This window comes from Poeciliopsis prolifica, unplaced genomic scaffold (assembly GCF_027474105.1).
Source record: "Poeciliopsis prolifica strain line A6 unplaced genomic scaffold, Auburn_PproV2 SCAFFOLD029, whole genome shotgun sequence".
Lineage (NCBI taxonomy): Eukaryota > Metazoa > Chordata > Actinopteri > Cyprinodontiformes > Poeciliidae > Poeciliopsis > Poeciliopsis prolifica.
In genome coordinates this window covers 5,889,980-6,034,158 of record NW_026562404.1, presented here as the reverse complement: position 1 = coordinate 6,034,158, position 144,179 = coordinate 5,889,980, and the positions used below count along the sequence as shown (strand labels likewise).

The 144,179-nt window shown below is 37.8% G+C and overlaps 7 protein-coding genes across 13 annotated transcripts; 5 read left to right on the top strand and 2 right to left on the bottom strand.

Moving 5' to 3' along the window:
- Positions 1 to 54,800: 54,800 nt before the first annotated feature.
- On the top strand, positions 54,801 to 57,615 carry zgc:174906 (uncharacterized protein LOC571548 homolog). Of its 3 annotated transcripts, none has more exons than XM_055049417.1 (4): positions 54,801 to 54,880; positions 56,348 to 56,665; positions 56,755 to 56,808; positions 56,897 to 57,615. In XM_055049417.1, the coding sequence occupies exons 2-4, from the start codon at positions 56,350 to 56,352 to the stop codon at positions 57,175 to 57,177; spliced, it is 651 nt and encodes a 216-aa protein (XP_054905392.1). In that variant the 5' UTR covers positions 54,801 to 54,880; positions 56,348 to 56,349; the 3' UTR covers positions 57,178 to 57,615. The 3 variants fall into 3 exon arrangements, with proteins under 3 accessions (XP_054905392.1, XP_054905394.1, XP_054905391.1); XM_055049419.1 differs by having other exon boundaries at positions 54,812 to 54,895; XM_055049416.1 differs by having other exon boundaries at positions 54,818 to 55,739.
- A 682-nt stretch (positions 57,616 to 58,297) lies between these two features.
- On the top strand, positions 58,298 to 63,930 carry csad (cysteine sulfinic acid decarboxylase). The gene is made up of 13 exons (XM_055049394.1): positions 58,298 to 58,907; positions 59,003 to 59,129; positions 59,214 to 59,304; positions 59,804 to 60,026; positions 60,341 to 60,420; positions 60,650 to 60,704; positions 61,813 to 61,929; positions 62,045 to 62,109; positions 62,264 to 62,345; positions 62,432 to 62,631; positions 63,199 to 63,250; positions 63,335 to 63,424; positions 63,613 to 63,930. Exons 1-13 carry the CDS (start codon positions 58,779 to 58,781, stop codon positions 63,784 to 63,786), a joined length of 1,485 nt encoding a protein of 494 aa, XP_054905369.1. The 5' UTR covers positions 58,298 to 58,778; the 3' UTR covers positions 63,787 to 63,930.
- A 278-nt stretch (positions 63,931 to 64,208) lies between these two features.
- znf740b (zinc finger protein 740b) lies at positions 64,209 to 70,167 on the top strand. 2 transcript variants are annotated; one of them, XM_055049408.1, is made up of 6 exons: positions 64,209 to 64,303; positions 66,560 to 66,716; positions 66,882 to 67,115; positions 67,613 to 67,871; positions 68,011 to 68,129; positions 68,264 to 70,167. In XM_055049408.1, the coding sequence occupies exons 2-6, from the start codon at positions 66,672 to 66,674 to the stop codon at positions 68,411 to 68,413; spliced, it is 807 nt and encodes a 268-aa protein (XP_054905383.1). In that variant the 5' UTR covers positions 64,209 to 64,303; positions 66,560 to 66,671; the 3' UTR covers positions 68,414 to 70,167. The 2 variants fall into 2 exon arrangements, with proteins under 2 accessions (XP_054905383.1, XP_054905384.1); XM_055049409.1 differs by lacking the exon at positions 66,560 to 66,716 and having other exon boundaries at positions 64,219 to 64,303.
- A 12,899-nt stretch (positions 70,168 to 83,066) lies between these two features.
- On the bottom strand, positions 83,067 to 86,995 carry copz1 (COPI coat complex subunit zeta 1). The gene is made up of 9 exons (XM_055049421.1): positions 86,901 to 86,995; positions 86,423 to 86,491; positions 85,333 to 85,414; positions 85,121 to 85,212; positions 84,619 to 84,674; positions 84,456 to 84,533; positions 84,282 to 84,333; positions 84,152 to 84,190; positions 83,067 to 83,506 (listed from the first exon to the last, which is right to left on the bottom strand). The coding sequence occupies exons 1-9, from the start codon at positions 86,916 to 86,918 to the stop codon at positions 83,459 to 83,461; spliced, it is 534 nt and encodes a 177-aa protein (XP_054905396.1). The 5' UTR covers positions 86,919 to 86,995; the 3' UTR covers positions 83,067 to 83,458.
- A 6,524-nt stretch (positions 86,996 to 93,519) lies between these two features.
- On the top strand, positions 93,520 to 98,854 carry nfe2 (nuclear factor, erythroid 2). 3 transcript variants are annotated; one of them, XM_055049396.1, is made up of 4 exons: positions 93,520 to 93,653; positions 95,198 to 95,276; positions 95,378 to 95,515; positions 97,515 to 98,854. In XM_055049396.1, exons 2-4 carry the CDS (start codon positions 95,229 to 95,231, stop codon positions 98,769 to 98,771), a joined length of 1,443 nt encoding a protein of 480 aa, XP_054905371.1. In that variant the 5' UTR covers positions 93,520 to 93,653; positions 95,198 to 95,228; the 3' UTR covers positions 98,772 to 98,854. The 3 variants fall into 3 exon arrangements, with proteins under 3 accessions (XP_054905371.1, XP_054905370.1, XP_054905372.1); XM_055049397.1 differs by lacking the exon at positions 93,520 to 93,653 and adding an exon at positions 95,069 to 95,111; XM_055049395.1 differs by lacking the exon at positions 93,520 to 93,653 and having other exon boundaries at positions 95,037 to 95,276.
- A 41-nt stretch (positions 98,855 to 98,895) lies between these two features.
- Positions 98,896 to 102,406, bottom strand: hnrnpa1b (heterogeneous nuclear ribonucleoprotein A1b). Of its 2 annotated transcripts, XR_008607233.1 has the most exons (11): positions 102,285 to 102,406; positions 101,682 to 101,798; positions 101,464 to 101,610; positions 101,173 to 101,383; positions 100,940 to 101,086; positions 100,798 to 100,845; positions 100,575 to 100,712; positions 100,360 to 100,488; positions 100,205 to 100,271; positions 99,084 to 99,136; positions 98,896 to 99,004 (listed from the first exon to the last, which is right to left on the bottom strand). XR_008607233.1 is itself a non-coding variant. In XM_055049400.1 (10 exons), exons 1-9 carry the CDS (start codon positions 102,294 to 102,296, stop codon positions 100,213 to 100,215), a joined length of 1,008 nt encoding a protein of 335 aa, XP_054905375.1. In that variant the 5' UTR covers positions 102,297 to 102,406; the 3' UTR covers positions 99,734 to 100,040; positions 100,205 to 100,212. The 2 variants fall into 2 exon arrangements, 1 of the variants encoding a protein (XP_054905375.1); XM_055049400.1 differs by lacking the exons at positions 98,896 to 99,004; positions 99,084 to 99,136 and adding an exon at positions 99,734 to 100,040.
- A 766-nt stretch (positions 102,407 to 103,172) lies between these two features.
- On the top strand, positions 103,173 to 107,432 carry cbx5 (chromobox homolog 5 (HP1 alpha homolog, Drosophila)). Its single transcript, XM_055049420.1, has 5 exons — positions 103,173 to 103,311; positions 103,816 to 103,996; positions 104,121 to 104,346; positions 105,363 to 105,463; positions 106,536 to 107,432. The coding sequence occupies exons 2-5, from the start codon at positions 103,866 to 103,868 to the stop codon at positions 106,675 to 106,677; spliced, it is 600 nt and encodes a 199-aa protein (XP_054905395.1). The 5' UTR covers positions 103,173 to 103,311; positions 103,816 to 103,865; the 3' UTR covers positions 106,678 to 107,432.
- The last annotated feature ends 36,747 nt before the right edge of the window (positions 107,433 to 144,179 follow it).

Sequence of the window (144,179 nt, the reverse complement as noted above, 5' to 3'; positions counted from 1 at the left end):
AATGCAGGACAAGGTAGAGAGAGATGCACCTGATTTGGTGTTTATGGCAACTGTAAATGATGAAATAGACTGCTGTGCTTTTTCCATTATGTATTTCATATTCTTTTGGTATGTTTTTTTGTTTTTGTTTTTTTCAATAAATAAATGTGATCAAATTTGCTCTCTTGGTTTCTGACACATTTGAGGGCTCAAAATCACAATGCTCCTGAGTAATATCTGAGGCACATGGTTATGCTTCAGAGAGTGTGTTATTATAGCTAGGATCCTACCACCAGCTGCAATATGCTGTAGCATTCTCTGTGCAGTGCAGTTTTCACAAAGCTTTCACCTGGGGCTTCCTATCTGCTGTTGTAGGAACTTGCCTCTGTGGTACTGAAGGCCTGTTCCTATACAAGGCCATAATGAGAGACTCAGTTCGGGTCAGGCTGAACATGTTGCCTGTTACTAAGATTTGTTGATAACAGTTTTTGCAGCTCATACGTACTAAGAATATCTAATATCTTACACAGAGATACTGTCAAGATATTCTACTTGTTTAAACTCTTGGACTCTCTAAATTGCCTCTATTTTTTATTGAGGAGAATCATTCGTTCTCCATGTTAAGTTTATGATGTACGAGATTGAAGAAGATCATCATTTGGTCCCTCGACTGCCAAAGACATACAACCTCAAGTTTCCTGCTATTATAAGGTGCATAAATTTTCAGACAATCTAAAGCCATATTTAAACATATATATATATATATATATATATATATATATATATATATATATATATATATATATATATATATATATATATATATATATATAAAACAGACTTTGTATTCTTATTACAATTTTTCTGAAGCACATAATAATTCCATAAATTACCTAAAAGATATAAAAATAATCTAAAAGATACCGTTTGCAAATAGAAACTCACATTTTATGGTTAAAATTTGGCTGCATGATGAGAAGAGGTGTTGACATTTACATTTGCAGATGACACCATCACTGTCTGAGGGTATATCATCCACTTGTCCATGAGAGGTATTAATCTATAATATAGTAGAGTGTAAATCAAAAAGGAAATTCAGGAATATGTTTAAAAATGTAACTCATATTTTGATTATTTACTAAATAAATTCTGTTCCAATCGCAAAATGAATGTTTATAAAGGCCTGTTACAATAGGCCTAAACATTGGCAAAAAAAAAAACCCCAAAACATCATTCAAATTAATTTATTGAAATTCCTTAAATCTGTAAAAAACACAAAAAATATGAAAGCAGTATCTTGATGCCTTTTCTCAACAGAACAATTCCTTAACTGACACAGATAGGAGAAGTTCACGCTAATGGATGGTGTCATGCCCTAACATGAAACACTATAAATAGTTATTTCATCATTAAAGGCAGCAGCCACACTCCCTTTCACAGCCCATCATCATCAGTGTGGTGCCTGATAAAAATGTTTAAAATTATATACCATTTGACAAGCAGTCGGTATACTTCAACAAGAATACCCATCTTGCTGTCTGGAACCATCTTGCCTAATTCCCATTTGCAAGCTAACATAACAAACACATATAAGGCTACAGCTTTCTTCTATTATTTTTTTCTTCTCATATACACAGCAGCATTCTATGTGAAGACAACTTTCAAATAGAAAAATAATATAATGCTTACATTCAAGAGGCTATTGTTAGGTAAATAATCGTTCTTACTCATCGATAAATACAGATTGTGTTGGAGATGTCAAGAGATACCACTGTATGTCATTTAGCTTTACTTTGTACAAATGCTCCATGTTAATTGATCAAGTGAAAATTCACACAGTTGGCCAGAGGTCAGAACAATCACAACTCTTTGAATGAAGATGTTCTCTTGAGGAAATTAACCCTAGGACCTTGACTTTTGAACATAATCCAGCATTTATTTTAATCTAACAATGGGCCTCTGGTAACCCAGGTAACCCAGGTAGGACGCCTCTAACATTATACCTGGTTCAGGAGTGGCTTGACACAGGGGTTTTCTATCTAAGGAAACATAATTGAATTCAACCACTGACTTACAGATTAAACTCCTCTTAAACAAATATGTAGCAACGGTGGACTATTGCTTGCATTGTGCTGTTGACTTTGCAACAGTTTTTCATACTGTGAGCATACAAGTGACACCTGCAGAAAGGAAATCGCTTATATGTGAAAGGAAGAAACCTCCAACAGAACCGGGCTTAATGTGAGTGCCCATCTGCACTCACACTAAGTGAAGGCAGAGAATATGCAGGTATAATATTTACTCTCAGATGAAAAACAGAAAGTGTAAAGATATCTATATTTTGACTTTCGATACACACAGCTCACATTACATGCTGCAGCAGAGTTAGTAACAAGCTTGTTAGGAAGACGGGTGACAAACAAGCAAGAGCACATTGTCTTGGCATTAGAGATGAGCAGATGTGTGAAAATGTCACCACAAATACCCCCCAGTCTCCAAATGTCACCTTTCCACTCCACTCGACACCCTGCTTTTCATCCTAATCTGTTCGCGTTTCCCTTTTCTCTAATGTTTGACTTTCGCGATTTTTTCCCCCCCTTTGCTTTTGGGGTTATTTTTATGTGCTCACTTCTGTTCTCATTCACCGCTCTATCTTTAGTCCAGATCTGCTATTCTCCAGCCACCCAGTTTACTTTTCATCTTCTCTAAAGAGCAGAGAGGCGAAAAAATATAGAAATGAAGCGGAGCTTTCTTAACTCGCATTCTGTCCTCTGGTTCGTCCTCATCTCTCGTTTTCTTTTGGTATTCTCCAAAGTGTTATTCTTGTCTTATTGCAATCCAGTAGATTTTGGGGGGAATCTAGTTGAAAGCAGGCTCACGCCATTGATATGGACCCAACAAATCTCCAGCAATTGTTTAATGCTGCAGTATGTAACTTTTATGAAAAAAAAAACATATATAGATGTAATTAAGTTTTCTACATATTTGTTGAAACCATTACCATGTCAGGACACCAAACATCAGATCATCAGATCCTCTGCTTTCTCCCTCTATCAGTCAGGAGGAGGGTTTTTTGTGCTATCAATCAAACAAGTGTACATGCTGCTCACATAATCTGCCTTTCTCTCTGCTATACTACAGTTGTTTCCTTACAACAGAGTCTGTTATGGATGCTCATGCTAGTCAACAGGACCACCTATAATGGTGGATAAACTTTTATTTTTCTTTTCTTTTTTTCAGAATAGCTAAGGTGTTTCTCTGCAATCAGCACATTGAGCAGTGAGTACACAAGCGTCAATGACAACATCTGTTTGAATACATGCAAGAAAGAATAAATAAATTTAAGTAAAAAATGGGTAAAATTCAGTACTAATAACATATACCACAGGGGCCAGTGAGTGTTTGCATATTTTTTTTTAATTTCTCGAAGCAACACACAGCATAAGGGTTGAATAATTGGTTGAAAAAGGCAGTAGTATGCATTTTCCAGGCACATAGTGCCATTTTACAGCACAATCAAATAATTATGTAACCTTCAGTTGCTATAAGAACTTTGACTTTGCATTTTGACGTCTTGAAATTGACCACTGATTACGAACCAATCAGTTGCTGCAGTGTTTTTCTACATATTTCCTAAGTAACAGAGACAACCTCCTCTGTACAGTGTGAGGTGTGTGACTAATAGGCCATCCACCCTTTGAGCTACAGGTTACTGAATTAGTTTTTCCATCGCACCGAAGAATACGGCTGTTTATTAACTGCTTTCAGGCCTCAGAAAAACTAAAATTCAGTCAGGATAGATGTGATTAATGACACTACTGAGACAAACCATCCTCTGTGACAGTGCGGAGACCGCAGCTGCACTGAAGGAAGCGAGGCATCGCTCACTGCATATGTGCTCCGTAAATTGACTTTTACATCCACATTAAGATTTCAGTGACAAATTCTATGTAGTGTAAAATATTCACATAACAGACTGAAGGAAAGGAGGGTGTGCTGTACAGCAACTGCTGGAGGATCATATATTATTATTTTTTTATTCAACCAAGTAAAGCAGAAAGCAGTCAAAAGAGACAAATGGCTGGTAAAAAGCAAAGAGCGAACAATGACTGTCCTGATGTTAAATTGAGAAAAATATGAAAAATGACTCGGTATGCTGGAGAAGAAGTTCTTTAAAGAAAATTGCTATGGAATCATAATTGGTTTTTGTGAAACAGTTTCTACAAAACCCTATTAGGGTTTGTATGAGAATCTTTCTCTTTAGCACTACTTGCATTTATTACTCAAAATAATAGACATCCAACCATGAAATACCGACTATAAGGACCAGCATGATAACTATTGATTTAACAATACACTGAATTTTGAGCCATTTGGTTAGCAGAAAGAGAAAGAGTTTAAGGAAGAAAACTCTGAGATGTCATGGAAGGGGAGGCTACCTCAGGGGATTATGACAAACAATTGCCCTCTGTTGATCTACTTTGTGAGAGGGCAATATAGCAGGCTTGGGGTCAGGGCAAACAAAGCTGGCTGCCACCCCACAGAGGAAGAATAGCAGCCAATGTTCCTTCTACAGCTGAGAAACTCGGCTTCACAGAGGCTGGTCACCTGCCAGCGAAACACTGCTGACGCTTTTTTAAACCAGAGCTTAGAAGAAGCCGCAACTTTCCAAAGCTGACTTCTTCCAGCCTACGCTAACTGTTCTTGAGCTGAGGAAGAGATTCTGGGTGCAGCTGTTTCATCACCAGCCTCTTTTCTGTCTATTTTTTTTCCCACCCAGTTGTAAAGCTAATAGACTGGTACACAGGCTTTTGGGATTAGTCCACATTTAGAGCATTTCTGGAATATCTTTAAGACCATTCTACCAATGTTAATAGAATAAAAAGAGCAACGTGTGCACAATAATGTGTACACACTCTTGCACCACGCCGGCCATATTGGCGTAAATTCTTATATAGTTGATATCGAAAGCAATACTTAAACATATAATTACGGATTTATGTAAATTACATGTTCAGATTACTTTTACTTTCCTGTTGCACTACAACTGGCTGTTATTTTCTGAGACTACAAGCATGTAAATGTATTTTGACAGTGTATCTTAACTGTTGGCAGCTAAACTGTGTCTAATTCCAGCTCTAGATAAAGTGGATAATTATGGAAGCAATCAATAAAGAGTTGGAGTGATGGAGAGGAGAGAGAGGAGATAAGCTTATTGACTTGTCAAGTGTCACCAGGAACACATAGCCTTTTTAGTCAAAAGTGTGTGCATGTTTGTGAGAGTAAGAGCAAACAAATATAATTATTTTATAGTGTGGCTGTGTACCTCTTTGTCCTTCTCTGACAGCTAATTAGTTGTGCTGTCTCTAGAGTAGACACAGTACAGGGGAAATGAGGGAATGGTTTTATAGCCCAGCACTCTCTCGTGCCATTGGGCAGCAAAACTATAAAGACAAAGTACATTAATCCTAAAAAGATACGATCAAAAACAATCATTGGTCATTCTGCTTCTGTTTATGGATTTCTTTAAAATTTATTTTTCCAAAGAATAACACTGCAGAATGTATTGTACTAATAGAAAGGTTGAGCTTTAGAGGGGCTGAGAGGATTTTTTGTCCAGATCCAGGCCCACCTACAATTTTGAAACAGTGGTAAAAAATTTAACGTGCTCAGGCCCACAAAGGAAACGTGGCTTCAGGGATCTGAACTGTAGGGAAAATACAGTGTGTGTGAATAAAAAAGGAAAACAAAAGGAAGAGGATGACAGACTGGAGTGAAAATACGAATGATTTCAGTGTGTTGTTCAAACTGTCACTCTCATCAAGAGTGATAAAACACAATAATAATCACAGCATACAATCAGCAACTCTTCAGAGAGAAGCATTAAACAAACATAAAAAAAGGATGACTATTTTTTTTTTTTTACATGGGACATATTGATGGATTTAACTAACAAATTTCAGCAAAGACACTTAAATGGATGTGTGACCTTTCTGTGAGTTGATGAAGCTCACTCAGATTCTACATGATGTCCAGGGATTGGGCCAGTCCAAGAGGAAGGTTCAATTGTTTGCCAGCTCTTTGGAAAGAGCCATGAGTTGACTTTGGACTGGGGTATAACATTATAATATTTTATGAGCTTCATATCAAGCGGGGGTTGGGGAGCAGTGATTTCTCCAGTGCAAAAAAATCCTAGAAAATGCAGTTCAATGAGTTTGTCTGGGTAAATGGATGCCCAACACGGATAAACACTGGTAATTATAACACAATAAGTGGTTTTCTAAGATGGAAACTTTAACACGTCAAGTTAAAAAATTCTTAGATTCAAATAAAACCCACACAGTTATACTTTTGTACAGTCTCAAATTACTATCATTATGACTATAGATTTTGTTGCTATGACAGTTGCTGTGGAAATAAATGGACAGAGAAACACTTCCCTTTGTTGCAGGGTTAAATTTTACCATATTACGTATGATGGATATTTGCTGCTGTCGACAAGTCGACACAATTTCTTATGCTCTGGGGAGCTGATTGCACATTTGTATACAATTTAATCCAATTGGAAACAGTAAGGAAGTGCTCACCTGTAAGACAGTAGCTCTAAAATATGTTCCCATAACTTTAGAGGAAATGAGATAGCTGAAAATTGCTATGCAAAGAGAAAGTGTCTGATGAATAATTACAGTGTCAAGCATACACACATTCGCTCTTACTCTCAGATGCAAACTCACAAATGCAATAAATACACTAGAAAGAATGGGATGTGTGATAGACCTACAGAAAGATATTAGCTGAATTCATTCTCCTCCAGCCTGTCTCCTCAAACATGATGTAGTCACATAAAGACGGTTTGCTGCGGTGGAAACTGTCTGTATGTTTCCATCGCTGCTGGTTGTTGCCTCTACAAGAGGCAACAACGTGTTTCTGGTAGAGGTTAGCAACCAAGATACCAAAAACAGACAAAAAAAACTACACAGATAGTTAGTTAAAGAAAGCAAATCGATCTTACATAAGTGGAATACAATAGATGAACTGATACTTGTGAAGTTCAAATAGGTTATTCTGTTTTATCTTGTTTGTCAAAGTAGAAATTGATATTTCATAAATATATGTAAGATGCAGTGATAAGTATTAGAGTTTTGAATTATAAAATGATGCACAGAAGATATGAAATGTGAAATTTTGTTAAAAAAAAAAAAGGGTAAGCACGATTCCTTTTGCACACAACATTGTTGGTATTTCCAACCCATTTCACTTAAAAGTCTAAGTTTAGAATTTGGTGTGATTAAAAAGCATAGTGGTAAATTTAATTTGTTTACAAGACTTTTCGGCTGAAGTTCTTTTAGTAGATAAATTGACAAGCAGAAATGCAACTAGTGGTTATCAGCAGTGATCTCTTTAATACAAAGTTATGCTTAGTTTATGGTGGATGAGTGTGTGAAATATTTGGCAAGAACTATTTTGAAGATTTTCTAAAATGTTTAATCTCACTTCTACATAAAAGGAACCAGATCTGCTATTTGTGCTTTTACATGAGAGATTATGTTTAATTTATACAGACCTGAGTTATAAGAAGAGACAGATATAGCCAGGAAAGAAAAGCCATTAAGGAATTAGTAAGAATTAAAAACATTTCTCAGATTTTAAACAATTATTCAGAGAAGGTTACATCAGCTGTTGAAAAGCTTGAAAGTCTGTATACATTTTCAAGCTTGCATAAATACTATGTTTATATTTTCAATAACTTTTGAAAACTGGCCCTGACATACAACAGAGCATGCTGTGCCTTAAAGAAACCCCAATCTGTGCCTTTCTGCAATTTTAATCTCCTGTGTGTCAGTCCCAGGACTCACCAGATGTGGAGTGATAAGTTCACAGTGCAGAGATGTTAGATGTCAGTCCTTCTGAAGATGAACTACATGTAATGTTTTGAAAATATTTATGTATTTACAAATGACTCAGAGTACCTTTCCCCTGGGAGAGTAAAAGCTTTACATCAGTTCTATGATCTCCTAAGGCCTTCTTTAAACTAGCAATGCTTTGACCCCTTGAAGGTTTTTAAAGATTATCCTCAACTTATCACTCTACTTCTTTAATTTCATCTACAAAGAACCTATCTAATATTCTTAATACTTTAATCAAAAATAGGGTTAAAAACAAAAAACTCACCAAATTTGTGCTCATGGTTAAATCTCTTTGATTTAACCATGTAGTTTTATTTATGTGTTCTTACAATGCCGAGTCAACATAAGTGCATTGCCCAGCACTATGAGGGGTGATGAAATTCCCCTGATCCTTATCAAGATTTTGAGTCACCATCTTAATGAGACACTGCTTTTGTAAAATAGTGAAAGCTTCCATTTGCCGGGAACATCACTGAGCTTGTTGGAATATGTCTGCAATATTTCATCATGTTGTGAGAAGAAAAATTCATTGATATTTCATTGAATCTGTTCACTCTTCCTATCATTCATCCCATCATCCAACTGCATGAACAGAGAGACAAACACACACACACACACACAAATGCAAACACGTACTCTATAAGTCATCCCAGCATGTTTATCACAGCATTTGGGTCAATACAGCGGCCAGCCTCTGGCCATCAGGAATCAATATCGTAGCACAAAGTGAGGACCCCAGGCAAGAACAGAGTCATCCCAGGAATACGAAGAATTACATACAGTGCATTCAAACACAATTAAATGCAACACATATGATCACTGAATGTTTGCGGTATTGTAGGCAATGCATGGCAAATGTTCTATCAGGAGTCATCCGCAGCCAGAGTTTTGCAAAGGCAAAAACTTCAATACAAAACTGCATCACTTCAAAACATGATATACCCACAGAGCCTCTGCACTGGAATATGGAATAAACTAACGCAGTATGGTAATGTAGTTAGGTGTGCTTGGGTGGGTTGGATGATGGATTCCTGCAGGCACTCTCCTCTGTTCACCAGTTAGAGAAGTCCCATCAGGTTTGCTAATAAAAGCTGCCTTGAGTTTTTGTTTTTTTTCATTCTGTCTTCTGTTGATTTGAGACTGAGCATGTGTTTTCTCTTTCAAAAACACTTTCACTTTCAAAAACACACATATAAATGTGGCTAAATGTGATTAGTTATTAAAGGAAAAAGAGGTGAATATAAATTTCTTGTTCACATGTTTGTCAAACTGCGAAAAATGTATCACTGGCGGTAGCTCACCCATCAGCAGTATTAAGACAAAAATGTTATTTACAATATAAATCAACATAGTCAGCAACATTTGTCAGGAATACAGACATTAACCTATAAGATAGAAGGCAGGAAGGATCCTTGCTTTCTTTCTGACCATATCACCCAACATGAAGACATTTAAAACCAGGCAACATGTTTTTAATCTATTTTGAGGACCTGTTAGGAACTGTAGTCTCAGTTTGTTGTTCTTACTGACAGGCAGAGCACCTGGTGTCGTCTTCTTCTGCTGTTTCTCGTCTGTTGCCTTTCATTTGGAATACTAACCTCAGGGGAGTTTCTGATAGTCCATATTTGAACATGCCAATTTTAACAATTTTAACTAAGGCACCCAAACAAAAAGCAACAAAAGATGTACCAGAAAAGTACTGCTTACTCTTATTGTCATTTGTATTAATTACTTTTTTTAAGTGATTCCGTTTGTGAAAATAACATAGATTTGAACCAATTTGCAACAAATGGCATGTCAATGTATATTAAAAGTTGATCCAATTCAGATCTCATGCAGAAATATAGAACCAAATTAATTGATTTGTTTGGAAATATCCAAAATGAATCATGTACATCGACGTTTCACCTTATTTACACAAAGGTAGAGCCAAATTTAATTTATAATGTGATTTTTTGTCAACATTTCAAAAGAAAAAAAAATGTCCAGTCCCTTTCATGCAATTATTGATTTTCCAGAAATTCAAATTAAGCCAACATTTGTCTATCGTGGAAAGGAACTTCTTCCTTTTTAAAGGAAGCTGAGTATTAGTGGTCTCTTCGGTCAGTAAAGTTACAACTTAGTATATTGTGAGATGTGATAGGTTAAAAGAAAGCCTGAGAGATACTGTCTTCTGCAGTATATTATTTTCAAATGAACGTATCTAAATATAGATGAATGCTTTTGTATGGAGGCACATGTGTTTATTCAGATGTAATTGGCTTGCTACTTCTTTATATAAAGTTGAGATACTGCTATGCTGGAGGAAAAAAAATAATAGCAGTATCTATTAAAAATAACATTGGGTTCTTTATCAAATTTAAACAAACAAACCTGGAGAGAATAAATTAGGCTGTGTAGTTTTGTTGCCCGTGTGTTTACTGAACACAGTGTTCAGACTAAATCAATCTGGTTCTGCTATCACACCGATTCTCAGCTTTCCTTGGATATGTGGGTGTTTGTATCCCATTTATTTTTATAGTGATTTGTAACTATAACTTTACATAAAATTACAGTTGTAACTTTATGTAAAGCTACAAGTATGAGCCTCATAAATGTAATGATCTTCACAATCGCTATATCTCTGTTAAGGTTAAACCAAGTGCTACCTGTCATCTAAATAATAGCACTCATCTGCAGATCTCAAATCATTTTCTATTTTCTGCAAAGTAATTACGTCAATAGAAAGAAATCATTGTGTATTATAAGCCACAGCTGCCTGCTGACAAGTAAATAGCACAATGAACCCCACCAAAGTGTTTACATGACTCAAAATAGGAATAAGTGTTTCTTCTAGAAAACAACTGTGCTGAGGTAGAGAAAAAGTTGTGTTGGAAGAAAAGAAGAAAAGAAAAAGCAATTAGGAGATAGACCAAAGAAAAGATCTATTTTAGACTATTTCAAATAAGCTTGTCACAACACCGCCAGAGGACCGGAGCTGTCTGTCTCTCTGTGTCGATACGCATGATCACACACAAGCATGGACACACAAAATCACACGAGCACACGAACGCATGTCAGTCCTTCTGAGTTCCTGTGACAGTGGGATCACTCGGTGCTCCGTGGGCTGTAACCCTTCAAAAACCCTCACAAATGCTTTAATTAAAACGTCTACAGCAATTACGGCACATCCTGATGTTCTGACCTCTTGCAGCTCATGAATACGCTGTCATGCTAGGTTACTTTTTTCACCTTCTCACAAGCCCCTCAACGACAGACATTTGTATTTCTAACCATGTTAGGACTTTGTATTGGCTTCCATTCATTTCAGTAAGTGCATTTATGTGTAACCACATCATTTTCCCTAATCCTAACATTACTACTCGATTCCTAACCCCATCCTTAACCAAAACCTAACTCACATCTCTAAACCGAGATACGAACCGAGAAAAAGGGCCCACTGTATTAGGACTTGGCTTTGGTCCCAATAAATACACCAGAAATGATCCAAAATAGTATAGTTAGTTAGATACACACACACCTGTGTGTGACCCACATGTTTAGAAGTTTTTTTCTGTCTCATTTACGCTTAAATTTGAGTCGGTGCATTTGTACTGCTAACTGCACATGCACACAAAAAACTTTGCCACTGCATTTTGACAATACAGTGTTTTTTGTGATGCAGTGGCAAAACTGAGAAATCAAACCAGAAAAATATCAGAAACATGTATAATATTGCAGCTATACAAAACACACAGATGCCCCAAACATACACACACACGCTTGTGAAAATGTGTATTGAGGTGGAAGATGGATAAAATGTACTGAGACTTATCTGGGATGGCAAATGATGATGCCAGCCAAAACTCCTGATTGGTTATCCCATTTAGACCAAAGCTTGTGATTGGTTGTCTCATTGGACTAGCTCCCATCATGCATCACATAGATTCATCTGTTTCTTTGGGCCATTCAAGTGGATCCAATCCATCTCTCCTTCCATCCGGCCTCTCTCTGCCCCTCACGTTATTTATCTGTTCGTTTTGCTTCTATCTATCTCCCCATCTCATTGACCCCTCTGTATCTTTACCCTTTTCTAGCTGAATGTATTTATCTCATCACCACACTTTCAGATCCTTGCACTGCATCTTCCTCTTTGCTATCTCTCTATCTGGTCCTGCACAACTATTTTTTTTTTTTTTTTTGTGGCGTATGCTGCTAAACTAGTAGGAATGAATATGCCTAGGGCTTTGAAATGGATGTTTTAGTACTAGCAGAGCCCACCGAGGAGCTAATGATGATGGAATTACAATTTAAAGTCAGAAAAGAAATGAAAGGAAAAGAAGCAGAAAATAGGGAAGTAAAATAATGAGAATAAGTTAATTGCCGTGTAACCTATTACTCAGCCACATATAAGAGTGCATGTGTGAATGAATGGGAAACTGATGTTTATCGTTGTTTTGAACTCCGAAGATGGAAACTCGATGAAGGAGGGTGGGTTGGCTTTGTCTGGGTCATTGTAACCCATTGAAACTGCAGTATTTTACCACAATATTAAAAACTATTGAGTTCTGTGGTTGTTTCTGAAATAAGCTGTCTCAGGCTAATCCTAGCAGATTCAAACAGAAGCCAAGTCAAATTAAAGGAATGCTTCAACCACTAAAGAACACCAACTATTAACTGTGGCTAAATTTTGGACTTTATAACTATGCAAGTTTGAGTTATTAAATATGTGTTTTTCATCACAACATGTAGGAAAAAAAAACACAAATTCTTTTCTCTGACCCTTCCAGCCATTGACTGCCCAGTGAATAATGCTAACGTTTTGCCGAATGCATGCTCTTAAAATGTTTGCAATGTTGCAGAGGGCCTCCTTAAGCTCAGCAGGAAAAATAAACGAGGGTCCACTTCATCAAAAGCATTTTGGCAAATATGCACTACTCTAAACTGCAAAAAAAAAAAAAGTGATCCTTGGCAGACAGAAATTAGGCAGCTATATGTAATTCACAGTGCTAATAAATTTTTTGTAATTGTATTCCGCCCTAACTCTACAGAGAGCTCTTGCTGTTACTTCTTTTCTATTATATTCTTTTTAAGATTATTCAGGATTATAATCCCTCCATCATTGATTTTGGAGGGAACGTATCAGTTCCTCCCATTCTTCCTCTTCTCCAAAGCCATGGATATTAGGTTAATTTACAACTTTGAATGTCCCTTAGGTGTGTGCAATTGTTTGCTATGGCAGCCTTTGTATTGCCTTGTGAGTGACTGGCAACCTTTCAAGGTTGTATCTTGCTCAATGACTATTGAAAATAGGCTCCATGTATCATTAATAAGCCAAAAGATAGTTACTTTCTCACAAAATATACTTTGTGAGATAGTAATTATGTTTGTATTATGAGTAGTCATGTTACTTATATGTTAACTGTGAGAGAGCATTATGTCAAATAACTATGACTCCTACTGTCAGCAGTAACATTATTAACTTTAAAAGAAATAATAAACATGTTGATAACTTCTATATAAATGGAAATAGATCGTGCATTTTTGAAAATATTAATAATTGTAACTTGTATTGGACATGAATAATAATATTCTCAATAAATCTTACTCAAATATCCATGTAGCAATTATGATACAAATCACAATATTTTTTTGAATCAATGAAATATCCATGGCCGATACAATAAGGACTATTTCTCTTCACAATTTGTTCTTCAGAAGGTTGTTTTTCCTACATTTTTGTGTTACTGCATTGCTGGTTTACAAATCCATCAAATGTGACGCAGTTAGTTCATTTTTCTCTCCACAGGTCCAACTGTCTGTAAAAGGCAGATGCACCCGACTTTTCCAAAAACACATGGCTTCATTCTTATTTCTCCCACTCTTTCTCTTTTTTCTCTTTGTTTTTTCTTTTTTTTTTTTTACTATCCCACCCACATTTTTGTCTTTTTCTCTCCTGGGAGTGTTGTTATCAAAAGACATAGCTTAGTTGCTGAAAATAATAAGCTCCATCGTTTGAAGTCTGTGATGGCTGTTTGACGCCTCTGTGGTGTTTCATGCAGATATACTCCCCATTTGTGATGGGGATAAACAAAAGATTAAATGTATTTTAAGGCCAATCACTTCGTGTCTGTGTCTATGTGTGTGTATACATGTGTGGCACGTCACGCCCTGAGGCTCCACAGAGGCCTCCTGTCACCTTGCCAGTCATCTCAGTTAGGTGTGTTCTGATAATCTTATCTCTGCTCAGCCCTGCATAGCCACAGGTCAGGCCCCCCACCATTTCCCCTTTACACACCCAAAACACAAACAACACACACATCCACGCAGACACACACAACTCACTTTCACATGAAGCAAATGAATGAAGCAAGCGAGTAGATAGGGATCGATGCCGGTAAATCAAGGACATACACTATGCTGCTTCTCTCTGTCTCTCTGTGCCTCTTATCTATAATGGAAAAGCCATACCTTTACAACCTCCTGCTTTTTTAATGGTCTCCCTCAATAACAACATAAAATACTACTCTAATGTGTTGCACATGGGGAAAAAAAGTCTTCAAAGAAAGTTGCAAATAATTTTCCAGAGAGCAATCTAATTTCTCTTTGGGAAAATGTATCTACCGTGAACTGAATTGAACTGAAATGTATTAAACTGAATTACAATGGAGATAGTGTAAGAAATGCATTATGGTGTGATCCAAATAGAAACAAATATGAAGGTTAAAGACATTGTCTTTCATCATTATAATGACACAAACATCATAATTAGAAAATTTTGTGCATTTCCTGTTAAAAAGCGTTTACGATCAATTCACATCTTTTGTCCCTTTAATGTGAATTAAATTACTAATGTTTGACTTATTCACAAATCTATCCACACTGACAAAAAAAAAAAAAAAAACTGAGTTGCAACTGGAAAAAACATAACTCCAGATCATGACTTTGCCACCATGTTTGTGAACAAGTTGAGCATTTTTCAGTATCATAATTTTAGTAACTCATCTATTAAAATGTAACCCTAAATTTGATGCCATTTCATATTCCTCTACAGTGCGTTTTGTAAATTTGATCCAGGATCGGATGTTTTCCGACTTCTCAATCTTGCATATTCAAGAGAATGTCGTCATACAAAGAATGTGAACTGAAATTTTTGCCTGACATTTCTCTGCAGCTCCCCCAGAGTTGTTGTTGGCATGTAGGCAATATGGCAGAACAGTTCTCACTGTTTGCCATAATTAAATCTTACTTCTGCAATACCTAAAGCAATACTTCTAGAATACAAAAAAATTGTAGGAATTAGTTAATTTATTTATCTATTTGCAACAAAATTAGTTCATACCTGTAGAAACCTCCACTTTTATTGATTCATTTATTTGTATTTTTGTCCTTTGAAGTGGTTGAAGTATTCAAATGATAAATGGTGATGTTCCTAAATATTTATGTGTCAGCGAGTGTATGCTTGTGGGTATATGTTTTAGAAGAGCTCCTCATAGAAACGAGTATAGATTTGAAATGAAATATTGTCTTTGCTCTCACACTGCTGTTTCTGGAGGTACACACATACATTAAGGCATGCAGGCAGAGTTTATTTGTGTATTCATCTCCCTGCTCATCTGTCATACCAGGGGAAAATTATGCTGATTGCCTCAATGAAGGAGGCATAAATCATATCCTCCACTGTAATCATCAGCAGTAGTTTATGCGTGCAATAAATCTTCTTATCAAAGCTGTGTGAAGTCCCTTGCAAATCAGAGTGTGACACCTGTTCGGCATCGAGGCGGACTGCAGATAATAAGTCCAATCTCAATCAGTGATATTTCATCCTTAAATAATAATCCTTCTTTTGCAGACATACTGCGTTGAGACGACAAGTCAGTGGCCAGGGGCATTTTCCGCTCTGGGGAAAAAAAGAAATCGATATTAAAGTGAGAGTATTAATGAATGTTTAAGCATCTGCCTCAAAGTTGTATTGATCCAATGGCCTTATCAGCTTCACTTTGAACCCAGGGAAGTAGAGCAGAGATCCTCAAACTTCAGAAAAATCTCCCCTAATATTAACTCGCAGATAATTGGCACGCTAAGCATCAGATTTGTCAATATTAAGTGGCTTAGCAAGAGAGTGAAAATCTTAATTTAGGTGTTTAAAAACAGCACATTGTGATATTTGTATATATTTTTTTTTACATTGGTGAAATAGAAAGAATATTGCAATAATGGTGGAAGATGAAATATTAACTCTTATACCGACACATGAAAGATGTCCACACAATTTCAAGTTTTTTTCAAATTTACACTTCGCTTTTGAAAATGTTGGAATCTTTGCTGATTTCTAATAAAGCAAAGGTTAGTTGAAAAAAAAAAGGATTTGATTCTGGTTATTTTAATCATATCTCCTGAATCTAACATATTTCTTCATATCAAGTATGTGCTACTTGAATACTTTTTTTTCCCTTTGCCTTTTTCTACTCAAAGAATTCCTGAAAAAGGACAACGTCCATTGTAGTCCGGATACAAATAAAGACATTTAATATAGTCATGTTTCCCTTGGCTTCATGCAACGACCGTGAAACTTTGCAGTTCTTGGGTCACAGCAAGAGTTGAGGTGAGTTTATCAACCATGAAATCTAAGATTTACCATCCAGCCTTGTCCTAAATACATGACATCAAGGTACTAAATTTCTTCCCAAATATAGCATTCTTTTACTGACATATTTTTAGTACAATACATGAGAGTCCTGAGAAAGCCTTTTATCATGTTTTTGTCTGTTCATTTTATCTCTGTGTGAGTTTCTGGATCCCATCCATCTGGTTTCACTCCTGGCTTTTAACAGCCAATTTCAGATAGCAGTGTTGGCTGGGCTTACCAAAACCAAAACCAACAGTATCATTGCCGTAAAACATAAAGTGTTCTGAAAACACATTAAAACACTGTGTTTACTTTGCAAGCTTTGTTAAAGTCTTCAGGAATGACAAATATAGCTGAACGCACAGGTCTTTTAGATAGTATAGTTTGCCTTAGACCACAATGTTGATTAAAACAGCTAAAGCACTAAGTTTAATTTTGCAACAATTTAGAATCCTAATCTCACAAAAATAAGTTTTCAATTGGCCCAATTGTATTATAAATACAGGCATGAAGGCAGCAGGACTCCATTCTTTGGTCATTGATGGGATTTTTTGTCGCAAAAAGATGATTTCTTGGGCACCTGGTTAAACTATATGCAGTCATTTGAGCAGGTTATGTAAGTAAGAAATTCTCAGAACGTAAAATTCTAAACTAATTGTTAAAGTTTTACGCTATATTTAGCAAAAAGGCTAAATCACGTTCGTAATATATATACATTTTCCAATAATATACAAGTTTTGGCACACATAAATGTAAAACAAAGGTCTTCCCACTACAATAAGATAAAACGTGTCACATTTACAAAAAATTAACATTATTTTCACAACCTGGCCCACAGAATGTGAATCTGGGCCACAGTCTAGATGGATTTTGCTGCAGCTAAGTGGCACATTTATGCAATGTAGGTCTTAGACGAATCTCAAATGGGTACTTGGAAAATAAGTTCAAATTGGGCAGTTTCTCCAGGACCCATCAAGGTCCCACTTTTTACCTGCAACGTTCCTGCATCAAATCCTTGCAGTAAATTAACTTAGGGACATTTTGCCATTTTGTCTTGTCACTGGGTTTGACAATGGAAGGGCTCTGACAGGAACACAGATGACTAATTTTTTTGCTTTTAAATTCAGAGATGACATAAGTTATTGTCTTTGGACAGTATAATTAAAAAAAAGAACTGTTTATTCGATTACTTAATATTGATGGCATTAAATTAGCTGGTAATAAATTAAGGAACTTATGTGTTATTTTTAGCCAGGGCAAGTCATTTAAACCTTTCATGTTTACTGATGGTTTTTAGAGTTTTGAAGGGAAGTCTTTTAATCTACTAATCCATTATAAAGTATCATCCTACCCAGTTGAAATCTGGATTGGTTCTGGGCATAGAGCATCTGTGATGCAGTCTTTTCCTCTCTATTAATGTTAGCGTGGGCTTCAATATGGGCAGATTGTGAGGGTGTAGAAGTTGTGGTCAACACTCCATTGACGTTATTTGCAGCGATACTCTCAAAGTTGTGGTTTTGGTGAACTTAAGTGCAGTCTACCGTCAATCACATCATTTGCGTGCAATACACTACTTGATGCAGCTTGTACTCCATGTGGAGTGATGACTTTGTTTGAAGTATTGTTTTGATTTTGTACTGCAGCCTCTCCTGTGGAACCACCTCATGTGATGCAGGCGCTTTGTCTACTTTTGAAATTAGGCTTAAAATGTTCCTTTTTTCACATAGTGGTTGTACTGTGTTAACGCAGATCAACAGCAAGACAAACTCAATTTTCATGAGCCGGGAACCTGAACGTCTTGTTCATTTATTACAGTCTTCTTGACAGCATACAATTCTGTACAATTGTTGCTTGAAAAGCTCAATAAATGGGTTGAGTGAAACTTCAAAGTGAACAGAGAATAAAATATACATCAGCTCTTTGTTATGTGAAATAAATGCACAGAACAAAATTGCGAGAGCTAGAAAGCATACATAACATAACCTTAGTTGTTACTAATAATAAACAGTATTTTATCTCTCTTTTCATATGCTAATTAGATTGTTAGTGTCATTGCTGTGCAAAACAAAGAAAGCTCATGGGATAAGGCTAATTCCTCGTACAAACACATTCACAAAATAAAACATATAATGTCAAACAGACTTGCTTTCGCAGGTGTAAGTAAATATTTAGGACACCGGAGGCTCAGTTTGTACATGGGTAGGTACGTTTTCTCTGTAATGCTACCCATAGTTCATTGCAACCTCATAATTCGCCTCCAAAATGAAATACAGATAAACCAACACTAACTGTATTTACATTTTTTAAAACTAAATGAACATCTTTTTAACATGAATTATTACAGATGAATTATTATATTTTTATCACTTAATTATTATGAACTATTTATAACTTATAGCCTTGGGCAGGACAGTAGTTATGCTGAGCTGTCTCTTCAGTTTTACTGAAACAAGTTTTGACTGCTGGAGTATACCATGACAGATTTTTCTCACTCTGCGACATTCCCCTCTTCTCTTCAATTTTGCATTCTTTCCTGCTATTAAAGCTTTGAGCATTTTTGTTTTGCTAATTTCTCTTCATAAAAGCTATACCTGGTCTGGTGTCCTGGTTGGTTGTGAAACAGGAGGGGACATCGATTGGGCTACAAAACTTTATCTTCTTCTTGTATTGATGATACACTTAGCCCTATCTTTCAGTGTTTAATCCTGCCTCTCTCATAGACAAAGCTTTTAGTTGAGGTTTTACTGCAACTAACTATGTACTCTTTTTCATTTTGTAAACTTGAAAACTGTCTCAGAGCTTTTATCCTTATGTGTTTCTCCTAGAGATGAAGCCACTGCAGGATCTGCTACTGCCATTAACTGTATACTTCCTTAACATAACAAGTACTCCAGAGTTTCTTTGTTTTTTGATGGTTTTCTTGAGACAACATGTTGCGAAATGGTACAACACACAAAAAAAAACTGGATTAAATTAAATTACCAAGAGCTTAAAATCTGATTTTACACAGATGCTATAAACTATCAGTAAGCATGATAAAACTAGATCCACTTTTGTTGGAGACTTCAAAATGTCTCATCTAAAATTATGGAAGATAACAAGTCGAATCAGGAAACACAAATTTGATTAACACAATGTTTGGCAGGAACTCTGTGGAGGGAAGCACTGCCACTGCCAGACCCTCACAGCAGAACATCCTTGAATGAGTCAGAGATTTTAAACTCAGTTCTTAGTTCTTTGCTCATTGTGGTTGTGGTTCTTCAGCATGTGGTGATGTCGCGTCAGTCAGAGCTTAATTTAAACAGTTTGCACTTTTTCTTGTTCGGAGACCAGATTTGGAAATTTTACCTTAAACATCAATGTTCACTAAGTTAAATACAGCTGACATTGTACAAAATTAAATCAGTTTAAATCTTTTTTTAAATTTAGACCCTTGTTGTCAGCAACTATGTAGCATCTGTTTTATATTCCACTTGCATACAATCTTATTTGATTCACTCTAAAATGAAATATATCATTTTTAGAGTTGACAGTCTGATGACACTGCAGAATCTGACTTAAAAAGAAAAATGAGTCAGGGTAAGCATCAGTAGATTTATAGATTTCCAATCATTTAATGAAGAAAATGGTCTTCTAACCAAGTATCTTTAAAGCGATAAAAAGCTTCTCTTTGGTAAAAAATAAAAAATAAAATAAAATGAAATAAAAAATGCTAACAGTTTTAAGAGCACAGATACAATTGCACAGAATCAATAACTGCTTGAGTGAGTTGTCACAATTTACTTTTTCTCCTGCTTCAAATCAGAGAAGCGTAATCCCAAAATAACACTGATCATTGTGAAAAAAAATAATAAAACAGTAGAATAATGTTTATTCACAGGATTTGTAATTCAGAAATCTGTGTTAAAATTTAGTATAGGTTCCCTTTTTTGAAAGTTTCTTGCAGCTCAACATCGTTAGATGCTGACATGACTAAAAGCTGCAGGTGGACTGATAATAGCAAAATTACATGAAGGACGATAGGATTTCAGCTTTTCAGACTAATCTAATATTAGCAATACTGCCAAATAAAAGTCTTCACATGATGCTTAATCGTTAATACCATGACTGTATAAATATGTTAGAGAAATTATATACTAAGTTACTTAAAACCAACCGAACAGCTGGATAAGAAGATTTCTAATCCTAAATGCATTACATTTATAAACATTTCCCATCTGGTTATCCCAGTTCTTACACAACAGATGTTCATCTCTGTATGTGTGTATATTTGCACAACCTCTCCTGGCTATTACACTAAATAGCAGTGACCCAAAGCACTGTGAGAGGACAGGAACCTTGTCGACGCACTCACACCCCTTACTCATCACAGGACATTCATTTGGATGGCTTCAGACAGCGGTGCGATATAAATGGTCTATAAGTCAATGACTAGGTCACTGTCTTCAGGCGGTGTCAGTTCTATCATAACTAATTTGCTCGCACATGTAATGACACATGCACATGTGCAAGCCCATGGTTGTTTCTCTATCTACTTGGGAACACTAAGCTGACCCAACACATTACACATTATGGATTCACTTTCTATCTCTAACGGTTTCTTCTCCCTGTAAAACTTGCTGTAAATGAAAGCATTGTGTACATATTTGTCTTAAGCGATTTCCTCATCACAAGAAAGCCTCCTTGTGATGAGGAGGCTTTCTTTTCCTCATCACAAGTTAATACCTTACTTCAACCCTTACCCAAAGTGTTTTTCACCACTCTTCTGTTTTAGATTTTCTTGCCCATAAGTAATCTTTGTCTCCCTGGGCTCTATAGTTTTGAACCCACATTTAGAGGATATCCCTACCAGAATCCTGTTACTTTTTGTCTCGATTCTTTCAAAGAACAAATGGGGCAGAAATCCATACATGGAGAAAAATTATACTGGCAGAAGCAAATATATGCTAAGCTCCATTCATATCTAGATGAAAAGCAACAACACACTTTTTGCACTCATCAGCAAGCTTGTGATATAATTTGGCCGTGGCATTGAACATTCTTCTTATTTAAAGTGCTGAATATTATTTCAATTACATAGTTTTCAGACCCGCATCTGGCTTATAACCATTGTCTACAAATTTTCAAGACGGCTGAGATCGATATCTCTTGTTCTTCTCTTACGAGTCATTTTGCACAATGCATCAGAACTAGAAGCAGTATAGCAGATCCTCGGTGTCATGCCACCATCACCTTGCTTGACACCTGGTGTAGTTTCTTTGGACTGAAGGCCAAACCTTTCCTCTTCCAAAAATATTTATTGCTGTTTTGGATAGGTAGTTCAAACGTCGTCTCATTTACCAATAAAACCTTTTCTCCACAATGGATTTGGCTTGGCCGTTCAAACCAAATCTATTGAAGGTGATGATTTTGCACCTTCCAGATCATGTGTAAGGGTTGATGTTTCATTTATTTCAGAGTGACAGTTTAAATAACACAACTGGGTAATCTATCAGGAAAATTCAGTTGCCAAATATGGCAAGGTAACTGAATGTCTGGATGTTATTTAGAGAGCTATGAGGTTTAGTAAAAAATGATATTGAGCTCTTTGTATTTATTTTAAAACCGTCAATAATGAAACATTTTGTGTTGAATAATTACATAATGTCCAGGTAACTTCACAAAATATAAATATATTCCAATTTTTGCAAAACACTGAAGTTAAACTGTATATGTATGCATATTTGTTTGTTATTTTGCTAAATCAAGCCGGCAGTGCTGCACAATTATTCCAATGCGCCTGTACAATGGATACATACAGCTAGCTGCACACGTGAGGTGGTTAAATAGATTCTATTGGGGTTCAAAGCTTGCAGCACATTTCCATATTTGCAACCTTCATGTCTAATCCAGTTAGCATTTCTCTGCCCTGCATCCAATCAGATTACCATCTCTGCTCCCTGTGGCAACTCAGCAGTTTTGACCTGTTCTTCTCAAGTAAAAACTGAACTTGGTGGTACATGATCCCAAGGTAGCCATGGTATGTTTATTACCCCCTTTGATGTTGATGAGCTGATGGATCTGATCCAAGGGGACGGCCTGTCCGCTAACAGCACACCTCTTAGAGCGTGCTCGGTCTTCTCCTGCAGAGCAAAATGTAGCTCAAGTGGACATACTGTCAGATTATATTTCGAGAAACATGCCACAGGCGCAATGTCGTACTTGCTTACTCTCTTTCTCATTTGTCCATCCATTTCCTCGACTTGTCTCTGTTCATCCCTCTTTCCTCTCAGACCCAAACACAAGTCTACTTTAAAGTCTGTCAGTGATGTCTGCCCTTCCTCTTGAATGACTATACAATACACTGGAGAGCTCCTGGTGTACTGTATAATCTCTGAGTGCGAGTAAATCCGCTTTCACTGCTGTTTGACCATCAAAGAGGTTCCACAAGACACCTCTCATGCTGTCAACAAGATCTGTCACCCAATTCTCTTCTTCTATGCTACTACAAAGGCAGAAGGCATTTAAAGAAGTTGTATTGATGTTGTATGGGTATGTGTGAATACAAGGATTCACTGCGGTAAACATTGGTACCAAGCCTAAATCTATATTGTAGGCAACTGTGAACGCTTATGTTGAAAAGAGACAACAAACAACACACTGCTTATTTTGGCTTCTCATCAAACCACTGATCCATCATTGCTTCAAGGTAGAATAGGTGTTACAGAATCCTGCTCAATCTAAGTTTGTTTTATTCCTAGACAATTTTAATATTTCCTCCTTTTCGCTCTGCACAGACCTTCACGACTCTGGGACTGACGCATTCCAGATTCGCAGCCTTGCTCCGGTTCAGTCTCTCCAGCTGCCTCTTCACCTGATTTGACTAGAGACAGACACGTGAGACAGGAAGCCAAAGGGAGAAGCAGCATCTCTCAATTTGATTGAAAACAAACTTATAGGCGCAGAAGAGCCCATGACCGAGGTGGAAGATAAAACATCCGAGCTGCGACAGCAAAGCTGTCGGTCAAAGCAAGACGGGATTTCTATTTGGCTGGGGGCAGGAGAGGAAAATGCTGAGCTTATTCCTGATCTAAATCTGTTGAAGAATATGTTCAGTTCATTTGCTTCCATCTATTCGATCCTCCTCTTTGCTTGTAGCCTGTTATCTTCTTCATCCCTGACCATACATCTCTGATATTGTTCTTTTGAAGTTTGTTCTCCAGCTCCTTCCCATTCCTCTTCTTGTTGTCTCTGAGCAGAACTTTGTGCACCTTCCGTATTTTCCTCAATAACTGCCTATCTCACTCCATGAAGACTCTTTTTGTTGTTGTTGCTAAACAGATCCTTCAGATCACTGGTGATACAGAATTTGTTATTAGGGAGAAAAAAAACTGTACTGAGGTTAAAATAACTAATCAGACTGTATTGAATTTAAATTTGATGGACTGAATTAAACTAAATACAGTTATATTCCAAGTGGTTTCTGAAGATTATATGAGAATACACTTGGACTGCAATGAACTTGAATCTGCTTTTTCAGCCTAGTGGACTGAGTAAACATTTATTTTTTTTCTAAGGTGGCATGGTATAAATAGAATCAAATTAAATTACTAATAAAGTCCCAGTTCAACAATGATTTAGTCATTACAGGATTCCCCAAAGGTTTCGCATCATGGAAGTAATTTAGCATGGCTTTTAAAGCAAAGATCACATTGTACTGCACTATACATTATCAGCATGAAAACAGCATTTGGATTGACTGATAGAGTTGCTTTATGCACTCACCTGTGAAGCCGTCCGTTCTTTATTCTGAAGCTGTAGACCGTTCTAAGAGTGGTGGGGAGGGCCAATTGAATTAGTCCCACATCCTGCAGCCCACAGCGAGGGATATGGGACTGGATTCCATTACACAAACTCTATCTAGCCCAGACTATGGTCTATCTAAACCTCATATCCCTGACAACACACCATACATCAGCCACAGGCTAATATGCTCTAATAGGTAACCATAGATAAAGCACATGATCTTTCTCTCCTTCTTACTATAAGTTTGCTTTATTCCTAGACAACCTTAATATTTCCTCCTTCTCGCTCATTCTCTGGCTTTATGGGTTTCCCCATTTTTCTTCAGTTTTTCTTTTTTTTTTTTTTTTTGATTTAGTTGTCTCATATATTGAGTTAGTTTACTTATTTTTTTCTATTACTTCAGTCCATTTTCAGTTGCTCCATTTATCTGCCCACTGTCCTCTGCTCTCCTGCCATTATTCACTGCAACGCTGTCTCCAACATAGTGTATAATTGTGGTCAACAATGATTGGTGGATGTGGGTGGGAGAGTCATCACATGGGGTTGTTCTCTCATCATGGTGGTGTTTGTCCTTCTCCCTTTTCAATATTATTCAAACCTTGTCTTTTTGTGATACTTCTGCAATGTAATTAAAGATCAAGGAAAATGTATTTGTTTTCAAAATAATGTTTGTAACATACTTTATGTCAGAATGATCACCAAAAGCTTAAATAATTGGTTGTTAAATTAGTAATATTTGCATTTTTGACTCAGTACACAGATTTCTATGTTCCATCCGTCCATTGATTTATTCATTCTTTCATTATCCAAAAACTCTTATCCTTGTAGGGTTGCGAGTGAGATTCTGTGAGATTTACTTGACCTTTTGATCAGTATTTAAAGCTGTATTCTATTTTTCCAAACTAAATTAGTAGTTATCTATATTTTTAAATTGTATTCTTTACTTCTCCTTCCAATCAATATTTTTTTTACTTTCCCTCTCCTAATTAGTATAATTTGCAAAATGTTTTTCTATATCTGTCTTCTGTCGCCTACTATCCTTGCGTGCCTTATATTTACCCAGTCTCTTTCTGACCATCAAAGGCCTGAGTCAGAACCAAAGCTTGGCTCCACAGTGGAATGGATGACCTTGGACATTTGGTTGAAAGTCAAATGGCATTGAGGAAAAAGGAAAGGAAAGACAGAGACTGAGTGAGACTTGTTTAGAAAAGTGAGAAACGTGGCACATATGGCAATAGAAACCTGAGCTGGAGGATGATTATTTTTTTTAAAAAGCACTTTTTCTTGTTCATGTTGTTTTATTTCAACTTGTAATTTTTGCAGCAAAATGCCATACGATACTGAAATCAATATGAAATGAAGATCAAAATTACGAATGATTGATTTTAATTGAAAGCACATTTGATATATTCTACAATGTTTGTAAACGTATAGCCTAAAACTGATGTTGATTACATCAGTGGTATGTACTTATTAGCATACACTGGTAATAATTATACATTGGAGTATAATTAATGCAAGCTTTCATTGCCAGTCTTGGCTTACCTAAGACTGGCAATGTTGCAAAGATAGAGAAATGGACTAAAATTACAATGTCTCGATTACTGACAGGGCATCTTAATCTGATGGGCTGCATGCAAAACAATCTGCATTTTTATACACAATCATCATCCTCTTCATTGGGTACACCTTGCTGATGTCAACCTTGACACCTGGACTGTATGGGGGCATTTCATGTTAGACACATTGCTGAGATATTTCGCTGCATATTAACTTGGTAGCTTCACAGTTAAGTGTTCCTTTTGTTATGGACAACTCTTTAAACATTGTAGTTGGAGTATTACTTGGAAATTATAAACGTTGCTTCAGAAATTACCTTTTTAGTTGTGGCAACAAACTGAATTTCAGCTGTAGGTCATCAAGGACATGTTTTACTCTATGAACAGTTCAATTGCTTAGCAACACTTAAGATTACAATGTGTGTTTACTTTTATCAGTACAGTATAATATCTTATTTATTGTAATTCTCTCAATTATTGTCCACTGTATTTCCCATAGAGGTTTTGAGCGACTGATGCATCAGAAAGACTGTGTGCAGAATTCCTTTTATCTCCCTTTGAAGAAGACATTGTTTTCCAATTTCCTGCTCCTCTGCCTTCTTCTTCTCTCCTCCCCCTGATGTCTGTGGCTCCTCATCAGGGACCACATTAAAACTCAATTATACACTATGCAACTGACATAGGCAGTTGCATCTCTCCGCAACCGCCTATGTCATCTCTGGGCTTAAAGCCAGCATCTTCTCCACAGTATCTCTCTGTGCAGTGTTGTCCTCATCTCTTTCATCGTGATCCTGTGGCCTTGTTGGCCTGGCATTCAATTTAGTTGTCATCCTGATGCATCCGTTGCTGTGTGCACACAGAAGCCTCATCCCTCCTGTCTCCCCCCAACCGCGCACACACACAAATGCACACAGATGGATTTCCTGTCAGGACAGTTTGAGACCAATCAAACTGTGGTATTGGAGCATGCCCAGTTGAGGGCTAAGGACCATCAAGGGACCCCCTCACAATAAAGTACTCCCGTTAATCCTGGGTATGCAAACACATGCATGTAGTAACCACACAAAACACACAATAGTGTAGTGGAAACCTTCACAACTACGTGCATACACTGTCTTCCAAATTATTATGCAAATTGGGTGTAAGTGTCATAAAGATACAAATGTTTTGTTGTGCTATTAAATGTATAGATGTTTTTGTGTGTCAGGGTTCTTTGAATCACTTTAATTGATCTCAGAGAGCTGGGTTGATTAGTTTGTCTGGTGAGTTCAATGAAAGAAGGATGTTCCACATTATTGAGCAGGCTACAGGTTTCAAGCAATGTGGGAAAGAGAAAGGATCTCTGCTGACGAAAAGCACCAGATAGTGTAGAGCTCTATGACAAGATATAAAAACAATAGATATTTCATGAAAACTGAAGCGTTATCATCGTACTGTGAAGAGATTTGTGGCTGATTCAGAACAAAGATGGGTTTGTACATATAAAGACATAATGAGGAAGGTTTCTGTCAGACAAATTCATCGGATTCAGAGAGCAGCTGTTAAAATGCCCTTACAAAGCAGTAAACGGTTATTTGAACCTGCTGGTGCCTCTGGAGCCTGAAGGTGGAGGATCTTCCAGAGGCTTGCGGTGCATGAACCTACTAGTGGGCCTCCCCTAACCACAGCTCACAAGCAGAAATGGTCGCAGTGGGCCCAGCCATACATGAAGATTAATTTTCAAACAGACTTGTTCACTGATGACTTCTGTGCAACTCTGGATGGTCCAGATGGACACAGTAGTGAATGGGTGGTGGATGGCCACCACGTCCCAACATGGCTGTGACGTCAGCAAGGAGGTGGTGGAGTGATGTTTTGGGCTCATGGGGGGGAGAGAGAGCTGGTTGGCCCCTTCAGAGTCCACGAAGGTGTGAAAATGACCTCAGCAAAATATATGGACTTTCTGACTGATCACTTTCTTTCATGGTTCAAAAAGAAGAGCCGTACCTTCTGTAGCAAAATCATCTTCATGCATGACAATGCACCATCTCATGCTGCAATGAATACCACTGTGTCATTGGCTGCTATTGGCATAAAAATGGAAGAAACCCATGGTGTGGTCACCATCCTTCTCTGACCTCAATCCTATTGAGAACTTTGGAGTTTCCTCAAGCAGAAGATTTAAAGAGGCAATGCAGTTCATATCAGAACAGCAGCTTTGAAAAGGTGTTCTGACATCCTGCAAGGAAACTCAAACAGAAACTATCCACAAACTCACAAGTTCAATGGATACAAGAATTGTGCAGGTGATATCAAAATTAACATGTAACTCGGTCTGTTAAGATGTTTTGATTGAAATAGCTTTTGATTTTAGTACATGTGACCACTTAATGCTGCACAGTCAAAGAACGACAGTTTGCAGTTCTTTATAATCCATAAAATGTTTGGAAAATCTGCTGTGCACAATATTTTGGAACAGTGTATTTTGAGTTTTTTTATTTTTGAAAAAAATACTGGGTAGCTTTGTTTAGTAAATTATGATTTATACTGTAATACTTACCATCATTTGCATTGACCATTTAAGAAAATCTGGGAAAATATCACTTGCATAATAATTTGGAACACGGTATAAATTTCATCGTCGAAAGTGTTTAATTTGGCATGTATTAAAATGTGAAGAAGACTTCCTGTCTCGGGCGCCAAAGTCGCCTGTAGGCGCCATCAGAGTGTCACATAATATGGCTCAGACAAATCTGCCCCAGAAATGAAGTGTCTACTCAGTTTTCAAGAGATCAGCAGAACTAGCAGGCAGGAGAAAAAGGTTAGGCTGGAATCAAAGGCATAGTGACAGAAACATAGAGTGTCAGGAACAAGAACTGAGTGACACAAATCAAGAAAAGACAGACACTGAAAGAAAGGCTACATGGGACATACAGGAGAAAGGGTAAACAAAGGGCTAGCTTGGCGAAAGGCCACAGATAGAAAAGGAATATTTTTAATAGAAAATTCATGACTGAAGGAAGAAAATTACATTACAAAACAAGACTAAAGGTTGCACTGAGTAATTATTTTAAACAAAAAAACCCTGGATAGAACAAGGTTGAGCATTTTTAACTACACAACATATTTATAATCATAGAAAAATGCTTGTTTTGTCATCTTTGTTCATGTTGTTGATTTAACCTTGGTAAATAAATAATTTTTTAGAGTAGACACATAGACACTTTTCTGCAAAACAGTTCTCTATCACATTAGAAAAAAATATTCATGTCAGGGGACATATGCGTATTTCTTTTGTCCAGTGCAGAAGTCCTAAGCCATTGATTCTTTTCCATTTTTCTTCCAAAATGTTTGACTTTCTTGTAATATTTTACAGCGCACTTGTTTCAGACTTCCTGAAGGTCTTTAAAAGCTTTTTGAAACTGTTTGTTCAAACATTTCAGTACATGAATATTTTCAGAGGAACTGTTTTGCTTCAAGGCAGATAACTCATTCTTTAACTCATGAACTTATTTTCTTTATTTATTTTATTCATTTAAGTTTAAGTTTTCATATTTTGATGAAACTACACAAACTATCTAGAGTTGAGAGTGTTTCATTTTTTCTTCTGAGAAAAAGCTGGTTCATAAGAGTAATAGAAAAATTATTTTTTTTTAAAAGATAGCACTAAATCATTTGTAAACACATAAACACATAAATAAAATGTCATTAGGAGCAACATCTTATTATGGATATCGCTGTGGTGTTTATTCTCTATTGATCAAAAGCATCTTTAGCCATTACTATGACTCGGTAACATCCAGTAAAACTGTTTGATGACAAAACTATTTCATTAAATCAATTCTTCCCTGTCAGTGACGTACAAGAAAGACTGAGACATCCAAATTTTGTTTTCCTGTTTGTCAGTTTTTATCACTTTTTAGTACAGCCTCTCTTTGAGTCATTTGGAAACAGTTTTCAGAGGACAGCTTGGGGGCTTGCTTAATGTAAAGAAATGTTCCTGACATCTGTCAGTGTGTTTCTGCTTATTGACATTGTCAATGATTCTTTGCATTATTGTGTACTTGGTATGAAAGTGCGTACATGGAGGCATAGCTAGTGTATTTGTCCTGCACTGAATGTAGGCCAGAACCTCTGGCTGCTAGTTGACCACAGGCTATTTTAAGGACTGATTATAATTTGAGGTGATTGATTGGGATAATTAATTTGCCGTAGGTAGATGATTGTGGTAATTAATTTGCTGCAGTGTGATGATTAAGGGGTACTGGTATCCCATTGTGACCAGCACTGTTTGGTCGATTAGCTTTTTTGCTGCCACATTCATTTATTGTTAAGAGTGCAACCCTGTTCACAGCTGTGACTGTGTCCTACACTCTGCCAAAGCAGGTGACCTCAGCAGAAAACAAGATTTTGAGCTAAATAGAGCCAGGAATTCAGCCCAAAACTGTAAAAGACTTTCTTATCAATAAAACTCATTGTCACTATATGTGATAAAGCTGAAAGTCTCCTCCTGTCCATCCATTGATCTATCTATATTACTTGTTAATATGAATATAATAAGTTTATTGCTATCACTATGACACTGAGGAACAGCAATTTTTTGTTGTATTTGTACAATGTGAACAGAAGCGCTACATTTTGCATCCCATTGTTGCTTTAGTAATTTTTCAAGTGTTAGTCTTATTTGATAACACAATCTAATAACTTTTCACATTGCAATAATGCTATTCTTATCATGCATTTTCTTGGTATTTCCCAAGAGCAGCAAGTGTGAGCATCATTGTGCAGTCAGAGTGCTACTTCATCCAACCAAATGAGACTTTCTTCTCAAATGAGAACAAATGGCTTTTCTAACAGAGATATTATTAAACACACAGCATTGGTGTTTCTGATATATTAGCTGGGCAGATATGAAGTTGTTCAGCTGACTGCTGGAAATAATAAACTCTATGTAATGGTATTAATCAGAATCATAAATCTATTTCTCATCTGGTCTATCAAATAATAAGATGAGGGAATCCAGCCAAGATTTCCCATCATCTGTAGAGAATTACGCAGTACGCAGGCACTGATATAGACACTGTGCAGTGTGCATATACATTCTCACACTGAAATGACTGGATAAAACAGAAAACAGCTCCATTGAGTAGTTTTCAAAATTCTTATATAAGAAATTTGTTTGCAGACAGTGGAAGATAAAATTGGACTTACTGGCTCTTTTATTCCCAAGTGGAACTGCATAGGAATAAAGTGTTGAACATATTCAGTGTCACAAAATTAGAGAGTGGGTTTTTATTATTACTGTTCACACAGGCTGTGTTGAAAAAAAAATACTTCAACCAATGAACAGTGAAAACAATTTACAGGATTAAAATAAGCACTTTCAGTCTTTAGAGGAAATTCTCAAGCTCACATTCAGGTTGTGTCTCTCTCTAACCAAGTATAGATTATTGCACATCCACACTCAGAAAGTTTATCCATGCTGATTAAAGTGAACAGCGCTTATGTTCTCAATCCACCCTTTAAAAAGCTCAACTTAATTTACGATCCCAAAATAAACATATAAGCACTTTCAACTTTTTTTTTTCTATTTTTGTGTTTTGACCTGTATATTTTTATTTATTTATTTGCTTTGTTTAACCTGGTAAACCCTATTGAGATCTAGATTTCATTTTCAAGAGGAAGCTGGACAGAAGTCTGTAATACACCACAACCTGGTTACACAAAAAATAAAAGTATTACTGTTTTGAAGGCTGTGCCCACATTTTGTATTATTAATCTCAATATTCAACATTTATCTTCATTCAGCAACAAACAAGGAACTGACAAACACTTCCTTAATGAGAGCAAAATATCACAATTTGCTTGAATGCATTTTTACAATACACTTTCATTTTGCATTCTTTTTGAAGCCTCATTAATTTTAAATCAAATTCAAACTAGGTCATTAATATTTTATGCAGATACAGAGCTGTTTTGACGTTTTCTAATTTGATAGGCTCATCTACAGCTAGGCTCTATTAATTGCGAAAATTAATTGTCCAGCTGTGTTTTTTTTATGTTTACAAACCCCTTTGCCAACCTTTTTTATAAGTTGCAAGTTAAAATAACATTGGAAATAGTCTTGTCAGACTAAATTGAAGGATGTCAGTTTTCCCTGCCTTACATCTGCAAAATACCATCTGTTTAATCCACACTAAAGTCTATATGTATGTGCAGTGTATATTTATACAAGACACTGATAGAGGCAACACAAATTCAAAGATATAAGGATGAAAACATGCATGTCATAAAAATCACCTGCAGTCTAAGAGAACCATTTGCCTCCCTTTGAATCTTCCACACATATATCACGCAGTGTAGATTCAGCCCATGTTGGAACCCTCATATGGATTATTGATTGGGCGGACCACCACTAGATTAATTTCTTCTTCCAATCAAGGCTTAATTAATTGCAAGACACTGACAAGACCCCATTAAAACTGGTGGCCATTACTCATAGCACAAGCATGGATGAAACGAACAATCAAAACACTGCTTACGCATCCTTGTCCCAAATTCAATACATAATTTGACATTAGAAATGAAAAAGCAATGTTTGAAGAAAAAACTGAATAGAAGACTTGTTTAAATTTCAGGAAAAAATGAGAGGAAAGAGCAGAACCAAGACAACAAAATATTATGCATTTGAGTACCGTGTTAAAAAAAAAAATTATATGTAAAAGTTTTGTCATATTCAATCGGCTGGAAATACAAACTCCTGAATACAATACAACACAAACTCTGACGTGTTTTACTGGCATTTCATAAAGCAGCCAAACTCAAAGTGTCAGGTAGATGGAAAAGAGTACATTTATTTTTCAAATGAAAATAAATGTCGCAAAACAGGTTTGATGGTTGTAGGGGACCCAGATGCAGGCAAAGGGAGGCAGTTTAATATCACAAAAGTGAAGTTATATTACAAAAGACAGATAAATTCAAATGTACAGTGTGTAGTTTGTATTGCAATGCATGTAAGTAACAGAACAAAAGAATAAACATGACATCAGACATGACACCAACACAAAAGAAAACCCAAACATTTGGACTGTGACTTAGAAAAAAATGTTGAACGTATGTGTATTTAGTCCTCTTTACTCTGACACCTCCAAATAAAATCAAGTTCAATGGCATATGTTTTCACAAACGTTTTAGCCCATTTGTTTTTTTAAGTAGCTTAAGATCAGATTAAATAGAGAGCTCCATGTGAACAGCAGTATTTCAGTCCTGCAAATGATTCTCAGCTGAATTAAGGTCTGGACTTTGACTGGCCCATTTGAAAAGATGAATAGGCTTCAGTGTAAGCAATTCCATTATACCTCTGGATATATGTTTATGGTCCCACCATGACACTTCCTCCAGGTTTCTTTTGGGTAATGTTTACTGTGTTCTGCCACATAATTTTCTGCATTTAGAACAAAAACTTGAATTTTGGTCACATCTGACAAGAGCAAAATTTTTATGTATCTAACTGATTTGCTTGCGGCAATCTTTGAACTAGACTTATTTTTTGGTATGAGTGATTTGTAAAAGCAATAAAAATTGCAAAACACCCAAGGGATAAATACTGTTTATACTGTAGATTGAAATAATGTTTTACAGCCTAACCCTGATTTGAATGTCCACACAACTTTATCACTGTCTCTCTGCTGTGTACTTTTGTCTTTATGAAGCTGTTGGTTCACTAAAGCATCAGAGAAATGCCTCACTCTGTCATATAAAATCCTCATAAAATATATCTAACCCTATCCCACAAAGGTGCCACTAATTATTTAACAGAAAGGAGACAGGATATACATAACAGATCTCAAAGAGGCTGAAATGTGAAAGCTGAAACTTTTGCCAGATTGCATTCAGACTTTCATAAATCTGTTATGTTGCTGCTAAAAATGATCATAGCAGGAATGGATAGTGGAACTGAAGTCGACGCTTTTAACGGGCAGGAAGTAAATACTTAGAAACAACAATAAGATGGAGAGTGAAAGAGAGGCTTCATCTCACTGAGATGAGCCTCACTACTTTAGTTCTTAATGTGTGTATGCTGAGGAAGGGAGGACGAGAGGAGGGGGAACTTAACAATTAGCGTTCATAATGAGATCAGGGTTATCAGACGGCTCGCTGGTCACGGATGATGAAAAGAACACTAATTCAGTTTGTCTCTTCCTTTCTTCCGCTGGCCCCCGCTGCTTGCTAAGGGACAGAGCTAGAAAAAGAGGAAGGGTGGGGAAACGTCCATGTTATGAATAACTCCTATCAGACATGTGGTAAATTATCCAAGCCGAGTAATTTCATTGTTGACATTAGTTACAATAACTGCAAGTTGAAGAGAGCAGAAGCCGTGATGGCAGTCTGGGTCTTTCTATCTCGGACCAGCTTTTTTTTTTTTTTTTTTTTTCCACTGCATCCTGTTTACTCTCGTTCTTTCTTTGTCTATAAATATCACAAAGCTCGTACTGCTGCACCTCAGCTGGAGCTAAATGAGTGTAAACAGCCCTGACTGGGTCAAAGATGGATGAGTGGCACTGCAAAGGGAGGAGGCTCAGAGATAGATAGACTCAGAGGAGACAGGAGCAGGGAGGCTCATATTTTCCTGTATAGATCACCTTGCGACTAACAACCTCAGCACAGCCAACTTTGAGCTCAAAAGACCCAATACATACAAAAACACAAAAATGAGACACTAATGAGCCTCACACAGACGAACGCACTCAAAAGGCACAGTGGTTTGTTTTTCAGCCTGAATGCCTTCAATTTTTGAAGCAGGCAGGATTTCGGGCATGTGCGTTTCCAGTTTCAAAGTTTTGTTCCCTTCCTTGCATTCTCATCCATGCTACTCATCAATGGAGTCAAATCATTAAGACTGATTAGAAGACATCTCGCTGTGAAAGGACCCCCGCACAAGCCATCTATCACCAATGCACAAAGTCGCTTTCTTACAAGCACATACATCCATAGATATACACATGCACATCAACATGAACACACACACTGACTGAGGCTTCATCCATCACGCCTTGTGGCTGGTCTATCTGAGGTCTCTGTGATTAGTTGTCCTGCCTGGCTGAATTATGATGTTAATAAGTCACCATTAGTTTCTTGGTCCACACCCACTTCAGCGAGCACGAGGGTGAGTGCACGCACACACACACGCATGCACACTAATCTGAATAAAACTAGTATGTCGTGCATTCTGTAAGGTAATCATCTGTAAAATGGGGTGAATTTTAAACATCATTTGCACCTGCTACTATGAAAATCTGCTGGAAATAAATCAAACTGAAATCAAGCAGAACAATTTGAGAATTCATTAAAGCACGTGATAATACTTATCTTGACACTTTTTTAATCGCCTGTGTGGGTGTGTGGATATTTATTTTCAACAACGATTTGTTTTAGTATACCAGTTCACCAAAGCATTTTTAATCAATGCTAATCTTAAAAATAGTCTTTGAAAAAACAAATACTGAAACTTTTCATTGTGTATTTCTAAACTCATTTTGTAGTCTGTGTCTTTCAGATTCTCACAAATATACACTTTTACATGTTCAATTAGGTTTGAGATTCTGCATCGTTTAGATAATAAATGTCAAGCTTTGATAGTCAGTGTCCTGCAACTTTCAGATGTGGCTCAGCTTCAACCAAGCAGAATCAAATAATTAGGATTAATTGGCAGCACTAAATTGGAGGTAATTCAATTACTCTCAGTTCAAGGACTGAACTTTAACACATGATTTCATACACTACCAACTTCCATAGTGTATTCAGATGGTACATTTACCGAAAGCAACATCCCACATCGTTCAGTCCGGGCTGCACATTGCAATGAATATGTAACATGGTGTGACAAAATTAGTTATCTTAAAGTAAAAGTGATTTGTCCTAAATTATATCATATCTGATGTATCTGAATTGTGTTTCCGTTTTAGGGAGATAGACTTACAATATCCCTGCTATTACATGTTCTTAACTGTTCTGCAAACAGAATTGATCATACCTCAGTTCAGAACCTAGCGAAGAAGGCTCACAGTGGATCTGCTTTCTCTGTATCCTGTCAGCCAACCCACTGTCGCAATGCCTCCACGGGGATATGTGCAGTGAAAGGGCAGGCCCAGCCTCCCAGCCATAGGGGTTTAGACAGAAAAGGCTTAATGCTTCTGCATGAACTGGGCATTTCTCTCAGACTCATTTTTGTCAGTAATCTAGCGGGAAATTTTGTTGTTCGTATGAGATGAGTAAATTAACTTGGCTCTTGTCTTTTTGGTTTTATTTTTTTGCAAGCAAGTTTTACAGGGTTCTTTATCTCAGTGGTGTTGCTAAACATTTTTCACAATCTGAACATCGGCTGTTCAGATTGTGAACAGACGAAGTTTACAATCGCCTGTGAGTATTCACATTTTTTAAAATATTATAGTATTTCATTGATTTTACTCCCAGTCAGACAAAGTGCAGGACTTTGCACAGCAACTGACACTTGTAAACCCATATACTGCCTTGTGTATTTTCTGTGTTGTGTAATTTAATATACTGTGTAAATTATCAAAATCGCAAACATCTAAGAATGCAAGACCTCAGATAGCCTACAGAACTGAGGTTTTCTGAAATAAGACAAAAAGACAAAAATATATGAAGCAAGTTTGTTTGTATGTACAGAGAGAAATTTTCTTTTGAGTGTGTCTAGCTTCAGTGTAACTTAGATATTAAGGATTTTTGCACTAAATAAGCGAGAAAATTATAGAAATGAAAGATTCAAAAAAACGATAAAATTAGATGTGTCAACTTGTATATGGTTGATATTTATATTACATATAGTTGTTCTGTATGCAGTTATTATAAGCCTATAATCAGGTGGGAGACACATTTTAAGTTTTCATTCCAGTTGTTTTTTGATTGGTGCAGGATCATAAAAACAACCAATCAAACCCAGTTACAGCAAAATCAGAAAAAACATTCTAGTGAGCCCACAGTAAAGAATAACTCCAATAAGACAAAAATTTTCTTTCATTTCTAATTTATGATTCTGGCACTAAAATTTATATATATATATATATATATATATATATATATATATTATATATATATATATATATATATTATATATATATATATATATATATATATAGAGGGAGAGAGGTTTAGCATAACATCAACAGACGCTTGGGCTTGGATTTTCAGTTGCTAATGCAAACACCCTCGAATTGTGTTTTGGGTTACTTTAATCTTTAGTCATGTTGTTATTGTTTAAATTTTTTCTGTATTTTTATTTCAATTGATTTGTTTATATGTAATCATTCTCCTCATTTTATCAGACTAATCTGTTTTGAAAGCAGTAATCAGCAAGTGCTCAACTCACCTTGTTTCAGTCATAAAGTTGTTTTCACTCAGCTCCTTTCCCTCAAGCTCCAGAGAAGTGGCCCCAAAGAAGCAACAGATTTCTGGAGAAACTTGAGGTCTCAGTTCAGAAAACTGCAGTCCTAGTAAAAGCAAAGATACTGTGGACGGCCCTCAAGCACTCGGGTCTCTGGTACAAGAACCAGGGTTCAGATTAACAGCCATTGACGCCCCCCTCACCCTTGGGGGACAGAAGAGTTTGTTTGTTTTTTTTGGGGGGGGGTTGTTTTTTTTGTTTTTTTACATCATGCTTGAACTCTGTCCAAGATCCATGTGCTACAAAAACCACTAACAACAATCTTTAGTAATAGCACAGTTCTTTTTTTCTTTGTTCTTTTTTTTTTTAAAGAAAAACAGCTAAGGACAAGTATTTCTCTTCCACACTGAGACATGGATATTTATAGCCACTGTAAAGAAAGCTTCTGAGACATTTCAAAGAAACTGTGAATTTATTGAGCTGCCACTGAAACCCAGTGGGCATATCCGACAGTCTGATCAGCCAAGAATAAGGATATAAACACACAGTAAAGCAGAAATCCAAAAGATATCAGTATATTTTTGAAGACAATACCTATTATTTAAATATTTTACATGTTAAAATGTTTTAAGGATGTTCGCAGAAGAAAGCACAGAAGCAATTGTCTATATCATTTACTTGGTAAAGGTTTACTACCCTGCTTCTGATTATAGATTATTACAACAAACTAGCTGTATTGAAAGAAGAGACAATTTTTGAAGGTTCTGACACTAAGATCACCTTTAGCAAATAAACCTGACCCAGACCCCTAAAGTGGATTCAGTAAGCCAATCTATGCATGATAAAAAATCCTAAATTATTTATTTTGACCCTGGGACTCTTTGTCACTCCTGTAATTTGTAGATATGGAGTATTTGGTCATTATCTCATTTTTTTGTATTTGAGTAGGTGTGTTTGGGTCAATCTAATTTCTACTGGACTCAATAACAGCTTCATTTAGCCCAGGCCAAGTCAATAAAAGACAAGGACAGATGAAGAGAAGGTGGGGATGGATGGCCGAAGCCAATAGGTCTGTAAAATATGCAAATAAATCCTATAACTGGAGACTAAATAATTGAATTGGATGGGTCGATGTGAACTGTAGCGTTGTTGTTTGATAAGGTATAGCACCATCTGAGCATAGCCTTAGAGAAAAGCTTTGGCTAATGGTAAACTATTGATCAGCAGAAGTCTTAGAAGGTGATGACAATGAAATGTGTGACACTGAAATATTCAGTGTCATCCATCAAAGCAAATGAAGAAATGTGTCAAATGACTTCATATGAACACCTAATTAATTTGCTATAAAATATAGAAATCCTATTTCTTGCAATTTTATGACTTTCTTGTCTAATGTTTGCTTTGGTGTTCATAATGGTTTGTTAATAAATGTAATTTGACAATTTTCTTAATTGAAAATAATCAGGTTTATACTAAATTCAGGTGACTTCTTCTTTATTTCTATCTTTTATCTAAAAACAATGTGCTGTTTTCCATTTACTTCACAACCATGTGGTACTTTTGTCCAGACCACTTACATCAATTCCCAACAAAAGACATGCACAAATATATTTGTGGTTGTAAATTGAAAACAATTTTCTTTTTAAATCTAAGCAGAATACTTTTTCAAGGCAATTTATGAATGGTTGGGTGAATAATTAATACAATGAAAGAGCTGTAGAAAAGCAGAGGGCCCAAGTCTATCTTTCCATGACATATAGTGAGGAGAAAAGTGGAATAAGAATCATTTTGCAGCAAACTTTCTTTTTGAGATACGGTTACTGCTATAAATGAAGAACTCCTACTGAGTAATTTTCCTCACATATGTTCACTAAGAGTGCTAATAAATCTGAGAATGATAATGCGTTGTTGCTCAAACTTATATTTGAGAATTTTTTTTTTTATGTTTTCAGTGTCTCAGATTTGAGACACATTTGTCACCTGAGATAATTTATATATTAGAAGTCCAAGTGAGCCAGATTTTGTGCTTTATAATACAAAATGTGTTTTTATTCAGATAAAGCCTCCATTTGCTCTCAGTTTAAGGGATTTCAGTCCTTATGGACATATGAATATTTCTTTCATGCCTAGCTGTTAAGCGCAAAGTGCTGGGAGCAAATTATCTGCCTATATTACACAGGGATTCTTTCATGACAACTGAAAGGACTTGAATTAATTGTAACATATTGCTTTTTAAGTGGAGATTTATATATATTAATTTTTCATACCAGAGGGTTATTACTAACCAAAGTAATCCATGAACGATATTGCGCACAATATGTCCTGGTGGTTGTTGCCGGAAGCAGATTCCAGACAGGGCTTTTAAGGGGCCATCTGTTCCTGCCTTCCACCATAATGAGCAGTTTATGAAAACTCTGTCCTCATATTTGGCTCTACTTATGCAGCCGGAGACACTGCAGTCAACTCCCATGTGACAATCCACGCAGATTAGATCAATTCCCAAATAAGCACTCATGTAAAATTGTCCAAAAAGGTTCTTTAAAGAACACTACAAGAGTTGTGTGTGTTCTGGAGAAATATATTACCTTTTGCTCGTTTTATTTGGTTCCAAAGAAAAATGTTGCTGTTCATTATTCCACTTGTCAGATAACATGAAGCACTAAAATATCTGTATGTGTGCTTAGTTTTCTCATCTGACATTAGATAAGACCTTACTTTATTCCGGAACATCGTCTCTCTGTCTTTCTCCCCTTATCTCGCGCGCAAACACAAACTCTCATGAGGGAACTTTCCACTTGATGGAGCATGAATATGTCTGAGTTTAAGCAAGGTGTGAAACCTGAGCAACAGAGCCCGGGCAAAATAGGATTGTCACTCTGAAATAAGTCAGGATCACATTATTATGCTTTGATACTACCATGGCAAGTTCAGCTGACATAATCAGGCAAACAGATATGCTCACACCTTCAAAGACGCTCTGCAAAAATAAACACGCACACACACGCACACAGAGAGAGAGAGAGAACAGAGAGAGAGCTGAATTTCTTGGTTTGCTCAAGTGTTAGAAGATAAACAATATGTGGCTTCAGTTTCTCTCTGGCTGACTGAATTAGATGAGGTCAAGGCCGACACTACGCTTTCGGAGGAAAATGGAGAGCCCTGAGCATGGATAGCAGAGCGTGGCTGGGTTCACCATTTTCTCCTCTTCTGTAACTTCATTAAAGAAATATAAAATGGCAGGCCATTAGGGCAAACGCATTCACCACCCTCTTATTGAGAGATGCTTTTAGAACAATCTAATTCTCCACAAATTGCGTGGCTCTCCAACCCTCCTTATACTCACTCACATGGAGAGACACACACACACACAAATCTGCAGCCTTCCGAATATGACTCTGTGAGCTCGGTGAGGGAGCCGGCAGGTGGCATTGGGTGGTGCTGCTTTTTCACAGTGATAAAGTGACTCCTCTACTGCTCGCTGCCCTTTAATTAAACAATAAAAGGGAGAGAAGTAGAAGAACGAGAGCAGCAGAGATTGCAAATAGACAAATTTCAACCTCACACATATTTTTCCTTCCTCTGCCTCCCCTCTAACAGCCTCCATGTTCTAATTTCTCTGTCCACTGTGTGTTCTTCCATCGCTTCTCCTTCTCTGTGTGAGTTATATGGGATGAGAGGAAGTCATTCTCTGTGTGTGGTTATTAGTATTGATCTGAGAGCCGTTCAACAGCCATTTCCTACTGATTCCCCCTCCTTCCCTTTTCGTACTTTATATCCTTTAATGGTGCCCTCCACCCCCAACCCATCCATCATGGCTTCCTAGCCTCTCTACTACAACTTGTTAACATAGTGCTTTGTCTGCTACGTCCGACTGATTTACTGGATATTGTGGTCTTGATGTTGCTCCCCACACATATACAACTAACTGACCACGGAACCAATGAATTTACCCTCAAGCACATGCCTGTGGATCTTATTAAGCAATAAAGGGGAAACAGAGACACGCCCTCTTTACTTCTGCAGTTTGTTCACCATGCAGTCATTCAAACACAACTAGAAACAATGACTATTTTCAGAGGGATACTTCAAATGTCCTTACATGGAAGAAGGCATAAATTCTGCTTTCCTGCTATTCGTCTTTTATGGGGAGGGATCGTATCGAATAACCAAAAGAACGAGTCAAAGTCATCAGTCCAATGTATTAAAAACCGAGTAGCATGCCTTAGTAGGTGTGTGTGTGTGTGTGTAGTGCACTGAAGCAAAGCTCATAATCAGACTCTTTTTATTATTAATAGATCATTTACATAAGAGTTTTTGGCATCTGCTTTATTCATGGCATTAATGTCACCACATACACATGAACACTTGTCAGTAATGTCTAAATCCCACACAGATTGGTCATAGATTAACAACCAGATTAAATAAAAACATTACATTGCTGATTCATAAGCTCATCCTTTACCCCAGTGGTCAACAGCTGACACAAACTAAAGTCATTGCCAGACACTTTAATTTTCAGCAGTTTATAACTCTACCCTCAACCTTTTGCCACAGTTTTAATCCCACCACCAATCCGATAGACCATTTGCTTTAGCATTTTTACTTCTATTGGCATGTCCGTTCTCGGTAAACATGTCCATTAGTCTTGGCTAGCAGAGCAGCAATCAGTAATGAAGACACACAACCTGCATCTTAATGGCTTGTGGAAGCAATGTAAACAAGGTCAAAAGCAGCTCTGAAGATGCTCATCAGAGTAAGAGGTAAATGAAAGAGAGCATCACTTAGTTCACGCTGGCAGCAACAAACAAAGCTATTTGCAGGAGGAAAAGGGGAGAGTAAGAGAAGCCCGTTCCAAGGGGAAATCATTGTGGCATGTGTGTTATCTACAGTCCAACTGAGCCTGTCCTTCGTCGTCTGAGTCTCTCCAGTGCTGTGTGATGCTCAGGAGAGCCAGGAAGACGATTATGAAAAATTTCTACATCTAGAAGGGGGCCAGCTTCTGAGGGACATGTCTAAGGACAGTCTTTCAGACAAAGCACAGCACAAGCAACAAGTAACCAAGTGGAAGGAGAGCCAAACTCAGGATCACATGGGAAAGCCTCAATATTTCATACATCATCAAGAATCATTATGCATCATGCAACATTCTGCTGTCATTTAAATTAGACAGCAGAATGTTGCATTATGTTGTTAAAAGGTTGCAGTCAAAGCTGATTTCTTTTTTTATTACAGTAGAAAAGTATTGACGCTCTTTTTTCCACATCTTGTAAAAACTTCATTTGATTGATGTGTTGATTGGTCACATTTTATGTGACCAATCAACACATGATAATGAAGTGGAAGAGAACATTTGTTTTCATTTTCTACAATAGAAAAACTGCAAACTGTGTCATACATTTGCCTTCTGTCACTCCTGTGTCAACAGCATTTTTTTTTTTTTTTTTACTGCAAATGCAGTATCTGCAAAACCAAAGCCAGGAATTCTTGTGCATTCTTTGCAGAATAAGGCAAGCTCAGGCAGCTTGGATCAAAGTGTGGTAGAACTCCCGGGTCAATATCCATATTCAAATTCAACAAAAAATGTTTGTTGAAGTTTAAATTTTATATTCATAGATGCGCTCCATGTGTTTAGGGTTGTTGTCCTGCTGGAATGTGAACCTCCAGGCCAGTCCTAAATTTTTTACAGCCTCTAACAGGGTTTTTTTTATTTTATTTTATTTTATTTTTTCTAGCATTTCCTTTTATTTAGTTCAAAGCATCTACAAATAGATGTCTGAGATGCGGGATTGATTTTTTTTTTGCGTAAATTTTACTCCCATGATATATACTTTGCTGAGTGTAACATACTTTGCAAGACTTAAGTCTATTATTGGAAAAGTGAGAATCACTCTCAATATGATGATGCTTGTTATTTCAAAGAATATATTGTTTATCTTTTAATTATTCCACAATCATCATGAATGAGAATCTGCAATTTAATACTGACTTTTATTTGTCCTAATCAGGTGCTGCTAGAGTTATGAAAGTTCGAGTTGCTTGGAAAAACGAAACTGTCTTGGCTATTTCTCTCACAAAGCAATAACCTCATGAGGTGAAACACCAGGAAAATCTCAGGGCAGAAAAGGTCACAATAAATAAAGAAGGGTGAAAAGTTTTATACACTTTAAGAACACATTTCCACTGTCAGTCAGTACAATAGAGATAGTAAAAGAACCAGTGATGTGAAGAGGACTGGTTCAAAGGCAGAAATATGAAGACAGTTGTATCAGTGAACACACAACAACCTTGACTTTCATGATGTGGCACAGAGACACAGTCAGGTCTTATATTCTATGACAATGATTCAAAGCAAAGAGGAATAAGATAAGCCTCCAGTTGACAACTCACATTAAAGTTTTATATCAGAATAAAATATATATATAGCTATATCAGAAAACACAAAAATCCTCATTCTTTCTTAGAGGGTGTCTTTCATTGTGATATTTATTTTATTTTTGTTTATTAGTTCATTTGACTGGGACAGTGCACACAGACATAGAATAGAACAAGTATGTAGCTTTTTTTTTTTTTTTTGCACCAGCAGTATATAGCTGCAGCTAATTTGCCCTGGTTGTGCATTTCTATGCATTTAAGTACAAAGAAAATACAGTGAGGATACATAAATGTTCCTGCCTTTATAGTCATGTAAACAATCTTGCAAACTCTAAATTTATATAACAAAAGTAATATTTTAAAATACGTACAATTTGTGTATTTTTGTTGTACCAGTTGCAATCAATAGCAGTGGAATATATAACAAATATGTAGCATGCCAAAAAAAACATTATGAGAGTAGATGCAAAAGTCTGTAAATTACTTGGAATATGTCTGTGTGACTGGTTTGATTTTTTGTAGTGCCTCAAGATGGCATGTTGTGATTTGGAGATGTATAAGTAAACTATTATTAAATTAAACTTAATGACTGGGATCTGCTAATATAAAGGTGCCTGTAGATTAAGACCTATGTAGTTGGTATATTCAGAAATCTGAAAAGTAACAAGAACTTTTTTTTGTCTGATAAACTAAGAATTGTCATGCCACATGGCAGCTCTGCTCTGGTTCAGTAACACATCTGTTTAAGAGCCTCTTGTGCACATGGCAGCCTTCAACACCGGAGCAAAATGCCAAGCTCCATTATCTGTCTCTCATTTGTGCTTGTTCTCCCTGCCTCTCTTCTGTACCAGCTCTCTCCTTCTCATTGTACGCGAGAATGATATTCATTTCCTCGTTAATCCGCCCTAGATATTAATTACAGTCTCCATTAACATTTAATAAATACTTCCCAGGTGGGCTTACTGCTGAGTGAGGCGAGAGCCTTATCAAATATTAGGCCTTTAATTGGCCTTTCACTCCAATGAATGGCTTTTTAATTAGCGTGCAGTTATCATCCCCTCCACCAACCACAGGGCCACGCTGATCAGCAAGCGCAGATGTGCCAGTTTTGCTGAGTGAGGGCATCTTAATGACCTGAGGTAGGCACATGGTTGTATAATGCTCCATTTCCTGCGGCCAACAGAGGAATAGACCAGGCCACAGACACTAAGTGATAGTCTGGGTAAAGCATGGAGGTCTATGGAGACCCAACCTAAATAGTTTTTCCATGTGTATGCATGTGGTTGAAGGCTGAAGTATGCATTCACACTGATCAGATGTGCTGTGAAAAATTTACATTTCTTAAACTTTTGCCTGTTGTGCTGCTTTAATTCAATAGCTGACCACAAGAAGCTCAGTCCTCCTTCTAAATGATGTCTGATAATAATGTTTTATGTTTTTCTGCCTCCACAGAGAATAGACAGATACACAGATACACATTCAGTGTTGTTCAATGTGGCTGACCTGTGTGGGAGAGATTGGTAAGATGCATGTTCATGTGGATAATTAGCAAACCCAGAAAGGCCCAGTGTAATTTAATTTTCTCATTCCCCATGATAGGGGCTTGTATGCCAGCCTAGCACCAACATTCATATTTTTAATTTGAGCTACAAACCTGAGCTGTATTGTTTCCCTCTCTCTTCCCTTAGTCTTACTCTCTGGATGTCAACAACTGGCATAAGCCTGCCAGTTGGCTGCTCAATGCGAACAGCATTGCACTCTTTTGCTTCTGCTTACTGTGCGTTAGCCTGTTCTAAATCCCCTTCGTTATGGGCAGGAAGCCGCAACCTGAAACACTGAAAATGGCCTGTTTTGATGGAGATTTGGTTGGGGTTGTAAAGCAGAATGGCTGGGATTTTTATTCAGTGAATGGCTGAAGATTCAAAGAGAATAATTCTGCTTGCAAAACATTCTTGGTTTTTTTTTGTTTGTTTTTTTACCAATTCCACCAAAGCAAAACCATCTACTTGGTCCATCTTTAACTCGACATCTCAAGATGAAAAATTGAGTTAAAGAAAGGCAAACATGCTGTTTTGTTTTCTAGTTAGGCTCACAATTGTTCATATCCGTGGCAGATTTAGATATAAAACTATTGTTTCTACAACTAAAATGTTTGTTGCTGAATGACACACTGAAAATTATTTATATCCACCTTAAAAATTAATGGAAATGTCTTCTTTTTATTATTTAGCATTGCAGCAATCAAACCCTTATAATTTCCGAGAAGCTTTTTGCATCTTTCTTCTGATATTTTTGATTGTTACAAAAAATGTAACTAAGTCACATTCTCTTTATTTACTTCCTTTATCTACTGTAAAAAGAGAAATATATTTTAAGGCTGTTCACACTCTTGTACCAAGGGGTTTCCCATGACTTCATTTGCCAGGTTCTCCTTCTGGGAATTAATCGTTTGAAAACATATGTTTGATTTGTCCAGGAGTTTTAAGTTTTACAAAAAAAAAAAAAAAAGAAAAAAAATTACAGAAAACTCACACAGAAAACAGCCCAACAAATTGGGCAACCTTTCATACTCATGTTGATCAGTTCAAATCTTAGTGGAAAAAAGCTCAATAGAGCAAATGATTAGTAAAGCAAAGTGTGTATGTGTTTATGCAAATGGGAAAATGGGAAATACTTTATAAAAGCACTTTGCTGAATCTAGATTAGGCTAAAAAGGGCATATATGAATAAGAACTATTTACTACTGCAAAGCTCCAAGGAAAAGAGCATTTTCAACTCAGTCAGTAAACATCATGACAACCAGAAATTATTATACATTCACAGACCCAGGCACAAGTACAAATATTAACACAACAGAAGAGAGCAACACTGTCAAAAGCACTTCAAATCACAGGGACATAGACACCAACTCAAAGCATTAAAACATATACTGTCTCAGACACACACTAGTAAATCACTCAGAGGCATCAGTCTTTCCATTTTAATTATGTTTTGGAGAATGAAAACTGGAGAAGTGTACCCAGCTACATATATCCACTGAACTTTTAAACCCTGTCATAGATTTATCCGTTTTCCAAGCACTAATGGGATTATTAGGACATCATGACAGCAACAGAAATGTGTATCCACAGTGAAAAGGGGTGGCGGCTGAGTGCTGACTGGAGAAGACTGGAGACAATTTGCTTGGTTGTGTAGCTATTATGATGGAAAACAATGTTACTGTAAACTTTAATTTTGTGGCAATAAGCGCTTTTTCCCTCTGTTGATCAGACTAGATGACCGTAAGTTCAATTGGCAATTTAGACTTTCAAGAAATGATTTGATAGCTGCAATTTAAATTGCATCCTAAAATACAACAATACCATATACAAATTGAACATTTTCTTTTTAGATATATTCATTATGTTTGCACTGTAATATGTTTATAATTGTGCACAGGATTGCAGATTGAATTTTATTTGTAGCAGACTTCATTTATGTGCTAAGTGAGATGCCAGTTTACATTCTGGGGAGATTTTCCACATCTACGCATACATTATTTTTAAATCTGTTATCCAGTTTCATATTTTGTGCTAAAATAACCTAGTTTTGTATTGTAGAGTAGATTCAGACTTACAGCTGTTGGTATTTTGAGAATATGTTTGTAGGAGATTTATGAGGGCAGTTTGCTACATTAATTTACATTTGATTTAGGGGACTGAAAACAAATGCATGTAACACTTTTTGAAGTTTATTTGTAAAATATTTTGAAAGTCTACTTTGAAAGCCATGCTTCCTTTTCCTTACACTTCTCAGTCACACACGACTTTGTGTTGGTCTGTCACATAAAATACCAATAAACTACATCGAGTTTTGCAGCCGTAATGTGGAATTGTTTAACCAGAATCAATAATTTTGCAAGGCAATTACAATGCTCTGTGTTAGAATTACAGTTGCAGTCACCGGAACTTTCAGCAAACATTGTAGCAGCACACACAATCTGAGGCTTAGCCAGGAACAGCTCCAACTCAGTGGGTAGTCTTGAAGTCAGGAAGCTTGTAGTTTGATTCAAGCTTCCTCCTGTCACATGTGTATGTGTCCCTGGGCAAAAAGAGTTAACTCCAAGTTGCCTACCAATCTGTGGATTGAGCTTGAGTGTGTGTGCAATTGCATGTGCGACTGGGTGAATGTGGTTCTAGTGTAAAGGTCTACATAAAATCTGTCTGTGACCAGTTCATTTATATGATTAGATATGTAGAAAATACAATGCAGTCTGTTGTGGCTGTGATGCCATTTTTATTAGGAAACAGGTTTGATAGTACAAGGTTAATATTTACAGAAAGAAGGTCCAATAAATCTTTAATAAGTAAAAATGTGAAAAACTGATTATTCAAAAACACCTAATTAAAAAGTAAGAGGAGACTCTTCCAGTCATAAAAAAATCATAAACTTAAACAGACTGACAAATCATGTGCAATCAGAGTTAAAATTGGCTGCTTTATGATTTAACATCATGATATCATATTCTGACTCTCTCCTGTTCTTACCCAGGGTATTAAGTTTGGAAAAGAGTCCCGACCAAAACTCCAAAGCCAGGCCGTATGTGAGATTTGACCTGGCGTGGCGTCTTCAACCACAGGGGACCTTGTTGTCTCATGGTTAAGATCAGCTCCTGTTGGGTGGATGGAAATCTGAGGTTTATGGCTTGACCCCAGCAAAAGCTTTGTGCTGATGAAGATGATTGTATAGAGAAATAAGAGCTCCCTCTAGTGGTTGTCTCACCACACATTTGAGAAAAGAATCCCTGAGCCAAACAATGACTGATGACTTCATTCAACAAAGACCAGTTTAGAAACTGACCGGCTGACACCTGCCTCTCTCCTGATGACTTCAGCACTGATGAGCTCATGCAGGAGGAACATTATTTTGCAAAGTGATTCACTTTGCTACACTGAACTCCTGAACTCTGCCCTCGTTGCCTTTTCATCTCTTCTCCGACCTTCAACACCAAACACTCCCTGTTTTTCAGCATCACATTTGAAACATACAAAAACACACACACGCACACACACATATACACACACACACACGGCTGTAGCATTTTTCTTTTTCTTACACTCACCCATTTCTACCAGCAGCTCCTTCGTGACTTTAATGCAGTCTCCTCTGCCAGGCACACACACTGTATTTTCCATTCATTATATTAAAGGGAGGTAAACTCCTTTCTGTTTCACAGTTTTCGCAAAGTGCGGGCTGAAACCACGTTCACTCACATGTATAAATTATTTCCACTTCTGTCAGCATTAATGGACACATTACTTACGTTTTGAGCTCGAGCCATAAGTTGTTTAGTAAATGGTCCTCCTCCCATAAGGAACAATCCCTTCATATATAATTTAACCTGAGAGATTTTATATGACTTTATATCACAACCTTCTCCACTGAAGTTAGGAGTTTAGAGTAAGTGAAGTTTACAATATTAAAGGTAGCCTCAATGTGCAGGAAACTGAAACTCTCCATCCATAGCTTTCATTCTGCTATAAATAACATATTTTCTTTGCGTCTGTCCCTCTGTCTTACTCTTTTCTCAGAATTACTCAGTGTAGTGGGCTCACTTTCCTCCTCCCACCTGCTGACCTGCTGCTGTGATCTTTTCTCCACTCACTCTGGTCTTTCATATATAATGCATGTTAAACAAACAGACATGTCAGAGTCACTCAGACACATGGCTGTCCCCTCGCTGCAGCTGTAGTCACCCTGACAGAGTGGGGTACTTATGTCTGTATGGACTTCCTGTGCAATACAAAGTGTGTGTTTTATAAGCCGGGCATGGGGGAATTGATCTTAGAACTACACAGGAGTCTAAATGTACACACAAAGATCTTTCAGTAGATAAGGTCACACAAGTGGTGAGTGAAGCTTTGCTGTAGGATCTCTACAAATGAATGCTTACACTATCTTGCAAAAGTATCTAAAAGTATTTCTGAAGTATTATATGCATTAGGCATCATATGGGAATACATATATTTTTTCAACGTTTCAAAGTATTGAAAATGTGCTTTTTTGTCTTTTGAGCTGTAGACAAACTGAATTTGTTGCCCATCCTTTTATTGAAGACGTAGTTGAAGTTTAGTCAGATTACATGGAGAAAATCTGTGCACCCCTATTTAAAATAATATATATGCTTTTGTCTAATTGTAGATATAATTTCATGTTTAGGATTATTTTCCTATGGAAAAGGAAATTTTGTCATCTTTTATCAACACAGATTTATGGAGTGTATAATGAATATTTGCTCTGCCTTCAGCTTCTCCCACCTCAGCTGTGGGTCTCTACTCCTTTCCAAGTTATCAAGGATCTCTTAGCTGCTTCTCTGATTAATTCATTTTCATATTGTTGACTGGACCTTTAGACTTTAAGAACCTGTGTGGAATTCTTAAACCTTGAGAAGTTGCTTTATACATTAACCACTCTCTGAACTTCTTCACAAACGCATCTCAAACTTGTCTGGTGCGGCAATTTGTTGGATTGCTTTTCATATGGTGTTATAAAAGTGAAAGAAGCTGAATAAAAATGCATCTGACCTTTTTTTTTTTTTTAATGTGTTTAATTTCCCTAACCATTACAGTTATCTGTTAGCTTGTGTTGATTTGTCACATAAAATCAAAATATAATTCATTGAGTTTGATGAAATGTGAAAACTTTACAAGGATTAAGAATGCCAAGGGTTCTCTAGAGGTTCTTATGAAGTAAAGCGTTTCTGAAAATTGTATTTAAATTTAGCTTTTAGCTAGTGTGTATCTTTGTCTCTTTGTGTTCCTCCAGACTCTACACACATGCTTGTGCCATAAAAAGATGCAACGTCTCGTGGTTCTCAGCATGAGAGAGAAAGTGATTTCCCTCGTCAGTGACTTTACTTGCAAATCAAATTTTTGTGTTATGGCAAGAATGGGATAAGCTGCTGCGCTGGCACACTCTTGCATTGTATGCACGTATTAATGATCCCACACATACTCATACACACGCACACACACGCACTCCCATGCACATCTCATAATCTGAAATAAAAGAATCCCAATTTTCCAGGTGCAGAGCTCCGTGGTGGGGAGTTGGAGAAGCTCATACAGAAACCACATCACTTTCCATCAGGGCTGTCGAGGGTGGGAGCTATTATACCATCCACACATATGAGTGGAGTTTGCCACTCGAAAGAGAGTGTGATGGGGCCTGAAAAGCAAAGTAGTGGGAGTGGGTTTGTGCTTGATCAGCGGCAAACTAAGTTCATTGTCATATCCTATACAGACTACGCTTTTCTTGTGTTGCGGTAATATGATGCAAACTGACTTCAGAGGAGCATCGTTGTGGCATGAAAGCGCCCTGAATGTCTGCGCATTCTCTTAGATCAGTAGATTAATGCTTTTTAGCTCCAGTCACACATCTTCTTAAGAATGTGACAGAAAAGAAACTCCGCTTTATCTCACAATGAGGCCATCAGAAGTGCATATAGGTAGATAAATTGTGCATTTGTCTCTGATGAAGCACTCTCACATGGGTGGTAAAAAAAATGAAAAAGAAGAACAAATGCTTATTTGCTCCGCTCTTTCTACCCACTGTAGGCACAGAGAAAACTGGATTTATTCAGACAGCTAATACACACACACAGTGACTCAACGTGTTTATACTGTGTCTGGATGAAAAGGACTCCAGAGGCTTTCTCCTCTCACACAAAGCAAATACCTGCCCTGGAATAAGATATTGATTTGTCATTTCCCACAGCAGAAGATTGGTAAATAGGCTAAGCAGACATGTGAACGTCGGTATGTGAAGCTCGGTTGTCCAGTAGGAGTCAGAGGCCTTAAACTTTGAAACTGCTGCATGGATCCTGTGTCTTTCACGCACAGAGATAAAAGCACACGCAGTTTCTATTTAGTGTTTACGCAGGGAGTCTCTTTCTTTCATTCAATACAAATCTAGTATTTATTCACGGCTGGTGAATCCCATTTTCACAGTACGAGCCAGAACATTCTGCTCTGTGTCGATGCAATGCTTCAGCTTCTTGTTGTGTCAACAGAGGCGAAATTTGGTTCACATTTTATCGACGATGATGAGAGCAGGAGGGAGTGCTCGATCCTTTAAAAAGAATTTCTACTTATTAGACATACAGTGGTTGGCATCAGCTCTCTTTCATATTGCAGTAGTACATGACTAATTACTAAATATAGATCTAGCGTTACTGTACCTGGCAGAAGTCGTCAAACCCCTTCAACATTTGTCCATTTCCTTGCATCTTAGTGTAAAAACTGAGAGTATTTTATTGGGATTTGATGAAATAGACCAACACGAAGTAACATATACCATAATCATAATCAAGAGTGAAAATGGTACGTGGTATTCAGTTTTTTAGTTTATTTGTTAACAAACAAAATTCTGAAGAGTCTGGCTTACCACTGGAACACTGGAGGCTCGGGAGGAACACTGGGAGGCTCGGGAGGAACACTGGGAGGCTCGGGAGGAACACTGGGAGGAGCACTGGGGATCTCGGGAGGAGCACTGGGGATCTCGGGAGGAGCACTGGGGATCTCGGGAGGAGCACTAGGGATCTCGGGAGGAGCACTAGGGATCTCGGGAGGAGCACTAGGGATCTCGGGAGGAGCACTAGGGATCTCGGGAGGAGCACTAGGATCTCGGGAGCACTAGGGATCTCGGGAGGAGCACTAGGGATCTCGGGAGGAGCACTAGGGATCTCGGGAGGAGCACTAGGGATCTCGGGAGGAGCACTAGGGATCTCGGGAGGAGCACTAGGGATCTCGGAAGGAGCACTAGGGATCTCGGAAGGAGCACTAGGGATCTCGGAAGGAGCACTAGGGATCTCGGAAGGAGCACTAGGGATAGAGGCTGCCGGAGCAGCGGCACGAGGAGCAGAGTCCACGGAGGCCGGAGCGGAATCCGGCGGAGCAGGAGCAGGAGCCGGCGGAGCAGGAGCAGGAGCCGGAGCGGAATCCGGCGGAGCAGGAGCAGCCGGAGCGGGATCCGGCGGAGCAGGAGCCGAAGCCGGAGCGGGGTCCCGCGAAGCGGCACGAGGAGCTGAGGATGGAGCTGGGGATGGGCTGCCGGAGCGGATGTCTGGCCTGGGAGGCAGAGGTTTAGCATCCCAGGCCGCAAAGTCTGTCCGGCGTATCTCCTCTGCCTCCCGCTGCAGCTCCACCAGCGCGGGGTGCGGGAGACGAGGAACCCAATAGTCCAGTAGCAGGCCCAGGCGTATCGCGAACCCTGGCCGTCTCAGGGCGAACGTGGACGTGCTCTTTGACTCCTCATACTCCTGGATAGTACGGAGCAGCTCCTCTAAACCCTCTGGTCCATGCTGAATTCAGCGAGCCTCACCGTATTCTTGGTCGGGTCCTTCTGTCATGAAATGGTGGTGGTGAGGTGGTGAGGCAGACGCTGGAGACCCAGGTAGGTGAATGGTGAGTAATTTAATGAAAATAAGTCCACAAAAACACAGAGTCCGCGGCCAGGCAGCACGGCTGAGCGGAAGCCAGGGCTCAACGCCGGTAGCAACTGGTCATACAGGCGGCTAAACACACAACGGCAGACAAAGGCAAAGTACGACAACGACAAGGACCCGACGAGGAACAAAGGACACAGGAGGGACTAAATACACTGAGGGTAATCAAGGGAATAAGACACACCTGGGAACAATCAAGGGGAAGACAGGACAACGAGGAGAACTCAGGACACAGAAACAGAATAAAACACAGAAAAACACCGAAACTGACACACATTTCTTTGAATTTATGGCTGCAAGTCATTTGGGGCGTGTCTCTCTCGACCTGTAATGAACATTGTTATCAATTTTTGTCCATTTCTGAAAATTGTATTTAAATTTAGCTTTTAGCTAGTGTGTGTCTTTGTCTCCACATAAAGATCCAGACTCTACACGCATGTTTGTGCCATAAAAAAGATGCAACTTCTTGTAGTTCTAAGCATGTCTTCACAAAGCAGTGAAAGCGCAAGCATCTAAGATTGGGAGTGTCTGTGAATACTAATATACTAATTCACAGGCATTACCACAAATTTCTAATTGAATCTGGAGTTTAACTAGGCCATTTTAACCTGAACATGCTTTGACCTAAACAAGTATATTGTTGCTCTGGAAGCATGTTTAGGACAGAGTTCCTGCTGGAAGGGAGGCAAGGTGTACATAGGATGCTGAGTATTTTCAATTGGGTCCTTCATAGAGCGGCTGTATTTACACTGCGAATAATTTATGCTCAGAAGGTGAGTTCACTTTCAGATTTTTTTAAAGCTTAAAAATAAAGTGCAATTGATTAGCACTTGATTTATAATTATGCACTACTTTGTATTGGTCAGCAATAAAAAATAATAATTTAATAAATTACACAAAAGTTTGAGGCTGTGATGTGACAAAATATAAAAAACTTGTTTGTAGGCAAAATGACATTCAAGCAATCAATCATGACATAGACATATCAATAGCTGGATTTATTATTTAAAAAATGTGGCATTAAAAATTGCTTTTATATCCAGCAGTTACTTTACCTGCATATCCACTTAGCATTGCCTGAAAAACAAATTGTGAAAATTCTACAAGTTAACACATCCAGAACTGACAGATACACATAATGTGTGAGCAACTGTTTTAAGTTTTAGGGTGAATTCTATTACTTATTTTTAATGCACACACAAATAGTTTCTGGCAACATTTTAATCATCATTCTTCATTTGACAATATCTTTTTTTTATTTTTATAAATTTGTTTTTTTTGTGGATGTTGTGTTTGTGGTCCACAAGAGCTCAAAAGAGCACTTCAGTTCAGGGTACCTGCAGTGGGTATTTTTCCCACCAGGGGGCAGCAAACACCTACACGACTATCAGTCCGTTTGACGGAGACAAAGAGCATGACTGGTCAATCCAATCACAGGAGACGGTGGAACCTGCACTTACAGGATGTATCAGATATAACAGAGAAACAGATATTCTTCAAAGTTTCATGAAAAAAAAAAAAAAACATTTTTACGAGTTACTTTGTTTGAATTCCGACCATATTTGAAGTATGGTTGTTTTTGTTGTTGTTTTTTTTAATAAGTTCTTTTTAAAAAAAAGACAACTTTTCAATAGAATAAAGGATTTCCATGCTAGTTCACATTCTAACTCAGAAGGTGGCGGTAATGTTCACTTCCAGCTGTTTGACAACCTCCTGTGAGATCAAAGAAGAAGACGAAGAAGCAGGAAAAGGGAGCGAACATTTTGATCTAATATTCCTCCACTTTCAGAAGCTGTTGCTGAGGTAAATAATAGGAAGGTGATTAGATAAACGTTGTTTGTTGCTTATTGTCGTGATTCCTGTTGGAGAGGGAAATGGTTCAGCGCATGTTATGCATATAAAACGTCCAAACCTTTCATTCTGTCACTTTGTTTAAAACACTTCAAACGCTCTGACGTGTCATGAAGGTGAACTCTGTTTAAACTATTAAACAGTTTGTGGTTTATGATTCATTTGTTGGATTTGTGAAAACTCACCAAAGGGGGATTTTAAGGCTGTTTGTTGTTCTTTTGCTTTTGGGGGGGGTTTCGGGAGCTTTCCTTTCAAACTTGTCCTGTAATATTTTATTCTATAAAATACAGTTTGCAATATGTGAAACTGTTGTTAAATTTATTATAGCAGAACAAAAAACAGCTTAAAAACTATTGCCACTTGTTTAGTTCAGACCTGGACAGGGTTGCTCTACACTAGGGTTGTACAATGTGCGGTTAGTGGGCCTTTTGTGGCCTTTGGAATAAGTTTCTGTGGACCCTTGGTTGCAATTCAAGAATGGTGCAGATTTGGCCCTGCGGTAAGCTGATAATTGGCACTCTTTGGATTTTTAAAAAATAATTTTTCTGATATAAATTTTCTATTAAAAAATGTTGTTACAACACAGTAGTTTCCTTTGTATTATCTGTGAGGGTTTTTTTTTATTTGGTTAGTAGGATCGAAAACATCCGGCACCTTTTTCTTTGACAGCAGGCAGATGGGCAGCCATTTGTTGGACTTTTTTACAGCAAGGATTGTTGAATAAAAAAAAAATTCTAATTAAAAATAATTTATTGATTTTTGGTGCTAACATTGAGGAGGTGTTGATCCAGAAGTGAGCAGCAAGAATAAGGTAAAGAACTCTTCAGGTCTCATTATATTGGAAAATAGTGCATTCAGTAATTACAGTGGGCTGTAAATTCTACACAGCATGTGTAGAAAGAGCAATCAAGATTTGAGTGATGACATATTTATTTGGGTTTTCACAAGATAAAAAGTTTAACAAATCACAAAATAAATTTTGATCCATCGCCTAATCAAAACCTAATCAGTGCTGCATATGCATGAGTTGTTCAAAACAAAATGCAGCGCTCTGTTGGAAAGGTTGCATTTTTGGTACATCTGATGTTGTTCAATGCTGTACATGTTAACTCATTATAAAGAAATAACAGCAGTTGTGTACGTAATCTTATAGCTCATTTTTTACAAACCCCCAAAGCTTTTATAGTTTCTAGTTAAGAAAACAAACAGTAACTTTCCCAGTTTGGATCTCATTTTGCAGCATTTGCTCCACAAATCTATCCTCAGTCAATTTTTATTCTGTAATTCCACAGCCCCATAAGACATTTTTGAACATTTTCACTGCACCTGCATAAAAAATAGCTGTAAAACTGACATTTGTTTTGTTAATAATCTTAACTTTTTTCATGTCTTCCATTATTTACCCACTGGATTGATCAGCCATGGCTGAAGAAGCTGCAAATGTAGTTCATCTGCTTAAAGCCCAGAAGGAGACGCTAATAGACATTCTCAGAGCGGACGCAGATTTTGTTGTGCAGTGTGCACATTCCCGTTCTCTGGTGTCAGATCGGGGCTACGAGAAGATTCAATCGTGTCAAGTTCCTAGTGAAAAGGTTCAAGAACTTTTGGATCAAGTCATCTTGAGAGGCTCCAAAGCAGCACAAGGAATGTTGGACCTGCTGAAGGAAAAACAGATGCAGGAGACATTTCCCAGGCTTGATTTTGTTAAAGATCTGCGTGTGAGAACACCATCATCAGGTACAAAGAAAAAGCTCCTGTGTTTTCAAGAATCTTATCAGTAAATGTTTATAAAATGCCAAATATAAGAATATGTTTTCATTTACAAGTTGAAGAATCCGAATTACAAGATCCCATGCCAGCTAAAAAGACCCACCACAAAGGTGAGTCCCTCTCCAGTGAAACATTTTCCCTCTCACAGTCAAACCAGCTTTCACAACATCTGGTGCTCTGCTGGTTATTGTTTCACAGGCAGTGGCCTGGTGACAGAGAAGCAGCTGATGATTGTGGCTAAGAGCCTTGGCAGTTCCTGGAGGGAGATTGGCAGACTGGCTCTGGACATCCCGACTGTGACATTGGAGCAGATTGAAGAGGAGAAAAAAACCTTCTCGGAGCGAGTCTTTGCCATGCTCAACTACTGGCGCAATCAGAAGAGGGAAAAAGCCACAGCCGCTCACCTGCACTCCCTCCTCAGTCAGGAAATCTTAGCAGTGCCTCTTGAGAGCATCAAATGCCTGCTGGAGACTGACTGAGGTCTTCGCTCAAGAGAGGCTGAGCACTTTTAAAGAAAATGTTTCTACTGGGGATGCTTGGGTTTTTTACTAAAAAAAACAAAAGAACAAACTTTTATGTAAAGACTTGACTATTATATTTTTATACTTTTGTATTACTTTTTTTTTTATTTCTGGGTGGGGGAGGTTTACTAAATCATGATTTAATAAATCTATTGTCTCTGTCATTCACTTATTCTCAGAAAATTACTGATCATTCTTCACAAGTTCTTTTAAATTTATCAAGCAAAGAAAATACGTCAAAAGATTCTCTTAAAAGAAAAATCTCCAAAAATAATGACCTAACACAATTATTGGTTGTAAAATTGTTGGAACTGTAACTTACTCTTTTTAGGTTGATTAAAATGGTTACTTCTGAATCTTTTAACGTTGTGTTGAATAAATAGGATATAACATTTATTTTGCAAATTGTCTTGCTACCATGGACAGCGGGCGGACAAGTGTTTCAAAGATCAGCATTATGGTTTCAACTATACATATCTATTGGCTGCTTCTGAGTAATGACTTTTAAGAAAACCTATTTTATCAGAAGTTAAATGCAACATTCTAACTGGAACTCTAATTTGGTTGGATGAGGCCAACATTGAGCTTTTCTGCCAAATACAGTCCAGCTGAATAAATAAAGAAATTCAACCAATGCCACAGTGGAGGATCTGTGATGTTACAGGCCAACATCTTTCCCTCCAAAATTTCCTGGCTCATCAAAATATCAGGAAAAATAAATACATATTGATGTGGACTCTCAGTAAACTGAAGATGGATCACAATTGATCTTTCAACATTATAAAAATTTGGCCAAATCAACCTAGAAATGCTCTTGAGACTCAGAACCAGCCTTAGTTTTTTGGCTTCCACCACAGAAAAGCTGTTGTGGAAACTCAAAATAAGATCTTAAATTGTTTTGTAAAGAGAAATAAGAAAAGATGTTTCAGTTGTGTGATATGTAAAAGAAGACTGTGCATAGGGTACTGGTGATTAAGAAAAAAATAATAATAATAATGTGATTTCTAACTAACTGAACAATTGTTCCCACAATATTAATGGTTTTATTTAAAGACATTGTACACATCTTTCCCAGGACTGCCAATAATCAGCTATAGCATTGCACAATCTTAAAATTTCATTAATTCCAGATGCATAAGTGAAATTCAATTGACTTTCTTTTCAATCAGAACATTAACAGAGTTCTTTACAAAAACACATAATTTTTCATCTGAAATGTTATCTGAAAGTTAAATCATATTTTGTTGCGAACTAAAAAGAGTAAATTAAAATTTAATAAAAAATTTACATCAGATATACTTATTTTTGTGATATACATGTAATAAGTACATAATAGATTCTGCTGTTCCTCCCTCTCTGCAGACTATTCTCAGACATCATTAATTAACTTTCACTATGGGACAAAGGTTGAGTCCCTCCTACATTGTTCTCACCTTTGGTTTGTTGAATGTTTCTGCTCTCTTCCTGTTTATGCAATCTATAAAATTTTCAGAGGTTTGGCAGCTCTTTCAATAAGTCTTCGTTTGTAAACTCTTCTAACAGCAGCAGACCGATTGATAATGGAACCATCCACTGGTGACCTGACTGATCCTCTGATCAACCACGCAGACGGACAACTCTTCCTTCATGAAGCCTTCAAAATTATCGTGGAGGAAGTCCTCTGCAAAGGCACGGATGTCAAGGAGAAGGTCTCTGAAAATGAAAGCACCAGAAATGCAAATGCCTGTTGGATTATAACTGGTTTTCTGAACTAACAGCCATAATCTGTGCATGACTGGTGCAGGTGTGTGAATGGAGGGAGCCAGAGGAGCTGGCCCGGCTGCTGGATCTGGAGCTGAGAGAGAAGGGAGAGCCACAGGAAAACCTCCTGCAGAGAGTACGAGATGTCGCCAAGTACAGCGTCAAGACAAGTAAGACCTGGCAGAGACCATCAAAAGTGTAAATCACATTTTTGTTTTGTTGATTCTGATGGAAGTGTTTCATAATACTTTCAGGTCACCCACGTTTCTTCAATCAGCAGTTTGGTGGCGTTGACTATCACTCTTTGGCTGGACGTTTCCTCGCTGAGGCTCTCAACACTAATCTGTATGAGACAAAAAAATACAGCAAAGCCAAAAGTTTGCCGTAGCCGTAGACGATGTAAAAAATTTTATTTCACTAACATTTATTTCCCACTGGTGGTACTGTTAACCTTTTGGGATGCTAAGCCCACTAAAGATTGGGGTTATGACATGAGTCCTTCCAGCCTCAAATACTGGAGAATATTCTTTCGGTTTAAGTTGATTGATCTTCTTCAAATAGCTGATCAAAAGTGTATTTGCCTGCTTTTTTACACTATCTTGCAAAAGTTTACATGCATCCTGATTTATTTTACATTTTGTCAAATTGCACAATCAATTTCAGTGCAGTTTTTTTAATTTCATGTCATATACTTTAATAATAGTTTATTATTTTTCTTTATTAAACAAAAATCTGAAAAGTGTGGTAATGCATACTGTACATATTATACCCTTTTTAATACAAAATAATAACAAAACAAACAAAAAAAAAAAAAACGACCAGACATTTTGTATGTTATTTATAGCTTCACTTATGAAGTGGCACCAGTCTTTGTGCTGATGGAGGCTGAGGTGCTCAGAGGGCTCCGTGAGCTGGTGGGCTGGACAGAAGGTGACGGCCTTTTCTGCCCGGGAGGCTCCACCTCCAACATGTACGCCATGAACCTTGCACGCTACAGACTCTACCCAGAGGTCAAAAGCCAGGGCCTGTGGAGTCTCCCGCAACTCACCATCTTTACATCCCCTGAGGTACGAAGGTCTTTTCAGCACTGCATACCTGAGAGAATAAAGCGATGTTCAAAATGTATAAGGCAGGCCAAAAATTTGGAAGCACAAGGTTTGTTTTTTTCTGTATATAACATGGAAACTCACATTTGTTTTTTTTACTTCTTCTCTGAAGTTGTAACTCTTACAAATTTCTCTACTCTAAAATGCACAATACAGTTAATACATCACAAAAGCCATAGAACTATTTATTCTTAAGAAAGGCATTATAAACAGAAATTTAAACTTGATTTTACCTCATTTATAATATTTCTGTGTATTTTTTATTTTTTTCCCAGAGCCATTACTCTGTGAAAAAGGGGGCTGCATTTATGGGTTTTGGGATGGACAATGTCATCTTGGTAAAAGTGGATGATGGGTAATTATTATTTCATTCTTCTTCATTTATCTTCAAAAATGCCAGACATATGTATGTACATGTTGTCAGAAGAGCTCATTTTACATCTACCTTCTATGGTAATCAGAGATTTTTCAAAAAAATAAATTCACTCTCACTATTAGGTACATTCATTATAAACCTCAGCAATTAAAATTAAATTGTTAGCCTATGCCTTTGCTTTGCTCATCAATGTGTTTATTTTTACTAGAGGTCGCATGATCCCAGAAGACCTGGATGAAAAAATAGAGCTTTCAAAATCTCAGGTAAATATTCTTTAGTTCAGTTTATGTTTAGAAACGTAAGATAAAAGGATTACTGTATTATCTACTGTCACCTTGACCGTCTTAGATAATGTATGTTGCGTCATATTTACCACCCTGTAACTTTTTCACATAATGACATAATAAAAACCACATCCTTCATTGCATTTTATTGAGATGTTGATTGATGAACCAACACAAGTGCTTTGCGTAACTGAGAAGTGAAAGGAAAAAATGTTCCTTTCAATTTTTAAATAAATAGGATTCTTTAAAAAAGCGATGCAATGTTTTAATCAACAAAACAGAGTCAATACTTTGTAGAAGTGCTTTTCACTACAGTTAAAGCTACAGTCATTTGGGTTTTCTCTGTCAGCTTTGCACCATTATAGACTGAAATTTCTGCCCATTCCCTTCCAAAATAAGTCAACCTCAGTCAGATTGGATAGAAACTGTCTGTGAACAGCAATTTCCGGGTTTTGCCACAGATTCTTACTTTGATTTAGGTTTGTACTTTAACAGGTTCACAGTTACACATAAATACGCTTTTAGTGTAGCTCAGGCTGTATGGTTAGAATTGTTGTCCTGAATGTCCACTCCAGTCTGAAGTTCATTGACTTTGGACTGGAGTTTGAATGGGTTCCATGATCACCCTGCTCCATCTTTCTTACCACCAACTCTGACCAATTTATCAGTCCCTGCTGATGAAAGGCATGAAGCTGTGACAACCATGTTTCCTGGAAGGGATGGTATAAATGCACTAATGATGCTTTGAGCCCCACCACAACCTTCTCCCTTCCCTGTCTGCTGTGTTCCTTGGTCTACTGTTATCTAATGAATACCTTAAGCCTTGACTTTCATTAAATTACACACATGTGGACTACTTGTAATCTAATTTCTAGTATGTAATTAGACTAACTCCTAAAGGCACTGAGTTTTATTTAACCTTGGATCTGTACGGCTTCTTCTCACTTCATGATGTTACACTTTGTTGGTCTTTCCCCTAAAATCCTAAACAAATAAATTGAAGTTTGTTATGTGTCAAAGCGTTAAAATGTTCACCGGGTAATAATACTTTTGCAAGAGATAATGAGTTAATGTTTTCTTCTATTAGGGTGCGGTTCCATTCTTTGTGAGCTGCACATCAGGCACCACGGTACAGGGGGCCTTTGATCCACTGGATCGCATAGCCGATGTTTGTGACAAACACAAGCTATGGCTGCACATTGATGTGAGTCCTCCAGCGATATAATACTTTCTGTCGAAGCCCTCTGATTTTGCTGTATTTGTTTAAATCTGTGGCGATTTAAATGTGGGGCGTTTTGTTGTTTACTTGCTTGTCTCAGGCTGCCTGGGGAGGAAGCGTGCTGTTTTCCAAGAAACACCGTCATCTGATGAAGGGAGTGCACAGGTATTAATTTAGTTTTAGAAAGTATTGCTTTTCTAAACTAAAAAAGGTATTTTGATTTGTGTCTTTGCAGCGACACAGAGGTTTTAGTCACGTTGTCAGCAGGTTTGTTAGATGTGCAATATTTGTTAATGGTTTGGTACCTGTGTATCTCCAGGGGAAGCTCAGTAGCCTGGAATCAACACAAGATGCTGGTTGCTGGCCTGCAATGTTCTGTTCTGCTGCTTAAGGATACAACGGTTGGGTTTTATTCTGCATGATATATTCATATAAAAGGTTTTACTATACATTATTATTTTTTTATCATAAACAAATGTTTCCGCAGGATTTACTGAAGAAGTGCCATTGTGCAAATGCAACATATCTGTTCCAGCAAGACAAATTTTATGATGTGAATCTGGATGTTGGGGATAAGTCTGTGCAGTGCAGCCGCAAGGTGGACTGTCTGAAGCTGTGGCTGATGTGGAAAGCAGTCGGCTCAGCTGGGCTGGAACAGCGTGTAGACAAAGCTTTTCTCCATGCAAGGTAAAAAATAAATACATAAATAAAAACATTGCAAAAAAAAAAACAAAAACGTTAAAAACATTTCATTTTTCTGAGTAGCCTGCAGGCTCAGTAATGCTTGTGGGCAGCCTTGCTGTATATCTGGTTTTATTTCTCCTCCTTCCTTCCTTTTTTTTTTTTTTTCAAGCTGTCAGAGCTAATAATGCATGAAAACACTCTGTCTTAAAATATTTCAATAATGTCACTAAAACAAATTTTTAAACAGTTTAAACATGTTCCACCTCTCTGTATCTGAAAACCTGATCTCTGGCACGTGTAACCTAAAAATAGGTGGATCACGATGTAGCACATTTGTATTTTAAAAAGCTAAGTTACTAATATACATACTTAATTTTAGTTAAATAAGTTCACGGTCGAAGTGTTTTAGCTTTTCCAAACATTAACAACAAGGAGATAAAATACTTCAGGTATTACATTCGAAAATAAATGTTTCTTCTTGCTTACATTTACTTGAATAAGTTAGTGGCAATTAAAGAAAATGAATAAAAAATAATGTAAAAGTTTTTTTTACAGTTCTTTTTTTTGCAGGTATGTGGTGGATCAAATGAAGAGAAGAGAGGGGTTCCAACTTTTGAGGGAAGTAAGTTTACATCTAAATCAAGTAAAATATTATTTTTCAACAAAATGTTTTTACTATATATTGAAACTTTACTCCCATGGACAGCCGGAGTTTGTGAATGTGTGCTTTTGGTTCATCCCGCCAAGTCTGAGAGGGAAGGAAAAAAATGCAGACTACCAGAACAGGCTGGCTAAGGTGCGTTTCTGTTTCAGTGCGTGATTGAAGAATAGTGTGTCAGAGTTTCAACTTTCAAATTACAGTTTGCCCAAATGTATTTTGTAGACATTAATGGAAATGTTATTTTTAGCTTATTTTAATAACGAAACTCTTTAATTTCCTAATGTATCTTATTTATCTTTCTGTCATTTGGGTTTTGTTCATAGGTTGCTCCAGTAATCAAGGAACGTATGATGAAACAAGGCACCATGATGGTCGGCTACCAACCTCTTGGAGACAGGGTCAACTTTTTCCGCATAACCATTTTGTCACCACTGGTTTCCCAAAAAGACCTGGACTTCTTCCTGGATGAAATTGAAAGACTCGGAAATGATTTATGACACAAATAATTGTCACAGATTGTGGAAAAACATTAAACATCCTTAATCATCACTTATTAAGCTTACTGTAAGAGTATAGTGGCATAACAGCACACTGGTACACGACATACCTGGATAAATAAATAAATTAAATTAAAAATAAATAAATAAATACACTGTTACCCACTATTTGTATTTATCTTTATTTTGTAGATTTTTAGTTTCCCTACTTCGCTTTTATTGATTGTCTTTTATAATTTACTTCTGGAAAATCATGTGAAATATAATTGATCACATTTATAAACATCCGTAATTGATATTTTATAAGAATAACTGCAAGAATACGCGTTCGGGTTAATTTCTTCGACCCCGAACCAAAGACGGGTTAAGTGGTCACGTGCTCCTCCATACGACCAATCGCAGCTCTCTCCGGGTAGCACTTCCGGTGATAGTATTTCCTGTCAGTGTTTGTAAACTGAGGAAAAAATTGGAACCACGACAAGCCATAAGAATCCACAAAACCGTACAAAATCGAAAGGTGAGTGTTTTGCGTGGCAGCAGTTTCCATTCGTCCGTCTCTAAGCTCCGTGTAACGTTTCGCCCGGCTGTCTCTGGCTGCTGTAGCCGACGAGGGAGGCTTTGAGCCCGCCCTGCCAGCCTCTGCCTGCTGCCTGGCTGTTGTTGTCTGTTTCTGGGGGTGGGGGTCCGCTGTAGCTGCGCTAGAGTTGCTCCTTTATTAAACCTTCATTGTTGCACAGCTGCAGGATCAGTGTGTTTTACATATTGCTGTGGTTCGAGTAAAGATGATGTTATCGACGAAGCGTTTTTGTAACATAAGAAAACGGCATGCATCTCTTGGCGAATGATTTGACATTTAAATACGTAATTGTCTGGAAGCAAGAATTTCACTCTGAATTCATAGATGAGTATTTAATAAACGATGAGCGAAGCTCGGTTGAATGCTTTCTTCTTCTTCTTTTTAAGCCTGGTTACATGATTCGGTATACAGTAACCTAAAATATACATAAACCTTTAAGCAACTGCAAATTGAGGGAGAAGTCAGTCTCTACTAGGCAGGAAAAGCCGGTGCATTTATGATGCCACAAACGACTCACAGCTCCAGTTGCAGCAAAAGATTTATTCACACACTTAAAAATGATTTATTCTTTAAAATGTTGAGCTGCTTCATGTTGGTGTTTTGAATAAGAACACAATGAACTTTGTGATTATAAGACGTCACAAAGTTCATGACATCTTGATTCACCGGAAAAAAACATCATGAACTTTATTTATTTTTTGTCAACGTTTTACATTTGTATTAGTGGTGTAGAGCTGTTTTCATATGGAAATGTTAGTTGCTTTTACCTTTTCTGAAAACAGATGTTTTGTTTGTTTTTTGTCTCTCTTTCTCTTTTTATTTAATATAAAATACATTACCATATTCAATGGTAATGTATTTACCATTGATTCATGCTGATGGCTCTCCTGTCAGTTGTTCAAAAGCAGATTTTCAGCTACTTATTCCTGTAACATCTGTGAGTTCTCATAAACTGGCGTCTGACTGTTCTAACACTATGAAGTTGCACTTACTCTGTTGAACTAATGTGCAACAATCCTTTTAATACATAACTACCATGACATTAATCTCAGGGGGAAAAAAATACGAATAATGAGAATCTGTATTTAGATTTTTTTTTTTTTTTTTTGTTTTTTATGTTTGCCATGCCATTAGACCAGCGCCATTTCAATTTGACACTGGAACAGGAAGATTTCATTAAACTATTTGTTTAATTAAATATCAGAATTAAATAAACAACAAAAACCACAAGTACATTGAATTATGAAGTCTCTGTAAACAAAATTGTCCTTCAAAAAAGGTCTAGTTGAGTCCAACACATCAGACTGAAGACCAGTTTTGACAGAAAGAGAGAGAGAGAAAACTGAAAAACAAAAAAATGTGCAAATGGAAAATATTGATCTAATTTTAATTTGTCATTCCAATTTTTTTATTTATTGTTTACTGCAACAGATCTACATGACGCATCATGTTAGTGACTGTGTACAGCACATTTTGAACTGTTGGCTCTGGGGATAAATTATTTTTAGGTTCCATGAGATAATATTGATATCAAAGTCCTATGGATTTTATAAAGGAGAAATTTTGGAGTTATACAAAGATTATGGTTGTGAATAAGATTAAAATATTGATGGAGTCTTTACTCTATTACTGTACATCAAAAATGATTTAGTATATCAAAAGAGCCTGCATATAGGAGCTATGTGTTTGTGAAGCTTCTCCATCCTCCAAGTAACTCTAATCCTCTGTGTCTAAATAAAACTGCAGGAAAATCAGTAACATTTAGTTTAAGTACTTGAAATGTGATCAGGTTTTCTGTGTATGTTTGTTTTCCTCAGTGTTTGAGGAAATTTTCTAGTTTGTGACTTTGACAAATGGGATTAGAAAATAAGCTTCAGAGATCACTATCTCAACTTTTTTTAATTAAACTACCACCAGCTGTTTTGTTAAAACTTTGTTCATTTTGAGCATTCTCCATCAAAGTGTAATATTGAGAGCAGATAAAGATGGTTTTGATTTGATTTTTTTGATTTTATGTTTTGCATTGTGATGCTTGGTACACATGAGTTATAGAATAAGTCTGATGCATTTTGTGTTTTATTTTTTTGTTTTTTCTTTGCACCAAACATTTTAGGTTACTTCACCCAATAAGAAGCTCTCAGTAAAGTTTGATCTCAGTACTTGGTTGCATATCCATCCATGTGCCTTTATTTTCAGGCTTTGGTCCCTGATGGTTTGGGGGGGACTGTGGTCTCCTGTCACCCCCTCATCCTGAGCGAAGCCCACCCCTCTCTGTCCCCTCAAACACACACGCATTCAAACCACGGCGATGACACACCATTCCAACAATTCAGTTCGAGACCATATGAAATGGGTCAGTGGAAGTCTCTTCGTCTCCAAAAATCACCATCACGATTGCATTGTTGTGTCACATCCCTAATTCTAACCCCCACCTCCAGCTTCCAAGTCTCCATGAGGAGTCCTCCGACCTCACCACCCCCATTGGAACGCTCTGATGTGTTGCTGTTTGTGTTGCCAGGCTGGGTTGCTGGGCTGCGAGGCGGTGTTGTCCAGCATGGCCCTGATGCAAGCCAACAACATCCCAAGCCAGAAGAAGATGATGTCCTCTTCGGGTCATGGCCACAGGTCCAGTGGTGAGGACCACCAGACACATTCGCAGCACAGCCTCAACCATCATGGGCACCAAGTTCACCATGGACAAGGCCATCACAGTCACATGGGCCATGCTTCCGAAGGGAGCCTTCCACCGCTGGTGAGAGAAACAAAGACCACTCTCCATGTTTAGAAGTTTGCATATCTATCTTTTGCTGCTACTTCTTCTGATTATGTGCAAAACAAATTAGGCAATGGGAATATCACTCATTAAAATAATTTTATAATGTTGTAAAAAAAAATATTAACCTCCTTTTTCTGTGTTTGCTTCTTATTTTTTGTCACACTGAAAATTTTTCAATTAATCAGAAAAAAATTTGTACTTTGTTAAAGTTACGTAGAAAACAATTTTATTCAACTGCTAATTTTAAACATTTAAGAAAAAAGCTATCCAAACCATCCTGGCCTTGTTGGTCATGAAATGATTATTTAATTGCTGGAGTTAACATGTACTGTTTTACTGCACTTTTTCCCATCATTTGTCTCCACTTTAGGATCCAGTCAGTACAACTGCTTTGTTGGCAGTTCTTCCCTTTCCCAAATGTATTCCTCGACTATATCCAGTCTCTATTATGTTTTTTTTTCCTGTTTTAAAAGCTAATCCGAAAAGATGGGGAGTATCACACATCAAGGATTATCGATGGGAAAGACGTCCAGACAAACCAGAATTTGCAGCCCAAGAAGAAACACAAAAAGTCGTCCCATAAGGTAAAAGAGAAAGTGGAGGTGTTGATTCCGCACATGGATATGGATGACGACAGTTCCTTAAGAGTTCAGAAGAACTTCATCTGCGATCATTGCTACGGGGCTTTCCGGAGCAGCTACCACCTCAAGCGACATATTCTCACACATACAGGTGAGCACCCAAAAGCAGAGATCAGAAAAATAAAAAGTAAAACTTGCAAATTGAATTTATGTGTCTAACTCAAATAGGTCAGGACACAAGAAGTTCTTGGACATTCTGATAAATTGTTCACACCTCTGATTGTTTCTAGGGGAAAAGCCATATGCTTGTGATGCATGTGATATGCGGTTCATTCAGCGGTACCATCTGGACAGACACAAGAGGGTGCACAGTGGAGAGAAGCCGTATCAGTGTGATCGATGCCACCAGGTCCGTCTGTAATAGTTTCTGTTTCAGACAATTGATTTTTAAAATGCTCTACATCTTTATGCGAGTCCAAATCCTGCAGATCCCATTGGCATCTGCATTTTCTTGAACCAGCAACTTTGTTTGGCTTTCTGCAGAACTTTTCACGGACTGACAGGCTGCTAAGACACCGGCGGCTGTGTACAGCTGGCATGAGCAAAGAGGAAAACCAGTACTCCCAGGATGCATCTGCCCATACAGCTTCCTGGAGTCCCCTCCATCCCTCTAACAGCCGTCTGACTGTTTGACCCTCAGCTTCCTAACACCTGCCTGCAGCTTCACGACATCACTCGTGGGAGTTTTACTCTGAAAGTAACCTTAGCTAAAGACAGCCACACGATAGTTTGCTCTCAACTCCTCATCGTGGTTGAGTTCTCATACATGAGCAAAAGCAAATGGACTGATTTGAACATGAGGTTATGGCAATAAGTGAAGTGAAAAAAAAACACAGCTGGGTACTCTCAATTTCTGAGTCTCTACTTTTTAAATCTCCTTCCGACTTGCAGCTCATCCCACTGCACAGGAACATGTTACTGAGAAAGACACAAAACCACACCGCATTTAAGCATATATTAGCACAAAATCTTTAAATATCCAACACAAACGCACTACAGTTAAAATGAAGCTCACAGCAGATTTCTGAGGTGTTTATCAAAGCAAATTACTTAAATCAGTTAATTTAGCTAAAAGAGGAAAATCCAAGGCAGTTTATTTTAATGCACACTTAAAATGTATTTTTACACCCAATTAAAAAAATCTAAAATAGAGCTGCACCATCAATTACAAGCATACCTTGTAGTATCGGTGTTTGCAATATTGATTGGAATTCAACATACATTCTTCCAAAGTTTTATAAATTTGTGCTTTGTGTCCCAATGTAATATTTACCCTTGTAGACACAGTCTCACTGCATTTGGTTTCCAAGTCTGACTGAAGGCACCTTTCGACTCTGGGTTTATGAATGTTTATTTAATCTTTTCACTTGAACAGAAACACCTGAAAACTTTCCACCTGCCTAGGCCCTTTGTGGTGTATATTTTCTCTGGAGGGTCTAAAAACAGCCCATGTCTCCCCTGATGTTGATCGGCTCCTCCAAATCCGCAACACGACAAATGCATTAATTGCAACTGATATCGCCACCACTAATATGTTCACTACTACACTAAACCAGCTTCTCAATTTTCTAACCCTCCATCTGGACCACAGCTGCACAATCACAGCTGTGTAAAAATAATTCACCTGAAAAACACTAACATCTAATTGATCTTTTTATTAGTCGAGTTGGAGCGCCTATTGCCAAACGTTAAAAACAGACTTTGTTTTACAGTGGCTTTTGTCGCACTGTTGTAGCAATTAGGTGACTCACAAGTTTTAATGGGAACCAGATGTTTTGGCACCTTTGGTGAGCAGCAATCATTTTTTTTGCTAAATCTTTTTAGTTTCTCCAAAGTGCTTCCATAAAATAAATGTAAATTCATTGTGTTTACTGTCTCTGCTAGAAGACACTGTTGTCTTCTTGTTCCTGTTTGTTGATCAGAGGCTCTGTGATTTCAACAGACATTTACCCGTAATAAAGGTACTTAGCTTAGCCAGATGGACATTTTTAGTGTTCAGAATAGAATCAAACAGGTGCTGGTCATATGGATTATTTAATGTATAGATTATTTTCTCAGTTAGTTCCTGCTTATGATCTTAGTGCAGATCAAATTAAGGCATGAATTCATCCATAGATTTTAAATTATGACCACTGCCTGACTGAATTTGTACTTGATTTTACAGTGTTGTTTCTTTTTATGGTTCCTTTAACCTTAAGCATCTTCAGTGAAGATGGATCATTTTTGGCAAATAACTCCTTCAGGCTGGACTGTAATCACTGGACCGAAGACATTGCAGTTTTAGGGCAAGTTTTAACAGTTATTTAGACGAAATGTTGTAATAGTCAGGTAACTCTGTTGATATTAGCAGTGTAGATTTGAGTTTAGGGCCAATCACTGACTTTTTACAGCTTATATATATATATATATATATATATATATATATATATATATATATATATATATATATATATATATATATATATATATATATATATGTTGTTTTTTTATGGTTTATGGAATAGTGTTTCTTGGGTCTAAACTCAAAAAGTGAATCAGTTTTTACAAAGGTATAATCTGTAGTCCCATTATTTCCTAAAAGTAAAACCAACCATCTGTAAAATCTCAGTTAATCAATGATTAGAGCATTCTTTGTTTTAGAATTTGCATGTATATGTGAAATAAGCTTGTAATTTCTTTTTAATTTTTGGTACAGTTTTTCTGTTGTTGTTTTGTTTTGTTTTGTTTTTTCCCTGAGTGAAGGCTTTCAGCATCTGCTTTTAGAAAAAATTTAGTTCAGTTTCGGCTCACAGTAAAGGTTTTTGCTTTGTCGTTATTGTCTTTTTTTTTTTTTTTTCCGAACAGTAAAAGCTGATCATTTACTCTGCAACAAAGATATTTGCAGATGTTAACTCTATGTCAATAAAGATTTCTTATTTTACTGTAAATTACGTTTTCTGAAAAGCCAGGCTGATGTTCAAAAAGGTTTGACATTTATTAGCTCAGTGAATGTTCTGTGGTTTTCTTCAAAATCAGTAATGCATGAGTTTTGTCAGTAGATGGCAGCCATGACCAAACGAGGACCTATTTTCAGTCCAGTGAGAAGAGGCGGAATCGGGAAGTATTTTGCCCGTGGCTCGTGTAACAAAACGAAGAACTATATATATATTTTTACACTTACATCTCACTTCATTGGAACATGGCCAGTTTATTTCTGTAGTTAAAATCAAGAAGTAAAATGGGACTCATCACATAAATCTATCTCAAACACAATGACATAGTTAAAGATGAACAGTTAATACAAATTCATAATTAAATTAATCAGAAAATTATTAGTTAATTAGAATCCAAATAATTGGGGATGTGGCGTGCCATAGTGCCACAGGAAAATAATTGTTAAATTGACTTGCATATAGAATTTTAACATGTTTATGGCTTATTAATTCTGATTATTTTTGGGAAAATGAATATGCACAGATAAGAAAATTATAGCAAACATATATCAAACGTTACCTGGACCTACACTCAGCCTGCAGCTGAGTGTAGGCAGCATCCTTATTTGGAGTGAGAAGCAACTTGAGTTAGCAACACTGACTAAAATCAAGAAAAGTGTTATTTGATAGGTTGCCCTTAAGTTAAGTGGAAACCCAGCCAGAGAAAGGAGCGTATTTCTCCCTAAATGCTTTTGATTAAACTCACAATCTTCTGCCAGAAAGGTGAAAAGTCTTGTCCTGTATTGGCATATTAGCCGTAAGGTAAAGAGTGCAGATACCCTTTAACACCTTCCTCTTTGCTATTGACTTTTTAAATTACAGTATAAGGAAAGGTAAGATGAGATCAGCCTGAAGGCTGCTGGAAGTGCGCTCTCCCCCCCTGGGAGACATCCCCTCCTGCCGCCACCTGATTTACAGGACCCACAGGCCCCTGGCACTTAAAAATGGGCCCTACCTAAGTGAGGGAGATGGAGAGGAGATCTCAAAAGATGAGATAACATTCCATCTTCATGCACAGAGTGCTGAAATCATCTTGGTTTGAAATCATCTCATACTAATCACACAGTCAGAAGGTGAAGTGTGGGAGTGCTGGCTTATTCTCACTGTGGCTCCCTTCATCATGGAAGACTCCCCCAAAACACTGATTGGTGGCCCTCTATATTCTTCTCTCTCCCGCCAGAGGTGTACAAAAAAATACTTCCTCCAAATAGAAATCTCCTAGACAATCAGTAAATCTGAGCTGTCTGTGCCGTGGCACATTAACATACGGGTGGTTCAGAGGTTTACAGAAACAAACGCCAAACGGCAAGAAAACGTTCCGTCTTCCATCAAATGTTTGGCGGTGCCCTGATCAAACACATTACTGGGCTCACTGCAAGTGATTGAAACCCTCCCAACAATGGCTCCTGCTATCTTCCTCTCCCCGAGGTGTGGGAGAGCCTTTTCATCTCACGCTTTGATTAATAAAGGAATCGCTGGTTGGTTGAAAGCAACAATCTGCGCCCTCTGAGCATCCATCATGCCTGTGACAGCCTACCTCTCTGTGTTAATTAGCGGTGATATTTAAGCTGTCTGAGGTGTTACATAGCCGTCAGCTGTGTTGGTGCCGCCGCTCTCCATTAAAATTTCAATTCCTCTCCCCAGGTTTTTCCCATTTTCGTCAATGTCTTCGCGGACATGTCCTTGAGAACTCATACCGACCTCATGGATATATTTCAGAAACCTAAAGAAAATAATATCAGCAATGAGGATTAAAAATTAAGGAAATGTCTGTGAACACTTTTGCACATATTTTTTATGCATTAAAATCCTATGTCAGCAGACATGAGATAACATGAATCTAATTTATCACACTTTTGCTCAATAATTATTTGATATTAGATGAAGTAATTTGCCATAAATCCAAAGTTTTTTTCAGACAAGGAGCAGAGAGAATGGGAATAAATTACTTATTAATGATTACCAAATACTGCAATGTTCTCTTATACTTGAGGCTATGATTCTGAAATGAATTATTTATGTAGCTAAATCCAAAGAGGTATACCATCAAAATGAAAATTTTAAGATTGCAAAGCTGAAGAATATCTGGGTCAAACGAAACACGTCTTCGCCAAAGGCAGTGGTTTGGCATTAGTCTGAAAACAGACAAAATGGCAACATCCATTATAGGAAGTTATCACAGCTGCTGAGCCTAAAATCTAGAGAACATTTTTGGAGATATACCAGGGGGATGTCTGCCTTACAAAATGTCTCTGATGGGAACATTAAGTCATTTCATTCCTCAAACTGTCCCATATTCAAATGTGTGCCAGTACTTTTCTAATTAGTGTAACTCAACAAGATTAATTAGCGTCTGCATGTCACTCCCAGGACTCAAAACGTGCACGGAGGAAAAGACAAGCGAAAGCCATCACCCATCTGACAGGCGGCTGGGGATAATTTTGAATCTGGCCTACTTGCATTTAGACGTGCTAAGATCATGAATATTCATACATGAAAATCCACCTCCAGAGAAGTCAGAACACACAAACTTTATTTATTAGACTGTGTGCATAATGAATGAAAAAAAGCTGACTTAGCATTAGTCTGATGCTTTATCATCCAGTCCAAGTTTCTTGTAGAGATAAATTGATCTCAAGTTAGTTGACATTCAACCTACAAGGATGGACGTCCTAATTGTCAAGGAAAGCTTTCCAATAATGTTTCACCTTCATTATTCAACAGCTTTCAGGTTTGTTGCTCCTTTAAGAACAGAAAGTCACAATCAGGACAACTCTTATTGATGAACTGTCAAGTTATACTTGAACACTTTTTCTCTGGCATCTGTGAAGTGGGCAACACATAAACAGCTGTGCTTAATGTACTACCTTGTAATAAATTACAGAAACAATTGGGAGTGAGGTTATGTTCTGCAGTCAGTGAATGCCTAATCTTTGGTTTGGAGAATCAGAAAGAAAGGAGCAAAGATTGGGTCATAATAGGAATAGAAGGTGCCTTCAAGACGGTTGAGTTTGAGTTTGGTGCAAAAATGTAATTTACTGTATTTAATTACAATGATTTGTCAGTATGTGTAACAAATCAAGATATATATTTAAGTTAATTCAGTCTGGGTTAACCAGCAGATTCTCAGTGTATAAATCAAGCAAAACTAATCATAGTTTGACTAAATGAAGTAGGCTATATATATATATATGTTTATATATATATAGGAACAAGACATCATTAACCGATTAACAATATTCAGTAACAGCAAGGGTCAAAAAACATGGATAAGTGGTAATCTCAGGAGTGGCTGGCCAACCATAATTACATGAATGCAACAACACTGATCCAAGAGATCTCAAAAGAAACTGAAACAACACTTAAAGCACGGCCTCACTTAATGTTAGTGATCATGATTCAAAAACAAGAAAAAAACCTCACAGCTCCTGAAAAACATCTCGACAATATCCAGCAACATTGAAGTTGAACGCAGTGTTGGCTCATTACGTCCAACCTTTCGAGTCACAGATCTGGCTTTAGGGAGCGTTTGGACAGATTTATTTGACATAAAGCTTTGACATTTCAAAATTGTGAAATAAATTGAACACACCATAAGTTCTCAAGAAGTTGTTCTTCCAATAGTTTTCTTCTGTGTGTAATCGGCAAAGACTTATTTTCCTGTATAATTACGTTTTTTTTTTTTTTTTTTAATTATGCAGTTTTTCCATTATAGACAGTCTGTTAGACTGACAGAACAATGTGTGTCTGAGTTGCCAACAATTTATGAGTGGCTGCACTGTGTTCTTGTTTGGACCTGGCTCTGAACAGAAGGTAGATTAACGCTCATATTCATTGCTTTTACACATTAACAACTGTAGACTCAAACAATTTTTAATCTACCTGAATGCAGTTGTGCAGATTTAATGAAACTGTCATAAAATCTGGCAGCTGACAGTAAATGCTCTCAGCTCAAATGTTTATTTTTAGCTCATTTTATTCAGGCACAGACAACTTCAGTCTTGCCAGCACATGTGTCTAATGTGGATAAGTAGGATCTATATCATTTTCCCAGGGAAAAAGGAAAAATACTTTTCTTTTCACAGATGCTATTTCAAGTTTTAAATTTAGCTCTTGAAATATTTATTACCATTCACTGGGTGGACTGGCTAACATATTTTAGATCTATATGTGACTGGGATAAATAATCGCTGTTAGTTTAGTAATGTCTGTAAGTGTCCTATTACTTTTCATTGAGATGTTTCTGGTTTTCAGTGGGGGAGCCTTAACACCTTTTGATAAATTTCCATGACATTTGGTACAGGTGTAAATGTCTACCACAAGATGATTTATTTTGTGTTTGATGATTCTTTAGTAGTGCTTGAGTTGCTTTCATGACTACTCTCACTATCAGTATCCAGAGCAAGATGAGAGAAAAACAGATTGCTAGTTTTCGTCACAATTTTACTCATAGTAAGAGAATCACATCTGACCTCAGGTCGATCCTCAAGGTCCTGTAGAAAGGCATACATCTCCAAGGAGCCGCAACTTTTACATTCTGCATATTAAAGAACGACTAAAGGAGTGAAGTTATATACTAATCCACTTTTCTTTAATATGAAATGTAAAAAGTTATATTCCTAATGAATCATTGTTTCCAATAACTAAAGAGTTTAAAGATATAAAAGTTTGTGTTTGTTTATCAGGTCAGAGCAATTAATTTAAAGGTTTGAAAGTAGCATGATTTCACAAGAAAGGCCTGCAGAAATGGTTAACTCTATACAGGCATATTTGTCACAGCCTTTTCAAAAGTGCCGCCGAACAATCCATCACTCTTAAAGTTCAGGGAGATCATGTCTCTTTAAGATGTAGAACCTGTTTTCTCTCTCCTGCATGGCTCGATGTCACGGGGGCAAACTGTGTAATCTCCAAGTTATCAAGTTCTTTCGTGAAATTGTGCAATCCCACTTGACAAGGAAAAGTCCAAGGTTTTCCTCAGTCTCTTTTTTCCCAACAATTTCCTCCTTGAGCAAACAACCTCGGCATGTGAAGCGTGAAAGTAAAAGGTGGTAGTGAGGACGGGGGTGAAATTCAGGGGTAAATGGTGTAAGAATTTGTGCGGGGTTGTTAGGCAAGGCAGCGCACCCCATGCTATTTCCCCTCCAGAGATTTCCCTGGGTCAAGGCCGTTACAGGGACACATTCTGCATCATCTTGAATTCATCTGTCAGGCCGATGGAGAAATAGGCTCCAGATAGATGATGGTGTTATATGAACAGATATAACAGGCAGATAGGAAATGACTGTGGAAGTACATGGTTCCAGATCTATTATGAGATAAAAGGATTTACTTGGCTGTTTTGGGGTCTTTTGACCCAAAAGCGAACAAGATAAACTTGTCCATCTATTGTCTTATTATGTAAAATAAGAAGAGAAGCCAGCTTTTCAAGCTATCTACTCTTTTTTTTTCTTTTTTTTGTATATATGTGAGTGCCATACTTGCAAACAACCAAACTTCATTTTACGCAGGTATTCCACTCCATGCACTGCCACCAACACTTATCAGACAATTTTTTTTTTTTTTTTTTGCTAAAAATATTGAAATAAGCATTTTATGGGAGAAAATTGTGATTCTAACAATATTTTACCAGAACAAACATCATGCATTCCTGGTTACCTTATGTACTATGTTGTTCTTGAAAATGTTTCACCATCAAAATTTGTTTGCATTCATCCATCCATCTATTGTCCATACCCACTTAATACATATTGGGTTTAGGAGAGGCCAAACCTATCTCCAGCAGAGGCGAGAGGTGACAAGTCACCAGTCCATTACAGAATGACACAAAGATGACCAACCATGGGGAGGTCAAGTGACCGAATGTGTACTTTTTGGACGTTGAAAGAAAGCTTGAGTATGTAAAGAGAACACATGCATGATGCATGAATATAACATGTAAAGGTAATTTAGAAAAGGCCTTTGGCAAGGATTTGAACAAATTACCTTCTTGCTTCAAGGCATTAATGCTAATACTTGATGCATACGCCTCTACGTTCTCAGCCCAGAAAGTAGAGGCGTATGCTTGAAATAGTGACTGCTGAGGATTAAAATCCAGCAAAAAATTATCAGTTATATTAAAAAAAAAAAAAGGGGGTTGGAGATATTTGGAATGAGTGAAGGAAACTTAGCCAATGCAAAGGTACGTTCAGGTCCAAAAAGAAGAGGCAGGAATAACACATTCTTGAGACTGCTGACATGAAAAATCACCTTTTTCCCTCATTTTGCATCATAATCGGATTCCTCTCTTGGGTATCGACACAATGTTTTATTCAAAACATTTTCAAATGAACAACTTGGTACTTGGACACTTCTCTCTTTCTGTTGTATCTCTTTGCTTGCAAGAAGCTCTAGTGATATAAGGACTATTGTACTCCAGTGCCACCTCCCTTCAGGGATAAGATTTTTACGATTGCAACCTGACACCGTTTCTGTGTCCTATGAGCGACAGAGCAGTAACTCACTTCAAAGGCAGGAGGCATCAAATCACAGTACAGCTGTAAATTAACCTGTCCCGCCTTGGCCAATGAGAAGGCAGCATTAAATCTCAGCTGTCACAGTGGCGGCCAATGGAAAGACGATGGCTGTAAATCTGTCTGGGCTGCTCTGTTAACGGTGTCTTGGTGTGGTTGGGGGAATCCATGGGGAAGGTGGGGAAGAGAGTGAGGAAAAGTGAATAAGGAAATATAGTGAAGGTGGAGGTATGCAGAGATAATCTATTTCTTTGCAATCTTTGAGGATGAAGAAAGGGGAAAAGAAAAATGCAAATTCTGTAGCAAACTAACAAACGGGGAAGGATGGACATAGCCTCTGCTGCAAAACAAAATTTGTTTTGGTTTTGTTCCAGATGCAGTTGAAGCTAAGGAATAGCCCTCATAAAGGTTTACAACCACCATACATGTGTCTGATGTTGACCGTTTACAATAAAAACTGACTGATGGGCCTTCTTTAGAGCACTTTTGCATCATATCTACACCAGAATTTGTGCTGACTGTTTGATAACAGCAGTAGCCTCTGACTTTTGTGACACAACTCCATTAGTGGCAAGCCTTCTGGATTACAGCCTGCCTGTGGGGGTCTGAAGCAGGGGGTAAACCAGAGTCCAGTTCAGCCCATTCAACCAGATGTGCCCCAGTTGTGCAAGTTCAGAACACATTGGAATTCCCCCTGCAGCAGAGCAAACCTAAACAAGGCTTAGCGCTGGAGGGCTTTTTTTTTTTTTTTTTAGCCTGGAAGAAGCACGGAATGCTCATGGAGCATTTAAACCCAGAATAAAGAGCTTCTTCGACCATCTTCCAATTCAATGCTTTCTGGAAAGAGTTACAAGCAAGGGAACTTAGAAAAAAATCTCAAGCAAAACACATCAGATGAAGGAATATTTCTTCAGCAAACAATTCCCTTGGTGGTGCGATATCATTATCCAATAAGAGTTGAGCATTTTCATGAGCTAAATCTTACAGGTATACTAACAAATAAATGGTTCTGTGAAACCAGACCTGTGACGGTTATGGGGGTTACGCCGTTCCTTTTCAAAAGAGAAAATCCCACTCTTTTTTTTTTTTTTTTACCAACTTATAACGACATCCAATAAACCACACACATGTGGTGACATTTTTATTTTACAATGACACAAAAAAATTAAACATTATCATCGGAATTTACAGTCATCTTATGTCATTACTATGAAAAGTTTTTTCTGCTTTTTCTAGAGACATAAATAGTGAGTTGAGTTATGGCAAAGGCAGGCAAGAGTGCAATGGTGGAGGTGTTGTTTTTGGCTGGGTTTCCTTGGAGTGGCCATGATTCTTTTTTCTATGGGAATCCATAAACAGAGCCAGAGAGGGCAACTGGGGCCATAAACCATGTCAGGCTGCCACAATGCTGCCGCGAAGGCGAAGGGGGGGGGGAGGGGAGGGGGTTGAAGCAGGCTTGGGTACATATCTCCTCTACTCTACATGCAAGCATTCAAAACTGCAAGCACTCTAAGTAGCTTTTAATGGCCTATTTCTAAATGTTTATCCATGCAGCATCCTCCTGGTTATTATTGTTGTTTTGGGGGGGGTTTTTGTAGTGTCGTGGGGATGTGGACAGATGTTTCTTTCTGCTTCCAGGCAATCGTATAGGCTCTTCTACCGTTTTTTAAAACTTGGATGAGCTGCCGCGGTTCTTTAGCCGTGAGCCATGGGAATTACTTTTTATCTTTGCCTTCTCTGCCATTCTCTTCACTCTGTGTTGTGGTTAAATAAACGTCAGTCATTACAGTTGTTTTAAACACTGAAATCACAAGTAGCTAATTCAATGTCCTTAGACTATAAAATCAACTTGGAAAAAAAAAATGTATGGGGTCCCAAGGAGAGTTGGATCAGTTTATTCTCTGCCACATTTATATCATGGTTTACAGATTGACTCCTGGAAAAACAAGGAGATATTTCTGGTAGTGTGCTAATCTGAATGACAGTTTATTATATAAACTGGGGCTTCTTTGTGTTTTACATAATTATAATTATATTTTTATAAAGAGATATAAAGTTGAGCAAACAAAGATCAAATATGGGATTCTTCAAGGCAAGATTCACCTGCCTGTTTTATTCCACATCTATACTCTCCACTTAGTTCACATAATAGAGTGGCATCTAAAACATTTCTTATGTTTATTCTGATAATACAATTTTATATTTCTGTCACCACATGTACAGTAACTGAGCTGGAGTGTCCATAATTTCCTCAAACTTTATGCCAAAAAAATGAAAAGTCTTTTCTTATTCCAAGATATGTTGGAGATCACAAGTCTACTACATTCAATGAGCCTTAAAACCACAAAGAATGTAAGAAATCTGGCTGTTATAGTAACCTCAGATCAAAGTTTTAATAACACAATTTATTAGATTAGAAATATCATAAATTATATTCCTAAGCTTGCTTGCATCTTAAATCATTAGTTGAATAAATAGTTTCCTGTTAAAACAGGAAACAGAAAAACTGGTGAATATATATCTTCTTAGTTGGTTAAATTGTTGTATTGACGTCTTTATAAAAGTCAAACAGACAGCTGCAGCTCACCCAAAATGCTGCTAGCAGAGTTCTGATCAGTGAAAATGCCATTCTCTATATTAAATGCAAGCCTAAATCACTATACTGCTGGCTCACCGTTTGCTAAAAGGATAGCTTTTAATATCTTAACATACTGAATAGCCTTGGTCGTAAATACATTTTAGAATTCAGATTACAATCTCAATTCTTCAATTGAGGAGTGAGAGTGCGTTTAATCTATGCGCTACTCAGCTCAAAAAATCAGAGATATACACAAACTGATGGGTTCATTAAATCAGGACTGAACAAATATTTGTTTACTGCAGTGAAATTGTTCCTATCTTGCATATTCATTTCATAGATGGAGTGTAGTCTTCTTTTCTGTGTTGGCTAAAACAGCAAACAGCTCAATTTCAGAGACAATATTTCAGAATAACATGTTCCAGATGACACCATCAGTTGTCTGTAAGCACTGTTAATACGCCTCATTTTCTTTGCCATTCCGCTTTAAATCTCTGACCGGTGACAAAGATTGGTGATATGATTGTTCCTCATTATAACCAATGGAAGAGATGATTTTCATTTCCTCCTCTCTCTGCTCTGGAGTCCTGCTCTGAGTCCATCAACTGCTCTGGAATTTGGGTTGCAGTTCAAGTATTATTTGAGCTATCGGGATGCTATTTCAGCTGTTCCGACTTGTAAAAACAATACCTTATTGCCAGTTATGCATCATAGCAACCGCCTGACAGTTAAAAAAAGAAAAGAAAAAGAGCAAAAATCCTTCCATATGAACAACATCCAAAACCAAAGGTATTAATTATCCAAACATCCAATGCTGCAACCCAGAAAATTATGAATAAAAGTCAACAAAAAGAGTGAATCGGAACATAACAGAGCTGCTGCAACATGCTGCCACCATGAGCAATGCTATTCTAGGAGCAATAAACCTTTTATATATACATAAATAAAACCTGCATTTATTTTAACGCTTTGCACAGATCTTTACCAGGGGTGATATTTTGCATGGTGCTATTGATATGATTCCATGTATGCAAGGTTTACCTATTTGTGTCTGTTTACCTGGACACACTATTGGATGGGTGCTGGGGCCCATTGACTCTGGCATAAAGACTGTAAGCTTGCAGATGATGAGAATTTATTGACTAATTTACAAAGTCCCACCGCCCCCTCCCCACAAACACACACTCTCACAAGAGAAAGGACCGAGTGCTTCACTGTATGCATCGATCAATTACGAGACTCTAACGCACACGTCTCTGACAATTTTACTGCATGTTATGTACAGTATGTCAGGCCATGACGCTTCTAACTGCTGTACTCATTCCTGTATAATTAAAATAAATTACCTGGCTGCTTTTTATGATGGTGCAACTGTAATTACAGGATGACAGCAAGTCACTGAGATGCCGACTGTGCTGCAGGCCCATCTCAATGAAAAGTGAGAGCTTGGAGAAGAATCCCGGGCGGGATTGTGTTTTAACCCGCTCTCTTCCACGCTGTGCTCTTCTTGGGATTTCATCTAATTACATTTACTGCTGTCTACCCGAGCTGGCCTCGTCCTTTTTAACCTTCAAAAACCCCTTCCTGCCCCCACGTCTTGCACTAAAGCCGCACACTAAGACATAAGCTGTTCTCATTATACCAGCAAACTGCCTTGATAACAGTAAACTGGTGTATTAATGGGGACCATTTATAATAATTACCACCCTCTTTCTTACTACTTTTGTCCACTGAACACTTAGCAAGTAGCATCATCCTCGCACTTCATTTAGGGCATGTGTCAGGATAAAATGGAGCAAAGCCAAAATAATAGGATTAACGGGACAGTCTAATGTTTTCTATTTTCAGTTCAATTCAGTTCAGTTTATTTATATACTGCAAATTCACAACAAATGTCTCGAGGCATTTTACAAAAACATAATTTCTCCAATAAATGCCATTACACGGATGATTGTGAAAAGCCTTTAAACTCAAATGGAAAGATTATTGTTAGTAATTCAAAATCCTTTGTGTAATTATAAATTATTTTTAAGAATGTCAATATAAACAAATTTATGTACTTTAGGAGAGTAGACAAGAGATTGCATATGAACTCTTCATTCTAGACAGAAATCAATTTATTGCAAAAGCAAATCAAATGGGCTTTTCTTATTTAGCTTCTTGTATGCGGTTGTTTTATCTCTGACCCTTTTTGTCCGCAGTACAAAAAGGGCACTGCGGATCTTTTTTTGTCTGGGATGAAGACTAAAAAAGATTTGAAGAATAAAAATTGGAAAAGACATTTTGCAATTAACTTGCAGAAAGATAATTTAGAATGATCTACTATACATTAGACATCAGATGGATGTCATGTCAACTATTTCTTGCATTTCTTTCAGCACACTCCCCTTCATAAATATTTAGTGAGGGGAGCAAGTGTGTGACAGCTGGGTGTACATGGCATCCAAGACGCATGTAGATAAACATCCACAATATATTTATCTCCCTTATACAACTTTCCATTTTACATGATTCAACATCAAGTTTTGATTCTAGTGGCAGGAATAAAGTTCCTCCCCCCAAAATATTTTTGTCAAGCCATGTAATTCCTTCGCATTACCGGTAGATGGCACACTTTCACTTCAACATGAATTCCTTTCCTGTTTCTTAACCCTCAAGCGAACGTTCTGTTTAAATGATCGCCCTAACAAATGCCCCAAAATAAAGCAAATTAATTGAATTTTGAATCCAAAATCTATTTTGCATGATGAAACAATCTGTTGTTTAACAATTCAACTCAATTTAATAAAATTTTTATCATGTATTTTTGTTCAATCAACAGGATTTCACTCTTTTTTTCTTCTTTTACCATGTGTTGTAGCAGTTTCCTTTAAATAGTAAAGGTTCTTCAAATGACGGGGTCAATTTAGAAAAAGTCATAAAATTTTAAGCTGGTAAAAGATAGTTTAGGGTATATTTTCGACAGGTAAACATGGTAATGGGTCACTTTTGACCTGAAAGACAACACAAGGGTTAAAGTAAAGCTATGCAAACAAGAACAAAGGGTAACTGATAAGGATTTTAAAAATACATTAAATTCATTTAAAGCTATAAAGTTTTATGTTTTCCTCACCATTTGTAATACTTTAGAAAACAGAACAGTGTGCATAAAAGTAATAAATGTTAAAACAATTTAGGAAATAAAACATGTAATGAATGCAATACTGGATGCAAATATTGAACAAATGTAAATTTAACACAATTTTATTTTTTTACAATGATCTGTGAATGACAGCATGCTGCTCAAAGGGTTATATGTCAGGATAGAGTGATACATGGAATGGTTTCAGTGGTTTCGATGTCTATCAGTGCATCACCTTTGTAGATACGTTTTTTGGAAGAAAAGAAAATCATTAAAAAAGTAATCAACAAAACAGGCCAGTCACTACTGGAATGTACACATTTTAGCCTACTTAATAATAAAACCAGAGCAAAAAATATATATATGAAAAAGGAAACTTCAGAAAGTAGAAGTCCAAAAGTGTGACTTGATCAGCAATTTGCACTGCTGCAGCTTTGACTCAAATGTAGGCTAGATGTGCCGAGCAGCCGCTCACTGGTTACGCTGGCGTAAAGACAACTATCGGAGAAGTGACCACTTGATCTGTTCTTTGGCAGACTGAAGCACCTGCGAAAGAGAAATACTTTTAATTACACAAAACAAGGTTTAACTGTGTAAAATTTTAGTTAAACCACAATAGCAACAAACATTTAACTGAACTAAAAAAAAAAGAAAAAAGAAAAAACAAAATTAATGTACCCTAGCGTAATGATAAAAAATGAATACCACAAAAAATGACTAAGTGATATAAATGAAAAGGAATTATGAAGAACTAATTAATCATCTTAATTGATTGAATGAAAGCCAAATCATAACCATAAAGCATCGAGACTGGACACAGCTATTAATCATTGCAATAGGAGGAATGGCGTTGGCCGGTCTCAGATCTCCTAAATGACAACATTAATCAAGAAGAGCTCACACCCACAGAGAGACAGAGCTGCATCGAAACTAAAAGACAGGAACTACTGCTGGCTACCTTCTACTGCCGAATAGTTATCATGCACACCATTGCGCATATTAGGCAACAAAAAACAGCGGCGCGAAGGCGAGTGACAAAGCGAAACATCGCATCATGTCCACTATTCTACAATCGGCCTTTTAGTCACTGTTCTACAAATTATAGAATAGTGACTTTTAAAGATCTATAACCTAATGAATCTTTTGAACTTAGTAGGAGAGAGTAAACCAAAGTGAGGATATATTGCATACCTGAGTGACTGTCTGCTCTGTCAAAGGTACGTCATCACCCTACAAGAAAAAAATAATACATACATAGTTCACAAAAGGAAGACCAAACTCTGGAATATTTCTGGAAGAAAAAGTAGTGAGCAGAGCTTACTCTGAGAGCCACACGGTGCACGACTTGCTGTGGGTCACTCTCTAAGATCACCCTGGAGGAGACACAAAATGTTCAATAAATTATTAAGTACACAAAGACACCGACCCATAGTGGGGAAAAAATAAATAAAATTATTAGCGTTGAAGATTTTATGCTGTCACATTTTGTACATACCCTCCATCCACAATTTCATCCACAGCCAAGAAGAGTCCCTCCATATTCTCCAACAAAGCTCTCCTCTCAACATTTTTTCTGCAGACAAAAATGTATAAATACAAACCATCGTTTTCCTAGACACTATTTTAAATGGTTGACTGATATTGGGCTAGAAAAATACCTCAACATCTGACTGAGAGAATCAAAAAGGCAATTTAGAACAGCCATAAGCATCAGCTGTAAAGAGCAGAAACAAGAAGATATTTTAAAAAAAATTAATTAAAAGAATATTTTAATGTGTCGAAGTAATGAAGACTTGAAGTTTAAAAGCATAAATATTACATTTTCTTAAATAAATAACAGTCAAGATAATATTAATAATACCAATGTTTAACTCACTAAGCATGCTAAATTGTGCAATAATTGTATTGCATAAATTGTTGTAACATCACAATGACATTTAACCTAGAATTACTTTAGCTAAGTCATTGGACATTAACAATTATTAATTGTTAACCATGAAACAAAATAACATTTTGAATAAAAAAACTAATAAAACAAAACTTTATTATTTTGTGTGAAATTTGGTGATATTTCAGATGCATGTTTTACAACATAAATAGTACATTGCACAATCTAAGACAGGAACTACTGCTGGCTACCTTTTACCGCATAAAGTTTACCTCATTTTCATGTGAGCTTCCAATCACATAAAAGAACAGGTCTATATTGCTCTTGTACACAACAGTCAGGCCCTCCAGTAATGCTATCTCACCTTAAGGGGAAAAAAAAGAAATATAAACAAACACCATTATAATCACAATGCTCTTAAGATATGAAATGAGGTAATGTAATGAAAATAAACAAGTGTTCTGATACAGAAAGCATTGCTTACTGTCTGTCCGATGAGTCTTGTTAAATATGTTCTTCTCAAATGCTTTCTGCTCCTTCACTGTCGGATACGTGTCGTCATAATACTGTAAACAGATCAGCACCGTGTCTTTATCTGAATCTAAATGCAACCATAAGCATACCATGGACATATTTTAAACCATGGGCATATGTCCAGATATCGTCACGAACATTGCAAATAAGCAGCTAGTGCTGCAGCTGTGACTTCGCTTGTTTTTCTACTTTTAACAAAAATCTAAAAATCAAACCCATGTAGAAATTTCCTCACATATATGTTTAATGATTCAGTCAACAATTTTCTTTTTAATGACAATTACAAAAAAAACAATACAATAATATTTATTATTATTAACTGTATGGGTTTTCAGTTCAATGACATTTAGCGTGAATATTTTTTTGGTTACAGAAAAATAGCATAGAATATGTTGTTTTACTTTACTTTTCAAATACCACAAACCATAGTAAAAAAAATTTACATAATTACAGCCAACACAATTTGGGGAATTTACTGTGCACTATTTGCAGCTAGTAGATTGTTTAGTTCTGTTTTACATCTTTTTTATAATCATAAGCTGTTCTTTTGACTACACAGACAACTTCGCTTTTGTAATAAAAAAAAACCCTAACTTTTGTGTAAAAAACAAAAAAAAAATGCTGTGTTAAAAATACATACACACAAACGATGTAACAACAGCTAATTAGACACAAATTATCAACTAGAATATAGCAGGTCTTGGTCCTGAATAGACAAAGTTGCTTAATTTTTGGATTCTGTGAAATTATTTATGAAGTGCACAAAACTGTAGTTTGGCTGCTAAATTTACAGCAGGCATGCAGCTGACCTAAAATTGGATTGAATAGAATCTGCTTCCCTTAAAATGACTTACGTTCTTGTAAAGCTTGTAAGTGGCTGATGTATTGCTAGTGATTTTTTATATATATGAAAATAAAAACAAAAAGTTATGTCACCATTATTACACTTATGTCAGACATTGTTTAATTAATATTATATGCAAGGAGAAGTTCAGAGGTAATATTATACAATCACATTACATAGTGAATAAAATTATTACCTTGGCATAAAGCCTGTCTCCATCGTTGTCCAGGATCAGTACAGCTTTGACTGTGTGCAGGGAAGGTTCCTGTGGAGACACCAACAATAACCCATTATTTTAAGCGATCATTTTAGGAATTATAAACATGTCAGTGACATTTCAGGACACTACATCGAAAACTATATCAGGAGAGGAACGAGAGTGTAAATTCAATGAATGCCACAAAGCTAATCTTAAATTGTTCATAAAATACTTTTCAACTATTTAAAATGCTCGACAGGTCGTAAAAATGACGCTGGACTTCCACATCAGCAATAAACGTAGCTAACTAACTGGTTAGCCAACACTTAGCTCCCTGTCAATCTAGCTCCTTGACGAGCATAATACCGATATTTTACCATGTTTAAAACTACACTTCTTTATGTATAATTGTTAAAACGAGTTATTTACCGTAAAACAGTATAATATGACGAAGGAATATAAGCGGTAACAATACCAGTATTGGAGAATCCATCTTCTTTCGAGTTAGCAAACGAGCTACCCGGCTAGCACCAGCCGACTACGTCCAAAACAGGCTCTTCCCTATTGGGCCACGCAGCATCTTACGTTGTGCGTACGTATAGGGCAAAGATCACTTCACATGAGAGTGAGGGCCGCTAAAGACTATTAGAGCGTTGTGTTTGATTGGAAAGTTATGTGATAAAACATTAATGGTTTCTTTAGATATTCTGATGACAAATTAATATTTCTTTAAATACACTTCATTTTGATTCTGTATGTGTTACAACAAGTTCAACTGATCTTTCCGATTAGGAAGTCGAAATTTCAGACTACAAATAAAATGCACCATTAATGACACCCACAAAAAAAATCCATTTGTTAAATGTAGTTCTATTCAATTTATTCCAACTCAAATTTATATTCCAAGTTATCCTTCGATGCTGTAATGCTGTATATTATGAGATGAGAAGTCCAATATTTTAAAGTAATTAATATACTTTCACTGTTCAATACAGTGCAGTCCTATAATGTCATTCAAAATAATACAATTCAATACATGTTCACAAGCTACACAATTTCAGACTAACATTATGATTTTCTGCCCTGGCTCCCCATTTAACTGTCAAAACATTCCTGACCTGTCAATTTACTTCTTGAGACTGGCAGCTAAACATTAGCAGAAGTTCCTATAGGTTTCTTAAACTGAAAAATGATGCCTTTTTGGATTGGACTGTTTGTCAAGAACATCCACATGAGCTCTATTTGTAATGGAAATTGATGGATTTTGAGGACAAGTCAACACCTGAAACTTGCTCTTGTGCTTATCAAACCATTCCTGAACCACTTTTTCTGGAAAAGGTTTGAGCCAATAATGTTTTATTGAAAGATATTTCTATGCGACAATGCTTAGAATGTAAAAGAGTTACATCTACATGGATTACAGGAGCCAATATTTATTAGCAAAACATTGACAAAAAAATCACATTGCCTCCATCAGCTTACATTTTTCCCAGTGTTCAAGCTGGTTCTGTTACTTATGATCACATCTAATACAACACTGAGATTAAACAGCCCACATCTAGGGTATCTTCTTATCATCTGACCAAAATTTAGAGACAACAGCCTGACTACTGTTACTGAGCATGTCTGTTTCTTCATGACCACAGTGTACCTGTCTTCTGATAATTACTTCAACCAGGATAATACCCTTTGTTACAAAGCTCAAATTCTCTCATGATGGTTCTTGTGACTCAATGGTTTGCACAATCATCAGATATTAAACAAATAGAGCACATTGGGGATGAGGTGAAAGGTGACACTTCACACCATTGTTGCTGCCAACAAATCTCCTGCAGGTACCTGCTCTTAGCATGTCAACATGGAACAAAATCTTCTGACAAAGGTTTTTGATGTCTTGCTAAGCATATGAAAGCCAAGAACTGAGGCAGTTCTGAAGGAAAAGTGAAATTCAACTCATTACTAAGGTAAACTTGACAAACCTAATGAGTATAGACAAAAATCCAAAAGACGAATTAATGAAAACACATTTAGTAGCTTTCATCAGTGCAGTTTTTGTGCTATAACGACTTCCAAATCTGGGGCAATGTTCCTCAAATTGATTATTGGAGTGTAAATAATAATCATATTGATTAGCAAAATATTTGTTCAAATATTTATTTTATATAAGTGGCATATCAGATACAGATTCAAGTGTTTTACACAGGTTTACCAAGAAATTTATTTTATATTCTCAAACTTCATTTCATCTATGGCAAACCCCCAGTCTGTGTCACACAACAAAGTTGTTATTTGTAAAGCATCATAGCAACCAGAAATCACTCAATTTGCTGGGCTTTTGCAGTTTTCTCCTGCTCATCAGCATCTTTTTTTTCTGGATCCTCCCACATTTAACCAACTCCAATTATCTTACTTCCCACTTCTGGGAAACGTTTGGAAAAGACTGCCTGATGGGGATTTCCCTCTGTCTTAGTCCATAAATGACATCATTGTTTGGCCTTACAGTTCGCTCCTTTTGGACGAGTGTTTTGAATATTACTGGAAACAAAATGTTGTATTTAAATTAATCATCTAGAGAAGTAAGTGCAATGAAGAGATATAAACTTATTTGACACTTACTTATAACAGCATTGTGGTAAAGAACCATGAAGTGTCGCAATACAGCACTATGTTTACACAATTTAGCCACTAAGATTTCAAAATTGCCCTGAGTGGAGAGGAAACGGCATGCTGCCTTTAACTTGCTCAGGGTTTAAAGAACTTCAGATGTCATGCCCTCTCTTTTATCAAAAATATATTGGAGTTTCTAGGTGATTGTTCAAAATACCACAGTGATAATGATGACAGGTAGAGTGGGTGATGAGTAAAACCTGAACAATGAATCAACATAATGAAACATGCAAAAGCCAGATAATGATTGTTAACTTTGCAGAGAGGTGGATTTTAATTATTATTACGGCTTACAACAAAAACCATTCAAAGGGATTTTTTATGATATATAGCTTTTCTATGTAAGCCATTTGTTCTTTTGGAAAATATGCACCTACACAGCACTTTTGGAGGAAAGAAAAGTACAAGTTGTTGCAGGTCATTTTATTTTAGTCAAACGTTAGAGGCGTTTTTCACAAATATTAAACATTGCAAATTAATTACATAAGTAGAAGTGAAGTAGTGGTAAAGTGAGGACTGCTCCCCTCTCCACTGCCTATGCCAGCGACCACAGCAGTTAGCAGTTCCCTTCCTCAGAAGCAAGCGCTCCTTTTATCAGCATTAAGCAGAGCTTCCGCCAGCCAACATCCTCCTTTCCCTGCCTTCCCTCTCTGTCTGCATTACCAACCAGCTTTTGCATGCTTCAAGTTCATGCATATATAAACTTAACAGTAGTAATGCAGCCTCAAAGGATGAACTAGATTTTGTTTTGCTGTGAAAGTTTTCTTACCCTACAACTGTTACTTTCAATTGATTAGTGCATGAAAGAGAAATGTACACAAAAAGGTCAACTGGAAGCTATCAGAAAATAATCCAGAAATGCAATGCCGCTGTTGCAAAACTTTATCATAATGTGGACATCTTGAGATAAGCGCAGGTTTTATTGAGACATTCAGAAGAATGATGCTGCATGTTCAGGTTCCTCATTTTCTCACCTTGAGGCCACAGTAACGTTCCTAACGTCATGAGACAGTAATGAAGGACGGAGAAATTCATCTCATTGAACTTAATTTATGTTTTCTTACACATCTTCATAAGATCTGTAGTCAAAGAATGTTACATATTTTAGTTTAAAAAGCAATCAACCGGACATCTGTGTTATCAAAGGTCGATCCTCGCAGCAACTATTTCTCCCAACAGGCAAGGAGGCTCCCTACAAAGCAAATAAACAACCATAAACTATGAGATGAAAAATCCATCTATTCATTCATGTGTCCCTTATTTTCACTTTTTTTTTTAAATAAATCCCATGACCAACTTTAATCATCATATACATAAAAGATAATTCTGTTTTTTTTTAAACCCTGAAATGAGAATTTAAGAATTTTTCTATACACATTTCTTTTTTACCAAGCCACGTGCAAATTGGTAGATTTAAATAGTAAAATGTATGCTACATATGACTTAATTTAATAGAAAGCAATAATAATAGAAATGTTTTAAAGGAATTTTAACAACAATGGAAGACAAAAAAAAAAGTCAAATTTCAGTTGTAATGTATTCTAAAAATGTATTTTAACAGTGTTTGGAAAAATGCTGACAAAGGCAAAAACTATTCGATTTAGTTCAATATAACCTAAAATGCAAAACCTGCATTATTTTGTGACATGTGCATCAGTAGCTTAAGATTTAAGTTTGTAGCTATAGCTACATATAAAAACATAAAGTGAAAAAAAAATAAAAAACAGAAAAAAAATTGACACACAAAACGTTCAGGGGTTCGGGGAGGTTCAATAGATCAATATTAAATTTCAGTTTTTAGTTTTCTTCATGTGATCACATTTGGTGAACAGTGCTGTTTCAGTTGCATACATTTACGTTTCTCTCTTCCTGTATTCTTTGCATCGAACATATCTGTCTAAAGTCAAGTAGATAACACAAAAACACAATTCACATAGAACTGGTGCAGTTCACTTCGGTTTTATGATTTATATTTCTTTACTGCACAGCCATAAATAGCTTTGCTGTTTATGTTGCTTCTATGGCCATTGTTTTAGGATGTTCCACTCATTCTGTTTTGTCTCTCACATAGCTACTGAGACACTGAGGCACAAATAAATGTTTCTATTCTATTTTATTCTATTCTATTATTAGCTTCTTAATTTTGTTTTTATAACATGGTAATATTTAACATTTCAAAATTAAGTAAGAATAATTTTCGTTAATCTTTAAACTAAAATCTGGCTTTTATTTGTTAAAGATGATTTACGATCTCTGCTTTTTATTCCCTTCCGAGAAGCTTACTCTGAAAACATTCCCATTTTGATACCACAACCCTCTGAATGAACCCATTTTGCTGCATACAGAGTTGTTTTTTCCATTTGTGTCTGATAAAGTTTTTCTAGACACTCAAAGTGCAGCAGGCTACATGTTCATTGTTTGCAGTAAATTATAAAGCCATGAAAGTGTGCTACGATGTGCGGAAGAGACGAACAAAATGCAAGCTGCTATTTTTAGCCTTTGGTTTCAGGGACATTGGGAAAAATAAATCTTGAGTTTAGTCAACAGCGGGCAGCTACAAACTACTCTGCCTGCTGTGTTTTTGAAGGTGAAATAGTCTGTGAAGCCGTGAGGAGCACGAGAAGTAAACTGTGAAGGGGCCTGTGAGCTCCAGGCAGACTGTAAGGCAAAGATGTCAAAGACTAATTGGAGCAAACAAACACAAACTGGGAATGTGGGCGTTGACCTGGGAACTGTGTCCAGATTTCTAACCGCTGTGGTTGCAGTAATAACAGGGCATGCTGTGGCATTGGTTGAGTCAGGGGCTGGGTGCTAGGAACTTGAGTTGGGAAGTCCCTTCCTGGATTCCTGGTAGACATTCACCTTTCTTGACGTTGTCAGCCACCTACTTTTCCTCCCCCAACTGAAAACATTGTCAGTAAAAGGTTTGTGCTTTCAGTGGGATGTGATACTGTAATGATCTTCTGATATTAAATACATTGTGACTTACTGAGAGAGATTTACTTTTTATTTCAAGCTACTCAGCAGCTGATACAAACATATCCTATGAATATGTATTTATTCTCCAGGTTTTTCTTTTCGTGAGTAATTCAAACACCTGTCTGTGGAAATCAGAGTGAGGGATTTCCAAACCCATAAAAATAAAGTTGTTAAGATTTAAACGTATGTGATGTACATGTTTTCCCCCTTGTGTATTTATGCTGAGTAGCCTGCATCAGCAGTGAATCTTCACTTTGTTTTTCATCTAAAAAATAGGAACTCATTTTTCTTAAACTCATATTTTAGATTGTTGATAGTAATACAGTTTTTTTCTTTTAACAGTGTAGTTTTTGTTTTTTGGCAGAAGTAAAAGTGCATGTAGCTTTTGTTTAATTTAGCACAAGATCTCAGAGTATGTTATGGAGAAAAGTGAATAAATTATGATTTTTTTTTTACTATGATAACCAAGTGTTTTTTTTGCAATCATTCATCCCTTTTACATTGGACAAAACTTGATGTGATCTATCTTAAACCTAGAATAATTAGAGTTACCATAAGACAAGGTGTTCTGTTATCAAAGACAAAAAAAATAATACGTAAACATAACTTTGCATGAACTTTTTTGTCACTAATTTGTGCGTGAGGTTCAGCATAAGATGACAGTAACACAAAACATAAAAAGCCTTTGTGAGTTCAGTCCTCACAATGTTTTAGATCTGGGCAATGAGGGGGATTTTTTTGTGTGGGATTTCAATGGTCACTTGCTATGTAAGACACGCTTCCCTTCATTCTTCCCCCTGCTCCTGTATCTCCCTTGGCGGTTGCTCTGCCAGATAAAGGAACAATGCAGGCTTTCTTACCTGTCGGAGGGGTGTGCATTCCAGCTCCGCTAAACTGAGTCTCAATCCTGCCTCCAGTAGGGCCCTCACTGCAATGCTGCCTCTTACTCCAGGTGCTCCAAATCACACTCCTCATACCTTTTCACTTTTGGGAGGACATTATTCTTGTGCGGTTTTGGACCGGACAGAGACATCAATGCATCGTGCTTTTATTCTGTTTTACATCTTTGGTCTAACCAGGTTAGGTGTATACTTCACAATTAAGAGTAAAAAAATTGCTTTATTTATTTATTTGTTTTATATTTTTAGATTTGTAAACATCTTCCTGCTTTACCGTGGGCCGACAGAATGATTGCCGTGGTGTGTGCCACACTGTTGGTTTGTGGTTTCTTGTGAGGGCAAAAGGGAAATTTGAAGGTTGGGGCGCAAGTTTGCTATTAAGGATACAAGAGCGCAAAGAAAAGAGAAAAAAAAAAAAAAGGGGGGGGGGCCTGGTGTGGGTGCTTTACAGGAAGATTGCGTTTGTCTGCATCAAGCCATCCCATTTATGCTGGTGGCTGAATGTGCAGCCTAACAGAGAGGTTCACAGTAAGAGAAGAGATAGAGCAAGAGGCCTCACATGTCACACCTCTTGCCATTGTCAAAAAGGCTTTGAGTAATTTTCTTGTGCTCACCTCCAGGACTGACACATGTGTCTTTGCTGTTCCTCGTCACCTACTGAAAATGATAACGATGTTGCTCAGGTATGTTTGTTTATGTTTTCCTTCTGCTTTCAGAGAAGTATTTTGTTTCGAAGTTCTCCAGAAATGTCATTCAAGATGTTTTCATACTAGATTTCTGTGTGTGTAGACATTAAAAATAAAATATTGTGATTAGGCTGGAGAATCTTTTTTTATTGAACTTATTGCATAACAATGATATAACTACATACTCCTCACAGCAAATGCAATTTCAACTAAAGGAGTACAAAACTTCAATCCAAATGCTTAAATAAGTAAAACGTACTAAATTAAATGTTCTTGTTTTAAGTAGGTACATTTTCATCCCACAACCAGAGAGAACAGGAAACTTGTAACAAATACAGGATCCTTTACTGTACAGCATATTTGTTACAATGTCATACTTCACATTATTACACATAGTGGAATAACTTACACATGGCACTACACACTAATGCTTCAAAGAAATTATGATGATGTATATTAAAAAGTGCATATATGCTTACTTGAAAGTATACATTAATGTTAACAAAAATGCAAAGCGATAATAAGAAAATACAAATAGAATGAATGAATTTTGACTTTTTATGTTCTCCAATCTCCACTTATACTTTTATCAATATGTACAATTATCACATAAAATAGTCTGTGTTTCATAATAAAACTACTAATGACAAATAAATAAATAAATAAAACATTTTTTGACTGAATAAAAATGCACAGAATGAACATATTGAACTATTTATAAGGTAGATGCAAATTTAGATGTACCTTATCTCAATAAATTATTCAATCATAATAACAAGTGCCATTGTTATTTGTTCTTTATGTAAGAAGAACATATCAGTTTACTTACTGTAATGCCAAATATGAACAGAAATTGTTCAATGTTGCATAGAAATTCAAAACTATATGTTTTTGAAAATATTTTAGAAAGCAATTTTTCAGTGGTATGGTATAGACTAATACAATGCCTTTTATCATTTTTTAAATATTATTTTATGACACGACAATGTCTTCAAAATTATGTTCAAGTCATACTGGTACTGCTTACAGGTTTTGTCTGCTGTTAGACAAGTACTTTATTTATTTATTTTTTGGTCATGTCTTTAAGACAAGGAATCCCCAAACAGTAAAGTAGATGTGGTCAGCTGTTCCTGACGAACCTGGAAAGACAATCTACAAATGATCTCCTTCCATGGCGTCCAGCTCAACTTTAACAACCTGAACATTTTGGAATAATCAAGAGAAAAAGTTCCCAAACAGCCATCTGTCCTTACTCTGTCTTTCAGAGCACGCTGTTTTCCCGCAGATTGTGTTATCAGGGCTTGGCATTGCTGCACACTGGAACAGCTGATAGGAGGAGTCAACTCAACTGAAATTAACTTTTTATAAGCTTCAAAAGAACCTACACGACACCCATTAGTGTGTAGTCTCTCATTTAAAACTGACAGGCCACCAGATATGTAGTTTCCTTGAGATGTGCGTGGAGTAGCGTGCTGTCACCTAACAGTTCGTGACGAGAGGACATCAGATCACTGTAACAAATAGTTATGTGTCTCCACCAGGTGGACTTTTTCCAGTGAAAGCTTCTTCTAAATGTGCTCAACGGCCAACTATGTTCTCCCATTGAGGAGAACCTGTGAGGTAGGTCCTGAGATGAGATGACGACGGTGTATACATTAGCCTAAAAAAGTTCAAGAATGTGTTCTGTTTATTATTACAAATATTGTCTTTTGCTATGTAAGGTGGTGGCTACTCCAGGCAGGCTGTGTGGGGGGGTGTCCATGCCTGCTAATTTTAATGGAGTCAGGCCTCATGGACCACCACAGGACATAGAGATGGACATGGCTTGGCAGGAGCTGATGGCCATCACTGAGCTCCAGGTAAAGAAAACCTCCAAAAATAGTCTGTGTTCTTTAGTGATCTTTTAATAACAGACAGACATGACAATTTTTATTCCCTCCAAAAACATGTGACATAAAAATGTACTTTTTTGCTGTACTGTTTTATTTTTACTTTTGCGACAAGTGGGCACAACAAAGTGTTAAATAAATGTAAGCGAAGTGGTTATTTTTTTCCTTATCGACAAAAAATTCAGATCTGTACTTATGTTACAGATCTGTGAGCAAATGTGCCGCCTTGGAAAGATTAAAAAAGTATTTAGTAGTTGAAGCGGGACAAAATGAGCATGCAAAACAAAGCATTATTCCACGTGTACTAAGTCAAATTCAATAAAAAAAATTACAGAAAACTAAGCGGTTTTGTACCTTAAATTGCTTACATTTTTTGTAAGCAACTTAAGGTACAAAACCTTACTTGGCATTGACATGTCCATTATGAATTAAAGGTATTTACTTTTTATATACTTGTTTTATCTAATATGATATACATTTGCTCAACAAATTAATAAATCATGACAAAATGTCTTTACTGTGTGAACAGCTAAAACAAAATGCACACAATTTTTGTGAAAATCAGTCAGGCTTCTTATTGTTTTAAAAACCAATCATCAGAAAAACAACGCAAGAAAACAGTTACATACGCACAGTCAAAAAGGAAGCGTAGCTTGTAGAAATGTTATTTGCAAAGCATCACAGCAACCGGCACAATAATCCTGCAGTGTGTACTTCAAATGTCACAATTGCTATAGTTTTGTCCACAAAGCGAGTTGCCTAAAACACAAAAAAATTATACTAAATGCAAATATTTTTATCGCTGGTGAAACCATAATAAGTAATATTTAATTAAGTTAGATGATCTGCGTGACAAAGTGCATTGGTGCCTGCCTTCATGTGGTAGGAAGGCATGGTATGGTCTGGATGTCACCAGTTCATCACAGAGACAGACAGCCATAAATGCAGATACATGTTAACATTAATTACATTTTAGAGGACAGGTTAACTTTTGATGCATATTCCTGGGCCATCAAGAGGCCAGAGAACCCACACATGCATGTAGAGACAAAATTTATCTAGGATGGACCCAGGTCGTGATTCAAACAGAGGACCTTTTCTCTGCAAAGCAACAATTCAATTATTGAACATGACAGTGAGATATGTTTAAAGTTATAAATGTCATGCATTTTGTCAAATGTTTAAAACACTTTATAAGTCTAATCCCTAATTAAAAATTTGTGATTCATAAAGGTTGGTGCAATTATTCAATCACAATAACAAGTGGCTTTGTTATTTGGACTTTATTTATTTATGAATAAAGTCCTACGTGATCAAAAAATTATAATAATACAGATCAGGGTATTTTCAAAAATTCTTATAAATGCTCCATAAATTTTACAATGACGGTCTCTAGTTACAAGAAATGAAAACATTTAGATGAAACTGTTTGTCAGCGGAGAGGAAAGCAAACCAAAAAGAGCCGAGTCACTTGAAAGAAGTTACAGAGTTTATAGGCGTGATCCTGCAGCTTACAACTTTCTTCAAAAAAGAAAAGAAAAAAATGAAATCCAACTTGTCTTTAAAATTTTATGAAATTTCGAGAGGTTGGAACGGGATGCAATTTTAGGTATTTGCGTGGGTGATATTTATCTTGTTTTACAAAATATGTTGTAATCTGAAATCACAAAACAATTTAAAGGGCCAATATGCCACTAAATAATTTCAGAAAATATTACATTTCTTTTTAGCAATTTTCAAAAATCCTATTTTAACATTTTTCTACAGAACTTCATATGGTAAAATAATCTATACATCCTCAAATAAGGTGAACATTTGACATATTTCCAAAATGAAAGTATTAAATCATCTTGCTGATGAGCTACAATAAAACATTTTACATTTTTTATAGAACAGGCAGGATTGTATAGCCGAGGGTGAAAATTGCGTAGTTCTGCTTGCCTATTATAACTCTGCTCTTTTATTACAGGAATTCGAAGTCCAAAGTGGAAACTCCTATGAAGCTGCACATTATCAATCCATGCAGTCTATGGCCCCCGTTGGAGAGTTTGGGATGACTCAGTCCCATTCAGAACCTCCTCCTGCTGCTGCTGCCTGTGAGCTGAGCACTGCCGACACTTACGAGGGATGTTACTCTGAAGAAGTTCCTGCCTGCCATCGTCTCAACAACACAGATGCGGTGTATGGAAATGCAGATTCACAGATGCCTCACAGAATGCTTCCCATCTCCTCCCACGCTCAGCCGTCTCTTATAAACATGGCAGGTACAGCTCAGGGTCACAGAAGGCCAAACACCAGCATCTCTCAGGGTTTAAGTCGACACATGCTGTGGACTACGCTGGGGCAAAACGCCCATGTTCGCTCTGGGGATGATCTGGAATCAGATTCAGGTCTCTCACTGGGATCCAGCCCACCTTTGGCTTCTCCAGACAATCTTGTCGGGGGTGGACCAGGTTTCCAAAATATTGATATGGGAACACAATACAGTGATTGTGAACCAGAAAACATGACTGAGCATGGCAAAAGAGGCCACACGCATTACCCAATGGACTATCAGAATCAAACTCTCCCATATCTACACTCAGGTGGACACGTGCCTTACTTTTCAAGTCAACCCAGTTACTCTCATTCACAAACTTGTTCTATGAATCCTCGACCTACGAAACAGCCCTTTACCACTGATCTATACAGCAATGCAACAGTGACCAGCAGAGGGAGCACATACAGCATGAACGCAAAGTCACAAGGCAGCAGCTCCACTCCTACTCCTCTGAGCAGAGATGAGCGCAAGGCTGTGGCTCTGAAGATTCCCTTCCCCTTGGATAAGATCATCAATCTTCCCGTGGATGACTTCAACGAGCTCCTGACACAGTACACTTTGACAGACACTCAACTAGCACTGGTCAGAGACATTAGGCGCAGAGGAAAAAACAAGGTGGCGGCCCAGAACTGCAGGAAGAGGAAGCTGGAGAGCATTGTTCACTTGGAGAGAGAGCTGAACCACCTGCAGGCCCAAAGAGAACATCTGGCTCAGGAGCGGCTGGAGTTCCAACGTAGCTTGACTTTCATCAAATGCCGACTCACAGACCTCTACAAGGAGGTTTTCTCTCATTTACGAGATGAAGACGGCCAACCTTACTCCATAGATGAATATTCTTTACAACAAACTCCTGATGGAAGTATTTATTTGGTACCTCATTCGATGGATAAGAGAGACCAGTGTTAAACTATTTCAGTCCAGCAAGTGGACTAAACAACTTGCTTGTGATTTTTGCAACAGTTTGAGTAAACCTGCCAAACATAACGGTAAACATTTTCTGCTCTTTAAAAATGACTGAAACCAAACCATATAAAATGTATAAAAGTTTATTTAAAAAAGGGATGTAAAAAAATAAAAATCTGCACTCCAGTCTTCAATGAAGTTAAAACACTTCTGCATTGCACAACTGTCCAGTTAACCTGTTGGGAAACAAAACAATGTTTTGTCATTTTGTTATAATAAAAACATGCAAATGTCAATTCAAGCCTTCTGTTGTACCTGTGAGTCATTGTCATGGAAATGAAGTCACATTTCAGGGTCCACAAAGTTTTCTGAAAAAAGTAGAAAAATTACAGTTAAAAATAGCAATGCTTAATTTTTTTTTATAAATGCATGCAACAGATTTGACCTCCATTCACAATTACAGAGGTCAATTTTACCATCAACACTGAAGCAAATGCTAACTTAAGTTTACGCCATTGGTGGCTATATAACTGACTACCAGCTACGATTCAAAGGTTAGATTTACTAGCAGTAGTTGAGAAGTCTGGTCTTACCTACGGTCAGCACTTAAGCCCTTTGGTAGCTGCTGTTAGCTAGCCTCAGGACTCTGTTCTCACTCTCCCCTGCTTCAATGATCCTGGCGATGGCTTTGCTACTTCTCTCCCTCAGCTTGCTCCCATGGCTAGCCTCAGACTTTGCATGTAAGCTAGCATCCTCCAGATGATCTTTGTTGAAATCAGGGTAGCGTTTGTACCAAGTGATGGCCTCTTTATGATGATAGCATCTGTCCACAACTCCTGAACCACAACGGTAGTGTTCTTCTCCCTTCCCAAATGCCTCACATTCAGAATTGTCCTCAGTCCCACTCTTCATCTAATAACGCACCCTCCCTTACCCGAACGAACCACTGAAGAATCTAACAAGACTTAAAAAAAACTGAAAGGTGTTTTATTTCAGATTGATTTGATGCAGTTACAAATAAAAGCCAGACTTAAAGAAAAACATAAAACCCTTATTGGAATGCTTTTTAAAACACATTTTGATGAAAGAAAAACAGAAGACACAAAAGTTTAATTGAAGGCCCTCCATGATTTATCTACTGTACATCTCTTCTTGTAGCAGCTGTAACCTGCCACAACTGTTTGGCTGAGCAGATTTAGGAGGTAAACCTGCAGCTGCCCTGTCACTTCGCTTGCTCTCCTCTCCTTGCTCTCCTCTCCTAAGTACTCAGTCCTGTTGAACAATATGGAACAACATTGTTAACTATGCACTGACTTTGTACGACCTGACGTCCAGAGTGTATTTGCTTTACGTTATCTCTACTCAAATATTTCCTGCAATGACAAACTCTGGTTTTCTGACAAAATACAAACTGAAATGCATGGGGAGACGCTTACCACTTTTTCTAAAATCGTCCTGGGCGGCCATAGCCACCGGGATTGTTAGAGCCACCTCCATAGCCACCTAAAAAAACAAGATTAAGGTCACGAGAGGCTGTGTAGTACCTGTGCTAAACTTGTTCCAGCTGCATCAACTCTGGGTGGAGGCTTACCAAAGCTCCTGCCGCCACCACCGCCGCCAAAGTTGTTTTTCATTGGGCCAAAGTTTGAGGCCTGGGGGTCGTAATGGCCCATGTTGTTGTAGTTACTCCCACCACCGCCGCCACCTCCTCCACAGTTACCTGAGATTAAAAATCCATGTCAAAGAAACTATTTTTTTTTTCTAAATAAACATAAAAAGGTCAATTCAAAAGTCATGACTATTTACCATAACCGTTGCTGTCGTAACTGTTTCCACCGTAGCCTCCGCCGCCACCTCCACCACCACCCTGGTTATAGCCCTGGTTATAACCTCTGTTGCCACCGTTGTTATAGCCGCCAGGACCACCAGGACCGCCTCCATAACCTATGACACAACAGGTTTACTAGCCAGTAACCTAAAAAAAATATATAAAATATACACAGTCTATTTAAAAAAATCAAATACTTACCACCATCATTCCAGTTATTAGGACCATCTCCATATCTGCCCCTACCTCCTAGAATAAAAGCAAAACCACGTTGAGTCAACATTTAAGGCTATATGTTGTAGTTACCATCACAGCAACATAACTGTTTGCTTACAAGCCCTACCCTGGTTGAAGCCTCTGTCATAATCATATGGCCTCCCACCGCTGTTACGCCCTCCTCTCATTCCCATTCCTACACTCTGCATTTCCTGCTTGGTGAGGGCCTTCCTCACTTCACAGTTGTGAGAGTTGATTGTGTGATATTTCTGAACTATATAGAAGATGAAAAGAATTTAGTACAGCCACATAAAACATAAAATTGCAAAAAATAAAAATTAAATAAAGACATGTACTTACTGACAATCCTATCCACTGAATCATGGTCATCAAACGTGACAAAAGCGAAACCCCTCTTCTTTCCAGTGTTGCGGTCGGTCATGATATCAATGACCTCGATTTTGCCGAACTGCTGGAAGTAATCCCTAAGGTGCGACTCCTCTGTGTCTTCTTTGATGCCTCCCACAAAGATTTTCTTGACCGTTACATGAGCACCTGGACGGTTCGAGTCCTAAAGAGTAAAAATAACCATATCATTTTTATAGTCATTTATCACAGCAAGTTTCGAAATGCATTTTGTGCAACACGCACCTCTCTAGAAACTGCACGCTTTGGCTCCACGACCCTGCCGTCCACTTTGTGGGGACGTGCAGCCATGGCAGCATCAACTTCCTGTACTGATGAATATGTAACAAAGCCGAAACCCCTGGACCTCTTGCTGTTGGGGTCTCTCATGACCTAAAGGCAGAAATTGTCATTCACTAAAAGGTAACTTTCTCTAGATAAGGGGAAAATAAAGAGACACTCACCACACAGTCTGTAAGGGAGCCCCATTGTTCAAAATGAGCCCGCAGGCTCTCGTCTGTTGTCTCAAAGCTCAGGCCTCCAATAAACAGCTTGCGGAGCTGCTCCGGCTCACGTGGGACCTGGGGCAGAAAAAAAAGATAGCCGATCATGTAAAATGTTACTAACCGCGATTAATCAGTAAAAACAACACTTGTGTCCTTCATTTCCCTCCCAACCCCCACTCTTCACCGAGCAGCTAAAATCGGAGGAGGGGATCTGCCGCCATTAAAAGCATGTCGACCAGCGGGCTACATTAAAAGCTACGTATTGAACGCAGTCATTACACGTAAACCCTATCGGTGTGCTGTTTCGCTACTTTTCAAACGCATTTGACAGTTGCGTTTATTATGAAAATAAACTGGAGTACCGCAGGAAGCTGGACGGACGAACAAAAGAGCACGAGGCCCAGATGCTGTAAAATGGCGGCTCCACTGTGGAGGAAAACGGTGGCAGACGCTGCGTTTGCCATCCAAACACAGACATCGAATTGAAACTTAAGACTCATCTAAACGCAAACGAAAAATAATTCCTGCGTTATAACCGGTGGGAGAACGCATTAAACTTACGTCTTTTGACATCTTGGGGGTTTATCCTTGAAGACTCCTCGTAACACGACCGCAGAGCAGAAATCTGCGTCAGGCGAGACCCGACTCCTCCTGGATAGTACAATAAATAGGGAAAGTTACGCCTCTTGTACGCTGCCATTGGGTAGCAGTTCCCGCTGTGGCGTCTTCGAGGCTTACGTCGGACTTTGACAGGTTTAAACACTGTCAATCACCAGGAAGAGCCAATCACGAGACGGGATCCGTCTTTAATTCATGTTTAAGGAAAATAAAATAGTGACCATTAAAATAGTGAGCAGACTCAAAGCAGGTACAATTACAGATTTTATTCCGAGATTGATGTAGCATACTTAGTTTTTATTTATGCATTATAAACAATTTCAAGACGTAAATGGCCACATAGGTCAAAAGAGTTGGGAAGACCCTTGTTTATTCCAACAAACAAACAAACAAAAAAAAGACATTCAGAATAAGACTATCCAACGAGGGAATGCAAAATAGAACAGGTGTTGCCATCCAGTGCGCTACTGAACTTGCGCCATGACCACTTTTGTTGTTGTTATCTTCTTTTAAACAAAGAAATAAAATTGATGTCTATATATGAGTAACCAATTGAAAGACATTAGGAAATGGTCAAAGAGAGGCAAAGTTCACACTGAGATGCATTATTAAGATGTACATAAAATTAAACGCAACCATAAAACGACGAACACAAAAAAGTATTGTAAGGATAAATATTTAACTATGTATGGTATCTAAAATCAAAACAATTTTTTTAAATATAGAACTTTGCAAAAGCGCTTCAAGAAGAGAAAAAATAAATAAAAAGGGAACGCGTTGTCGGAAAGGGGGCGGGTACATTCATTGTGCGCCTTAACGCGCGCTTTTTCTGCGCACAGCACCTTTTATGTGTATCCAAGCTACATGCTAAAGTAGCCTTTGCGTTTGGCCTCTTTCTGCTGCTTCACAATAGACGGTGTACTTTGCTGCTCTTAAGGGCTCAAAAAACGCTGTTTCTTCCACCCGGACGGTAAGAAACACGTCCTTTATGAGCACAACGAATGCTGTTGCAAGTCTAGACTTGTGGTTTGATGTCTGAAGTCAACGTGTTTGTATAAATGCTAGCTTGTCAGGTTATATGACAAGCTAACACGGGTTGGGCTAGCTCACGACTGCATCATGCCTCGTTTCAATGTGCACTTTATGTGCTAATGTTTTGATGCTATCTGACACATTTCTCTTAGGAAGGTATGTTTTGGGGTAGAAGAATCACTTTTCTCGTTTTCGGCTTCTTAATTCATCGAGTTTTCACCATGTTTAGCATGTTGCAGACTGAACTAACTACAATGAAACGCTTTCTTTCGTTTGTAAGTCAAAAAAATGAGGCTATGAGTGGTCGACTAAGAATGCATTCGTGCATCTTGAGTTTTATTTAGTTTTGTTTTTTTTTCACAATTTTACAATATATGTTTTAATGCCGATACGAGTCACATTTTGCTAAACCATTGTCATGTTTATTTTTCCTTTTGAACAGGGAAGTATCGACGACTCGAGACAGCGTGTTGCTAAGCTCCGAACAGTGCCATGGGCAAAAAGTCTCGCGACGAAGAATCCTCATCTTCTGACGAGGAAGAATATGTTGTGGAGAAGGTGCTAGACAGAAGGGTGGTGAAAGGCCGGGTGGAGTTCTTCCTTAAATGGAAAGGTTACTCGGAGTAAGTAAAAGCAAAAACATGCAATGCACATGATGTGTACTTCTGATTTTGAGACAGTTTATGAAATGGCGTAAAAACACAGTCACACCCCTTAACAGTACTGATTTTCTGTGATATTTTGCAGCAAGCACAACACATGGGAGCCAGAGAAAAATCTGGACTGTCCTGAGCTAATATCAGAATTCATGAAGACCTACAAGAAAGGCAGTACTGGTAGTGCTACACCAAGCAGCGGGGCCAGCAAATCCACCACTGGCCCCTCGGGGCGCTCCAAAGAATCCAGCAGCTCCAAGAAGAGGAGCTCTGATGATGATGAGGAGGGTAGCAGCAAGCCCAAGAAAAAAAAGGAGGTACATACTATGTTTTATATGCACAAGTCAATGCAACTTATTGGGTTGTCTATGTTGAATCTGATTTGATACATTAGCATATGTGGCACTGGCACCTTTGTGGTTCACGGGGAGTCAAATGTACCTTTTTTGTTCTGAATTAATCTCTTCATTTAGAGATTTGTGATTTATGGGTTAGGCAGCTCTTAATTTAATTGTCTCTTAATTCTTAATGTAAATTTACCAACAGATCAGTTTTGTGTGAAATCTTGAAATGAACCATACAGTTCAGTTATTTCATTCAAATAATTCCTTTTGAGCTTTTAGCAGCCATACAAATTCTGGAAAGTTTAAATTCAGTGTTGTGTAAAATCTACTTTTTTTTAAAGCCATCTTGTTATGTTGTTTCCTCATCAAAAACACACTTTTTTTCCCATGCATTTTTTAGAAATACTTGAATCTCTCGTGGCAACCATTCAGCTGCAAAAAGCACCTCACAGTTCTCCCCCTCCATCACAACTGCCACCACTCGGCTCCTTCAAACTAGCCAGCAGCAATTAGTAAAAACCTGGTGGAACCTCACAGTAGCCGACTTCATTATAGCAGCTACTTTTGCGTGTAATCCTGGTAAAAACGTTAAAGGGTTAACAGAGGAGTGACGTTGTGATGACTTTCTTAAGGCCAAGTGTCAGAGCAAGTTTCTTAAAGAGACAGAGGCCCAATTTAAAGCCATTACCAGGACAAATTTAGTTTGTCATATTTGATAGTTACCATATTTTTCATAATAACTGATTGTAACATATTTACTTGTTTGTGCTCCAATATGCCACTATGTGGCTGAAAAAACACACAACACTGCCCCGTCTGAAGTGCAGTTAACCTTTATCTTGGATATCACTACGATCTGAGTTGAACATTTATCCAAATGTCATGCAAAATAAAAATAAAAAAATCTTGGTCAGTCCATTTTATGTTGTTCTTTTTCAAAAAAAACAGATATAAATCAAAGTAATTCTAACATCTCTGGTTTATTTCAGGATGAAATCCTTGTTGCACGTGGCTTTGAGAGGGGTCTTGAGCCAGAAAAGATCATAGGAGCCACTGACTCATGTGGAGACTTAATGTTTCTCATGAAATGGTAAGTTTTGTTGATCATGTTATCCATATGTTTTTGGAAGCCTTTGTATTGTTAAGATTACTCCATTCCTTTGGGATTCATTTAGATAAAAAATACATTTTGCAGTTAAACTGTCTGATTAGATGTTGCCTTGGCCATTTTGTTTCTGCTTGGTCAAGCCATTCAAACAATCTTTGGGTGACTGAAGGATTAGCGTAATATGTATGACTGAAATCCTTGATCCCAACAAAAATGAGGGACGAACTTTGCATTTCTTAGCAGAGGGTTTGACCTAAAGCACACCTGCTGCAATGGGGAATTAAAAAAAAAGACCCATTTTGAAAAATGTTATGTTTTTCATAAAATTTCTGACACTAAAACAACTACTGATTCAAATTCATGGTCAAAGATTTTTTTTAATTGTTCTTTCATTACTAAAAAATGTATTCTGAGAGGATTTGTGATGTGGCTGAGAAGATTCTAAGGTTTTCTTTTGTTTGCTTTTTTTTTTTGTTTTTTTCTGGATACTGTTTTAAAATGTGATTTGCAGACTTAATTCTGGTGTACAGGGGTAAAGGCATGGGATGCTTACTATGTCATTACATATTATTAACATGAAATAGCTGTCTAGCTATATAAACATGAAGTCAGTTCATAAAGCTTTATGTGTCTGCATATTATCTCAGTTATTACATGTTGTACATCTTATGCTTGGGCATGCCCTCTCTACTACACTATTTCATTATAAGTGATAGTTGATGGGAATAGTACAATTTTCCGAAGTTTGTAAAGAAACATACATTTTGGATGTTAGCTTAAACACTCGATTCTTGTAGAATTGGTTTCATAGGAGAGAACTATTAATACACAATTGACAGCACATATGTTGATGTGATATCTCAGAACGTGAGCCTAAGGCCTTATCTGATGGTTATGGTGTGTGTTGTCGTATTAAGGTTAATTTTATGTTGTAAATTCAGAAGCATCTTATGTATTAAACAAGTGAAACTTTCACATCTATAATTGGAAATGTGCCTAGTGATTATCACGGTGATCTGGTACAGTGCATATAACTTACAATTATCCCTTCCAGGAAGGATTCTGATGAGGCCGATCTCGTGCTCGCCAAGGAGGCCAATCATAAGTGCCCACAGATAGTCATAGCCTTCTACGAGGAGCGTCTGACCTGGCATGAAGACAGCGATAAGAAGGAGAAGGATGCCGTCAGCGCGTGAGTGCTTTGTCTCAAGAGGAAAAGCTCCACTGCAGGGACAACCTTGAGTCAGACATTTTTTTCCCACACCTGAAACCTCCCTCATCTTTCACCTGTACCATGTCCAGTGATGACACAAAGACGGCAGACACGGTTGTTTCCTCCATCCATGTCCCCATCGGAGCACAATGGCCCCAGACTGCTGAGGGGATAGGGGGCTCCTTCTAAAAAGAAGCTGTAGTGGCTGTGGGTGATTGCTAATGGGGAAAGATTCTACTGTTCTTGTCTTTGTCTTGAACTTTTTTTTATTATCCTAGCATATGTTTTTAGAACAAAAAGGATGGGATTATAGCAGTAAGGAATATTTAACTGTATCTTTAAGAGACTGAATCCTTATAAAAATTGTCATTGGCGATATGGAGCAAACTGTATTACCTGTTGACTACCATTCTAAACATGAATCGTTACTGGTCAATGTCCCCCGTACTAAATCCACCATAGCTTTTATATTTGTGATGCTGCCACCAGAGTGTTTTCTTGACTGCATAATTGCTTCCTTTTTGAGAGCTGTTTTTTAATCATGTAGTTTTTGAGAGTTTTCTTTTTTGTTGTTCTTGTCATGTCTACCAAAATACAGCTTCTAAGTCTGAAGAAACCTTTTCCTGCATAGTGACTTTATTTTTTTCCTTCTTATGTTTCCAGTTATCCTCATGTGATTTTTAATTTTGTTACACTATTATCTGATAAAGTACAATAAAACATTTTACTCACTTTTGATATATTTTACCTTTTTTTTCCCCCCCAGCTGACTTTTCAAGTTATGAAAATATTTAATGGTTGGACAATCTTGACCATATCCAGGAATTGAAGTGGTTCAGACATTATTGGAGTTTGCCACCTAGTGGCAGCTAAATGTAAACTACTTTGAGATCAATGTTAGGGTCCCTGAATGTTTTGTTTTTATGGTGACTCATTACTAATTGGAGCAGACATGGAGGTTGGTTGAAGTATGTCTTTAATGTTAATGGGCAAGTCAGATGTTTTCGTATTAGGCGTTAACGATTTTTATCAATTGGGTGCTAAAAAGCAGCAGTTTGATTTTTAAAAATTGATGCTGTTTAGTTTTCTGTTACAGTTTGCTCTGTTTTCCAGCATAGACAGTTTGGACCAAATGTTTAGCATAATTTTCCTTGTAAGGAAAAGGAGTTTGTATTCCTTTGTTTATACATGCAGTTCACTGTATTTTTTCTCTTTTTTTACTTTTATTTTTCCCAAATCTCAAAAACGTAATTTTTGCCGTTTTTAAAGAAAAAAAGTAAACGTTTGTGTGAAATATCAGTATGTGTATAGTAGCGCCCTTTAATAAACATTTTCAGTGTTTAAGTTGCTGTCAGTAAGCTTTTGTTCTGTAGATTAAATTCAATTTGACAAAGGACTACATGGCAGCTTACAGGTGCATCTTAATAAATTAGAATATTGAACCAGTGATTTGATAAAATGGAGTTATGGATCAAAACTACTTCAAGAGATTGGTTTTACATGTGCCGATATTCAGTTTAGAACTAAAACTTTTAAGAGTATTACATGAGCTTAAAATATGTCAGTGCCTAAAAAATTACAAACACTTCTGATCTGATTGTTGTAGAGATTTACATCCTTTGGAGATGGCAAGCCACAAAAGGTTATTAAAGGAACTGTATCCAAGAAGAAATGCAACATGGTATTGAGGGATTTGTGAAGCAAAACTCATTTGAGGAAGATTTGCAAAAAAAAAAAAAAACTACAGCTAATTTCAGTGTTTCTGCCTCTCACCAAAGTATCCAGGATCTGGACCATAACTAGCACTTCCTTTGTGTTAAGCCACATAATGAACTAACCATGTTTGGAGTATAATGCCCAGACTAAGAAGAAAGATTAGGTGTTCTCAGTGCTCCAAAATTGGCTTTTTACATTAAATTAAGGTTCCAGAGTTTTAAAGAAGAGTGGAAATGGAAAAACTTCAACCTAATTCAAATCAGTTTACTTATATGGCTTCTATTCACAACTAATGTCACTTCAAAGCGGCATGCACAAACAAAAATAGCAATTCAATCACATACAGTACAACTGATTGTAGGTATGAAACAGCACGGCAATCTCAATTCATTATTCAAAGTAGTTTAAAAAGTTTCTATTCTTCAGCACATTGACTTGCAGCATTCAATCCTCCTGGATGACCGTGTAGTGACAACAGAAAATCGTTGTAATGTGCCATTGACTTTACAGCAATCCCTCATTCCCAGAGACGCCACCAGGAATCTTGGGCCCCCAGACGAAAAATTAAATTGGACCCCCCGCCCCATGCAGCTGCTGTTACAATTTTTTGAGTCTATCTGACCTTTCAAAAGCATCATAAAAAGGACTGTAACTGCCTTCCTTTCTTTGGTCCAATAATGATAACTTGCACAATATTTCCTTCTCATGAATTTTAAATCCAATGGTCTGCATGCAGTATGCAAGGAGGTTGCTTAAATTTGTGTTTTTCTTAAGCAACTTTTTAGAATTGTCCCCCCCAGCCTCCCCTGCATAGCGCCCCGGCTCATACCAACGCATGTTGCGACATGCGCCTATTTGCAGTCCAGTGTGTTTTGGCGTCCCAGAAATGGAAATTCTTTCTCATAATTTCATGTGCACTATCTGATCTCACTCAGCAGATGGCGCTGTTAGATGCAGCCAGTGGCGTTTCCAGAAGACATCTTATTTTCTCAGCTCGAAAACCTAAAGAAGCTCTCAAATAAGAGTTTGCTTTGACCCAGTATTATCTTATTTCCTTTAACCCACACACACAAGAAACTCTTTTAGCAAAATTTGCTGCCTTGAATAACAACATACACACATTAAAAAAAGAAGATAAACTGAAAGTCAGCCAGCTCCTGTTTGCTGTTTTCTTCTTCTGAAATTGTCTCTAAGATTAATGTGAAGAAATGAGTGGAGAAGGAGATGGCGTGTGACTCACGGTGAAGGTCGGATGTGAACCGGCTGGTCGTTATGGTTCATGCATGATCGGTTCCAAGGCAGTGATGGAGCATCGCAAAATACCAGTCAGTGAGGGAAAATAACAGCTTGAATACCAAGCTGAGCACAAGAAAAACTTGGATGCCATAACATCTGAAGCAGCTGAATTTCCAAATCGTTTTCACAAACGGCAAATTACAAAGTGAGTTTCTAGCCTGAATTAACTTCCTTTTAATATAGGAAAAAATAGAATAATTTACAAATTTGCGTTAAACCTCACCAGGCTCTCCTATTAATTTTGTTTTGCCAGACTTGCTTGACCTGCAGCAGGTCTTTAATCTATTTCACCATTACTTCTCTTTTCTTTGTTTTTTTGTAACTGGCTTGGACTGCAGCTCTTTGTGGTATTCAGACACATACCTATACAGTGCTGCGACAATGCGCTGCAGCTGATAGAATTTTCTTGCAAAAAGGCTTTTACTCTCCAAATGGAATGCAAAGGTCACTAGTAAATATCCAGCCCCTGGGACCATTAAGCTGGGCAAAGGCAGAGAGCAGCAGGCTTGTTTTATGGAGCTTGGAACTGTCTGCTGACAAACTCAAGCCAGTGGATTTTTTAAGGGAAAAGCCACTGTGGATCTCGGTCACAGTATATAATAATAATAATAATAATAATAATAATAATAATAATAATAATAATAATAATAATAATAATAATAATAATAATAATAATAATAATAATAATAGCTAGTTTTCTAAATGAAAAAAACCTTCAGAAATTATTGAATTTTTATGTAAGAAAAGTCATAATACAAACAGTCTGAAAGGTCCCAGCTATATTGGACAGAAGAATAATTTTTTTTGACCCGGCCACCTTCTGATGTTTTTAATTCCTACCAGCAAACCGAAAACATTTTCCCTTCTTTGGCCCATGCGTTTCTTGGAGAAAACCCTCTTTATCTCAGTGGCGATTATGCCTTGCTGTAAATTTTTTTATTTATTCGCAACAGGCTCTTTGCACTTCAAACGTACTCCCCCGACCAGTAACTTCTAGGTGCAAATGAGTTCCACAGGGCATTGCCCACAGCAGAGGTGGGGTCGTCTTGCACAGCACATTACAATAAACGAGTGCTGGGGGAGCTTCTGTGCAGCTGTGGTGAGAGGGAACGGATTGACGCAGTGGGTCCAATCAGAATCAAAGTTTGCTCAAGGATACGACTAAAACAACAAACAGATAAATGTGAACTCATGCCAATAATGCAAAGGTGCAGAAAAGGGCATGAAGCAAGATTCATGGCATCCAGCTGGTTGCAGGGGGGGAAAGGCAAGGAATTGAGAAAATGTGTACAAAGTAGTGTGAAATTTGATTTTGCTGTGATCGGGTGAGCACAGCTGCAAACCAGCTGGGTCTCCTCTTCCTTGTTACATGCAGATAAAAATGTCTGCAGTGACAATCGGCTCATCACCCCTCAGCGCCGAGCACTGATCTGTGTGAAGGTGATTGCAAAGTGATGCTCTAATTTGTGTGGCGATCACACTTAATGTGCAGTAAAGCACCATAGACAAAGCCTCGAGTTTCGAAATGTCCCCCTCTTGTGCGCCACACAGCCCTCAACACCCACCTTCTGCTGGCTGTGCTTCCACCTCCACCTCCCACCTCTCCTCTCCTCCTCCACACTCCTCCCTTCATCTCCTCTCCCCACCAGGGGGTAAGAGTTATAGCCACCATAAAAGGCAGGTAATGCATTGTTAACTAATTCTGTCTGCTCAGAGCTGATATATCCTCTGCTCTAAATCTCTGTGCTTCCAATAAAATGCAAATGCTAATGCTTGCCCTCCATGCGCTGATATCATTTTTAACAGGCCAGAGGTAAATGCTAGAGAGGGGTTGGGTGGGCAGAGATAGTCTGTGACACCACAAGGCTTTAAGACTTCATGGCACATTGTGCCATAAAGCAGACCCTGAGACCTGCACCAAGTTGCACTGTCCGAGCGGGAGCGCGAACATGGCTGCACACATGTATTTGAAGCTACGGCAGTAGAGACGTACCTGCTTAGAAGTGTGGCCACTGGGGAACCAGCACAAACAGATTTCCAGAAAGAATGCATTCAGCATCAAATAACTGAAGCCAATTTCCCTGCGGATGTAATGCATCATATTTCCATGTTAGTAGTAGTGTCACACTCTGTGTAACCTTGGGCTTCTAAATATTGATCCACTTCGAGATTTTCAATTATCCTGTGCCGTTTTTCTGCCATCTGGTAAGGACCAGTGATTTGTGTTCCTTCATATCTGGGGGCTTGTCTTGTAATTAGACCATAAATTAATTTGCACAGAACAGAGAGAGCAAAAAAAAAAGAAAAAATTGAAGGCATTAAGTAAGTCAGTGGATGCTGGAGACAGAAAATCATAGAAAACTACAGTGCTTTATTTACTAGAATAAGATAATTGGATTACAAATTCCAACACCATAAGTTTTTTTTTCCCCAGGCATGTCACTTGTTTTTCTTCGCGCAATTTAAAACCATGCAGCTAATGATTTTTTCTTAGCTTCACTTTATCAATGCAGGACCAGAAATCATCCATTGACATTGTTATACCCAATTGCTTGCGGTGAAACAGCAAAATGATTAGGAAAAATAGAGTACATTACTGTCAAAATGTGTGTGAAACTTTGCAGTTAAATCAGTCAGTGGATTTAAATGCCAAACCCCCTCTACCTCGACAGAGGACAGACAACTTTCGAAGCAAGCTCTTATTTACAGCACAGCTCAAGTGGAGGTCTTTAAAAAAAACAAACAATGCATCTTTATTGATTTTAAATTGGTAGTATAAGCTCTTCTGCAAGATTAGCTCATTGTCCCCTGCTGCTAAATTACACACAGCAATTGACGCTGTCGCAGCACAGTGTCTTGACAGCTCTCTTTGCCATGTGGGAATTCACATTAGACAAGCATAAGTTGCTTGCTTACAACAGTTAAGAGAAAAGTCTATCAATTAATGGCCTTATGTCGTACTATAAAATGTTAAAACCTTAGGCTTTAAACACTGCGTGCAAGCAGGGCAGGATTTAGCAAGATGTGGACCTCTGGGCAAGAGTCAGTTTTAGTCCCCTATTCAAAATAGTTTCTTTTTCATGTCAATATGCACCCATCATTATTTTGATGGGTGCATTAAAGTTTTTAGACCTTGCACACATAAGAACACATTTTCTTAATGTTTGTAGTTGTCCAAACATTCATCCATTTTCTACACCTACTTGTTCTTTACAGTGTTTCTGGGTGTTTTGTGTCTTTAAATAGATTCACAATTACTTTCAACAACAGACTTTGGTTAAAAAAATATTTATTTTAGCTGTAAGAAAAAAAACAATGCAATAAAAGACTGTCGGCTGTTTCGTTTTTCTAAATTTAAATAAAATATTGTCAGATGGACATTGCCATGTTGTTTATGCTGCAATGAATTCTGGGTAAATGACGTATGCTAGGTCTGGTTGTTCTAGCTTCGTTCAGCCAAAACAGCATTAAGTAATGGAGTTATGCCTTTTCAATTTAAACCAGAGTGCGTTGAAATTTATGGCAATGTAGAAATCATAAGAGGTAGCAAAGATGAAGAGGACCAAACAGAGAAAGAAAAAACACTTGGCCGAGGAAGCTGATATTTGTGCTGCTGCTGCCAACTTCAGCTCTGTGAAGGAAATGATGAATGACTTGTACATCTGATTGGACTGTGATCCAATAAGTGACTGATATGTTCTGTGTCAGGTCTGGTCCTCAGTCCAGTAGCACCTGTTTATGGCCTGGTACTGAGTCTGCTGACAGGTCCATGGTTTCACATTCAGGGCTTGCAGCACTAGCAATAGCTTCCTTAATATTTAAAAGAGCTTCAATCATTGCCTTTCTCCCAGAAGGTGGTGGATTTCGGCACTTTTGGATAAAAACTGTCGGCACGGCATTAGGTTTTAGCTTCCGAGGGTTGCAACCATCTGTATGATCTTTCATCAATTTTGCTCGTTCAAATGGCTCAAAGTGTTCTGGAGAGAAATGTTGAGAGTGCAAATGTGGGTCCTTCGAAAGTTGTATTCGGCTCTTTCCCACTGCGTTCTTTTTGTTTGTGTGGGAAGAGATGCAGACTCATCTCACAATTCTTTTTTTTAAATTACAGCCAACGGCAATGCAGTGCGGCATTGTCTAAATTTACACTAGTCAAATGCAATATAATAAAGAACTATTTGGAAGTTAGCCTTCCTAAGTTACTCTGTAGATTCTGTTACAGAATGGACATCATTGCGTTATTGACCTCGGTGGGTGAAAAATATAATAAAATATATGCAATTTTTGAAATTATTATGAGTTTTTACAGATCACACATTTTATAGCTAATAGAAAAATTACACTGTATTTAGGCCAACATGTTCATCTAATTGTGGATCCCTTCAACACACAATTGGCAAGAGATGGGGGATCACCCATCTGTTTGCCAGTCCATCACAAAGATGCAGAACAAACACACACATACTCATACTTAAAGACAATCTGGAGTGGTAGTTTATCTGGCATGCTTTTTTTTACTGTGGAAGGAAACTAGAAGACTCAAGAAAATGTGAAAACTCCATGCAGAAAAATCCTGGCCAGTATTCAAATTCAGGATCATCTTGCTGTAAGGGAACAGTGCTTACAGCTGCTCCACAGTACAGCACAATGTATTTAGGAATTTCATTTTGTTCTTCCAAAGAACAGCATAACTTCAAAAATCCATCCAAAAATTACACAAAATGTTATAGTATCTGTGCCAGACTTGTATCTGACAATGTAAAAATATGTAAAAAAAAAACCCAAAACAAAACATCGACAACAAACCAGGAGGCCCAGGGCATGCCCTTAACACCTTGTAAATTCCTGAATAATTCTGTATATTTAACACAAACTAAAGATAGTAGTAGAAGCACTTTGCATTAACTAGGGTTGGACTCATGCTAAGTTACGTATGTTGCATGTATTGTATTCAACTGAACATTAATCTAAGCGGGAGTAAAAACACAGACCTGCATTTTTGTTTTGTAAGTAAATTCACTTAGCATGGGCTTGCTGTTGATACATCTGAGGAGCTGATGTCAAGGTTTAGGTTTGTGGTTCCTTGCTAAACTCAGTCCCTTGCGACAATCATTCACCTGGATGTCTATGTTTCAGCAGGGGTACATTAGACTACACACTATAAAAGCCACTGCTGCCAGCACACTGATCATATCTACTTGAGACTTGGAGGTAAGGTCAGCCAACACAGATCCCACCTGCTCCCCCATCACACGACTCCTGCCTTGTGGAAGGAAAAACCCTCCTGACTGGACATGCTTGTACAGACAGCATGTGTCACTGAATTTACAACGGCGACTTACGGGCGGCCTTTCACGTTAAAAGTCATCTTGAGTTTCCCTGGCCTGGCTGGATGTGTGGTAAGCGCTAATCCATTAACATTCGAAGCAGACACGTATCAGAGGCTGGCTTCCCACCAACCCTAAGCTGACAGCGTTTCTGACCCAGTGCTGACCATAACATTCCCCTTCATCCGTGTTCCCAGCCACAGCCAGCCTTGACATAATGTTGAGCTGTAAACTGTCTAATGTTACACTGTATATTAATGTGAAGTATAATATGCTTGAGATACAGTGAAGAATGCTTACCACCAAGTAAGAAAACTCCAGCTCATTTTTCTAAGTAGGAAAGAGTCACATCTGTCTGCTGTAGAACTGTATAGTTCTTACACTTTAATCATAGGATGCCGAATAAACATTAAGTCCAAATGCCTTCTATTTCTATGGAGAACTGGAGTTCAGAGAAGCCATGAAATCCCTTTGATTTTTAGCAGTGGCATTGATTTCAAAAGGAGATATGGAGTCCCATATTAACTGATCCATAAGGAATAGTTCTGGGAGAACTCAAATTGCTGCAAGGCTCACCCAGGCCTTAGAATCGAGAGCTTTCAACAACATGCTGCTGGAGGTGGCTCCAGAACTGATTAGAATTTTAGTGTCTTATAAAGCCTTGATAAATACTTTATAAAGCCATGCTGCATAACAAATCTAGCGCATAAAAGAAGGCATAGATGTTACTCCTCGTAAGATAAGGTTGGCTCTTGTCAGGATGTTGAATAGGTTTTATAATTCAATGTTACAACCACCATCCCTATGAGAGCCCTGTCATCTCTCAAGGCCCACAGAATATATAAGTTAAACACACATTCAAGTGCTATTAGTTGAGTCCATTACACTGATTAGCAGTAAACACATTCGTAATAAAACTTAGTGAAATAGATTAGGACGCTCCGTGAGCTGATTCATGAGCAGGTCCCAGTGAAATATAACGTGTCCAGGACATCGTACTTCTGAGGGCGCAGCAGGACAAGCTTTTACTTGCAGGATCTGTGACACACGTGGCCCAATTTATCCAAACAGCTCATGTCTAAACACTGAGTCACTCATTTCCACCGCCAGCCAGAAATAAACCCCAGACACAGAAGTGTGACGGAGGGCTCCAGGAGATGTGAAGGAATCTGGGAAACAGAGCAGACCAAACACATGTGTTTTCCACAGCACTGACACCTCTTGCTTTACCTTTGAGCTCTCCACAGTTGTTCCCAGTGGTTCTAAGACTTTTATTAACAAGAACCTCTATAGTAAATTGGTTTCCAAATAATACATCGGAACCAAGACCTTCAAAATTGCACAACAGCAGTGAGAAATTTAATGTTGCTACTTTAAAAAAAACAGTGAGAAAAGACAACATTTCTATCCATTTGTGACGCATGTTCAAAGTAAAGGTTAAGAGAACCAAACTAGGTAAATTCTAAATCAAGATCCCCTAAATTTATGATTAATTTTTACAAGGAAAAGGGTTCCTCACAACCCTGAACTCAAAATTTAACCTATATTAAAACAAAACGAAGAGGTAGACCCAGTATAATAAACTACTTGGGTAAAGTTAGCCTTCCTAAGTTACTCTGTAGATTCCATTATAGAATGGTCATCATTGCATTATTTACTTCCATGGGTGAAAAATATAACAAAATATATGCAGTTTTTGAAGTTATTATGAGTTTTTAAGGATCACACATTTTTTAGGTAATAGGAAAATTACAAAAAGATTTAGGCCAACATGTTCATGTAAGAACCATTTTATTTGTTTTTGGCAATTTGAATTTTTTAGCATTTTTCCTGGGTAGATCATATAAATATTTAAAAACTATTCAGTTCATGTTTGAATGTAATGCACTGTCATTTGTAGCTCATATTGCTACCAATACTTTTCCTGCTTGTGGACGACAAGAAATTACAACTTTAACTCTTCACTATTTGTTTTCCAATTACCACCACTCAGTCAATACATTTTAAAACATTACAAAAGGGATTAGAGGTTCATAATTGTGTTTTGTCACAACAAAGAATCACAAACCACTGGGACTCGTTCATTTTCTTCCTATAAATTCATATTGCATTTTCAAAATTAAAAAACGTCTCTGTTTAAAATGGTAAAAGTTAATAGGGAGATCCCCTAAAGGCAGAATCTTATAAAGCAATAATAGATGTTTCTCAAACACTAAAACGCCATATGTATTTCAAACATATTACTGTGGTAATGAACTCTTCATCTACATTTCTGACAGGTTGTATCTCATTAAATAGACTTCCTCCTTCAATGTTTGAAAGCCTTAACTGTAGACATATAAACTGCTATTAGTTTGTTTTGCCAACAGTAATTACCCTGGTCATTGAGTACAACTGGCAAAGCTGATTGGTTTTCCCGCTAGGGATTATGTTTACTTTTTTAGGAGTCTTTAACACAAAGCCCGTTGAGCTTAAACTACTCATCCTTTTGACTGTTTAGGCCTATTAATTCTGTGTCATAGCTAATTTGCTTCACATTTACCTTGCAAATAGTTGAAACAAGAAAAGTCCTAATCTAATCCTATGTGCATGGGCTCAGACAAGCCAAGGTATCAGTGAACAAAGTTACTGTGTAGCGACCTCAAGTATTTATGAGGGGCCTCTCATAAATATTTGAATTTTAACTCTAACCATGGATCTAAATTTTTTTTATATATTTATTTATTCAGAAAAAAAAATACTGTTAAATGTGTTCTAGTGATTTTAGTATAAGCTACAACATTTTTATTAGCTAAGATATAAAGGCAAATTTACTAGGTAAAAGTGCAAGAATTAATCTTCACTGCATGATTGTTGTGTTAACATAGCTAAAATATGCTGCTCTACGTTTAAACTTTTTTGTTGTTGTTGTTTGAGCTCCATACAATACACCTAAGAAAAATTTAAGGCTTAGAGACAAACTTTCAATGTTCAAAGCATGTCAACAAAACAGGGAGCCAGGCATCAGTCTTTTTCTGAAACAATATGCAGACCATATGAGATCTTTTCTTTGTCATGACAATGGGCCAGATATTCTCTCCTGCTAATTGCAATTGGTTCTGTTTGCATTTTCTCATCACATTAACTTTTTTTCTTTCTCTCTCTCTGTTACAGACCACTGCAATTTAGTGATGAGACAAGTTCCTTTCAATAAAACAGCATCCACTGCAGCGTGAAGCACCTGGAGGGATCCTATTGGTTGCTATTAGATTGGGCACAGCAATGAGATTTGCATCCACTATCAGCTAGACAAAGGAAAATATACATACATAAATAATTGTGCCTTTATGTGCCAATTATTTGCCATTGCAAATAATTTTGACCCCATACAGTGACTTCAGCAGTGAAACAGTATATTGATGAGTGCAGCTGGTGAGGGTCCTTCTCTATTGACACCAGGCCCAGCCCTCAAACAGTTCCAGGCATATCAGGAGAACTTCACCCCCACACATCAAAGCTGTAACTTAATCAAATTCTACATAAGGTGACCCAAAAGCTTAAAAAACATACAAGACCTCTGAAAACTGAACTAAAACCCTAAAAATAAAAACATTAAAAAAAACCATGCCAGAGGTTTTTTTGGAACATTTTTGACAATCTCAAGATTAGACAAAGAACAGAGAGATATGACACTAAAACACCAATTATATGAAGGTTTGCTTGCAATTGTTAGCATGCTTAGCGCTTTTAACAAGTTTGTGTCTCTATAATTGTATTAGTCCTCTCTCCCGCATCCACCACCATTACAAAATTAAGCAACACTATCATTTATTAAAAACATTTAGCGATATTCAGGACAAGCAATTGCTATTGTTCCTATGAAGATGAACAGTGTGTGTTTCCCAGACAGATAGCTGACTCAATGTACTTTATGATGTTAAATGCACAAGGCCAAATTTATGAAGCTGGAGAACAAGAAGTTTTTCTGGTAGTTTTAGCTGCACATGATGAACCGGGGACTGCACAAAATAAAGTACACGGCAAATAATCCAAGATTTCTATCAAAATATATTGATATAGAACTATAGTTTCTTCCCAAATAAAATAGATATTGTAGTATGCATTGTAGTTCAGTTGGACACGACAACAGTATCGACCATATATCTTTAAAATATACAAAGCATGATTTTAATGAAGTTTGGGGCTTGGTTCCAGGAGATGCAGATTTTTAATGACTTGGCACAGGATCAGAAATAAAAATATGAGTCGTACCAAAATTTCCTTTTGGTACCACTAAAAGGCCTCCCATGTAGCACCATCCGAACGTATGCCACCGTGGTTCTCACCACCATTTTGTCAAACAGTTCTATTTTCTTTGTTGCCACCCAATTTGTCCCACAGCACTCCTCCTTTCTTTTTCATTTCACCAAAGTTGTGTTGCCTGGCTTAAAAATCTGTTGACCAGGCACCAAATGTCTCATTACATAAGTGGTGTTGGAATGTTTATTGGTCCCTTTTAGAAGAAAGTTGTTATTCATTTAACCAGGTAGAGGCTATTAGTGGAAGAAGAGCAGGGAACAAGAAGAAAGAGGGAATCATGTGTTTTTACTTTTGACCTTTTCGCTCTGGCATGTACACACCTGGCTCAGTTTAGAGCTGTTTTGTATTCTGGTAAAATAGCTCCCAGCTTTGGGTTTGAGAAGGTCTCTGAAACTTTTACATCACCGACTGAAAAGGTGCTGTTTTCAGAAACTGGTCATCGTGTCACTGAGATGAGATGTATCTTTATTATTCCTGGTGCAAAATCAAAGCTACACATTCAGAATTAATCTGGTTGGTAGTGTCTACTCTCAAAATTATAGTTTTTGAGGAAAAAAAAAAAAGCTTTGCAGATTTTAACAATCCAAGAAAATATCCCTTTGAAATGTTTGTTAGCATGACTACATAACTTCAAAATGATATGTTTAAAGGGATATTTTAGCTCTAACTAAGTGAAAATCTATGTCAGATGTGTTGCCTTGACTATGGGAAGGGCAAATCCCGGCCACTTCAGACTCTGAGTTGCTCATCTGTTTCCTATTGGAGGAAGTAATGCTGGCAGGAAAGCAACGGCAGTAGATTAAGGCAGGCTGGAATAGAAAGATGGTAAAAAAGAGAACTAAGAGGTAAGGAAACAGGAAATGACTGTGTGACCCACAGGGTCCACTTACAACCTTGCCAGAGCCCCCTGGCCACGGCCAACCTACTGCGCCAGCAGTTTCCATCACTTGCCGCTTCTGGTTCCTCCACATAAATCCAGGATCTCCTAAATAAAGCTCCTCTTTCTCCAGGAGCAGCAGGGAGTCGGAGGAGAGGTGAAATACCAGAACGGCTGAAACTTAGCAGAGAATCTCTGCTTATAAGCGAGAGAATGCATTAGAGATACTGTTGCAAGTAGACTGATAAAGGAGGACCTGGGACCATCTCTCAGGTCGATGAGACTGTTGTTACATTATTTTATTCTTCTAATAAACACAAACTCGAACAATCAATAACAATACGGAAGCGTTATTTTATTGCTGTTATCTTACGTTTGTTTTTTTTTTTTTTTTCTTATTTTCCGTGCTCTACTATGACTGAGAGTCGTGGCCCTTTCTCGCTCCTTACTGCCCCCTGACAAACTGTTTGGGTGCTGCATCCCTCTGCTGATAAACCTAGAAATCATTCCCGACTCCAGCCAGAGGTCTTTACAGTACCTTCAGCGCTCCCTGCTGATGGATTAATGCACTGTTGTGTCATTTTATTGCCATTTTATTGCCCTGGTGCAATTTACCAGGCTTTATGTGCCTTCTCTGTCCAGCAAAGGGCCGCGCAGGCGCACGAAAGCGACATTCCCAAACAAAGGCCGCCTCTCTCTGCCTCTCTCCGGTTCCACTGGACTGCGCATGAGCACCACTCAGGCTCAAGGAATGCGCCACAGAAATACACAGTCACACTATCTAAATCATAGCAACGCAGCTCGTTCAGGGCACAAATAGGGTGCTAAACATGCAGCTGATGGAAGCCGGCGCTGTGAATCTTTGAGCCATCTGATGGACTTCACGTTCAGTGCTGCTGTGCTGCACTCTCGCCACCTGAGGGCAACATCATTCAGGCATATGCAGCTGCAGCCTTACGCAACAGCTCTGTGATATATTTGAACGTGCAATTGTTTGGGTTGTGTAGAGTTGATTTGTGCTACACCCAAAGTTAAAGTTTTTTCAGGTCTGCTTTGTTTCATGACAGAATTTTGCAATTTCAATGATGGATGACGAGGTATAAAAAAACAAATAAACGAACAAACAAACAAAAAAAAAAAAAACCCTGCAGTGATATTTTGAGTATTTAATCTTTTTAACAGATCCCACTTTAATTCATGGCCCAGAAACATAGCAAAGCACTTTTTTTCTGTTATTGCTACCAAGTTTTAAAGTAAACAGACTCACCCACAGACACGCCACATCTGCTGAGTGAAGTTGCCGTTCTAACAGGTGGAGGAGCCCTGTAATGTTGCTTGTCAAACTATTATCTTCCTAATGCTTCAGGGGCAAACAGAGATCTGTAACCAACTCCTTTTGGCAGGAAAGAGCTTTTTGGTTTATGTGTTTGCAGTTTGTGTTGGTGTAATTAATGCAATCTCGCTTTTATTTTTATTTTCGGGAAATTGTTGCCGCATGATGTTAAATTAATTGTCGACTTGATCTTGTGGATGTTCAATAAAAGTGCCTAGCCACAAAAAGATATAAGGTCGTAGATCGTCTAGATGCAGACAAGTGGTGGATATGTCCACCAGAGGGCGCACAGATGCTGTCAAACTGAGGAGCTTTTGAGAAAATAATAATAAAGGAAATCAACAGTAGCAGGGAGAATTTTTCTTCGTAAATCACAGTGATTGATCACAAATCCTGCGCTAATCATAATTTTTTAGACAACTGAATTCTTTTGGACTCCTTCCATCTTAAAATCTGTGTGAGTTTTTTTATTTTATTTATTTATTTTTTGCATTTTCAGTGCAAAGCACAATCCCAACAAGGACCTGTAACCTCAGAGTCTCTCATGCTCTTACATTTGCTGATCCATCACTCTTAATGGAAGAGGATACGTTTCAGCCGAGAAAAGAGAGAACAGACAAAAGCAGGGCGATTTATGGACAGCGCTGGAGTGGGACCCGTGGATGTCGGCCTTGATCTGAGCTGGGCTGTGGCTCACTCTCGTCCAGGCAACGCCCTGGGCCAGGGTCATTGATGCACAAATGCACATACATTACTCCCAGGCCACACCACATCCCAAAATGCAATTCTTTCCCAGAGTCTTTGAAGTTCTTCTGCCCCCTTTCCTCTGGATTTACATTTACGCGTCTGTCTTTTCCCACTGAGTGCTGAGCTCTGGTTGGTGAAATATGGAGTGGAGACCTGTTACATGTTAGCTTAGGAGATAACCAAGGTGTAAATTATGAGGGAGTCTCTGGCCAGCCTTATTTATGAGAGCCCTGTCAGGTGTTTAGGTGTTGGAGTGAGATGTGCAGCTTAAATCGTTTACTTCGCTGTAAATCAGGTCATACGGGGCCACATCTGTTTGGACGGCGTGTGTTTACTCTTGCGCGCCTGTGTTTGAGTCTTTGTTTTTGCTGGAAGACAATGTGAGGCCTAACTGATAATGTCAAGGCATAAGTGTTAATGTTTTGCTGTAATCTGATTTGTCTGGAGGCCGTCATAGCTCGCACAGATGGGATGAAACTCAAGCTTGGCTTATTGTGCTGTGTGACTAACAGAGATGCATTTTATAGATCCCCTCAACAGATACACCTGCCATCATGAACAAACATGAAACCTGCTCTAAACCTTTTCACTTTTTTTCACTACTCTGTCTGTCTTTATCCCACACATATTAGGTACAGGTGGATAGCTGTGAATAGCTATTACTAATTATCACTCTGCAGGTACTTAGACTGTCACAGGATGATGGATTTGGGCACGGAGACAAAAGACCTGCAGCGCACAGGTAGCACAGACCTCATATTTGTATCTCCGTAACACATGGCACCTCTCCTAAAGAGAATCCCGACCAGTATCGTCTGTCTGTCACCTCAGCCTTACGAGAGAACAAAAAAAGCGTGGGATATGGCTGGAGTCGTTTTGTTCTTCCTAAGTGGGGGAGCTTTGCCTTCTAAAGTCCGGGCAAATGGAAGAAGGGGAGGTCGGGAGCAAGATCTGAGATATGAGACAAGTTAAGGTTGAATGAAGTTAAGATCATGAGACTGACAACTCCAAAAAGACATCAAGAGGATACAAAATAGGGGTAGGGAGGAGGTAGAGGAGAAGTGAAAGGGACAGACAATGATGCGCTGGAGGCAGGTACATCTGCATTCTCTCCAAACAGAACAGGGTCTGTCTTTGGGTGTCTCTATCCCAGCAGCACTCTTTGGCAGATTTATTGCTACAGCTTTCTGTGTGTCTGCGTGTGTGTGCATGCGTGTGTGTGTGTGCATGCAAGGGAGCAGCAGGGATAAGTTGAGGGCAAGAGACAGAAGGTACAAGACAGAGAGGGTATGCAAGTAGAGGTGAAGGGCAGCGAGCAAAATAGCAGCCATGTTGCATTCCATCGATATCACAATCGTGGCCTCCGCCATATTTCATCTGTTCTCTCTACCTTCATCCTTCCCCTCTTTCTCTCCCTGTCTCATCACACTGCTTTTCACTCTGCGCTCTTGGCTCTTTCTCGCTCTGCCGGGTCCCAGGCTTTAAAGCCCTCCTAGGGGGAAGGGTGTAAATCTGTCTCCCCGTCTCAAGAGATTTCCTGTGGGCTCAGCAGACTCAACAAAAGCTCCAGCCAATGTGCAGCATCAAATGTTACATGGTAAACACACAAACTGGCTCAGGTTTGGGCTTCCATCTTAGCAAGGATTCTCACCAGATTTTTTTTTTTTCAGTAACCTCTTAGCTGAGAAGAGTTATTTTCAAAATCAAATAAGAAATAAATTCATCTCTAGATAAATTATTTTCTTTTCAACGAGTTTTAATATGAGCTTGAAAAAAGATTTGTTTATTTTTTTATGTATATTGAAATACTAAACAGCAATTTATTAAAATTATGAAGGGGAAAAAATCACATCAAATGATATTGTATTGATTTTTGTTGTTATTGAACTAGCTAAGGATGAAACTGAGCAATCCTTATTAACTAATAAGAAATGGGAAATAAAAAATAAGACAATAATTAAATACGGACTTAACTTTTGACTGAGTCAGAACGGAATACGACTTTGTTTTCTTTATAAATTAAGCTAATTTAAGCCCTCAAAAAACTGTATTCTGACATTCCATTTAATAGATTTACAACCAGTTCTTAATTTGAGAAGGGACATTATAATGGGAAAAGCAGAGAAGATAAAATTTATGTCTTTTTATGTGACAAACCCTGATTCGCGACAGTATTTACTCGGGACATTAGGGTAAGATGCCTGTTGGGTCAGACCCAGACTGCTGTGTCAGCTGCTCACAGCAGAGCTCCACAGTTATGTTTCTTTTGCTTAGAGAAAGAGCTGCAGACATGGACAGCTCTTTTAAGTTGTCCTATCGAGGTCACAGTCAGGTCATTCAGTGGTGGACTTTATTGCACAGTGTTCCTTCACTTTGGAATTGAAAATGGATTGTTATTGCAAAGACTGCTTGTTAAATAAAAATACTGAAGGTCTCAGCATGTGTCTGAGATTAGAGAAAATGCAAAAATTTCATCTTGTGGAGCTTAACTTAGAATCAACAACAACAAAAAAATTGCCCAACATGTGATTTTAGACACAAAATAGTTACATAGGCAGTTCAAAAGACTTGTGTAAGTGACTGGACTCCATTTTTTCTGAGGTTTCCAAACTCAAAGGATCTCATTTCTCAAGTGTGGAACCAGAAAAGTGGGAATAATGGGCAACGTGGGAGCTGCAACATATTATCCAGCCAATGAGCTAAACAGTCTTAGATTTATGCAATGGCGCAATTGCAACTGACTTCTTAAATGCAATTGATAAGTAATTGTACTGTAAGTGCCATGCATTCGCCATGTGCATGTCAACAATAAATCTGACCTCCACTAAAGCTAATGGAGAGTAAGGGCAATATAGATTAACTGTGGTAATCAACAACAATACTGCAAATGCCTGTTTTTGTGCAGCACTAATCCTTGTCAATTTCCTCAAATTTTTTTGTGAAATCTAAACCATAAAGACAAATAAAAAATTATTTCTAAAATAGCCATTTTACATTTTACTTACACTGGTCCAGTGTAAGTTAAGGATTAATAATGTTTCATAAAAAACAGTATGAATCTTTTTGTTATCAGAGTCCATCTTTGTTTAGAATCTCCCGTGAAAAAGCAAGTGAATTTTGTGCCGCCTTATCAAGGCAAGTAGCTTTGAAATCCCTGTTTGTGTTTATGTGTCTGCAGGAGACCCTGCCCCCCCAAACCTTTTGTCCAGAGAGGCTGTCCAGACAAGCTTGTTGCCTCTTTTTTTTTTTCTCGTCTCTCTGTGCTTCTTTTTTTTCTTTCTTTCTCTACACTTCCCTCTCTGCTTTATTGCACTTGATTCTAAGCGCGTCCATTCCTGAGATGGCTCAGATAGCAGCTGAAGCTAAATTGCCCACCATAAAGCATCTGCACTAGCAGTGGAGCTCTCAGGGTGGGACTGCTGCAAGGGGGTATGAGGTGGTTATAGGACTGACTGTGAAAATACAAGGTCCTTTTCTTTTTTAATCTTCAAAATGTGGAATATGAACTCGGCTTCCACGTCCACAAATCACAGGGCCCTTCCTTAAACATTAAACGATTTGGTTGCATGATCGATTTGCTGAGTGCCTCTTAAATCAGTTTTATGCTTACAATATTCAGGAACATTTGGCTATTTGAGAGCGCAAGTTTTGGAGAAAAGCGATGGAAAATCAAAAGCAAAGTGATCTAATGGTATTTTGGGACTCCAAAATGCTTTTGCATGATAGTACTAATTATTCACACGAGACAGGATAGTTAGAGAGAGATGCTGTGATTTATGGGGCAGTCGTATATTTGGCTTTGCTATGTTCCTGTCAGATGTCTGACAGATAAATGACTGCTGGGTTGTAATTGGCCTTCCTGTTTGTATGTTTTCTCATGTGATAACTAAGGCACTTCCCAGCTTTTTTCTGTAGAGGGTGCACATGTGCAAGTACAGCCGTCGTGTGTTAGGGTGCCACCAGATTTTTGCAGTCAGAAGCGGGGACAGAAAGGCCAGGTTGACGCAGAAACGTTCGGAAGGGGGGAGACGCAGGGAAAGGTTATCGGAGTTCTCTTCGACTCTCGCTCCCGCGGCATGTCTGATCAGTTAAGTCACTGCAGGGCTCTGCATTGACTCATCACAGAAACAGAGCATCTGTGTGTGGCATTTGTAGCAATAAATTTCTCCACATTGAGCCAAAACAACCCCCCAAGCTGCCAAATTAATCTCAGAGAAGATACAGAGCCGTCAACACAGTGTTATGGCCAAAAGATGGAAAGATAGAGACACAGAGCTGCAGTGTATTCAAGTGGGAAAATCCCTCTCTTGCCCACAACTTCTGTCTTCAGTGTGCTCCGACAAAGTCGTAATATTATTGCTGTGGAGCTGACTGTGAAGGAGAGGAATTCCAAGGGACCGCAGGAGCAAGACAGGGCCAGCAGCCGGCTTGGCAGGAGCTCCACTGTGATCATCATCCATAGGAGGAGTGACGCCTCCTCTCTCCTGCTTCCTCCTGCCTCCCAGCAAGCCTTGCCCTGTGACAGATGAGCCCAATGACAGCAGGACGCAACAACCTGCAATTGAACATTCTCCTGTGATCTGTCAATGTCCGTGGTGGCGTTTCACTCTCAGCAGAGCTCCCAGGGACGCGTACCTTCATGCACACCCTCGCATTAAGTCATTTCACAAGCATTAGAAGAATCGGGGCCAGGAACGCCTTCCCGCGCTTAGGAAATGCCTCAGATACCTGTTGCAGGTGTCTGTGCGTGTCCTGTTTGTGTTTTACAAGAGGCTCAGTCTATTCGTTCAAAAACACATGATAACTGCAGGCAACTCCTCTGGTAACAACCAGCTGCAGAGTACAATGTGTTAACTGTATTTGTCAGATTTCAATCAGGGCTGCTGCTCTTAGCTTCAGCCACAAGGTGTCACCTCATCCACGAAGAGATGAAAGCTTCCAGCTCAGAAGTGGCTCTATGTTCCGCTTTGGTGGTGGTGCTGTGGTGTAGGACAGCAAAATGAATGGGGTTGTGCAGAGGGGGGGGGGGAGGAAATGAAAATAGGACATAAATGTGTTTGCTGCATACAGGGCTTAATGAAGTCAGGCTTGCCAGTACATTAGCAACAAAGGAAGCGAGAGGGAAGACACTAAAGGACAAATCACAAACAGTTCCAAAATGGAACAAAAAAGTGAGATAAAGTATGAGTGGTGAGTCTCCTCAATAAAAAGCAGTTCCTCGTATGTCAGAACAAAGATTTATTTTGAAAGAAACTGGCTTTTTATGGTCAAGCTTTCCCATACAGGCGAAGGCAGAATGTTGTAATGTGGCATGTAAGGAATAGGATTCAAAAGAAGCCTTCATCCATTCATCATGTTTAAGTGGGTAGAATCATGACCAGTGGTTGCTTTGAGCTGGAATCACTCATTGTCTTGTTTTTGGGTGAAATAAAGAGTAAATATGAAAACAATTCATACTTGGTTTTGCACAGTTTGTATTACGTCACACCACACCACATAAAGTGGTAGTAACCATTTATCCTTATACGTATCTGTGAAAATAAGGAAACTATCTTGCTGTATTAGTTGCTGCAAAAAAAAAAAAAAAAAAGAAAAAAGATCTCTTGGCCTCTCCGCTATAAAAGCTATGCATAAATTATTGGTTTTCGTCAGCGCAAGCTCAAAGCTGAACTAAGCTGCTGCTTAGGCTCCTGAGCCATCGGGGGCCTACCCAAAATGCTTGAATTCCAACACAGCCATGCATCTAATGTTTTAACATTGTTTATTCAGATTGAGAATATTATTAAACTTGATTTAACAATTTTATCATTGATAAAAAAAATAAATAAATGTTTTAAAGGAACTGGCAGGTCTCTAAAAAGTGTTTTATTTTTATCATTATTATTGTGTTACAATCTGATGCAGAAGCTTAATCTTTTCTTTGTCATCTCAGTTTGTTCACAGTACGTCTCAGAAAATTGCAACCCGTTTTATTATAAGCTCTGTTTCTAACAGAGCTTATAAGCTCTGTCAAATAAAATGGTTTTATAGGTGGACAGAGTAATAAAAGTTTCACTCAAGGAGAGGTGAAAGAATGGTGTTTAGAAAAAAAAATTAAGCAAGCGTTAAAATAGAGTATGCGGTAAATAAGGCTAATCAAAGAATAAGTCACTGTTTGATTGTAACTTGTGATTTAATTACATTATACCAAAATAACCAATTCAGGCATGAGAAACACATTTACAAATAGCACATTTTTACAACATAAATATTTTGAAAGCATAACTCTGACTTAAAGTAGTTAGAACACAGTGAAGTGCTTCCATTGACAGTTAATATAATTTACGCCATGTTCACTTAAGCTCCAAGTAGTACAGCAGATGTAACAGATGAGCTTATTATGCATTCAGTGAGACAACTGGTGAAGATTAGCCAGAGATTGTACTCAAGTAGAGTATTGTTACTTCAAAATAATATTAATCAGGCAGATGCAAAAAGTGTGGTACTGTAAAACTACTCATAGAACGACATTCCTTTAAAAAAAGTTATGCAAGTAAATAGGCTCTAATTGAACAAATGTAATTAGTTATTGCTCGTTATTTGTCTTCTCAAATTACCTACTGAAAATATTAATTCATAAGAAAAAGAATAACGCAGAAAGGTGTTTCTGCTGTCTAAATTTGTTCTTTTAGTTTTATTAATTATTGTTTAGCATCACTCTGAAATATCTGTACGGAGTTCAGATGGCATTTAATAGTTGTGATGGAGACTTGGTGACCCACTGACTGGGTAGATGACAAGATAAATGTGAACCATCATTTATAATTGTTTGTCACACATCTGGGTGGTAAACGACATTAGAATCTGATAAATCACATAAGTAAGTTGGACTCATAATTCATGGTTGAATTTGAATCTGTTACAAATTATATTTTCTTACGTCTGTGCAGTCACAAGTTTATCAAGCCCATGAAACAATTTGGTTAACCCAGTAAAATGACATCATATGTTCTGATAGATCATGAACAACATTCAGTTTAAATAGAAAATACCTGTGTATGTATTTTAAGGTAATACCTCATGCACAATGTTAACTTGTGTGGCATTATTGAAACAATAAAAATAAATCAATCAAGTTATCAGGAAGATAATTATGAACCTGCACAAGTAGGCTTCATTCCCAAATCCTGAAGATGCAACACGTTTTGGTTTAAAATGTGCATGTCAGCCTCAGAACAAAACTAAATGACATTGTGAAGAGGATGGGTGTAGTGGGTAATAGGATATCATTATCCACAGTTAAACATATTCTACATTAACATGGGCAGAAAGGTCACTCAGAGGTGAATGCAGGAGTGGCAGCATCATGTTGAGTGAACACTTTCCTGCAGGAGGGAAGCCCAGCTGAATACATACAGTAGTACCTCTCAAAATAGATGGCAACATGAGAAAAGAACATGTGGAAATACTGAAGAAACATTTAGACATCTGCCTGGAATGCAAAGCATGGGCATGGATGCTTCTTCCAAATAAACAACAATCCCAAATGTACGACCGATTTAGTTAATTTCAGACCCATAACATTTATCAATCGGAGCAGAAAAGGTGTGAAATTTGGACAAATTCACAGGATTGTGAAAAATACTGAATAGTAATACAATGTTTACTTATTTTTTAGCAAAGTCAAAGTGATCTTTTAAAAAAAAAATAATTTTGATATGCAAAATCCTAAAATGTTCCACGTGAGTGTAACTGGATTGTTGCAGAGCAACTTACAAAGGAGAAAGATGGTATATAAATAAAAAAGTATGTGCATTTCAGAAGAAAGTAATACAAAAAATGTTTTTTCCTATTTTTTCCCTAAGGGATCTAAAGCAGGAAAGCCTTAGTCTGATTTAATATCAGTCAGTGAGGAAACAAAGGTGATTCCTGTTTTTAGATATTTATGTCAATATCTGATTATCACTTGGATGTCCAAGTATTTTTTTCCTTGCTGCCAGACTCATGTCTATCCTATGTGAATGTTATATTATTTTGTCTTCTCAGTTTAAGAACTGGGCAATAAAAATGGCCTTCATGTCATATTTGTAGAGAAAGTCATAATTCACCAATAAGAATTTCCTTGATCAGTTTTAAAGCTTACATCTAAAACTGCTTCAGCTACATTAGGAACCATGATTGGCTTGTTAGTAATTTTGTGAAGTTATTTCTTAACTCGTTTTTTTCCCCCCCTAACTGGAAATATATAATAAAATTAAAGATTGGGCTGTTCTAAAAAAAAAAAAAAATCAGAGTAATATGTTGCTGTAATGAAAAACAAATTAATTTGCAGGCATTTTACACATTACAAATGATTCTGTAGGCAAATAAAACACACACATGCTGACAGAAAGGAAAATGCGCAAACATAAATACAGCACAAAAATGTTAATTGTGCACATATATGGACACATAAGGCATAGATGCACATGTTCTGAAAGAATGAGTCACAGCAGGGGGTTGATCACGTGAGAATGCACAGAGGATGAGCACAGGGGGAAGTCGTCAGTGTACGCTGAATGTGCTGGTGACTCCATGCAGCTACGCAAAGCACATGAAATGCATTCGACAGAGACCAGCTCGCTGGCACATGTGGCTTGCACATGTGAATGAACTGACACGATAGAAGTGCTGTGTTTTGGTGGACAGCTGTACATGGCACCTGCTGGTTTACACACACATTTTGCATCGGTATATACATGCTTGCATGTATGCCAGAGCAAACTCACCCGTACGTGCACGCAGACCCAAGTGCAGAGGCTTGTTGTTGGCTTGTGGGCCTGTCTGCAGGGCTGATCGATGGTCTTTTACTGCTTCCCCAGGATTATCGGTCGAGTTCACCAGGAGGGGAAGGCAATTCATCAGAAAGCAGCGAGAAGAGAGAGAGAGAGTGGGAAAGACGGAGCAGAACAGGGACAGAGAGGAAGGGATGGAGGGAGGGTAGCAGTACGATAATGGAAGCAAAGATAGGAGAGGACAGAGGTAAAGGTGTGGGGAAACGAGAGAGAGAAGGAGGCTTAGGGGAAAAGAGGATGCAAGCTGGAGATGGAGGAGGAAAAGGGAGGAGATAAACAGATGTGCTTGTGATAGCACATCATCTGGAAATGTATGGAAAAGATGGAGCTGCAGACATAAGATGGATATCACAGCAGAGAACAATGGAGTGTTGGGGCAACCTCAGTCTGAACCTTACCTATAGAGTATATATTCAGCTTAAAGCAGCAACATGTCATCACATATCTGAAGGTTTAACAGGCAATTCAACAAGCAACACTGACAAGAGCTTGTGGTTAGTTTTGCCTTCAGATTTCTATTGTACGTCATAAAAGCAAAAATCAGTCCAATGAAGGACTGATTTTTGTGAAGATTCTCCCAGCCTTATGCTCTGGATCGTAGTTTTGCTAGATTAAGAATGTCTGCAACAGGGAATAAACACTGTAGCACCTGCAGATTTAAAACTGTGCAAACTAGTGTTGGCTCAGCTCCCAGAGGCTTTGCCTATGTGTGCCCACATTCTGCAGGAGCCACAACATGTGTGCTTGAGCTCATTCAGTGCACACAGTGATTCAGCATCACCAACCTGATGAGACAGATGCTAAAGGACACATTCATATCTGGACCTTCTCCACAAACAGCACAATTTTATTCCAATATGATCCTGTAAATGAAACCGTGAAGCTATATATATATATATATATATATATATATATATATATATATATATATATATATATATATATATATATATATATATATATATATATATATATAGCTTCACGGTTATATATATATATATATATATATATATATATATATATATATATATATATATAATATATATATATATATATATATATATATATATATATATATATATATATATATATATATATATATATATATATATATTAAATATGTAATTTTTTTTTTTTTCTTTTCTTTTTTGGCCTTATTTACCTTGTGTGTGTTTTGTGCTTGCATGTAATAATCCTTGCCTAATTTTTCTCCTTCCCTGCTGTTTTTTGCCTCTATCTCACTCCTCACAGATAGACTGCCCATTTCTCTCTCCCCTTTCCCACTTCCACCCTCTCATCGTTGATGGATGGACAGATCATGTATATCCAATCTAGCGGTGCTCCTGATGCGGTTAGGGGCTGTGACAAGTCTCCAGGCAGGGAACCGAGCAGAGCGGAGCGAAGGAACGGGGTGACGAAGAGGACACGACATCTGGAGAACATGCAGAAGAAAAAGAATGCACCAGTGAACTGGGCTGCGTATAATGCATGCGTAGCGCCTTGAGCACATGCACGTGTGTCTGTTTTATTTGTGGAAAGCAAACATACACCCTACACCCTGCCCTCTCTGCTACTGTGTGGGCTGATAGTTCAAAAGCAGTGATTCTGGCACTCCACACCAGCCAATACAGATGATGAAAATGAATGAAAATAATGTAGTAGATAGTGCTGACATTTTGCATGCACCAGAAGGAAAAAGCAGAGTTTAAGAGACTCTATTATAAATATACTCTTTGGACCTCAGAGTGTTACAGATGGAGATTGATGGTGAGGTTCACTCATGAGTTTCAGGGTGCAGTTGCGAACATTAGCCACTGGGGGGTAATGTTATACCCCCTCACAGAGCAGTGTTCAACGGTGTGACTATGGCTAGGTCTAATACAGTAGTAGGTCATTTTAGCCTGTAACTCTGTAGGTGTTGATTGTGTGGATGAGTGAAGGTCTTTACCTCCTTTACACTTCAATAATTCCTAAGGCTACAAACATATACTAGGCTGTAATAATATAGCCTAATATATAGGCTATATGCTTATACAGTATAGTGCAGTATAACATACGCACACACACGCCCCCCCGCCCACCCACATACACACATATATATATATATATATATATATATATATATATATATATATATATATATATATATATATATATATATATATATATATATATATATATAGAGAGAGAGAGAGAGAGAGAGAGAGAGAGAGAGATAGATAGATAGATATAGATATATATGTGAAGAAAAAAAATATATGTGTGTATGTATAAATATTTATAGTTCCTTCTCATGCACATTCAAAGTTAACATAAATGAACTGAAATGAAGATTTACAGGCAAATATAAATTATGAAAGTCATGTCTGCAAATTTGCTGTGGAGACAAGAAAACTGCTGCAAATCTTTCCAAACCCACAGGTATGACAGCTCAGAGTTTTGGAGGTGGATGAAGATAAGGATGTTGTGGTCTGAGAGCAAACCTGAGACTGTCTGACCTCTTTCAGGGCAGGAAGGCCAGGGGTCAATTCACTTGACCCCTTCCCTTCCCCAAAACCATGTAAACCTCTGTGATTTCTCCACAGAAAACAACAAACATGTTTTCACTTTCACCAGAGACACGAGAGGGTAGAATCACTTTCATTTTGACTCTGCAGATCACCTGATTACTCAGTACGAAAAACAAAATAAATGTGAGTGTCCTCGTTTCTATCCTTTTGCTGTCACTTAAGTGTCTGTAGCTTTACACACATCCTGACACACGTATTGAACCAAACTGTAGACAAACACAACCGAGAGATCGGTGGCAACACCTCGATCTTAAAAAAAATGTGTTCTGGAAATCGCAGCCATTTTCTGAAAACTCGGAACCACCACCATCCGAACACACCCCCTGTACCTCTTCATAGTAATCAAATTTGGTCTCATCTTTTCATTTTCTCATCTCCCCTCCCCATCTGTGTGGTGCAACTCCTCTCTTTCTCATTCTCTCCCTCTTCATCCCTCACTGTCACTCTGCAGCTCTGAGCCATTGACCTCCGACCCCCAGGCAGGTTCACCGGCGGGTCAGGAGCCAGTCGAAGCGGGAGGGGTGAAAATATCGGGGAGAGAGGAAGGGGTGGGAGGTCTGTTACTAGAGGATGCCAGCTTCCTCCTTTGGCCATGGATACAGCCTTCATCGCTGCTGCTGCCATAGCAACTGGACGACCCAGCTCCACTGAGCTTCTGGGATGGAGCTCTGTTTCTATAACCTCCATGGGCACATGTGCAGCCACACACATAATGACAAGCTGGCACACATACATGCTTGCAAAAAATAAAAAATCTAATCAGGTTTCTTATTTGCTCTGTCAGGCAGGGGTGGAAAATACTTTTTCATGATGCAAGATTGATGGGCATTCCATGTTGGCTGCAATTAATTGCTGTATAATTAGACTTACAAGTTATTTATTGGAGCAATTTGGAGAATACAAGAGCCTGGGGATATATATAAAAAAACATTTGATCGCGAGCTGTGTAAACTTTTAAAGATGTCCCGCTTACAAGGGGAGCTGGGATGGAAATAAAAATCTCCCACCGAAATGTTTCCCGTGTTAGCAAAATGATAGATGATAATAAATCTGGACCGGTGCGAGCAACATGTTTGAAGCCTCGCGAGGTCAAACAAAGGTGAAGGTGAGATATGCAGATAATAAAAATGACATGATGGAAGGGGAGATAGCGCTTTATGCACATTTTTGGTGAGGTGCAGGTGTGTGCTGTGTGAGCCAGAGCTCGCAGAGCCTCGGGGGCCAGACCTCCGTCCAGGTGGAGTCCTGCTACATATACAAATCTTGTAATCCCTTTTGTTGCTTGTGTTTGAGAAAAAAAACTCTCTTTATTTCCAAGTCTGTCTTTTCTACTTTTATTTCTGATCTATTGTCTCCGCTCTATTTTCCCAAGTTGTTCGTACAAATTTTTCCTTGTTAAATGCCTTCGAACATGTTTCTTTTTAAACTTCTTCCCCTGTTATCTTTTCCTTCCAGCACTTTCTCTGGTCTCCTTTTCAGGCTCTTTGCTCTACCTCTCCTTACTCAAACAAATCTGATAAATGAGGCTGTTGGTGTCACTCTTGAAAATGAGCTGTGATCAGAGCGCCTTTGATGTTTAACAGCTTTAAGGACGTCTCTTGATGAATTGACTTACAGTCATTTTCCCTGGTGTGACACAATGTTTTGCTATTGAACTTGTTCCTGTTTTAGTGCCTTGGATGGATGCACCATTGAAGTGTGTGTGCATGCATGCGTGCGTATGCATGTACGTTTTTCTCTTTCTTCTTTGCTTGCATTCCCACGCCTTGTGCGGGTGTAGTGACAGTGTCAGTGCACTTAAGCCCAGCAAGTTATCTCAAGTGCTTCAAGAGGCTCTTATCAGTTTTCTTTGTTATAATAGGGCAAAGTACTCTTTAATGGCACATGCATTCTGGGTAACGCATAAGGAAGGCTGCAGACACACACATGCTCATTATGCATGCAAACATTATTGTGTGTGCATTTCTGAATGCTTTCAAATTGAACACAGATAGACTAGCGTTTGTGGAAAAGGAGATGCAAAGGTAGATAAACTCAAACTACTTTTTAAAAACATACAAATAGAGTAAGAAACGATTAAAATATAATACTATGTATTATACTACTTCCTCCTACAGAGTGATTAAGAGTCAATAAAAAAAGTTCAGACGTTGCCTAGTTTCCTAAATATTTGATTTGGCTCAGGAGATTGATTTCAATCCTAGTGTCAGTTAAGAGAAGTCTATTTTTCCCTTCCCTCTAGCTGATATTCCCTTGTTTGATCAGTAGGTGGAGCTACATACATGATGCACATGGTGAAGTTTTCATAGTCAAAAACCCTCCAGCAGCAACAGGAGCTAATCAAATTGACAGTGTGTCTGTGTCAGTTACAGAAAGGGTCAACTTCATAAGAGGAATAGGCCCAAATCGCATTAGTACCTGTATCCTTCTAGCAGTTCCATGAACCAGGAGCAGAATAGATGCAAGGGAGCCAAAGGGTATCTATCAATGTAATTTCTCCACAGCACAGCCAGAGGTTGGTAGAGTACACAATAAAAATATACCCAAGTAATGTTAGAATGACTTGAGTGTAGTCCCATTCAAGTAGAAATGAATGTTGTCATCCAAAACATTTACATCTGGTTTAATTTCCAAAATGGTAGGTACAATTATTAGCAGACAAAATATTGAGGTTGTTTAAATTCTGGTATTTCAAAAATAATAATAAAAAATCTCTAAAAATAAATAACAACAATACAAGATAACTAAAGAGAAAGAAACACTAATTTCTCACAGCATAACATTTCAATAACATTCACTTGACCTTCAAATGACACAACGGTAGATGGAAAGAGTGAGAAGATATAAAACAACATTACAACAATAAGGCTTGGGTACATACAAGAGGTCAATAAAACAAACAGTTTGTCTTTGTCCAGTGCATTTTTGATTAAAAATATATTTGTTCTTCATACTGTGAAGTAACTAAAGGGAGGTAGAGAGGCCGGAAGTTGCAAGAGTTGTGCCACTTCAAAAGCATTTATTCAAGTAGAGGTAAAAATGGTTGGTATAGTAAAACTACTCCTGGAAATTTTTTTTTCAGCAGTGCCTGCAGTCACTCCAAAAGCTCAACTGAAAGACTGTTAACATTACAGTCAATTTTAAGGTTCTTCATTCACATCCTTTTATCTTTAGGGTAGATTTTAGAACCCATACACAAAGCTCTTCACAATCATATTCCATAAACTTTTGAAATACTTTGGTTGAGTATAAGAATTATTTTAGCTGAACTTCGCCTCTCACCCGAAACTGGAGATAGGCACCAGCATCCCTCTTGACCCCACTAGGGACAAGGGTGTACAGAAAATGGATGGATGGATGATTTCAGCTTTTTATTTGGGTGTATTCTTCCCATTGCAAGAACAATAATTATACAACAATTTAACTTAAATCTTGTGAATCTTAAAAGTGTCAAATGGCCAACTTTTTGTGGTATAATGTTTTACACCCCATTCCAAAATGTTTTCCACCTTTAATTTGACATTGGGCTATATCAAGTGAAATTCAGCTTAATTGTAAGGAAATCTCACACCTATCACTTAAGTGCCAGGTGTGAGTGTTAGTTATCTTAATAAGTGTGTGTGTGTTGGTAGTAGCATCATGACATGGGCTTGCCTTTCTTCAAAAGAATTTGGGGTATCTGTCAATATTTTGAAAAAAACTATAAACAGCTCCAAATATTAGTTAGTTTTGAAACCAAAACTAACTAATATTAGTTGACTTTGAGTTGACCTCAAAGAGCCTTTATTATCCTTTACTAGAAGATTGAACTCTGTTTTTGAATAAAGATGTGCTTTAAAAAATGTAAAAAGTTGTAGGGTGTTCACATGAATGCAGTCGGATTATTATGGGTTTTTCAAACTTCAATCATTTGTTCTTAGAGGATATACAGTCATATTTAGTAAATTAGAATATGCATTAAAAAAACTTTCAGCAGGCAGTATATATATGCTTTCCATTAAACTCATATTTATGTGTTCATTTTTTAAAATTTGGCTAGATGTAACACTCTGATTTTAAATGCTCAGTTTTTATTCGGTCAAAGTGGAAAATCATCATAATTACCAGAAATAAAATCTTGACAGGATTAGTCAATGTGTAATTGATCTGTGTTTCACTTAGTGAATTGAGTTTGTGAAATAAATTATTGTTTCAATAATATTAAAATGTATTGAATATGACATTGTAATTAAATAATATTTTTTCAATGTCTTATTTTTTGCCATAAGCGAGTTTATTAAAAATATGTTTTTATTCAAATGTTTTTTTATTCATGCATTTTCAAAAACATTTTTTAAATTAATTTTAGAAATATTTCTGATTTCTGACATTTTGATTTTTGTATTTACTTTTATAACTCATTTTACTTTATATTCTTCAACATTTTCCTGTTAATAAATGTCAGAAAAATGATAATCGTCCATCATCTGGTCTACAGTTTCATATTCAAATGTATTTTGTGGGGATTTATCCTCTTTTGCTTTTAAGCATTTGGTCTGTTTCTTGTTTCTTAGTGAGCTGTGTGTCTTTTTAGAAATCTTTTAAAGTAGATTGTGTTTGAAAAAGCTGTACAAATAACATTTGATTGATTGGTCAATCTTTGCATTGCAGATGCAGCTGCTGATATCAATATGAAAACATGGGGGTTCATAAGCACTAGTGCTGATGAGATATTACTTTTTTTTTTTAAATCCATAGATAAAGGTCTAGTGTGGCTGCAGTGAGGGATGAGCTTTGCCATTTGCAGATCTTTGCAAGATGAATAAGAAGCTGATACTCTTACAGTCCCAAGCCACTATCTTATCGTTTCCTTTTATCGGCCGATAAAGTAAATGACTTTGCTATAGGTGTGCAACTGTTCAAATTCATTATGAGCCTGCTCAGCCAGGCGACTATCGACAAGGCCGTGTGTGTGATGAATGCAGCGCTGCCCCTATGTGTGTTTGTAGTCTGCTATAGTGACCTACTTCGATAGGAAATTGACAGAAGATGAAGGTGTTTTTAGAATCCTCAGATCCCCTCTAGTTTAATGAAAATGCAAATTTGAGTCTTTTTCAGTGTACCCCTGAAAGCTGGGGGTTCCACACTGGTCATTTACATGTTTTTAATCAAAGAATTTGGAGGGAAGCATGAATAAAAGAGCATCATCTCAGGAGGGAGCGCATTACTTGGGGTTGGGCAGAAGAAAAAAAAGGGCCGGTTCCAGGCTTTCTAATTCTGTACCAACTCCTTGCACATCCCACGAGTGTGCTTTAGAAGCATAAAGAGAATTGTGGTCACATTTTAGCACAAATCCACAAAAACACTGACGCTTCCTCTCTTCAAAAGCTTTCTCCTTCACTTTTATTTTTAAAGGTAGTTAGATCAGCAAAATAAATGAGTTAATGAACAAGGTTTGCAACCGTCTCAGGAGATGCATCCATCTCTGTGATGAGTGGCAGCTCTGTCAATGAGCTGCAGAGCAGTAATGCACTGGTATTTAGAAGGCAGGCAGAGTGTAAGTGCGTGTGCGTGTGAACACTATCAACATCCGGACATTTGGTTGCCTGAACCAAAGGCTGCTTTTATGGAGGATGTTGTTAAGTATAGCTGAATGGGAATGCTTGGCACTCTGATCAGAACTCTGTCTCCTGTATTAATATCATGTGGAGTCGAATCTCACTCCTCTTTCCTGCCCTGATAGTTTTGTCTGCTCTGCATCCACACAAGTGGAGAGGGGAAGCTCAGTCTCGTCTTGGCTCTGCCAATAATTGTCTATAATCCTCGCTGAGCCGACCTGGCGGTACAGCTGAAATTTAAAGTAATAATGAGGATTAATACAGTCAATATCCATCCATTTGACCATTAAGTCAGAAAGGGGGCTGACGTAGGTGATGAATGCAGTGTTCCCCTCCAATTTTCTGAATCATAAATGATAAAACGTAAATGATGAAAGTCTCTTTGGTCCAAATTAAGCTGCAGCATCGACTCGAAGTCCATGTGAGTCTGGAATTTCATTTAAAATGCAATCTCCACATACAGGTGTGTTGTGGCTCAGTTCTTGGTGCAGATGACATTTTATGCATGACGACATTCAAGAGAAAAGCATTTTTTTCTTACTAAAAACATCAAAACTGATGAAACGTGATAACTGCATACTGAAAGTGAATGGACAATACTTAAATGTATTTTTTTTCTTTTTATCAAACGATTCAGAACATCAAAAAAATTACCTGGGTAAATACAAAAAAAATACAAACAGCAGTATTCAAGTGATCATTTTAGTTTTGGAGATGCGCCGACCCAGTCATTTTGACAAAGTGTTTCCTGTCAAAACATTTTTTGCACCTGAACTTTTTATGACTTCATACATAGTCTTTGAGAACATAATGTTCAGCTCATTAGCAAGTACTGTGATCAAAACATTTACTTTAGCTGTCACTGGTACTTGATATTATACTATATTTACAAACTTATCAGGCCTTTTTGTTTTCACACACACACACACACATATAAGCTTTAATGAAAGCCTACTTTTAGCCTTAAAACAGATTAATATGTTCTGAGAACACTGTCTGTTTATAAAAATTATCTCCTCTTCCAGAGGAGAATTTGTAAGGTCAGACACTGATGTTGGACAATTAGGCCCGGCTTTCAGTTGGGTTGAGGTCAGAAGTCTGCCCTGACTAGTTCTGTTCCTCCACAGCAAACTCACTCATCCAATGGGCCTTGTGTTTGCAGACCACTGCGCAGTTGTGTCGTTGCCATTAAGTAAAATTGATATTGGCTCAGCTCTTTGATTCCATTATTCCAGTGAACTTTGAAAATAAAAATCCACACCATGATTATATCCACAGCGAACTGCATACTTGAAATGGTGCATCTGGAAAGTGGGATGCTCCTGTCAACTGTCACACCCGTCCAATGGCATACCAGACACAGAGCCTTAAATCTTCACTCCAGATAACATGTCTCCACTGTTCTAGAGCCCAGTGCTGTTGTGTTCTTTATCAGTTCATCCGACACTTTCAGTTGCACTCTGTGGATACTTCTCTTGAATTAATGTGAGGATTGGAGATTTGTGGCCATTAATTCTGCAATAAGCTTTTGACCTTTGCTCTGTGATTTTTTATTTTTTATTTTTGTATGTGTGACCAGTCAATTTACAAACCACACCCGATTTTTTAAATACTACTAAAAGTCAACTGTAAAATATTAAGTGAGAAGCAAATTGAAGATAGGACTTGTTGCACAGTCGACGTCCTATTACAGCACCATGCTGGAATTCACTGAGCCCTTGGGACCAACCTGTTCTTACAGAAGCAGTCAGTATTGTCCAGGTGCTGAGGTGTTTCTTGTGTGATTCTGGAAGTGATTGCAATTGCTTGAATTCAGTGATTTGAATGGGTCACCCAATACTTTGGCAAAATATTGTATGACTTGTCAGTGACTGCCAGAAAAGATAGCAAGTGAACTTTCAATTCTGTGGCTTTACACATTTTTTTGTTTTGTTTTGGGGATCTTAAGGTTTACCTAATTTCTCAGATTTTCCAATGTGGTCTCAACCCATATTGGGTTGAGACTGCATTCTTGTCTCAAGCAAAGACAGTTTAAATTGTAATTTGGAATTTTATGGGAAGCTACAAGTTAGATTAAAACAAAGTTTTAAGACCTAGTAAAGGTCTTAAAACCTTTACCAGGTTTTAGAGGCTTAAATTCTAAGCCTCTAAAACTGACTGAAGGTGTGGCTTCTTATGACCATCTCAATAAAACTCCATCAGTGTTACAGTCAGTGCTGCTGTAATAATGTTTGCGAACTTTACATCAAACTATCACAAAGTTTTTATTTAGATTAAACATTCACTTTCCCCTCTAATGAGTGGACTTTTATGACACTCTGCAGGGAAGTGTCTCTTGCTGATTACTGTCTTGGGCAGCACTCAGACAGCGAAAGCATCGCGCTTACAGCAGAATGTGCCCTGCAGACTAGAAATCCCAGCCAGCAAACTGCATTAGTGATGCTCCTCTGTCCTGTGGCTCCACTCAGGGTGAGAGAGGAGACGCACACGGCCGCGGCTTCTCTACAGCTGTCTGTAGGCTGTAGCCACATGGTCGCACAGTAGATGCAGATAGTTCCCAATGAGTGAGTGTGTTGGAGACATTAGTGTACAGGCAGACACATAAATGGCACCGAGATGAGATCAATTAGACTGAGGAGAAGGTCATTATGCTCTAGTATGGGCAGTGGTCAGAGTGCAGTGCTTGTATCTTGTGTTGTGTCAGCTTTCAATACACCTGTGAACAGACGTGTCAGCTTATTGTTCACATACAAAAGCCTCTATAGTCACTACTGGCACTTCCAGTTTTGGGTGTAAACTTCAAGCTCCTTACTGCATTTTGTTGTATTTGAGTTCCCTGAGAAGTAGGAAGGTGAGTAATAACGCTGGGCCTGTCCATGCGTTGCCATTGATTTTGTCTCGGCTCCTAGTGCTCCCAATTACCTCCTTCTCCAGGCTGCCAGTCCCCGTGTTGTCAGGGGGGAGGCTGGAGTCTGGGGCCTCAGCGAGCAGTTTGTTTACACTGCTAATTGCTCCTGTTGTTTCCTTTCATTAGCCCGGGCTGAGCTATTGGGCTGCGGCACACAACTAAATGCTCTTAGCCTTCTGGTCCCCTTGTCTATAGTAAATATTGGCAATGTATACAGCAACTCCAAACATATGGCACAAGACTGAAAATGATACACTCTTGTTTGTGCAGTAGAGTGTTTCATACAGAGCCCAGTGGAGCAGTGTTCTGCTCTCATTTTGTATGGATTTACTGTTACAGTCAACTGAATTCACTTGTTTGAGGAAAAAGAAAAATACTTTAAGGCCTACGTCTCAAAAAGTAAAATAAATTCCATAAAGTCTGTAGACTTAGTAAGTTGGAAGGCAAATAGTACATAGATTTCATTTGGTTTTTCAGCCAGGCTGAATGAAGCACACAATGATTAAGACCATTCAGTTGCTATTTATATGTCTTGGTTCATTGTTCTCCTGAACGTAAACATCCAAACCCCAGCTTTTGTCCTGAATTGTTGTTTATTTAGCACAAACATGGTTCCCATCAACTCTGACCAGATTCCCTAAAAGGCTTCTCGAAAGCAGCCCACTGCATGATGCTGCCACAAGTATTTTTCATTCTGGGGATGAAGTGTTAAGGGCTTTTATTTTCTTCCAAACTCAATAAACAAAATTTCAATCTCATCTGACCAGAGCACCATTCTCCAAATATTTGAAGAGGCACTAATTTGCTTGTGGCCAACTGTAAGTATGATTTCTTTCAACTTACCTTCAACAATTCAACAAATCTGGGATCCATATAGGGGAAATTTCTGCAATTCACAACTATTCTCTCTCTCTCCACAACTGAACTGATGAATATATTTTTGATTAATCCTCTTTTTTCACCAACATCAGTTTAGGAGGATGATTACGTTTGCAAATGTCTCTTACTTTTTCCAGTTTACAGATAATAGCGTAAACAAAGCCCCATCAGAGGTTCAAAGCTTGAAACACAGTTTTATAACCTATTCCTGTTTTAAACGTTTTTTGGAACTTGCTCAAATCTAATTAAAATACATTGAAGTTTGTGCTGACAAAGTGGTGTAAATACTTTTGGCAGAAGCTTGCTGTACCTATGTGTTTCTGCAATGTATTTTGTGCCTTTTCATGAATAGAGCGAGTGCGTGTTTGTTTTGACTTTATGTTTGCTTGGCCTAAGTAGGACCATGAATCAAAAGGTTGCATACCAGAGTCAGTCCCTGTGTCTGCAGTGCCCCCTCCCAACACACACACTCCCACTCCCGTACACACAAGCCCACAGCATTTCCGCACACATACACACACTACTGTGGCTCTGTAATGACTGCCATTCCTCTCTGTGCCACATTATTAATTAGCTCAATGATCCTTGCCAATGGGACCTGCACTGCAGATTAGAGCCCCCTCAGCACCCGCACCCTAGACTGCTGCTGCTGCTTTTGCTGCTGCTGGTCCAGTATGGGTGAAGAGGGGGCAGATTTAGGGAGATTTCTGCACATGTATGCTTGTTTTTATGTGAAAATAAATGTATTCTTAATGCTTCCTTCTTTTCTGCTTCGCTGCAAGCATCTTTTCGTTCTTTCAGGATGTTTGAATTGGTGTGCTTGTGCGCATTTTCATTTGTGAGAGAGCATCGGGATAAATCATGTGACCAAAGAGGAAGGAGAAGGGTGGCTGCCACCTGGATCAGTACCACGTGCAGCATGATAAGCTCCCATGTGCACTCCAACTTCCAGTAGCATCACAAGATTCATGGAGCGGTCCGGGTTCAGATCCTGGCTGCGTCCTGGGTTGCCATGCATGCAATAATCCATTTGAAAACAAGAGACCTCACTACGCTCCTCAGTCTTCCCGACGCGTATAATTGCCGCTGTGTTTTCTCTCTGTGTGTTCCCAAAATCCAAATCTTC

Coding starts and splice junctions, on each gene's coding strand:
- znf740b (XM_055049408.1), top strand. CDS start 66,672: ATGACACACCATTCCAACAATTCAGTTCGAGACCATATGAAATGG. Junction 66,717..66,881: donor TTCGAGACCATATGAAATGG/GTCAGTGGAAGT, acceptor TTGTGTTGCCAG/GCTGGGTTGCTGGGCTGCGA. Junction 67,872..68,010: donor ACATATTCTCACACATACAG/GTGAGCACCCAA, acceptor GATTGTTTCTAG/GGGAAAAGCCATATGCTTGT.
- zgc:174906 (XM_055049417.1), top strand. CDS start 56,350: ATGGCTGAAGAAGCTGCAAATGTAGTTCATCTGCTTAAAGCCCAGAAG. Junction 56,666..56,754: donor TGTGAGAACACCATCATCAG/GTACAAAGAAAA, acceptor TTCATTTACAAG/TTGAAGAATCCGAATTACAA. Junction 56,809..56,896: donor TAAAAAGACCCACCACAAAG/GTGAGTCCCTCT, acceptor ATTGTTTCACAG/GCAGTGGCCTGGTGACAGAG.
- csad (XM_055049394.1), top strand. CDS start 58,779: ATGGAACCATCCACTGGTGACCTGACTGATCCTCTGATCAACCACGCA. Junction 59,305..59,803: donor GAGGCTCTCAACACTAATCT/GTATGAGACAAA, acceptor TGTTATTTATAG/CTTCACTTATGAAGTGGCAC. Junction 63,425..63,612: donor ACCAGAACAGGCTGGCTAAG/GTGCGTTTCTGT, acceptor TTTTGTTCATAG/GTTGCTCCAGTAATCAAGGA.
- hnrnpa1b (XM_055049400.1), bottom strand. Junction 101,384..101,463: donor AGCGTGCAGTTTCTAGAGAG/GTGCGTGTTGCA, acceptor TTTACTCTTTAG/GACTCGAACCGTCCAGGTGC. Junction 100,713..100,797: donor TAATAACTGGAATGATGGTG/GTAAGTATTTGA, acceptor GTTGTGTCATAG/GTTATGGAGGCGGTCCTGGT.
- copz1 (XM_055049421.1), bottom strand. Junction 84,534..84,618: donor TCTCTCAGTCAGATGTTGAG/GTATTTTTCTAG, acceptor TTTTGTCTGCAG/AAAAAATGTTGAGAGGAGAG. Junction 84,191..84,281: donor TGCACCGTGTGGCTCTCAGA/GTAAGCTCTGCT, acceptor TTTTTCTTGTAG/GGTGATGACGTACCTTTGAC.
- cbx5 (XM_055049420.1), top strand. CDS start 103,866: ATGGGCAAAAAGTCTCGCGACGAAGAATCCTCATCTTCTGACGAGGAA. Junction 103,997..104,120: donor AAATGGAAAGGTTACTCGGA/GTAAGTAAAAGC, acceptor GATATTTTGCAG/CAAGCACAACACATGGGAGC. Junction 104,347..105,362: donor AGCCCAAGAAAAAAAAGGAG/GTACATACTATG, acceptor GGTTTATTTCAG/GATGAAATCCTTGTTGCACG.
- nfe2 (XM_055049396.1), top strand. CDS start 95,229: ATGTGCTCAACGGCCAACTATGTTCTCCCATTGAGGAGAACCTGTGAG. Junction 95,277..95,377: donor CATTGAGGAGAACCTGTGAG/GTAGGTCCTGAG, acceptor TTGCTATGTAAG/GTGGTGGCTACTCCAGGCAG. Junction 95,516..97,514: donor TGGCCATCACTGAGCTCCAG/GTAAAGAAAACC, acceptor CTTTTATTACAG/GAATTCGAAGTCCAAAGTGG.